The 144179-nt window shown below is 42.4% G+C and overlaps 1 protein-coding gene across 10 annotated transcripts; it reads left to right on the forward strand.

Moving 5' to 3' along the window:
* Positions 1 to 2122: 2122 nt before the first annotated feature.
* fhdc1 (FH2 domain containing 1) lies at positions 2123 to 108800 on the forward strand. 10 transcript variants are annotated; one of them, XM_059645365.1, is made up of 14 exons: positions 2123 to 2557; positions 18535 to 18784; positions 28119 to 28152; positions 28484 to 29113; positions 46379 to 46440; positions 76507 to 76609; positions 94739 to 94824; positions 97575 to 97675; positions 98490 to 98560; positions 98645 to 98752; positions 99105 to 99175; positions 101059 to 101176; positions 103243 to 103407; positions 104199 to 108800. In XM_059645365.1, the coding sequence occupies exons 4-14, from the start codon at positions 28694 to 28696 to the stop codon at positions 106626 to 106628; spliced, it is 3735 nt and encodes a 1244-aa protein (XP_059501348.1). In that variant the 5' UTR covers positions 2123 to 2557; positions 18535 to 18784; positions 28119 to 28152; positions 28484 to 28693; the 3' UTR covers positions 106629 to 108800. The 10 variants fall into 10 exon arrangements, with proteins under 10 accessions (XP_059501348.1, XP_048397213.1, XP_048397195.1 ...); XM_048541263.2 differs by lacking the exons at positions 2123 to 2557; positions 18535 to 18784 and adding exons at positions 3404 to 4329; positions 5015 to 5131; XM_048541256.2 differs by lacking the exon at positions 18535 to 18784 and having other exon boundaries at positions 28119 to 28187.
* Positions 108801 to 144179: the final 35379 nt, after the last annotated feature.

Consider the following 144179-nt stretch of genomic DNA (forward strand, 5'->3'; position numbering starts at 1 on the left):
GCCTTCCCACGTTCAACTGGAGGAAATTTCTACTCATCCAGTACCGAATGTCAGATAAGCAGTCTGACAGTTTAACAACAGTGGAGGAGTCAAGTGAGATGGTGTGAGACAGAACTGAATATTATCAGCATACATGTGAAAACTGATGCTGTTTTTGGATGAGGTTGCCAAGGTACAGCACATAAAAGGAGAAATAGGAGGGGGCTAAGGATAGAACCTTGGGAACACAATGGGTAATAGTGCAAGAGCAGGAGGAAAAGCAATTGCAATTGATAATCTGGCTACAATTAATTAGCTGAGGACGCAACCAGACAAGTTCTGTCCAACCCATCCAGATGACAGTGGAATAGCATTGGAAGAGATAATATGGTCAACCAGAAAGCAAAAGCCAAGTTAGGAAAGATAAGCAGGGATTGATTAGCTTTGTCACTTTAATATAGAATTTAACTTGTGACTTTGATAAGAACCATTTTGATACTTTGGCAGGAGCTAAAAACTGACTGAAAGGGTTCAAACATAGAGTTATGGATGTCACATCTCAGTGAGATAATGTGCTGGAAATCAAGTCCAAATATTCCTGGAGCATCACAAAAGTTAAACATTTTATAAAAGTACACACAATTTCCTAATCTACATGTCTTTTTAAACCCAGGTAGATACAAAACACAGACAAATAAAGCAATTCCATCTAGAGACAGACAATAATGAATTGATTTATTCACAATCACATAGTTGCTGGCAGACAGAAGGCCCTTGTCATCCATAACTGGTCACTGTTCTATGGAACAATGATATATGTTGCCAGCTAAATCTATTTGTATAGACTCCCTGGTTCTAGCTTGTCTACAATTAAAGCTCCCCCACTGTTTGAAGAAACAGCAGGGTAAACAACACTGAGCGGGGGTAACTTCCATTTAAAATGTGCAGTAATCCTCCTTTTTAAAAGTCTTTTTCCATTTTCAGTCTGCAAACAAAATTAAAGACATGTAAAAAAGATGTGGTGTTTACATAGGAATGATTAGGAAAAATTTAGGAATTGACATGTTCAAGGACTTTGGAATGGAGATGGAGGTTAGAGATACAGCTATAATCTTCAAGGACAGTATGATTGGGTTTTTTAAAGTGGAAATTGATGTAATAGCATAGATAAAAAGGGGCAATATCTAAAGGGAAGGAAACTTTAACAATATTAGACAATATGAGGATGTTGGTTGGTCGCGAACTTCATGTAATTAGGATCGAGGAAGTAGGAAGTGGACAAGATGTGCTTGGAGGGGGCGTGGTGAGAACAGGGAAAGTAAATACTTATCCAAATTTAGTGTTAAAAGTAGGAGGCATTTTAGAAGAGAGATAGCAAGGTGTAGAGCTGGATGAACATAGTAGGCCAAGCAGAGTCAGTGGAGCAGGAAGGCTGACGTTTCGGGCCTAAATGGCAGCTTTCCTGCTCCTCTGATGCTGCTTGGCCTGCTGTGTTCATCCAGCTCTACACCTTGTTATCTCAGATTCTCCAGCATCTGCAGTTCCTACTATCTCAGAGGCATTTTAGAAGAGTTTGGCATGGTAGACTAAAGGAAGAGAAGGACGTGGCAAAGCTGGTTGATTGGATGGCCTCAATCTCAGTGGCAAAGCTCTTTGCACATATTGTTGGAAGTGAAGGTGCAGTAAAGAGGGGTTTAAGATCATGATTTGAGGTGAAGAAGCCAAGGGGTTACTTTTGCATTTCAGGAATGGTAAGCACTTTTATCAGACAAGGATAAAACCAATAGCTTTCATGTGGTCCAGTCAGAGCTGTCAATTAATGGATGAACCCATTGTCTACCATATCCTGACAACTCTGTGTCCCTGAGATTGAAACGGAATAAATTAAGGATGCAATAGATGGGATTGCTGAAGTTAGGGTATAATGATGTTACTGGGGTTAAGGCATCATAGGTAAATGTGAGGGCATGGTTGAGCAATTTGGTAGCTACAGAACTGATGGTGCGCATATCAGGCCACTTATTTCCTGTGTTGCTAATGGAGTCTTAGGTCCCTTGCACGTTCTGATGTTTACTGGATGGCAAAACAATAAACAAAAAAAAATGCAAATCTGAATTGATGCAGGCATGAGTCAGTGCTAGTTCACACTGATTAGATGTGAGTTCCGCTCGGCATTCTGCACGGTTTGGATTAATGATTATCGAACTGTTGGATCACTTTCGGTTTTACGTTTCCATTTATAATACACCACCAGTGGAATCTTGTCTATGGGTTCACTCAAAATCACGGGGGGTGGATTCGTTCGATTTGTGCCGTCTGGGTAATCCAGCGTAAGGTAGATGGAGCCGAGACTGCTTCAGACCAGTGAGTAAAGTGAAGGCAGAGATAGATATCCTGGTGCTGACGGTGTCTATTTTATGATAAAGGTGAGGTTGAGCTTTGGCACAGCGGCAGTGCTGAGGTTTCACTGAACTGTGGAAACATCCGCGGCTGTCCCCACAGCCGACGAGAGCACAAAGACCTGCCCCCGGGCTCCGAGTAGCTTTAAATTCACGGAGATCTTCATCCTCTCAATGAGGTGCGTTTTCGGCTCGGTGTTAAATGTTTGGCTGTGGCGACAGTGGTGCAGTTTGAGAGTGTTTTGAGCGGCGGACACGGTTAGCCAGCTAGGCACCGTGTACCCGAGTTGAGAGTAGATAACTCGAATTACAGCTACATCATTTTTGAAGTAAATGATCATTACCAGATTAATTCCAAAATATAACGCCCGAGTTCTTGAGGTTTTACCGGAACTGTGGGCTAAACCTGCACAGCTTTTATTGCTGTGTACCGTGGTACATCTAGGCGCCCTGCTGCACTCCGAGATCAAATCAAGTTTAATTTGTTTCGTTGCTATCTACGATTTTCAGGCGGCGTGTGACATTTTGAGCAGATAAATAATTCACGTACCTTGCCGTGTTCTTGTACCAAATCTGCTGATTAAAACACGAAAAGCGTGGGCTGGGGGGATTTTTCGGGACGGGCATGTTGAAGGGGGATCCCAGGGGCTTTGTCTCGTTTGGTAAACGGACGAGTTCGGGGTGAAAATTGGAACGGGCGGGAACCAGAGCGCTGGGAGCGGGCCATTCCCGGGATGGGGATGGGGATGGGGGAGAGAGAGAGCACCGAGCCGGGCCATTCCCGGGATACGGGGGGGAGAGAGAGAGCGCACCGAGCCGGGCCGTTCCCGGGATGGGGGGGGGGCAGAGAGAGAGCACCGAGCCGGGCCGTTCCCGGGATACGGGGGGGAGAGAGAGAGAGCACCGAGCCGGGCCGTTCCCGGGATGGCGGGGGGGGGGGGGGGGGGGGGGGGGGGGGGGGGGGGGAGCAATACAAGGATAGCGCTCTCTCCCAACCCGGGAGAAGACGGAAGGGAGCGGTGTGACTGGGAGTGTGATGTGCTCAACTATTGCTCCTTCACTTGTTCGCTGGAACCGGTTGTTTCAATGGAAATGCGCCTAGAGTTTCATTGGGCTCTAAACTTGTGTTGTGAGGCGAATTTGCGGTTTATTTTTCTCTTATACGGTTGAACCTCCGAGGTTCTCATTTTAAACCTGTTCGCCTCGGGAGTCTGGGATAGAGGAAGAGTTGTGTTTTTGGAGTGGGCTTGTTGTTTGAGAGATATTAGGTGGTGTTGTGGCTCCGGCTCTCTCTGGCAAAGCCTCGCCACCCGCTTTCTGTAGCATTCAGAGCCACTCAGCTAAACATGAGGGCTGCAGGAGCCCGAAATAGCGTTAATGAAGTGGCAGAACCGGATTTGGTGCAAGTTTTTGTTTTAAAAAATGCTATTAATTTCAAAAGGACCACCTAAGCATCATTTAAGGTGAAAAGGAAGTGTTGTAGCAGTTGGGTGTAGGGAAGGACCACGCCATACCGCTGGTCTTTTCTGTTGATTGTGGGACATTATGTTTGAGTCCTGCGGTTATTGATCAACATGTGACTGACGGAAATACTGCCTCGCTTTTTAAAAATCAAAATTGGTCACCTCTTTTTGGCTTTATGCCTGGTGGCCAGTGTCAATCACACGTAGGCCATTCGGACTATATTAAAAAGGGGAAGCTGGTACAATGCATGTTTGTGCCACTTTTCAAAAATCAACCGGACAAAAAGCTGCTGTTTCGGACTGAGATCACCCCGGGAATTACGCTGTCAAGCAGGCGGAGCAGTTGCAGGGAACCAGTAGCGTCTCTACATTGGAGGGATGGGTCTGGGGGAGAGAATCGTAGCATAGAAACGGCTATTTGGGACTACGACATCGCTTGCTTATGTTTGAAGATCAGATTTCGCGTTCAAAATGTATTGATTACTGAAGTAAGTAATAAACAAGTGCCCAATTTCCTTCCCCACGGAAACTCCACAAATTGCAAGTTGCAATGAGTTAGTGAATGCTGCCACCCTACAACCATTGTGCGTGCTCCATGCAGGTTGACCTTTTTTAGTGTAAACTAGAGAATTGGTTACATCAAATGTGTCTTTAATGCGTTTGGCATGTAAAAGGCTATGTTTACTTCTCATGTTTTGCTTTAATTCGTTTATATATTTATCGATTGCACAAGAAGAGTGCATTTTAATGTTACGGCAGTGGAAATGGAGTGCAGGTTTGTGTTTTAATTCATTAAGAGACATAGAATTGGTACTGTGGTTTTGAAAATACCTAAATTTAGTAAAACCTGCCCTAGATAGATCAAGGCCCCATTGGTGCAATCTTTTCACTGAAATGGAATTCAAAGCTGCGGAGCACAAGTTCTGCTCAGTTGCCTTTTATTTGTTTCAAAGTATTTCACAAACTTGCATTGTGCAATGATTTAAATGTCTACATTTTTACTTTTTAATAGGATAACCGTTTGAAAATATCTTTTTTCCTTTGTTTTGGATAGATTTCCATGTCCGTGCCATTCCTGCCGGTCTTAACAAAAATTTCAAATGATACGTAATTTGGAATTTAAAATAATCTCCCAATTGGATTTTAACCTATGAATTTATTTGGTTGTCTTAGGAGTTTGGTACTCGATGAATAAGGAGAATGCAACAAAAGCTCTTTAATTTTAGAAATGAAGACTTTGAGAAGATAAGGATTCAACCTCTCTTGGCTGTTATCCTTGTACCTTTCTAGGTTGGCTTTCATTTATTTAAATTACGTTTTGCTACACTTTTAAATGGTTTGACATAACTGTTATTAAATTAATAGATCAAGATTGGAATAGTTTGTTGGGGGCCAAAATGTTTATGGGGAACTGGTGAAAATAGTTTTAGATGATATAGAATCCCTACAGTGTGGAAACAGGCCCTTTGGCCCAACAAGTCCATACCAAACCTCAGAGCATGCCACCTAGATTCATCCCCCTATAACCCACCTAATCTACACCTCCCTGAACACTATGGGCAATTTAGTGTGGCCAACCCACCTACCCTGCACACCTTTGAACTGTGGGAGGAAACCAGAACACCCAGAGGAAACCCATACAGACAAAGGGAGAATGTGCGTGCTCCTAAGATGCTGCTTGGCCTGCTGTGTTCATCCAGCTCCACACTTTGTTATCTTGGCTTCTCCAGCATCTGCAGTTCCCATTATCTCTCTCCACACAGACAGTTGCCTGAGGCTGCAATTGAACCTGGGTCTCTGGCACTGTGAGGCAGCAGTGCTAACCATTGAGCCACCATGCCGCCCTGAAGATACAAATTGCGTGCATTGCAGAGGCAGTTAAAAATATAATAGGAAATAACAGAAAAAAGTGAAAATGTATAGACAATGGAGGAGGTAAAAATGAATTTTCATTTCAATAGCGCATTTAATATCTACAAATGACCCATAAAGCACATCCCAGCATGCAAATGATGAGCATTTTACAGTCTAGCTGCAGGTAAATATTCTTCATTTTCTGCAGCATCAGAGGAACAGGAAAGTCAGTGTTTTGGGTCCGGCCCTTCATCAGAACTGGGGCAGGGGATGGGACCTGGGGAAACAAAAGGGGGTGGGGGATGGTGATAGGTGGATGCAGGTAGGGAGTAGTGGGGATTGGTCAGTAGGAAGAGTGGAATGGATAGATGTGAAGGACGATGGACAGGTTCTGTCAGGTCAAGGAGGTGGGGAGAAGAGGGAGGGTTGGAGATTTTAAAACTGGTGAATTCTATGTTCAGGCCATCAGGCTGTAGGCTCCCGAGGCGGAGTATGAGATGTTGCTCCTCCATTTTGCTGGTGGTGTCATTGTGATACCGGAGGAGGCCCAGGATGGACATGTCATCAAAGGAGTTGGAGTGGGAGTTAAAATAGTTAGCGACCGGAAGATATTGTTGATTTATAGCTTAGAGTCCAGCTGGTCCATGAATCCATCCCTGGGTCTGTGCTTGGTCTCACCGATGTAGAGGAGGCCACTCTGGGAGCAACGAATACAGTAGACCAGGTTGAAGGATGTATGGGTGAATCCCTGTCAGATTTGGAAAGTTTGTTTTGGGCTTTGGATGGAAGTGAGAGGGGAGATGTAGCACCTCCTGCAGTTGCAGGGAAAGGTGCCGGGTGTGATGGGGTTAGTGGGAAGTGTGGAGCAGTTGAGGAATTTGCGGAATGAGCGGTCCCTACAAAAGGCAGATAGTTGGGGAGGGAAATATCTCTTTGGTGGTGGCCTGGGATTGTAGGTGACAGAAGTCTTGATGGCTGTCCAGACTTTGATTAGGAAGTACTGGAGGTGACCATTCAGATAGCAAATTACTGGGGTGATAGCCTACTTGTCCTTTTATGGAGACAATGTTTTAAATTACCTGTTATCCGAAGTAGCGCTGGATTGTTGGGGCTAAGATTATATATGCTCCATTCTCATAGCACTGGATGAGGGGGCTGGTATGTTGGTAGGGTGGCTGAGAAGATACATTGATCATAGATTAGTTGGGTTGTGTCAGCAAGGGTAGTCAGTCTGAGGTTTGGTCCGATTTGGGTCAGTCTGGTGGTGGGGGAATAGTCACGTTGTGGAGGAGGTTGGTTGCAACTTTGAGTTAGCATGGTCAGGAAGAGTAACCTGGGTCACAGGTGGTTAAGAGGAATGGTCAGCAGGTCGAGGGAGAGTATCAGCGGTTAGTTCCCCAGTAAATTGTTGGCTGTGGTAAGATGTATAGTTGCCCAGGTTTAGACTTATATTTTTCTAATGTTTTCAGGGTAACTATTCAGATAAGTAAATCAGAAATGACTGAGGGCTGACAGTAATTCAGAGTCAGGGACTTTTGCGGAGGTAATTGGGGTGTAAGAGAATTTCTGCTCAGAAACTCAAACTTCCTAGCATTTGCCACAGAGATCAGCACATTGGGTATCTGAGAGGCCCCAACGTGCGTCTTGTGTCATTGTCTTCAATGATGTGGAGACTGGACAATTTGTGTCATACATATTTAGATTTTTTTGGGGAGTTATCAGACATTTCAATAAACAGAACTCCATGAACATTGTTTAGTTTTGACTTTAGCAAGATTCTAATACATCAGAATAGAGTGTTTAGTTTGTATGGTAGAAAAACACAGACTTGCAGTCATGGTGGTATCATGTAGGGGACTTGCAGGAGGTGATGGAGGTGCATGTAGGTGGTTTGATGATCAAAATTTGCAGATACATTTGCTGAATTAATTGATCTCCGAATGGTTGGAAATAGGAAGATGGAGAAAACTGTCAAAATCTCCCATTAGAGGAATGTCTGTTATGGAAACCCAAAGGAAAGTGCGTAGGGAAAAGGAAGCCACTCAGCTCATTTGACCTCTGCAACTCTTTGAAAAAGCTAGCTAATTCGTTTCAGTCATCTGTACTTTCCTCACAACCTCGTAAATATTTCATTTTCACTTATAAATATAATTACCTTTTGAATCACCTTTTACAGGCAGATATTCCAGGTCTTCAGTTTTCAGCAAGAACATTGATCTAATTTCACTGCTGGCTCTTTTATTACAATAACTTCTGCTCTTTTGTTACTGATCGTTTTTAGAGTGGAAACACATCCTTTTGACTTGGTCCTTCAAAGTCCTTCATAATTTTGAACTTCTCTTATAAACCTTCCCTAACCTTCTCTACTATGAGGAGAATGATCTTAGCTGGTTGGGATTAAGAAATGGTGAATGGAATTGACAGATCAAAACCAGTCAAAAAAAACTTTGGAACAGCTAATGTGTGAGATATAACAAGGAAAAATTCAGTGTGTGTTTGTTGGATTGATTGTTCAAACCATCTGCACTGTGTGTGAAAGTCATAAATAAGGCAGATAGTCTTAGGATGTATACAGCATGAATGAGAACAAAAAAGCCTGGGAACTGTTACATTTTCCCCTTCCAGTATGCTGTGCACAGCTTTGTTCTCAATATTAAGGAAGGCCATCTCAGAACATCAAAAGATGCTTAGGAAAGGCCACCCACACAGCATTTGACAGCTTAGTTGCTAGAAAGAGTTATGGCAGCTCCTTGCTTACATTAGAGAAGAGAAAGAGGAGATTGTATTGAGATATCCAAGATCCTCAACGGTTTCAACAAGTTGATCACTGGGGAACTGTTTACTCTGACCTGGAGAATGACAATGACAATAACAGGCACGAGATGAAGCTCTGATAAGGGAAGTTGATTGGACAACTGAAAGTCTTACACAGAGGATGGTTAATGGCCGGAATTGACTGTCAGTCAGCTGGTGGAGTCTGAGTACATCAGTAGATTTCAAAGGAGTTAAACAGTGTAAAAATCAGCCAAGGAGTGTTGGTAATAAATTATGTATTCAGACACTGAATATATAGATTTGAAATGCTCTTTTTGTTTTATAGTCCTTTTGTTAAAAACAGTTTTCTTAAGGAGTTTATAATGTTAGGTCCTAGAATTAATAAAATTATTGTTGTTAAGCCTTGATACTTGAAGGTATGCAATAGGATTATAAGGATGAGTGGTGAATGGTTTATTCCTTGTAAATTAGTATGATCTCTTCTGTGATTTTTTTTAAATGGATAGAAATCATGTGTTTATAGAGTTATTCAAGTACATAATATTTAATTTTAGATGGCTACAGGTTTTAGATGTGGTGGTAGGTTTTGGGGCACCAGGGAAATATATGGAACTATATGGGGCACTATATGGAAATAGAGCAAGTTGTGGGATGGGTTGCAGAGGCACTGAGTTGTTAGTTGGTACCCTGCCAAGATTTATAATACAGCATATTTCCAGTTAGGGAAGGGCTGCTTTTAAGTCATTGGTCACCTGGTTCACTATAACATTCAATTAAACATTCTTGTCCACCGCATTTCCTGCTGCTGTATTTTTTCCTAACATTTAACATAATGAGCTGCAAGCTAAGTTCACTCAGAAATTGTCACTGCATTATGGGTGGAACATTAAAGACATGCTGAAGAATGACTGGAGAAACAATTGTCTCTTGAGAGAGAAAGTGAGGTGAAACAAGAAATACCATTAAAATTGCCATTTGTTGAAAGGGTAAACTTAATTATCACCTGTATAAATTCACCCACATCAACATTTAAAATATAGACACTGGACTTACCTGCTTCTTGAGATGGAACTAAACCTTTAATTTAGTAAAAAACATCATGTGGGTTTTATTTTCACATGCTTTTGAGTCTAAGAGGCACAGATTTAAGTTTGGCAGATAAAATTAAATTTTAAAATGTACAAAGTGCTGGTATCTGTTAAAATTGTAAAAGTCTTATTTAGGACCTGAAGCTATTCACATAGAGTAATATTTAGAATGGTCCCCCAGGTACACTAGCGCAAAAGCTAGTTATATACTTCAGAAACAATCTGAGTTTGTCTTTTTATGAATCAATGAGTTAAGTTTTTGTGAAATAGCCTTGCATATACATTAAACTTAAAATCTTGCTCCAATGCTTTGATAATTTGTTCAACATTTTCTCTAGGTTCTTATCTGTTCTCCACTTTAGTGAAGATTGTGATAATCTAGCCTGGCAACAGAATTGTTTTTATTCGTAGTTATAGACACATATACTGATACTTCTGTCAAATATTTTTAATATGATTCCTCCAATGGACACACAGAAGACATGTTGACCAGCTTGAAATGAGATTCTGTCTGTTTGGCAACCTATCTAATCTGAATAAAACACACCTCATTTGTTTTTTAATTAATTCAGCATAACGATTTTACTGGAAGGAATTATAAAGGGCATTGGTGTATTTTGTTTTTTTCTCTCCTAATTGTTTCTCCACGTCTGAAAGTGTTAATCCCTGCTTTGTTCCTGTTCCTTGAACAATTTCCAGTGCTTCATTCAAGTAGTTGTTTTTCATGCGAGAATCTGAGTTTTGACAGCCTCCTTCGATGTAGGGATGCAAATTTTGAACAACTGTTAGTAAATAATTAGAAACAATTAGTGTAAAACAGGCTTGTTTTGTTTTCAAGGAGCACTGAAACCGCTGTATAGTCCCCACCCCACCAATGTTGAAACTTGTTAGTTTAGCTGGAATTGAATCTATGACTTTTCTAGCATTTATAGTTTTGGTATAACTAATTGGTCAGGTTCTTTAAATTGGAAGGGTTTATCAAACACTATGAGCCGCTAAGAGATCTACCAGTTAGATGTGTCTTACATATACATTTCCATTAAATCACCTCTTATTCTTCTAAATTGCAGGCCATGTCTAGTCAATCTCTCCTAATAGGATAACTCCTCCTAGGTATTTGTTCTGTGAAGCTTTGTATCTCTACTTCAATACACATATATCCTTCCTTAGTTTAAGAGACCAAAATTGTACATATACGCTAGGAATGTACTCATTTGGGAGGCATAGAGAAATTGGAAGGTCTGGAAAATGTTAGTGTGCAGTTGCAAGAACATTGCTGTGAGTCAGTGCATTGTAAGCATTACTCAACAATTGGGGATAAATGGGAGATTTAAACTCAGCTGCTCAACTAGTGGCACAGAATTCCATTGGTGCTGAGAGATTTGTATTTGTAAAGTGAGTAGTTGGTGCCCTGACAGTTGCTACTTGGGTATCAGATGTAGCAAGAGAGCCTGTTGGTTTGGGGACAGATAAGTCCTGCACTGGAAAGTTTAGCAAGGATGGATTCATTGGGTGCATCGCCTAGTCTGGAGGAGGCTAGAGATGCTTAGCGAGAAGGTGCTATCTGAAGTACTTGGCGTACATTATGTTTGCAAATGGTAAGAATGCCAGTGCCATTAGACACTGTGCCTATCCAAGCAGTTGATAGCAGACAATTGTGCTCCAGTCCAAAATGATATACAACCACTTGGACTATAGCTGTCCCCTACATACAGCTGCCAAGTTCATCATGATGCTGTATGATTTCCAGGGTTCAGCTGTGAGCAGTCCTGCAGAGATACCAGTCTTGGTCATCATGGTATCAAAAGTTGTAATGGATTCCATCTTCTAGAGTGCAGGTTTTCATAGAATTCGTATAGTGTGGAAACAGGCCCTTTGGCTGAACAAGTCCACATCAATCCTCACAGCATCCTGCCCAGTCCCATCCACCTTCTACCCAATCCCTGAACACTATTGGCAATTTAGCATGGCCAGTCCACATGCCCCATACATCCTTTGGACTGTGGGAGGAAACCCACGCAAACATGGGGAAAGTGTGCAAATTCCACACTCAGTTGCCTGAGGGTGGAATCGGACCCAGGTCCCTAGCACTGTGAGGCACCAGTGCTAACCACTGAGCCAAGGTTCTATACCTATTTTGAGATAGATGGGACAGCAGAGACACAGAGGACATTTCAGCAGAAGTGACCTCCTTGCCTTTCGTTTGTAGGTTGGCCCACCAAAACCTCCTAATGTGGACAACCTCTGTATTTTCATTGCCTATGACTATGATGCAAGTGCCCACCTGATTTAACAATGTTAAGGAGACCTTTGGGCACTCAGTTTGCTCAGATCATATGCTTGCTGGTCCTCAAAGGGCTGCCATCCTAATGTTGTTTGCCACTCAGCTTTTCCAGGCCACAGCAAATCATTGACAATACAGTGTGGAGCTGGAGAAACACAGCAGACCAGGCAGCATCAGAGGAACAATAAAGTATTTGTGAAGCATTCCATAGTTTTAACTTTACTGCTGTGTTCCTCCAGCTCCACACTGTGTTGACTCTGACTCTGGCATCTGCAGTTCTTGCTATCTCTGAGCAAATCATTGAAGTGTTTTCTGTACTGCACCCACATGCTCTGAATGACTTCCTAGTGGCTGACCTCCTCTGTCCATTTCTGTTGATCTGGCTCAACAGAGGGAAGTGATTTCTTCCTGGAGACAGTATCTGTCAAATTGTAAAAAGCGGCAGTGTAAGAGTGTGAGTCACTCGGGGACATCTGCGTGTACATTGTCAGTCTTCTTAGCCCTGATGATCCATTCTCCCAGACAACAGCAGTTTCAGTCATAGCTGCCATTTGCCTTTTAATATGGCCTTTCATCAGGATCTTCCTACGTTCGGGCCATTCTTGGAACTGATAATTGGATGCAAAACTTGCCTTTGGACTAATTAGGTCGTTTCCACTTAAACAATTAGTCACAATACACCCAGATTTCGAACAAGAACAATATGTCTCCAATATTAGTGGTCACTATGAGTCACTATGCTCATATTTTGCATATGATGTTTTAGATTAGTTTCCCAACAAGTCCACACCGCCCCTTGAAGCATCCCACCCAGACCCATCCCCCTATAACCCACACACCCCTGAACACTACGGGCAATTTAACATGGCCAATCCACCTAACCTGCACATCTTTGGACTGGGATAAGAGCCTGGGCAGTATCTTAAATGTTTCCAGGCCATGAAAATTGCCCAAGGAAGAAAATCTGCTGCGCTTCAATGGCACAGTGTCTGAAGGGATTTCATAAATGAAAACCTACCCTAAAAACTTAAGAGTTAGAAGAAAATCTCTTCAAAACCATTGTCCAATTCATTGTCAAATTAATATCAAAAGCCCATGGTCTACAGTTTTGTTGTGCAAAGATAAAGTTCACCTTTCTAATCACCATTTTTATTTCGAAAAAAGTGAGTGCAGAATTTTGTTTTCTGTCTCGGAGTGCTACAACTGCATATTCTGCTTCTTACATTGCAGAATCTGCATCTCAGTCTCTTTAAAAATACCTTTTGGATTTAATATTTCAGTCAGGCTGGTAAAAATATTAATAAAGCTATTCGAGGTACAGATAGACATTAAGTAATATAGAACTTGAATATTGCTGGAAGATTAAAATTTAAGCTTTTTCCATACTAGTCTAAGGAGGAAAAAAATACATTTTATACTGCATGAGAAGAGGTTGTTTAGTTGACAATTGGGCTGTGACTGATAGAGATGTTGACATGAAGCATTTACTCTTAAATGTTGACTGACAGTTAACTGTCAGATTTTGTTTAAATTTTAAATCAGGCAGGCTGACTATCTTTGGTCAGGGCATTACAGCGAGAAATGAATGATTGAATGGCTGACATTTATTTTGTTGTGTTGCAACAGGCACAGTGCATGCTTGCTAAAAAGAGAACCCTGTATTAATACATGTATGTACTGGAAGCTACATGTGTGGCATGCTGCAAGTCTGGTTGACAGTATAATTCTTTGCATAATTTTTCAGGATTACTCAGCAAATTTTTGAATTGCTGAATCACGTTTACTGAGTTTTTCAAGCAGAGACTGTTTGGATACAGTCTGTAGATTGCCTGTTGCAAACAGCCGAAGGGTATGCCATTTGAAATTATCTGTCAGTCTTTGTACAGGATATCTATCTGACATCACACCAGTACTGAAAATCATTTACCACGTTATTCGTTAGTATGATCACTTTCTTGGCTTGAAAGCACCATGCGTTTAGTGGCAAGTGCTGGTCTTGTTGCTACTGCAGAGTGGCAATGTGAAACTCCTAGCCTCATAGAAATACTAAGAATTGGTATTCTTGCTTCCTGGAATAAGAGAGCAGCCTATGGTCCTTTACAACTATGTTGACTTCTGCTTCACTGAAGGGACAGGAAGGATATATGAGAACAGAAAAGTTGTTTTAATCCAAAATCTCAAACAAAAATAACTGAGAACTTTTTTAAGAGCATTCCAGGGCTTGTCGTAACAAGAGAGCTATGAGACACAATAATGATTTTGATTCAGTGTTCATAGACACACAGGATATGTACTGGAAATGGAAGTTGGAACATTTCAGGAGGGATAGTAATTTCAGAATTAAGTTTAACAGACCTCATTCTGGAATGCCCAAACCAGGAGCCAAATGTTTTAAGAAAGGTAAAATACGAATCTATTAAATAAGAGCAGAAGCTGACCATTTAGCCCTAAAGTTTGCTCTGCAATTCAATAAATCATGACTGATCTATTTGCATGTTGAATTTCACATTCCCACCTACCCCAGTAACATTAATTTGCTCGCCTAACAAGAATATATCTACATTTGCCTTAAAAGTATTTAATGATCTTGCCTTCATTGCTTTTTGAGGCAGAGAATTCCAAAGTCTCTCAGTCCTCATTGGTCTCACTAATGCTGCTTCTAATTGAAGCATAACATCCTTACTTTTATACTCAATTCCTTTTGTAATAAAAGGTTGCATCTCATTAACCTTCTTGATTACATACTGTACCTGACCAATGTTTTGTGACTCACCTAAGTTCCTCTGCAGATTGAAATTCTATTGTCCTTCTCCATTCAGGTGATAGTTTTGATTTTTAATTTTTGCCAAAGTAAACAACTTCTCATTTTCTGTCGTGATATTCCACCAGCCAAATTTTGCCCACTAAATTTGTCTATTTCTGCCTGAAACCTCCTTATATCTTCCTCTTAGCCTACTTTTCTGCCTACGTTGGTGCTGTTATAAGTTTAGCTACTATGCTTTTGTAGCAAGCTCTAACACCAACTATTTTCTGCAGTAACCTTTGACGTGACACCTTACTAAATGCCTCATGGAAGTTAAAGTATAGTATGTTTGTAGGGTCCCGCTGTGTATGTAGCGTATGTTTCTTCTCCAAAGAACTCCAATAAGTTGATTAAACATGATTTATCTTTGACAAAATCATGGTCTCTTCCCAGTTGATTTAAATGTTTCCAAATGCATAGTTGTAATCTCTTTAATGTTCACTACTAAATAATACTCCATGACATGTGAAGCAAACTAGCCTCTAATTTCCTGTTTGCTGGTTTCTTCCCCACTTGACTGGAAGAGTGATATATGCTCCTTTACAGCTTGATTAATGCTTTCCTGTATAAAGGAAATTTTGGAAAATCACCATCAATGTACTTACTACTCAATTAGCAACCGGTTTTTTTAGTGGTTAGAATGAAATCCACCAAACCCAGAAAGTTGTCAGCTGGCAACTCCATCAATTTGTTTAGAATCATTTCCCTTGTGATTGTAATTTCACCAAGTTCCTCTCTCCCTTTCATCTCCTGATTTATAGCTATTACCGGAATGGTTTTGTATTCTAGTAAAAATATTTGCTCACTTCTTTCATCATTTCCTTATTATCTATTATTAACTCCCCATTCTCAATCTCTCGAGAGGATCAACACTCGTTTTACGTGTTTTGTCTTTGAATACTAGTAGAAATTCTTGCTGTTGTTTTTTCATTTCAGACTATTCTCTCACCCTCTTAATGTCTTCCTCCTGATTATCCTTCTTGTCATTTTCTGTCTTTCTTTATACTCTGACCAATCATCTGCCACTCAGCTTTAAGTAGTGATGCGTTATTTCTTTAAGTTTGATACGTTCCCTAATTTTGTTAGTCAACCATAGATAATGGGGCCTCTCTTTAGAATTTCTCTTTATGTTAGGAATATATTTATTGAGTATTCTGAAATATCCCCTACTCTAGTATGCCAGTTCTTTTAAGCTAAATTATGCTTATTTCGTTGTCCTTATATAAATTTTAAAGTACTAATGTTAGACTCTATTTTCTTCCTCACCAACTGGATATGAAGTTTAATATTATGGTTGCTGCTCCCTAGCAATGCCTTTACTCTGGTCATTCATTAATCTTGCCATATTAAACAATACTAGGTCTAATGTGACCTGTTCTATTATCAGTTCCAGATTGTGCTGCCCTGAGAAACTGTCTCAAATGCTCTGAAGCTGCTCATCAGGGTTATTACTGTCAATCTTTTTTTCTCGTGCAAATGCAGATTAAAATCATGTTGTATGCTGCTGTTCCTTTTATCACCAGTGCCATATGTGTTCTTATACACTTGCTCATACATTTTGGTTACTGTTAGGGGACCATTAACCACTCACTCGTGACCTTTTCCCTTACTATTTGTCCTCTCTGCCCAAACTGATCCACATGCTGATCCCTTGAAACAAGATAATCTCTAACTATTACATAAGTGCTATCCTTGATCAACAGTGCTACTCCTCCACTTTTATCTACCTTCCTTTTCATTATACCCCTCAATATTCAGGACCAAACCCTTCGCATCCTGCAGCCATTTCAGATAATTTATTATGTTTAGTGTGCACTCTGTTCGTTTACTTCATTATGAGTACAAAGTACAGATATAGAGCCTTTAGTGTTATCTTTTAGTTAACTTTGTAACACCTAGTCTGATTGTGGTGTATTACTAAGTTTTATTTTCTCTGCCCCTTACTGCCATTCTCTGACCCATATTTCCCATATTCTTGTAATGTCTCTTACCTTATCTCCACTGGTTAACATGCCACATCATTCCACATTTGATACAATCCCCCTGCTATTATGTTTTAAAATCCCCACTGCTTCCCTAATTATGTGGTTTGCAAGGCCCCAGTGTGGTTCAGGTATAAACTGTCACAGCAAAACAGCACCAACTTTCCCCAATACTGGTGGTAGTGACCCATGCTGAAACTCATCTCCCGCCCACATTCTTCTGTAATTTTATACATCCTTCACCAATTTGCATGTCCTCAGGTGTTAAGAGGTTAAAACCTTTGAGGTTCTGCATTTTAATTTAGTGCTTAACCACTCCTGCATGCAAACCCTTTTTCCTAGGTCTATCAATGTCATTGGTACTTGGATAGAACACCATCTCTGGCTGCCACTGCAAGTTCCCTACCAGCACTGAACTGAGTCCCAAGTGGCAGCAGGTAGGCAGCACAGCCATCTGGCCTCTTCCCCTTTGCTGCAGAGAACGGCATCAGTATCCTCCAGTATGCTATTACGTACTGCATACCTTGTTTCTGCATCCTCCACTTGAGTGGCTTCCTGCCATAATTAGTTTGTGCATCCACCCTGCAGCTCTCGCTGTGATCCAGACAGGCTGAGAAAACCTCAGAGGTATTGGATGATTGCAGAAGCTGACACTCATGTCCTCTGGGTCCCTTTACCTGTCTTACTCTCAGTCACCTCCACTTGTTTCTGCATTCTGACCAAATTTCAAGTTCCTATTCTTGATGGCATGACTGAAATGACCAAACAACTGAAGTAACTTGTCTGTGGGGCATTGTTCACTTTAGTAGAAAGAAAATGAAATAAGTTAAAAGACTTTTTGAACATGTAGGATAAAGAATGTTTCTAAAAGCAATATGCTTAGACAAAACAGACTGCCCTAAATTGAACAACATACAAACTAAAAATGAGGTAAACAAAAAAAAACTATTTTGCTAAGAGAAAGTAGAAGGGATTAACTGGTCTAAATGCTAGTTATCACAGAAACATAGTTTAATGCCAGTGCCATACCATAGCACACTTCTGTAATGTGGGTGTAAAGGCCTAATCATATTATGCAGTGACTAGAAGCCATGGCCACTAAATCTGTTGAATTTCAACTTATTTTTATTCATTTGCGAGATGTCGAAGTCATTAACTGGGCTAGAATTTATCGTCTGACCATAGTTGCCCTTGAGAAGATGGTGGTGAAAACTGCTTTTTTTTTAAACTGCAGCAGTCCGTGAGCTGTAGGCAGACCAACAATACCATTAGGGAGGGAATTTCAGGATTTTGACCCAGCAACGGAATGGCAATATATTTCCAAGTCGGAATGGTGAGCGCCTTGTAGAGCAACTTGCAGAGAGTGGTGTTCCCATGTATCTGCTGTCCTTGTCCTCCTCAATGGAATTGCTCATGGGTTTGCAAAGTGCCGTCTGAGGATCTTTGGTGACTTTCTGCAGTGCGCCTTGTTGATGCTATACAATGTTGCTACAGAGCATTGGTGGTGAAGTGATTCAGTATTTGTGGATGTGGTGCTAGTTAAGCAAGCTGCTTTATCCTAAGTGGTGTCAAGCTGCCTGAGTATTTTTTTGAGCAGCACTCATCCAGGCATGTAGGAAGTATTCCATCACACCCCTACCTTGTTGATGGTGGACAGGTTTTGAAGAGTCAAAGGTTGAGTTACTCACTGCAGTATTCCAAACCTCTGACATGCTCTCACAGCCACTATGTTTATGCGGCAGTCCAGTTCAATTTCTGGACGATTGTAACCCCCAGAATGTAGGTAGTGGGGAATTCAGTGATGATGACGGCAATGAGTGTCAATGAGTACTGGGTAGACCGTCACTTGTTGGAGACGGTCTTTGCCTGACATTTGTGTGATGCACATGCTACTTGCTACCTTTCAGCCCAAGCCTGGATATCGTCCAGGTCTTGCTGCATTTGAATATGGACTGCTTCAATATCTGAGGAGTTGTGAAAAGTGCTGAACATTGTGCAGTCATCAGCAAACATCCCCACTTGTGGTAGAGGGAAGGTCACTGATAAAGCAGCAGAAGACGGTTGAGCATGGGACATTACCCTGAGGAACTCCAGTGGAGATGCCCTGAAGCTGATATGATTGCTCTCCAACTGCCTTAATTTCTTCCTATGTGTCAGGTATGAGTCCTTGATTTATTTGAAGTGACAATCCAAGTGGGCAATGACATAGTGAAACTGCGCTTTCAAATGTTGTTTAGAAAATTCCACAAATAAGACTAAGATATCAAACTGAAAATCATGTGGATTCATGATAAATGCTGGAGATGAACAGGAAACTTTCTTACCCTTTAACCAAAGAGAACATCTTAAAAGAATTACGTTGGGAGGGGAAGCACTTCTTGGAGGAGCATAGGACTCGATGCTAGGTCGTCTCCTTATTTACATAGACATGCCCATTAAGAATTCTCTGAATGGGTGAATCAAATGGCCTGAACAGCCTTTCCATCATCATTTTCTTGTGAATTAAAGAAAGCCATTTTAGTGTGATTTAACAGGTTTATTAATGATTATTTTAAAAAATAACTAAATCTATTTTGGGACAGAAAATGCTTTCAAAAATATGCTGCAGATGTCACTTAACAAAAACTTACTGCTTCAATAATGTAATTACCACAAGAATAACCACATGGGTGCTTTTTCTATTAACTCAAAAAATGTACATAAACACACTTCTTTTCTCTGATAGTGAGTTGATTAAATCATGTGGGAACATGTAGTTTTCTTGCTTACTGTGAGGAGAATTGTTTTTCCTTGAAAGGAACTGATCAGTTTGCATATGACCGCAGAGTAGATTTATCAGCAGAATACTGGAGATCTTATTACAAGCAGTTTTGAAATCTTGTGTTTAAGAAGAACGTTACCTTGTCAGGAAATTTTTTCACCTTTATGAAAATGTATTATTATGTAATTTGTTAATTTCATTTTCTCCAAATAAAAGTTATTATAGGTAACCATGTTGTCCTACCTATGCTTGTATGAACATTCATTGTTTTAGTCCTAGTTTAAACTCTTTTGCAGTTCTCATTGATGACCATCTCAGTCTCTTGTCCCACTATCAACTTTTATGTTGAATAACTTTATTATTATAATTCCTGGTCTTCTTGATTTCACATCGTTCTTCTTCAACTCCTTCCTTCCCTTACTTGACTTTATCCATTTCTGATTTTACTTTTAATTTTCTGTTAACTAATACCTGTGTGAGACTCGATTCCATTAAATACCTTGACTTCACTTCATTACTCCTGCACCCTGAAAGGACTCCATTCCATTCGCCCAATTTTTTTCATCTCCACCATAACCTTTCCAATGATGCTGACATCCACACCAGCATTTATGAGGAGTCTTCTTTATTTTTGTAGCCAAAGTTACCTTCTCATTATAGTTGTGATGGTCTTGGACACATCCATCACATTTTACACTTCTTCTGCTTTCACCTCTTCCCCTCGTCATTTAGGGCAATTTAAATTCCATTAGTTCCACCCAACACAATGATTTCACACTATCTTTGGGTAGAAAAAGAATTAATCTTGCAGGACGTCCTTGGGGAGACAAATGTGGCTCCTGATAGTTGTGATTACAACAAATTATTTAATACTAATTGTACCCACTACCATTGTGCAATAAACTACATCTTTGTTATGTAAGACTGGTGCCTCTTCTTGGTTAATACTATATAGTGGTGTATCCTGTAATATTTGTAATTAGATAGGTCTTTAGATTCAATAAAGAAAGACTTCAAGACAACAGGTTACAAACAGCATTGAGATGTGACACTGCCATGCAATTCTGGGTAATCCAAGATGGAGGATGGGGGGTGGGAAAAACTTGTGGCTGTAACAGTTGCACTTTTTTTAGGTATTTTCAGTGTTATAGCTGATTTCCTTGAATTGTAGGAGCAGTAACTACTGTTTTATAAGCTGTTGCATCGTTTTGGAACTTTGAGTGAGAAAATGATCAGAACAACAACACATTTTAAAAAATGGAGGAAAGGGCCAAAGGCAGTGACCACATGGTGGAAAGTGAATCCACAGAGACGGAAGCCTACACTGCTGTCCGAACCAGCAGTGACAAATCACAGCTACTGCCTCTGCTGTTTTATTTCAAGTATCTCTGGATGCAGGAGTTTGTCTAAGCAAAATAAACAGCGAAATTCACAGCTAACCTTAGAGAAACCTGTGTGGGGAGATCACAGCAGGGGAGCAGCTAAGTGGCTAGTTTTTTTTGCAAATCAACAACAATCAGTAGAGTGGGTTATTTTTGACGATATGTCTTTATCGAGATCTGCTTCCTGATTAAACTTTAAAAATATAAAACATAAGTACTAAGTTAGCCTGGAGCAATGTTTTTAGAGCTGCAAGGTTCTGCTGTTTTCTGGGTCTGCAGATTATTAAAGTGCAAAGATGGCCTTTAGTAGAGTGACTTGCTCTTCCTCTCGGATGTGGGAGATTGGGGAGCGTTTCCATGTCACTGATGATTATGTCTGTAGAAAGTGTGTTTGGATCACACATCGGTTGGGGTGACAGTCAGAGGTAGTGAGGAATTTACAGGAGCTAGGGCATGTGATGGATGGCAGTTGCAGGAAGGGAGATAAATCAAAGATGCAGTCAGGTAGATGGGTGACCTCTAGAAAAGGTAGGAGTGGGAGGCAAGTAACTTAGGAGTCTCCTGTGACTATCCCCATAGAAAATGTCGGGGGTGATAGACCCTTGGGAGAATGTTGCACTGACAGGCCAGGTTTCTGGTACTGAGACCGGCTGTAATGTAACAAGGGGTATGCCAAGCCCCAAGCAGTCAATTGTGATAGGAGACTGTCTAGTCACAGGCACGGACAGACATTTCTGCAGCCAACAGTGAGATGTCAGAATGGTGTGTTGCCTCCCTGATGCTAGGATCAAAGATCACTCTGAGAGAGTGCATAAAATTCTCAAAGATGACATGGACCAGCAGGAGGTTGATGTATACATTCGAATTAACAACTTAGATATGGACAAGATTCTGAGGAGACCACTATAGGAAGTTAGACAGGAATTTAAAAAGGAGGTCCTTCGGGGTAGTAATATCTGGATCACTCGCGGTGCCACAAGCTAGTGAGGGTTGGAATAGGAGGATAGGACAAATGAATGTGTGGCTGATGAGCTGGTTCGGGGAGAAGGATTCACAATTTTGGATCATTGGAATCTCTTCTGGGGTAGAAGTGACCTGTGTAAGAAGGACGGATTGCACCTGAATTGTAAGGTGACTAGGAGAGATAGGGCACAGGGAGATAGTGAGGAAAGAGAGCAAACTGAGACTGTTACAGTTGGGTAAAGGTGTAAGTCATACAGCCCAGGGAAGGCAGGAACAAAGCAGAGAATGAGATAGGAGTGATAAATTAAACTAAATGTATTTCAATGCAAGAAGCCTAACAGGTAAGGCAGACGAACACAGGATATGGCTGGGAATATGAGACAGGGATGTCATAACAATTAGAGATGTGGCTCAGGGATGGACAGGACCGGCAGCCTAATGTTCCAGGGTATTGATGCTATAGAAGGATTGAAAGGTGAGCAAGAGAGATGGTGAAGTGGCATTTTTGATTAAGGATGGCATTACTGATCTACTTAGGGAGCATGTTCCTGGGAATATATCCAGGAAAGTTATTTGGGTGGATCTGAGAAATAAGAAAAGGCTGATCATCTTATTGGGATTGTATGTTAGACCCTCCCAGTAGTCAGCAGGAAATTGAGAAACAAATTTGTAAGGGGGTCTTGGTTATCTGTGAGAATAATAGTATAGTTATGGTAGGGGATTTTGATTGTCCAAACATAGACTGGGACTCCCGTAGTGTTAAGGGCTTGGATGGAGAGGAATTTAAGTGTGCACAAAAAAATTCTGATTCAATATGTGGATGTTCCTAATAGACAGGGTGCAAAACTTGACCTACTTTTGGGAAATAAGGCATTGAGGTGTCAGTGAGGGAGCACTTTGGGGTCAGTGACCATAATTCTATTAGTTTTAAGATTGTGATGGAAAAGAATAGACTGTATCTAAAAGCCAAAGTTCTGAATTGGAGGAACACAATTTTTGACAGTATTAGCAAGAATGTTGAAAAGTTGATTGGGGCAGATAAAAGAACAGCCCGAAAATGGGAAACATTCAAGAATGAGGTAATGAGAGTCCAGAGACAGTATAGAGATAGCAGGAACTGCCGATGCTGGAGACAGTATATTCCTGTTAGGGTGAAGGGCAAGGCTGGTTAGTTCAGGGAATGCTGGATGACTAGAGAAATTGAGATTTTGGTTAGGAATAAGAAGAAAACCTATGTCAGGTATAGACAGCAAGGATCATGTGAATTTTGAGAAGAGTATAAAGGCAGTAGGAGTATACCTAAGAGGGAATCAGGATGGCGAAAAGGGCCATGAGATAGCTTTGGCAAATATGGTTAATGAGAATCCAAATGTATTTGTACAGTCCATTAAGGACAAAAATATAACACGGGAGATATTAGGGCCCCTTAAAGATCAGCAAGGCAGCCTATGCATGGCAACGCAGGAAATGGGGGAGGTACTAAGCTAGTATTTTGCATCAGTGTTTACTGTGGAGAAGGATATGAAAGATAGAGAACGTGGGGAAATAAATAGCAACATCTTGAAAAATGTCCATATTACCAAGGAGGAGGTGCTAGATGTCTTCAAACACACAAAGGTGGATAAGTCACTGGGACCTGATCAGGCATACCCTAGAACTCTGTGGAAAGCTAGGGAATTGATTGCTGGGCCCCTTTCTGAGATATTTTTATGACCGATGGCACAGGTGAGGTGCCAGAAGACTGGAGGTTGGCCAACGTGGTGCCAATATTTAAGAATGGTGGTAAGGAAAAGCCAGGGAACTTTATACCAGTGAGTCTGACATCGGTGGTGGGCAGGTTGTTGGAGGTATTCCTGAGGGACAGGATTTACGTGTATTTGGAAAGGCAACGCCTGTCAGCATGGCTTTGTGTGTGGGCAATCATGTCTCACTAACTTGGTTGCATTTTTTGAAGAAGTAACAAAGAGGTTTGAAGAGGGCAGAGTGGTGGATATGATCAAAATGGACTTCAATAAGGCATTTGACAAGGCATTAGAAAGGTTTGCAAGGTTAGGTTTAATGGAATACGGGGAGAGCTAGCTATTTGGATGCAGAACTGGCTCAAAGGTAAAAGGCAGAAGGTAGTGGTGGAGGGTTTCTTTTCAGACTGGAGGCCTGTGACCAGCAGTGTGCCACAAGGATCGGTGCTGGGTCCACTGCTTTTTGTCAGTTATATAAATGTGAACACAAGAGGTATAGTTAGTAAGCTTGCATATGGTACTAAAATTGGAAGTATAGTGGATATTTACATCATTTATAAGTACGAGTGAGGTGCCTAATGACTGGAGGATGGCTAATGCTGTACCTTTCTTTTAAGAAAGGTTGAAAGCAGAAAGCAGAACAATAGACCTGTGACTCTTACTTCGGTTGTGGGTAAATTGTTGGACATAATTATAAAAGGTAGGATTTATGAGGGGCAAGAATTTATCAAGGATAGTCAGCGTGACTTTGTCTCTCTCAAACCAGTGGATGGTTGCTTTTCAGACTGGAGGCTTGTGACCAATAGTGTTCCACAGGGATCAGTTCTGGGTCCTGTTTTGTTTGTCATTTGTATAAGTGGTTTGGATGAGAATATAGAAGGTATGGTTAGTAAGTATGCGGATGACCCAAAAATTGGTGGCATTGCAGACGGTGAAGATGTTCTGAGATTACAAAACAATCTGGATGAAATGGGTCAATGGGCTGAAAAATGGCAGATGGCGATCAATCTGGATAAATGCAAGGTATTACATTTTGGTACAACGAACAAGGGTAGGGCTGATACAGTTAATGGTAGGGCCTTGGGTAGTATTGTAGAACAGAGGGATGTAGGTGTGCAGGTACATAATTCTTTAAAGTTTGTATCACATATAGATAGGATGGTTAAAAAGGTGTTTGGCATGCTTGCCTTCATTTCTCAGTTCTTTTGAGTATAGGAATTGGGACATTTATGTTGTGGTTGTACAGGACATGTGTGAGGCCTCTTCTGGAATACTGTGTCTAGTCCTGCTCACCCATCAAGCTAGAGAGAGTTCAGAAGAGACTTACCAGGATGTTGCTGGTTGTGGAAGGTTTGAGTTATAAGGATAGGCTGGGACTTTTCTCATTGGCATCAAACGAGGTCAAGAGGGACCTGATAGAAGTTTATAATATAATGATAGGTATAGATTGAGTTGATTGGTAGTTGTCCTTTCCCTAAAATGGAGGGTTTCGAGATTAAGGGGGGGACAATTTTAAATCTCTTTTCTCTCACGTTAAAAGACATGTAAGAGGCAAATCTTTTACACAGAGGATGGTTCACATGTGGAATGAACTTCCTGAGGAAGTGGTGGATGCGGGTACAATTACAGCATTTAAAAGACATTTGGATGATATATGAATAGGATAGGTTTGGAGGGATGAGGGCCAGGAGCAAGCAGGTGGGACTAGTTTAGTTTGGGATTATGTTCAGCATGGACTAGTTGGACCAAAGGATCTCTTTCTGTGCTATTTGATTCTATGACCGAGAAGTAGGTTACCTCAGAGTACAATGGTATCTTGATCAGATGGGACAATGGGGCAAGGAGTAGCAGATGGAGTTTAATTTGGATAAATGTGAGGTGCTGCATTTTGCAAAGACTGGTCAGAGCAGGACTTAAACACTTAATGTTAAGGTCCTGGGGAGTGTTGCTGAGTAAAGAGACCTTGGAGTGCAGGTTTACAGTTCCTTGAAAGTGGAGTTGCAGGTACATAGGATAGTTATGAAGATGTTGAGTATGCTTGACTTTGGTCAGTGCATTGAGTATAGGAGTTGGGCAGTCATATTGCGGCAGTACAGGACATTGGTTCGGTCGCTTTTGGAATATTGCGTGCAATTCTGGCCTCCCTCCTATAGAAACAATGTTGTGGAACTAGAAGAGGTTCAGAAGAGATTTATGAGTATGTTTCCAGGGTTGGAGGGTGTGAGCAATAGGGAGAGGCTGAATAGGCTGGGGTTATTTTCTCTGCAACATTGGAGGCTGAGGAGTGACCTTATAGAAGTTGATAAAACCATGAAGGGCATGGGTAGGGTAAATAGGAAAGGTGTTTTCACTGGGGTGGGGGAGTCCAAAACCAGAGGGCATAGCTTTAAGGTGAGAGGGGAAAGATATAAAAGGGACCTAAGGGGCACTTTTCTCATGCAGAGTGTGGTGCATGTATGGAATGAGCTGCAAGAGGAAGAGGTGTAGAATGGTACAATTACAACAGTTAAAAGGCATCTGGATGGGTATATGAATAGAAAGTGTTTAGAGAGATGTGGGCCAAATGCTAGCAAATGGGACTAGATTTATATAGGATATTTGGTCAGCATGGATAAATTGAACTGAAGGCTCTGTTTCTGTGCTGAACATCTCTATGACTCCAAGATACTATTTAAAACAGCTTTAATTGAATAAGAGTAAATAAATACGTTAAGAAGCATTAAAAAGAGATGTAATGATCCCATAACAATTTAATATCAGAGAGGGGCTTTGGGCATCATTGAATATGACAGCATTTGTTGCCCCTCCCTAACTGCCCAGAAGATATTTGAGAATCAACCACTTCCAGGTTCAACACCACAATATCCTACGTAAAGGACAACTAGAGATAACAGATCCTCCAATAGAGAAATGATTTACAGAGGACCAGAATTGAGGCTGATAAATTCGCGAGATTTACCGGACTTCCAAGTCAGAAGGCATTGTGTTGTGGGAGAATTCCGTAATCTCTGGATTCACTATTGTAGGTGGCCTAGAGACTTGGGGAGGAGATGGAGTAGTTGGTGAAAATGTAAAAGTAGTTATATACATCATTTCAAAAATCTGTTTGGGGAAGATGTTGTAAAGTGCAATAGTTCTGAAAGAATAAATGTTAAAGTTGCATTAGCTCCACCCAACCTGATAATACCACACAGTTAGAGAAACAGTTAGTTTTGCTAACTGATGGAGCCGGATGTTACAATTATACCTGATCATTCTATCTTTTAATATATTATTATAATATTGTGCAATATATCACATCTTATATGTAAGGCTAGTACCTCTCTTCGTTAAGATGGTGTGGTGGCCTATCCTCTGTCTCAAGTAATTAATACAGGCCTCTCGACTCAGCGTAGAAAGGAGCATTGGTGGCAACGAATTACCTCACCACAAGACTTCAGTATTTGGTAACCAAAAGGTTTGACCGTCCTCTCTCTTGGAAACACGCTCAGTTTCTCTTTGTCCTCACCTCCTACCCCATTAGCCTCCACGTTCAGATATGCAACCAACACTTTTCCACTGTTCCCAGTGTGGTGTCATTGCCATTCTCATCTTCACCTTTCCTTTTAAGCATTCCCATGTGATCATGCCTCTGATATCGCAGTTCACCTCCAATATCTCATCCTCTTCTATGGAACCTTTCCCTGAAAAAGCAGAAGATGTAACACTTGCCCCCTCAACCCTCTTCACCATCCAAGGCCAAAAACACACCTCCCAGGAGAAGCTACAATATACTTGTGCTTCTTTCAATTTACCATATTATGTTCACTGTCCATAACATATTCTCCTTTACATTAGGAAGACTAAAGGCAGATTGAGTGACGGCTTTACAGAACACCTTCATTTAGTTAGCAAACATGACCTTAATATTTCTCTGGCTTGTCATTTTAACTCTTCTCCTTGCTCTCCTCCTGACATTTCTAGCCTGGTCGCAACACTTCAACATGAATTTTCCACGTATCCTATAAAAAGGCAGAGATAGATAGGGACCATATATCATTTTTGTTTCTTTGTCCCACACCCCCATTCCTAATGTCCCTGTAAACCTATCATTCAATTCTTCCCATCTTTCATCCTATTATGGACATTACATTTGCCATTGCCCCACTCATTTTGCTCAAAACCTATTACCGTTTCTGATTAAAGGTAATTGATTTGAAATGTTAGATCTCTTTCTCAGTCCACAAATGGTGCCATAACCTACTGAGTATTTCCAGCAATTTTTCTTTTTGCTTTGAGAATGTACAATGTTTGAGCCAATATTAAACAAACAAATACTGTCATGGATTACAAAGAAAATGCATAGAAAAAATCCTCCATAATGGATTTCAAGATAGTATTTCACCACCTGGTACAACTAAGCGGGATGCAACGGAAAGTAACAAATTTGACTGCTGATCTACGCTTTCAACTTGAATAGCGATGATGGGAGGAGTGTTGCAGTTGGTATTTGTGTCCCTTGTCAGTAAATTGGTGAATTTGCTGGTTTGTGTTTCTGTGTACGTTTAATTAAACCTGCTTGTGTATGTAAAGTAGTTGCACACATGAAATTGCATTCAGTTAGAATGATTCCAAAATGAATGCCCTATTTGTATTCTCTGTTACAGGTCCCTATAAAAAGAAAAGCCATAAGGCAACAAGGTGCGTGCTTCTAGCATCTATGGCACTTTACTTACGTGAGTCATCTCCACGAGCAGAATAACGGAAACATTAGGAATAATTTGTGGCCACATTTTTGATTTTGGTCACTTTGGAGTGATGTTTTCATTTGGGAATGACCTGTCAGAAATGTATAAATTATATTGTAAATTTAGATTTCAATCTTAAAAGAGAAGCAATAAACATTTTGGGAAGCAAAGCGTCTCTTTAGTGGGAATTAAGAGAGGTCAATGGGTTCACTTTTTGCATGAGAAGCGTGCCTGATTGATTATTCCATTAATTTATTATTTGTTTTTGTTCAATCTACACACAGACTCTGGCACAAAACTAGATCAACCATGATAAAATATGAGTCTTCTGGGACGTTCAACGCTTCTGTGCATCATGTCCAGAAAATCCTGTGACTGAATGGAGTCTATCAGCAGATGTTGAAACAATGGTTATAAATTAGCCCCACCCATTTAAAGACCTTACAAAGGGAGGGGAAATATAGCCAAGTTACCTATCCTTTCTTGGAATTACAATGCAAGTGATGAGTTGCCTGTCATTTGTAAATGACAAAGAGAATGCAAATTCTCCATCAGTCCCTGATTTATTACCTGGACTGCCACCATCATCTCCTCCACTTGCAGGACCACCACCACCTCCACTGCCGCCGCCGCCACCACCACCACCAGGGCTCCCACCACCTCCTCCACCCCCTCCTCCACCAGGTTCCCATCGTGGTCATAAAAAACGGATTCGCAGTTTCTTCTGGAAAACCATCCCTGAGGAGCACATCCGTGGAAAAACCAATATCTGGACTATTAGTGCTAGAGAGCACTCCTACAGGATTGATACCAGTACTATTGAAGAGCTGTTTGGACAGCAGGATGAAGTCAAATCTAAATTTAGCACGACAAACAAGAATTCAAGGTCTCTATTCAAAAGCAACAACCAAGAGGTAAAATCAGAATTTGAATTTTGTTTGTTTTACAATTTATTGCAGTTTCTGGGTTATTTCCAAAATGTATCGATTGCCAGCCACAACTCTATGGTAATGATCTTACCTCATTTAGAAGGTTGTGGGCTGAAATCCTATTAAAAGGATTACAGTATATTATCTAAACTGGCACTTCTGTGCACTATCCTGGACAGTTCTGCTCTATTGAAGGTTCCATCTTGCAGCTGAGACTCTCAACCAAAGTTCCAACTAGGTGGGTATAGCCGATCTCAAGTCCCAATTGCAAAGATGCACGCACCCATATTTATCCCCCTGACCATCATCTGAGATTGGAATTGGCATCCTTCTATCAGTAGCCTCAGAACTTTGAGACCAGATGAGATCATCTGCTGCATTTGCTTTAGTTCTAAAACCAGTTAATCAGTCATTACAACAATGCTGTTACTTGGACCATGTTTGCACAAACTCGATGTTGTATTTTCTGTAGAACAACAGTGGCTGTACTTCTGTGTTCAACACTGGCTGTAAAGCACTTTGGAAAGTCCTGATGTTGCATTTTCTTGATTGCTTTTGAACATGCTTGAATGAAAATTAAATTTCAGTGAAGGATTTGCCAAAAATAAAATGAGTAGCACACTGGAATGTCTAAAAATGCAGTTTAAATGGTCATTAAAAAAAAAATCACCCACTTCTATTGAAATGTGGACCTCTGTCTAAAATAAATTGCAATTCCTAGTATTATAACTAGTATTATGGAATGAAAATTGGAAAATCTTGAATATTCAACAAACCACTCAGGTTCTCAGATGAATGTTTCACAAGAAGGCTGTTTATCAAAAGTGAAGCATGGATTTTTGTTCTCAGATGCTGACAGACCAGCTGTGCTATTATAATTCATCTTAAATACATTTACTCTGTTTTAGTCCCCACCACGCCATTCTCCAAATAAAGCTTTGTCGAAGTTATTCTAAAAGCATCTATTGCAAAAGTGTGTCTGAATGGACTGGGTGATTCAGCTACCATTTGATGATACCTGCCTTCATAAGTTTAATTTTATCTATCAGAATGTCTATATTTAACTAACAATCCCAGAAAGGTGATGCCCAAATGGAGATCCCTAACCTCCCTATACTGGAATACACTATTGTTTCTTTTCTGAATAATAACCTTGTGTTGGTAGATCAGGCCAGAAAGATTTGCATTCTGATACAGCAGACACTAGGCTATAAAGAAAATCTCTGTCATAACAATCACATAAGTGCTTTATCACATTCATTCACTATGCCAGCAACAATGCAATTATATTTCAAACAAACACTTTTCTTATGGTTTCCATCATGTCTGATCGGTGAAAGCATGCCTTAGTGACTGGTAGACTGTAGTAGGTGAAGAGGTGATGGGAATGCAGTATGACTATCTGATCAGGAAAGTGCATTTCCATTGTAGTCTTCATGTGTTTAGAAATTAGTTCTGTTTCCATCAGATTCACAATTGGAGCTTCATTTTCTGTGGATTTATTAAGATGTTGCACAGCTCATTCAATTTCTTTGTTAATCCGTGCCTCCACTTTCTTAATTTAGAGATGAACTGTTCTCTGCTAAGTCATCTGGCTTTGCATCCGAAAGATTTATGCTAATATTTCTTAAATCTGAGCCTTAAAATCTTCATCATACACTCAGCCAAGAATAATTTGCATCTGGCATGCATTCTAAACTGCTCCTCTGTCTTACAACCTCTTCTTTCACCCCTTGCAATCGTTTCCAGGAGAGTGTGGCTTTAGTGTGTTATGGTTATATCTGACTGATCTCTCAAAATTATTTGCCTTCAGCTATAAATATTCTCTGTTATTCCATTGGTTCATATACATGAGGATATCTCATCATCACCATTGCTATCTAGTGATCATTCTGTGCTTGTTTTAAGGTTTACAGAAAGCTCAACACATTATCCTATACCCTATTGATCAGATGTTCAGTTATGTGTCTCAGTTCAGAATGTAGTTTGTCACTTACGTAATAATATTATCAATACATTTCTGTCGAGTTTTTGAAAGCTGAGTCCGCTATTATTTTCACATCAAATCTCTTGATGACATATTTCGGTTTCCACATACTATTTAAATACTTCTCCTCTCTTGGCATGAGAAACACTCATCCTCACTTTGCTGTCTTTCTTCGCCCCAGTGTTGCCAAGATTTGACCTAATGGTGGATGGTTTATTCCGCATAGGGGAGGAGGGAAAAATAAAGGTGTCAAATGAGGGTGATGGAGGTTCAGATAAAAGAATGAGCTACAATTAAGTAACCCTGTTAGAGATCTTAGTCAGTGATTCAGGGCAATCTAACCCCTTTAACACAGTGGTGCGGAAGGTATTAGAAAGAAGTTATTAGGAAGAATATAACTGTACTTGGAGGGATGTGGATTAATCAGGGATAGACAGGGATTTGTTCAAGGGAAGGATTGTGTCTGACAAATTTGACCAAGCTGGCTAGGAGAGTTGTTAAGGGTAATGCATTTGAGTGGTCTGCATGAACTTGGATCCTCATGGCCGAATTGTCAAGAACATGAGAGCCCGTGGGATCCGAGGCAAAGTAGCACATTGAATCCAAAATTGTCTGAGATGAAGAAATCAGAGGGTGATGGTAGAGGAATATTTCTGCGATTGAAACTGTTGCCAGTGGGACTGTGCAGGGCTTGATGCTGTACATCAATGATTTGGACTTAAATGCAGGGGGGATGCTCAAGAAGTTTGTGGTTAACACAAAAATTGCTAGGGTGATAAGTAGTGAAGAGGATAGCCTTAAACTGCAGGACCATATCAGTGGACTGCTCAGCTGGGCAGAGCAGTGGCAAATGAAGTTCAACACAAGAAAGCCTACTTGGAAAAGGCTAACAACAAGGCAAGAGATTCCAGTATACTAGGCAGGTCCCTGAAAAATACTGAACTTCAAAGGAACCTTGGTTTGCACGTCCACAGATTTCCTGAAGGTTGCAGTGCAGGTAGATAAGGTGATTAAGAAGGCTCATAGGATACTGTCTTTATTAGCTGAGGCAAAGAATACAAGAGCAGAGACATTATGCCAGACAGAATAAAATGCGAATTAGACCGCAACTGGAGTACTGCATGCCATTCTGGATGCTACACAATGAGATGGATACAATTGCACTAAAGAGGGTACACCGAAAATTTACTAGCTGGCTATCTGAGCTGGAGGGTTTGTACTATGAGGAAAGCTTGGAAAGGACCTGATGTAGGTATACATGATTAACAGGGGCATATATAGACCAGCTAGGAAGACACTTTCTCTACTAATAAAGGGGTCAGTAATCAGATCGTTGTAAATTTAAGGAAAGAAAAACTCACTAAGAGGACAGTTGAGGAAGTCTTTATTTACTGAGTTTGGAGGAAGTGTGGTTCTCATCGCCTGAAAGGATGGTTGAGTCAGAAACACTTCACATCTCAGCAGTATTTAAATATTTGTTTGCGTTATCATGACCTCCAGTGCTTTGGGTGGAGAGCTGGTAAATGGGATTATTATAGTCAAGTCCTTCTTCGTATACACCATGGGCTGAATGGCCTCATTTTGTGCTATAGATGTCTGAGTGCATGGTGCTGAATAATGGACAGTGCAGGAGACTGCATTAGCTAATCTGCCGGTTTGGGAACAGAGCATGGTGTTTAAAATAAAGAATAAGTTAGTTATAAGACTCCAGAGATAATTGAGAACATGACATGGAACTGAGGAGTGAGGCAGAAGTACACAATTGGGGGGAGAAAAAGCAACTTTAGTAGGAGTCAAATTTTCAATAGAAATCGAACATGATATAGCACCCAGCTGACATTTAGGAAATAATAAAAACTTTATTGTGTTGGGGAGGTTAAATTCTAAAAATTACTCACCAGCTACCCAACTTGTTACCTGAGTGCGCTGTAATTTTTACAGCTGTCTTTTTGATGTGTCTGTTTTTGTCTTGGTAAGATACTTCACAAAGCTCCCACGGTGTATTTTTGGAGCCTGAGATTTAAAATTTAATGGCTGTGGACCAGGTGTCCCAGCATTTCAAAGACCCAAAAGCTAACAGGAGGCAGAGGCTGCTGATTGTAAAGTATAAATGCCTTTTTGAGCATTACTTGTGAGTCTGAAGGAAGAGGAATTCTTGCAGCACCTGAATAATCCTGTCAACTGTGGGATCTTTTCACCAATCCATCATCCCCGTTCCTGTCTGAAACCCACAATCCTTGCCTATTCTTCTGTGATCTACTGATAACCACCCCGCCCCAACTCCAGACTCATGGTCCCAGATCTCCTTTGTGTGATGTAGTGAGTATCCACTCCAGATCCTCAAAACTGACCCTCCCCCTTCAGAGTTAGACTAAGAAGAATCATCTATGAGAAAGTTGGAATTCTCCCCACCCCTGGGGCAATGTGAGCACTGGCGATTTAATTTGGAAAATAGCATGAGATCAGCAGAAGTTGGATTCTCGATGTCAAGAGAAAAATGTCTAATTGTCCAGCCATCTTTTGAATGGCAAGACAAGGATCTTGCCATATGTGTGGTGAGAGAAATGTTTGCATCCATCTGCGTGCTTTAACATTCCATTATTTTACCTCATCTCACTTTATTGATATGCTGTTCCTATACTTGCCCTCCCTGGAGACAGTTGGACGGTGACAATTCCTGACATGAAAGTTTAGTGTATCTAGGTCTCTGCTTGCTCCTCTGAGCCTCCACCTTGGACAGCAGTCACCAACATCTCGGGACTTGCTCCATGAGCATCAACTGCCTACAACCCCATTCACAGAAATTGACAATGGACAGCCTCACTGCAACATTTTGGCACCATCTCCAGCCCACTTACAATGCAGCATACTAGCTCTGCACATTGAAATGCTGCTGCCGGGATACTTTGTACTCCGACACAGACATCCAACTCATAAATTGGAATGGACTATATCTCAGGACTCTTCATGCATTCTCTTAGCCCTCACTGACTTTGTGCCTGCTGACAGCGTCCCTGCCTTTTTTGACCCTTTTATTTTATGTTGCATCAGCCAGAACTTAACAGCTCACAGTCCTTCCTCCTTGCCTTGCTGTTTAGTGTAGACACAAAGCTAGGCATCTTTCATGGTTGTCAGTGGTCATCAGTCAATGGGGTGGACATATGGCTGTAGGAAACTGTGACGTCAATCTCACAGCTGCACTATGTTTCAGCAGTGTACGTGACAAACACACTACATGGACCTTGGCAGTAATTTCAATAAAACCAATGTAGCTGAGAGAAGGGAGCTTTGTCTGGTTTTATCCATGCCTCAAATTCTACAGGGAATAGTTCTCGGTCAGGACAAGGGAGACAACCTTCAGTGAGAGGGTCCCAGCACAGTATGTCAAGGGCAGCACCTGCTATCAGTCTGGGGGCTTCGGTAGTTTAAGGCAGTCAATCAAGTCTTTTTTGAGAATTGGAGCTAGCATGCAGGATACAGAGAAGGTAGTAAGATTAGACTAGATTCCCTACAGTGTGGAAACAGGCCCTTCGGCCCAACAAGTCCACACCGCCCCTTTGAAGCATCCCACCCAGACCCATCCCCCTACAACCCACACACCTGATTATTGATAGACCCAAACCACCCTGGCATTGACTGTATGATGGATGGCGTGATTCAGCTGTAAGCTATACCCGGCAATTTGGGGACAATAGCATCCCCACGATAGGGTTCTCCTTTGGGATGAGGCCAAGGATGAGTAACCTGTGTAGGTTTGTTCCTAATTAGCAATGAATTTACACGTTTGTGATTGTATGTGCAATGAGGTTTCAGTCATTTGGCTGGCATAGCTTCGACCAGGTGTACAGCTCAGCCTTAGGAATAGTGCCAGTGTTGAGAATCCCAGGTAGTTCTGGCAATGGTGAGTACGTCTGCCTCCAGTTAGAGTGAAGATAGAATGAGCGCAGAGCCATAGAGTGGTGCATCGGTAATGTTTTGTTGTTTTGGAGAGAGAGTGAGAAAGATCATGGAGACAAAACTCTCCAGGAAAATCACCAAAGTTCATGCTCAGCCAATTTCTAAAAAATTCATCCTGATATGTAGACAACTGATTCCTGAAGAAAGCGTGGGGAAGCAGGGACAAAATCAGGCAAGGTGCCCTTCTATCAGCCATACTTGCCTCTGTTGAAATTACTGCCATTGTCTATGTAATATATTCATTTAAAGAGGCCTAAGGAGGTTTTGAGAGGTTTTTATAAATTACAAATAGAAATGTGTTCTGAACAACTTACAATTAAAAAGCTGTAAGTAGAATTGATCACAGTAATTCCCCATTCTAAATTGCTCATTTTTAACATTGACCAGTTAATAGAGCATCAGTGTTGTTTTAAAGTAACTCATGCCAAGTCTGACATGAGGCCACATCACCTAAACAATGTCATTTCGGAGTGGCTTCTGCCCCTCCTTGACCCTCACGCTAACTGCTAACTGCCCCATTTGCAGTTTATCTTCTGCAGATTGAGCCTACTGTTCCTGCCATTCCAGAGCACATGCTCATAGAAATAATTTGGGAAAGGGATATGGGAGTTGGGAAAGGCAGGTGGAGAGTGGGCAGTTTGGCAAGAGGATGGTCCACAATGACAGGAGGGGAAGGGAATGGGAGGATCTTCAAGCAGAATAGGCGACAAGCAGCAGAAGCAATGAGAGGTAAGTACGTAGTGCATTACCACCTCTTTTATATTTTTAGATTTGTTTTACTTTAAAAGTTACCTTATTTTTCAGTATTGGAATTTAGTAATGTACAGTATTTCAGTTTACAGGGTGCAATGCTTTAATGCTGAAAAATGTCTTATAGTACTTAACCATGGCTTTTATATAGGTTCTAATGCAAAAAAGTAACACTTAAAAGTTGTCTAATTTAAAATCCCCCTTTTTAGGAGCACAACAGCATCTCAAAGTGAGGACTAATTTTATGTATATTTACAATTCATTTTCCCCCAAAATGCTGAAAGTACTTTCTATATCTCTGTTTTAAAACATTTTTAAAAGATAGGTGGACCAGAAGTTGAAGTTTGTAAAACAAATTTGAAGTAGGTTAAAATAGTTCATTTTTAATATTCTAGAAACGAATTGCTTCTTAAATGAAGGAAAGCAGTCCATGGCCGTTCAAGATTATGAGAAAATGCTGAAGTTAATAAAATAGTAATAACATTTTGTCATTTCAATGGCATTTGGTAAAGCTAACATATCAGCATTATGATTTGCCAGCTACAATCTTCAATAATATGACCTTGGCAGCACAGAATTTCCTGAAGCTGCCAGCATTTGATTTGATGACATTTGAGTACATTTTCACTGATTTGGTTTCCTGCCTTGGTCAGTTGTGAAGAGTTCGGAACCTGATTGATAGGACTCCCAACTTCACAGTGAAGTAAAATCAGGAGGTGCAAGTTACCGTACGCAATTTGTTAATCCGTGTGTCGTTCTGACAAGACACAAAATAAGACTCTTCAGGCAGATTTTTGCAAACATCTTAGTCCCTGTCTCTGAAGACCTCGTACCTTGCAACACTAGTCACCTTTCCCTACAAGTGTCAGATAAAGCCATTCTGGGCTTGAACTTAAACTCCTCACCCCATTGAAGGACACCTGAGTGTCATCTCAAAAATGGCTGCACACCACGACATGATTCTTAGTCACCGATGCCTTCTTTCACCAGAACTGGACAGCGTTTTAATTTAACAATTCACATAGCCTTACAGGTGCAGTGGACATTGGGTCATGCTGTCATCCCTGGATTTTCCTGCTGTGCTACTTCATCAAGTTCACTCGTGTGGCTCCTAAGGCACCAAGCAACTGGCCAGTGAGAGCCATTTATAGGGAAAGGCTTTACACTTCCTCAACTGGTCTGTGATCACCACAGAAACTTCCTCCTTGTGTGTATTCATGCTTGGCTGCTGCCATGACTCTCTCAACCTCCTCTGCAAATATGCACTTCCTCACCTATTCGCTCTAACAAACAGCGTGTGAATTGGTCCTGGGATCCATAATGAAATGGCTCTGACCGCTGTAAGAGAGCCCTAGACAGGGACGAGACAACCAATGTTACCTGTTCAGTAGAATAAGCATTGAACAAGTTGTCAGGTTTCAGAGGGTGCAGTTCCTAAGAATAATATAGTGCCTTCTACTAGGTGTGCCTTCCCATAAGAATTTCGATCACTGTGATGGTTTGCTATTTTCACCATAGTACGGTTCTCAAAGATCTAATGACCTTGGAGGTGCTGAGGCCCAAAATGTAGACAGCACATCAAGGGAGGAGCAGGTAAGAGAAGATCTGTCGATAGGAGTAGATGGTGCTGAACAGAGAAATGTTCCAGTTACATGAGGTAGCTGCATTCTGCATCTTTCAGGAAGAAGACCTCTCTCCTTTTCCTCATGGATTTGTGTCAGCATAGATGCAGACTCTGGCTCAGTTTCATGAAATTCTTCTTATGTAAAAAAAAGTCCGTAATTTGTGGGCATTGTTGACTAGCCTATCACTTATTGCCCATCTCTCATTGCTGCATGACTGAGTGTTTTGCAGGGCAATTTAGAGGGCGCTTTTAAGAGTCAGCCACACAGGCCAGACCAGTTAGGGATGACAGATTTTATAGTCAATCAGATGGGTTTTTGTTACAGTTGATGATGGTTACTTCAATTCCAGATATTTATTGAATTAATATTTCACCATCTGCCATGGTGGGATTCAAACCCCTGTCACAGAACATTAATCTGATTTCTGAAATATTACACAAGTGATATTACTACGACACCACAATCCTCTAGCCCCATTTACTATAAAAATTATTGCAAAATGTAATACAGCTTTTGTGAAAATGAAGCCTTGCCTTCCCATTGAGGAGACCCTATAATCGGATTGTATGACATGTACCATGCTAAATCAGGGTAATTCAATTGAGATGTTGCAGACCCACAACAGAATTTTTGTCACTTATACAAATGATTTGGATGTGACCATAGGAGCTGAGGTTCGTAGGTTTGCAGATGATCTCAATATTGGAGTTATAGTGGCCATCGAAGAACACTACCTCAGAGTACAACGGGATCTTGAGTCAGAAGGGCCAATGAGCTGAGGAGTGACAGATGATATTTAATTTAGATAAATGTGATGTGTTGCATTTTGGAAGGGCATATCAGGGCAGAAATTATACACTGAATGGTAAGGTCCTGGGAGTGTTGCTGAACAAAAAGACTTTGCAGTGCAGGCTTACAGTTCCTTGAAAGTGGAGTCACAGGTACATAGGTTAGTGAAGAAGGCATTTGATATGCTTGCCTTTATTGGACAGTGCTTTGAGTATAGGAGTTGGGAGGTCATGTTGCGGCTGTACAGGACATTGGTTAGGTCATTACTGGAATACTGCATGCAATTCTAGCCTTTGTGCTATAGGAAGGATGTAGTGAAACTCGGAAGGGTTCAGAAAAGATTTACAAGGATGTTGCCACAGCAGAGGGTTTGAGCTATAAGGAAAGGCTGAATAGGCTGGAGCTATTTTTCCCTGGAGTGTCAGAGGCTGAGGAGTGACCTTTTCTTCCCTTGTTATTCATTCATGGGATGAGGACATCGCTTTTAGGCAGCATTTATTGCCCATCCTTTCCCAAAGGGCAGTTCAGAGTCAGCTATGTTGCTGTGGGCCTGGAGTTATATGTGGGTCAGACCAGGTAAGGATAGTAGTTTCCTTCCCTAAAGGACATTAGTGAACCAGATGGGTTTTTCCTGACAATTGACAATGGATTCCGGATCATTACTAGATTGTTTATTCCAGATTTTTAAAAAAAATTGAATTCAAATTCCACTGTCTGCTGTGGCAGGATTCGAACCCAGCACGTTATCTTGGTCTCTGAGTTAACAGCCCAGCAATAATGCTACTAGGCCATTGCTCCCATGTAGAGTGACCTGTAGAGGCTTATAAAACCATGAGGGGCATGGATAGAGTAAATAGGCAATGTATTTTCTCTGGGGTGGAGGAGCCTAAAACTAGAGGGCACAGATTTAAGGTGTAAGGAGAAAGGTCCATTTTAAATCTAAGGGACAACCTTTTCATGCCGAGAGTGGCGCGTGTACAGAATGAGCTGCCAAAGCAAGTGGTGGAGACTGGTACAATTATAACATTTAAAAGGCACCTGGATGGGTATATGAATAGGAAGGGTTTAGAGGGATATTGGCTAAATGCTGGCAGATAGGACTAGATTTATTTAGAGTATCTGGTTGGCATGGACAAGTTGGAGTGAAGGGTCTGTTTCTGTGCTGTATATCTCCAGGACTGTAAATAACCCTATTCTCATTCAATCAGGGAGTGGAATGAGGAGTTTAAGGACGTTTTGGAAAACCTTGTTACATAACAGAGTAAAGACAAGTAACCTAATCTTTTAAATCAAATTCATTAAGTTATTCTTTAAATGTGGAAGAAGATTAAGCTTTCTTAAACTTTTTTCCCCAACCATGTATGAAATGTGACCTCTCCAATGATTTCAGCTGGCAGGCAGTATTGTATTATCTGTCAATGGCAGATTAATGTACTTGCATGAAATTATTTTCTCACTTTACGTCAGTATTTCTCAGTAAATCCTTGGCTAGCTTAAAACAAACACAACACTATTCTAAAATCTGCAGTCTTGTTCCAGTATCCAATTACTTGTCTTCTATAACTTGCAATAGCTGCAGGGTTAGAACAGGAGTAAACAAGTTTGAGTCAGAAAAGAGATAGCAAGGGCTCAGAATACAGATGAGAGAGAAGTTGCCAAGCTGTAGTTTGCAGAGGGAATAACAATGGCAAAGAAAGGAATTAATCTAGTCCGAGATAGAGCTCGGGTAATAACGGAGGTTAGAGCGTTGGGGTGTTGGGACAGGAAGTAGGAAAGCAGAATGATTGTTCACAGTGGTCATCTTAACAGTTTATTGTTCATTTTTCCTCATGGCTGTGAGTATAATTTTTCTTTGAAGAAACTAAATATATTTTAAGTGTTAGCCTGGTGTGCCCTCAGTTTATAGACCAGCTAATCTTGGGATCAAGTTTGCTCTTTGTTTTGCTCTAATAAAGGATCGAGAACCAGTGGACAGAGTTTTCAAATCTTTTTGCTCAAAGAAGCAAACATGAGCTGGAAATATATATTTCACACAGAGAATAGTTTGGGTCTGGAATTCACTGTCTGGAAATGTGGGGGAAGGCAGGTTCAAATGAAGCGTTCAGTGGGGTTTTGGATGTTTATTTAATTAGATACGACGCGCAGGGTTACTGGGAAAAGGCAGGCAATTGCCATAAGGTCAAAATGCTCAGAGATCCAGTGCAAACACGATGGACCAAATAACCACCTGTGCACCATCCCTATTCAATGATTCTGTGAATCCTAATTAGTGGGAGAGACTGTTTGAGTAATGGGTTCAGCAGACTGGAAATAGGTGGGAATGTGTAATGACAGTTTATTAAAATGGTTCATTCTGAAAGTGCCTGCCCTGTGGCATAACAAGAAGACTGTTCAGCTTTATTTATCAAAGCAGTGAATTTGGTTCCGAGGAAATGGATTGCATCTACAAGTCCCTAAAATTGAACTCCAAGCTGACTGGTGCATTTGGGATGTATAGCTCTATGGAGATAAGGTAGCTCAATAGGGAAGGAAGAACTGTCCATCAAGCTTACTGTTGCATGACTGCAGGCTGGGACAAGTGTGAGGAAAGTGCACCCACACCATTGCTCTGTCTAAGTTATCAAATGTCACATTAAGCAGTCTGAGGAGTGGATGGAGGCATAACAATAAATAATGAAACGCGTGTGGGGGAGAAAAAACATTAAACTCTTGCAGCTTTAGGTTTGATCCTGAGATTCAATGAGTGTTGGAGGTGGGGGTGGGCCTGGGCGATAAGGGAATTCTACCTGTCTGCTATAATTCCAGCAGGACTTTGGCAGATCCCTCAAAAGTAGTGTGCAACAGCTGTTGTTCCTTTGGGGATTTGTCTAATTTCCCATAGGAGCTACAACTGGAGAGAGGAAGGGATCCTGCACCATTTCAGGGCTCACATTTTAAAGCATACTATTCAACTATTCTTCTATCTTTTGGATGATGAAGCCTAATATGTAATTCCAAAGTCTTTTTTTAAAATTAGGCTCCCAAAAGTTGTGATATAGTTTGCACTCTTTTATACAAACCAATTCTACAATGTGTAGTCTGAAGTAAATTCTAGTCAAGAATTATTTTATGTGAAATACCTTCTACCTACTTGGCATAATTTATTTTTTCCACAAAACAGCAATGTTCCTCAATTCAGCAAAGACGTAATAATTTAGAGATCACTGTTACCGAAACAGTTAATGTTTTTGTGACATTTTTCTCATTTTTAGCTGAGCAGTTAATTTTGTTAAAATAAATTGCTTTACCCTTGTGTTAAAAGTGGAACATAGGACCATAAAAGAAATTGATTACTAATTTCATCTGTAGTTTTTAGACATATGTAATTTTTTATACCGATTAACAATCAATTATCTGCTATTATCCCAAGAATGGAGCTGACCGAGAGCAAGTACTGATTTCTCATAAGAATGATGTACCTCAATGCCTTGTACATTTTTAAAGCACTTTCGTATCCTGTATGTGGGTAAATACACAAATCGTAGGGAATACAGTGTAAACAAGTACCTTGTGTATATTAACAGATTCTTTTGCCTGGAGCCTTGATTTTATTCCGAGTGCAGGTGCTGTTTAACCTTTCAAACACTGAAGGAGAGACAGCCATTTAATTGAAATGGAGCAATCTGAATCAGTAAGGAAACATGTCCTTTTCAGGAGACACTCAGAAATTTTAAGCTATTAAGTTCTCATCTGATCTAGGGCATGTCTAGCAAAGCCTACACATTTTGAAATGCAGAATATTTTGAAATTTTTTTTAGTTTTAGCCATTACTACACCCCACTGTCACCCTGAGTGGGATTAAGTAACTGAGGCTATACCAGTGTACCCAAAGCATAGATTGCAGATTGTGTGATGAACAGTTGGGGCTGGGAATTCTCAGGCAGCTCGAGGGGGACAAGCCTGAGACCAGCTCTGTAATCTTTTGATATGTATGTGCTGGGGACTTGAATGGCCCTTCCTGAGATAAATTTCTTTGAGGCCCTATTAGTGCAAAGTGATTGTTGAGAAAGTCGTAACTCTGTAGCTGACCCCACCCACCCATACACCATGGTCACTGTTTAACAACAACAACAACAACTTCCATCACCCCCAATCGGACACCTCTTCTCCCTTATGCTTGGACAGCTTATTGTGTTCAGGTGCCCCAGTAATTTTCAGCCATTGAAAAGGTTTGGGAAGCACTATTCAAGGTCAAGGATTAGAAAATATCTTTCCATTGAATCATTGAAGAATTTTTAAAAATTTAAACTATGCTTTTATGTTGCAAGGAAAAGTTGAAGTTTAATTTTGTTTAAATTTGAGTACATTTTTAACATGTAGCTCAGACTCCTCAATTCTTCTTGGGTGCTAAGAATCAAATGTGTGTTCTCAAGAGCTGCTTTTACCAAAACATAACATTGACCTGACATGTCGTAGTTTTCCAGAACAATTTGACTACACTATACACTAGACCAATCAGAATTGTAAAGGAATCATGATCTGATACCTGCTAATCCAAAAAGAGAACCTGTCTCAAATGTCAAACGTGCATTAAAAAAGAGCTAAAAAGCAGCTCCTGTTGCAGTGACATCACTGCAAACAAAGGTTGAAATTACATGTAGACATTCACCTCTCCCCGGAAGAGAAAATAACTCTTTTCACACAGGTTTTGTTGACTAAAGTTATAATATTTGTCCTCTCACCAATTTATAAATAGCTATATGGGGCACAAACTGAAAACATAGCCAGTGCAAAGACAAGTATTTCTTGACTAATGTACAAAAGGAGGTATAATTATATACTTCATTGCTATTTATAATTAACAAATTTCGAGAGCAAAACATTCTGCTTTATCCGAATAATTCCGTGCCGAGATACTGCTGTGCTGAGGTACTGCCCATTACCATATAAACAACATTGCTCTAACCTCTGCAGCAGGATGACTCAGCTATAAACTTCAAAGTCAGCCAAGGTTTTGTCTTACCCAACCTGATTTCACCATTGCTAAGAAAGTATTTACTCAAGTATCCTCTACTGGGATAATAAACATAAAGTACTAAGTCTGGCAAGTGTTGAAATATTTGCAAGTATTCTATGCAAGAAAAAAATAACTGAACTTGGATTTTTATCTTTTGAGTCAGAAATCTTGAATCTGACAATTTATTAACATTGCCAGGCAGGAGGTAAGTTTCAATGTCGGTTGATGCTGATTTGAGCCTGGGGTGGCAGGTTCACGTCCAAATTAGGCTGCCTCTTGAAGCAGGCAAGATGGGCAGATGCCAAGCTGGGTAGTTTAGAAGCAGTACCTCAGCTACTGGCATATGGACCCAAAACACACACATTCAGTTCCAAACCTGTTTGCCTTTTCCCCACCCACCACCATATTCTCCACACTCACTTGCCTAGTATCCACTATGGAAATATTGGGAAGTCTTTAGGATATTCATGAAACTGTCAAAGTAAACTTATTCAAATTCTACTTGGGGTGGGGGGGACGGAATCCTCCTATGTGCTAATAAAATTATTGATCCAAAAAAAACTCAACTGGGGAGGAAGAATACTATCTGATTAAGTGGACATTGAATTGTCAAAATAATCAAACGGCCATTAACAGTCTACAAAAACATTTATTCCTCTGTGATCTCTTAAAACTCTCAATGAGGATGAGGTTCACAGTCCCTTTGATCCCATTGACAACAAAAGTAAGTGATCCTGCTGAACTGAAATCATTAGTGTGTTGGAGCTCAAGCAAGCACCCATAATGAAATTCTGTTGCGGAAGTCTGCCAACAAGGCCGCTAGAACTGAATACATTAAAACATTTGAAGTAATGGAACAGCCTGCCATATGTTACACTGCTTCAAATGTTGAACAGATTGCTGACCTGTCAATGAAAAGATTTAAGTATATGATGCAATTGAAGCAGTAAAATCTGAATCTCATCACTGTACAAATTATAAGAATATTTTATCTAGTGGCTAATGTACAATAATGCTTTGGAAAACCTTTCCATTTTCAAAATACTTGTCAATTTAATGGTCACTTAATTTCTTGAAACAAAGTCTTATCAGACATTACTGTACTTAGAACATACTTAAATTGCTGTACACCATTAAATTATAACATTTGAAAGCACCTTTAAAATTATTTATCGCATCATTTGCAACTTCAGCTTCCTCATGGTTTACAATTCTTCTGAGCAACTGTGAACCAGAGCATTATTAGAAGCTGCATGACTCTCTGAAAATAACACTCAATACAGGAACTGGCAAGCTGGGAGTGCTGTGTGCAGCAATATTATCCATTCACTTGTCTTGTCTCTCTAAAATTGTGATATAAATGGAACTGAAATTCTGGAATTTATCCCTACCTGCCTTTTAAAGCCCACCTACATCAGTTCTAATACAGACTGAGTCTAAAAGTCTTGCCTAAAATTTCTAAAGAGAAAATAAGATTTTTTTTTCAGTTATATACCCTGCTGTACTTGCAGGTAAATCTCATCAAAAGCAAGTTACATGTTAATGTTACAAGAGTATAGCCAGTACAAAAGCTTTATTATTTGATGTCTTATATATGAGTTATAATCAGAAATTCTGATACAAATACTTGAACCAAAGATACTGGACTCTGATATTGAACCCAGTTCACTATTTAATATTTGAGGCACTTTTTGCCATTGAGGTAAGATTAGACCCATTTCCCAATGTCATTTTGCCATCTCCTTACCAGGTTTGGGAGCATACCTGATGGGTTGAAAGGCCTGTTCATATTCCTAAGTGATGATATGTTCTCTGAGGTGCCTGTGCCTGTCCATCATAATTTCACTCAGAGTTGGGGGCAGGCTGGAGTCAAGGCCGTCACCTTCTGAAGCAGAGAAGGAGCCCAGGCAGGTGTTGAAGTAACCTCAAGAAAGCCTGCCTCTGTTCACTGGGACATTAGCCCAGTTTTGTAACATGAGTATGATGTCCCAAACACTCAGTAAATTCTACCCTCCCACTATCCCCCCTAACTCTCACTGTCCCCAATCACAGCCCTCAAGTCCCCATAATTCCCTGTGCCTATCCACCCTGTATGTACTAAGTACAGTAATCTTCATGCCTATAATACCATTGGAAAATCTTTCAAATACTCATAAAACTGTAAAAGTAAAATTTTTCAAAAACTATTATCCTATTAAACTGTCATAAAACTGCAGCAGCAAACAAATTGAATTGAATCCATGAGTAGGGGTTGGAGCTCAGCCAATCATGTGTAAAGTGATTCTATTGAGTAACTGTATCAATAATCCTGGATTAGCTGAACCTATTAATAAGGTTTGGAACTCACCCAAGCATTCACAATGAGATTCCGTTGCACTGATGTAAGTATGAACCTCCGGATCTGAATGCAAAACCTTTGAATTCATTTAAAGAGCTCAGCAATTTTTTTTTACCAAGTTTAAAGCAGGTGAGCAGATGTTTGGTCTTTCAATAAATAGATCATAGATAAATAGATGGAATAATTGACACTGTCATTTAGAAATGTCACTGTTCTCACTGCAGAAGAAAACTTTATCCATTGGATAATATCCTCTTAATTCATCCAGAGATTCTTCCACTCTCTCAATGCTGGTAAATTTAATAGTCATTTGCCTTTAAGAACAAAATCCTAACATTAATCACTGCATTGAAAAGCATTGTGGCATGGGTTATTGTTAAGACCTTAAGAAATTTCACATCAAAATGCTCCCAACCCCAGTTGAGGACTCCCCCATTCTTCATGACATCTCTGACCTGTCAGCCTGATTCCATCAAACATTGTTGGTTGAATGATGTATGATCTAAAATTCCCACAAGAGAGCAGGAAGATCGGCTTCCCACATGCGAGTTTGTGACACACTGCCTTTTCCTTGCCAGTAAAAAAGTGATGACAACGGGTATGATGTTGAGCTGCTACATGCAGTGCTTGCCATGTCTTTTTCTGTCCATCTGTTTACTTCACCTCAGGATATGAAAATCCAACTGATTGTTTTCACTGCTTTTATGATTCTGGTTCTTACAGTTCTGGTTTGAAAATGGTTTAAGTTAACTTTTTACTTTTATTTTCTGCATTATATTACTTCATTATATTTCCATTATTTTCACAGATCAGTATTTTGGATGCAAAAAGAAGCATGAACATTGGAATATTTCTGAAGCAATTCAAAAGGTCAGAAACTGTTTTCTGAATGCCACATGATTTTATTTTCAAATGTTATTCTGTTTCATGCAATGATAAACATGCATAAAGTAGTTGAATGTTTTCTCTAAATATCAGGAAGTCTGTGGCAGGAGGCGCCTGATTCTCATTAACCTTTTTGAAAATTACGTTCCGTATTTTAAGATGGTTGAGGCATCTTTTTGCAATAATTATTGCTGCTCTTCCGTTTCTCTCACATTGTTACACAGTATTTCATATTTAATAAAGCACCACATCAGCCAGCTTTTGAAGATGACATGACAAAATCAGAAGAATACTGTCTTATAAGGTTCAAAAATATTCACGATGAATAAATTAGGTTCAATAATCACTGGCTAATCTGTTACCTTCCCCAAGATTTAAGTTTAAACTGTAATGAGTGAAATGGTTCCCTTTTGTCATTGTCACTCTATAACAGAGGAGACAGGATGGATTATCCTATTTCAGACAATCTTAAAACCTTTGAAACATCTGAGCATTTAGTCTCTGTAGAGAAATGCTCATAGTATGTGCTAAATGACCATCTACATTAACCTTCCCTGAAAAGGGCTGTACCATCTGTAGTTCAGGAGGTTACCACAGCTATTGGTTGCTGTTCGGTGCTGTCTTTCAGGGTTATACGAACCCATTTCCTAGCGCATCATGTTCATCTTTACCATTAGTCCTCAATTAAGGTTGTGGCTGATTCCTGAAAATTATGACTAAATGAAACAACTTTAAGTGATGAATTGGTTCCCATAGGAACCAATGCAATAAATTTAGTTAGGTTCTGTAGGATTCACCTTTCCAGAAAAAAACAAATATGAAAACACTAAAACCTTAGGATTGAAGTAATTTATCTTACTAAATTCCTACAGTGGTAAATGAAATAATTTTCAAAATAAATTTTAAAAATGAAAGAAAAATGTGACTGGCTAATTATAGCATCCCCTTTTCATTGGTGATCTTCTTTCTGAAACATCCAGCTCCCTGAACCTTCCAATTGTTGCAGACCCTTCCTGCTGCCCAATCCTCTGAGGTTTGGCCATATCGCATTCTCCGACCTCCTGACATGTGGCTATATTTTCAATCTCTGATCTTCTGAGTTCTGGGGACATGCCTACTCCCTGAATATCCACTTCCTGCTCCAGAATCCTTGAGGTTAATGAGAGCTTGGGAGAAGGGTAGTGAGGCTGGAACAGCTCTAAAAATAAGTTCTAAAGACGGGCATGAGTTGTTAAGGCCCTGGCATTTCTGAACCATTTGGACTCTCACTTCCATGACATGGGAGCTAGCTTCATAAGAACGTAAGAAATAGAAACAGGAGTAGAATAGTCGGCCCCTCAAGCCTGTGTTGTCATTCAAAAAGATCATGGCTGATCTCCTGCGTCAATACAGTGTGGAGCTGGCTGAACACAGCGGGTCAGGCAACATCAGAAAAACAGGGAAGTCGTGTTTCGGGTCAAGATCCTTCATCAGGACTGTATGCTGCCTGACCTACTGTGTTTCTCCAGCTCCACAATGTACTAACGCTGACTTCTAGTATCTGCAGTTCGTGCTCTCTTCTACGGCTGATCTCCTGCTGGCCTCAATTCGTCTTTCTTGACAGCTGCTCATAACCCTCAATTCCCTGATTGATCATAAATTTATGTACCTTTGCTTTAAATACTTCCAGCAATTGAGCCTCTACAACTCTTTGGGATAGAGAATTCCAGGTATGAAGTACCCTATGAGAGAAGTTTTGTTGTATCGCAGTTGTCAAGTTGTAATAAGACTTAACTGTTTATAAACCTGAAATCCCTAGCAATGAAGGCTGTTTGCCTTCCTAATCGATCACTACACGTGCATTCAAAGAATTTTATGTTCCATGCACAAAAACTACCAGCTTCCTCTGCACTGTACTTTTTGGAGTCCCTCTCCATTCAAGTAATATAATCTGCCTTTTGATTCCGCCTACCAAAGTGCATGACTTCACACTTGGTTACATTAGACTCCATCTGCCACGTTTTTTCCCTCTCTTTTAATCTGCCCATATCTCCTTACAAGTTCATTATTTCCTGATCACAACACATGCCCTCCCACCATTTCTTGTATCATCAGCAAATTTGACCACACTAAACTCTGTCGCCTCATCCGAGTTATGAATATAGATCATAAGCGATTAAAGCACTAGGACCAAACTTTGTGGCGCTTAATTAGATAAGTCGCTCCAACCTGAAAAAGACCCATTACTCTCAACTGTGTTCAATATGTTAATCAAGCCTCAATTCATGTTAATACATTATTCTCAAAACCGTGAACTCCTACCTTGCACACAACCTCTCTTTGTGGTACCTTGTTGAATGCTTTCTGGAAATCCAAATAGACTACATCTACTGGTTCCCCTTCATTAAACCCAACTTGTTATATCCTCAAACTTCTCTAAAACATTTGTCAAACATGGTGCCCTTTCGGAAAACCATGTTTACACTGTTGGCTTGCAATAAGCTTTTCTAAATGTCTTGCTATTTCTTTCTTAATAGTTTTCCTCATGAAAGATGTTAGGATAACTGGTCTGTAGTTTGTTGCTATAAGTCTCCCATCTGTCTTGAACAGGACCATCACATTGCTAGGTTTGCAATCTGCTGAAACCCTTCCAGAGCCCCATGAGTTCTGGAATATTTCAACCAGTCTCTCTGCTATCTTCCTTCAAAACCCTTGAATACAGACCATCAAATCATGGTGACCTGTCTACGTTCAATCCAATTAGTTTGTCAAAAACTTTGTCCTTTGTGATAGAGACTGTCATAAGACTTTTCTTCCCAATTGCACCTTGCTTATCTGAGATCTTTGGAATGTTTATAGTATTGTTGAAGACTGATTAAAAATATTGGATTAAATTATCTGCCATTTCCTTGTTACTAATTTGCCTATCCTATCCTACAAGGATCCCACGTTCATTTTTGCCATTCTCTTGTACACCTGTCGAAGCTCTTGCTGTTTGAGTCTATATTTCTTCCAATTAACTTTCATAGCCAAGTCTTTATTGACTTCTTTGTCATCTGTTGCTGGTTCCTAAAAAAAAATGCCCAATCCCCTGGCACACCATTAGTATTTGCCACTTTTTATGACTTAATTTTTGATTGGATACTCTCCTTGGTAGCCTTTGTTAACCATGGGTGGTTCATTCTTCTCATTGAGTCCTTTTTGATTGGAATAAACTTTTGTAAGCACTGTGCTTCTATTGTGTGTTAAAAGTGCTAGATAGCACACGTTGTTTGGCATATTTCAACATGTGAAAATAAAACTCTAATTCTATAAAACGAATGCAACTTGCGGAGATTGATGGAATAGAAAAGAGGCTCTGTACACAATCTAGCTCAAGTTTCTCTATTTTAATCTCTCACATTTAAAATTGATTCAGTATCTTTTCCACATTTTAACAGAAGTATGTAGTCATACAAATAAACAACAATAACAGGTACAGCTTCCTCTATTGATCCTGTATTGAATAATGGATAACCAGAAACCATGAGCCTTATTATAATCACTTACCATTTTGTGGAAGATGTTATCATAGGTGCATTCCAAAGCTATCAGAGCAGCATGACTTAACCAGCAAATAATTAAAGGTGGAAAGCTGTAAGACGCTATGCTAAGTAACCACTTGGCTGCAGACTGATTTTAGCACTTTACAACAGGAGACATAGTATCGTAACTGTAAATACTACACACAGAAGACTTTTTAAAGAATTAGTCGAACAACTAAATGGAAGTCCCCAAATCTTACAGCTTCTTTCAGCTATAAGACCGTAAGAAATAGGAACAAAGTAGGCTGTTTGGCCTCTCCAGCTTGCTCCACCATTCATGAGATCTCCAACATTCCTCCTAACCGCTTTCCTGCCTTTTCCAATAACCCGTGATTCCCATACTAATCAAAAATCTGTCCATCTTAGTTTTAAATATACATGAGGACTCAGTCCCCACAACTCTCTGTGGCAAGAATTTCCAGAAGCGCTCAATGTTCTGATAGAAGAGATTCCTCCTCAGTTCAGTCTTAGATTGGCACCCCTTTATTCTGAAACTATGCCCTCTGAACCTAGACTGTCCCATGAGGAGAAACGTCCTCTGAGCATTTACCTTGTCTAGACCATTAAGAATCTTACGTTTCAATGAGATCACCTCTCGTTCTTCCAGATTCCAATGATAGAGTCCCAACCCGTTGAGCCTTTTCTCATAAGACAATCCCTCCGTAACAGGGATCATCTGAGTGAATCTTCCCTGAACTACTTCCAATGAAATCATTTTTGTTTTAGGTACAGGGACCAAAACTGCTCACAGAAATCCAGATGTGGTCTCACCAGCACTTTGAACAGTTGCAGTAAGACTTCCATGCTGTTATTCTCCAACCCCCTTGAAGTAAAGGCCTTCCATTAGCCTTCCTGACTACTTGCTGCACCTGTGTACTATCTTTCTGTGTTTCGTGCACACGTACCTCTAAGTTGATGCTTTCTGCAGTTTATCTCCATTCAAATAGTACTGTCCTTCTGATCTCCATTCCAAAGTCAGCAATATAATATTTTTTCCACATTATTCTCCATTTGCAATGTTTTCTCACTTACTTAACTTCTTGCTCACTATCAATACCTCTCTGTAAACTGTTTGTATTCCTCTCACAACCTGCCTTTCCACCTATTTTTGTGTCACCTGCAAATTTGGCTGCAGTACATTCACTACAGGTCTCATTTCTTACTCATTAGATAGTGAATTTGAACTTTTTACTATGGTATAACAATAGATTTCTGAAAAAATGGGAAAAGAACAAGAAAACAGAAGGGAGAGAGAGATAATGGGAACTGCAGATGCTGGAGAATGCCAAGATGATAAAATGTGAGGCTGGATGAACACAGCAGGCCAAGCAGCATCTCAGGAGCACAAAAGCTGACGTTTCGGGCCTAGACCCTTCTTCAGAGAGGGGGATGGGGAGAGGGAACTGGAATAAATAGGGAGAGAGGGGGAGGCGGATCAGAGATGGAGAGAAAAGAAGATAGGTGGAGAGAGTATAGGTGGGGAGGTAGGGAGGGGATAGGTCAGTCCAGGGAAGACGGACAGGTCAAGGAGGTGGGATGAGGTTAGTAGGTAGATGGGGGTGCGGCTTGGGGTGGGAGGAAGGGATGGGTGAGAGGAAGAACCGGTTAGGGAGGCAGAGACGGGTTGGACTGGTTTTGGGATGCAGTGGGTGGCGGGGGCGGCGGGGGAAGAGCTGGGCTGGTTGTGTGGTGCAGTGGGGGGAGGGGACGAACTGGGCTGGTTTAGGGATGTTGTAGGGGAAGGGGAGATTTTGAAACTGGTGAAGTCCACATTGATACCATTAGGCTGCAGGGTTCCCAGGCGGAATATGAGTTGCTGTTCCTGCAACCTTCGGGTGGCATCAATGTGGCACTGCAGGAGGCCCATGATGGACATGTCATCTAGAGAATGGGAGGGGGAGTGGAAATGGTTTGCGACTGGGAGGTGCAGTTGTTTGTTGCGAACTGAGCGGAGGTGTTCTGCAAAGCGGTCTCCAAGCCTCCGCTTGGAGGAAACCAAGCGGAGGCTTGGAGACCGCTTTGCAGAACACCTCCGCTCAGTTCGCAACAAACAACTGCACCTCCCAGTCGCAAACCATTTCCACTCCCCCTCCCATTCTCTAGATGACATGTCCATCATGGGCCTCCTGCAGTGCCACATTGCTGCCACCCGAAGGTTGCAGGAACAGCAACTCATATTCCGCCTGGGAACCCTGCAGCCTAATGGTATCAATGTGGACTTCACCAGTTTCAAAATCTCCCCTTCCCCTACAACATCCCTAAACCAGCCCAGTTCGTCCCCTCCCCACACTGCACCACACAACCAGCCCAGCTCTTCCCCCGCCACCCACTGCATCCTAAAACCAGTCCAACCCGTCTCTGCCTCCCTAACCGGTTCTTCCTCTCACCCATCCCTTCCTCCCACCCCAAGCCGCACCCCCATCTACCTACTAACCTCATCCCACCTCCTTGACCTGTCCGTCTTCCCTGGACTGACCTATCCCCTCCCTACCTCCCCACCTATACTCTCTCCACCTATCTTCTTTTCTCCATCTCTGGTCCGCCTCCCCCTCTCTCCCTATTTATTCCAGTTCCCTCTCCCCATCCCCCTCTCTGATGAAGGGTCTAGGCCCGAAACGTCAGCTTTTGTGCTCCTGAGATGCTGCTTGGCCTGCTGTGTTCATCCAGCCTCACATTTTATCAAAACAGAAGGGAACTTGCCACAAAGAAGAAAGGGAAAATTTGTGATCACCTTGTGACACATTGCGTATTAATAAAATGAAGAGAAATCAAATATAAAAATGTAGGTTTATCAAATGTGATGCTATAACTTCAAATCTCACCTCTGATGCTATATTGGACTGTCCTGGCTGTGATATATTATCAACAAAGGTTGATTATTTTGTGGCCTTGACTAGAGGGGCTTGTCCTGCGCAGCCATTAAATAAACATAATTTTCTCCCCTCAGCTATTCTAGAGAGCACTTGGATCCATCTATAGAGGCACATTTTTCCTGCTTGGCATCTCAATGAAAATGTTGTATTATTCATTCATGGACAATCTATTTAATGAAACTATCATTAGGACCTTGACTGCACTGTGCACTTCACACTGGCTTCAGAATGGATTTTCATTCTGACTTGATTGATAATTAAAGTATTCTTGCGGATACTTATCTCAGCTCGCCCCACATTGATATGGAGGTAGTGGAGGTACTCGACTGAGATACAATCCCAAGTTCAAGTTCCAGAGGGCTGGAGGCAAGGCAAGGTGCTGCATTGCAGCAGTTTTAATGTTTGAATTTTAAATGTTTATATAGATATGCTTCCTTTACCAGCGTCCTCTGGCCTTAAGTGTTCACATTGTGGTTTAGTTGTTGGGGCTTTTGTTTATGAATATCTCAAATGTTGAAAACCATTAGAAGCAGAATTGGTCATTCACTCCTTCAAGTCTGCTATGCCATTCAATCATGGCTGATATGTTTCCCAACTCCATTTTCCTGCCTTCTCCCCTTAACCCTTGATCCCCTTACTCATCAAGAACCTATCTTTCTCCGTCTTAAATACACGCAGTGACTTATTGCCACAGAAGGCTGTGGAGACTGAGTTCCACAGATTCCTCACCCTCATGTCCATTCTATCCAGGCCTTCAGTATTCTGTAAATTTCAATGAGACCTCCCCCATCCTTCTAATCTCCATCGAGTACAGACCTAGAATCCTCAACCACTCCTTGAATGACAAGCCCTTCATTCCCAGGATCATCTGTGTAAACCTCCTCTGGACCCCTTTTGAGGTCAACACATCCTTCCTTGTACATGAAGCTCAAAGCTGCTCACAATATTCCATATGCAATTTGACTAGAGAATAATACAGTCTCATTAGTACAACTCTGATCTTGTATTCTAGACCCCTTGAAATGAATGCTAACACTGCATTTCCCTTAACTGCCAACTGAGCCTGAATATTAAGTCCCTTTGTGCTTCTGATACCCCAAGCCTTTACCCATTAAGAAAATAGCCTAACCTCTATTCTTCCCACCAAAGTACATAACCTAACACTTTCCCATATTGTGTTCCACCTGCCACTTCTTTGTCCACTCTCTTAGCCTGTCCAACTCTTTCTGCAGCCTTCCTGCCTGCTCAAAACTACTTGTACTTTCACCTGTCTTTGCGTCATCTGCAAGCTTAGCAATAATGCCGTCGGTTCCTTATCCAGATTATTACTATATTATTTGAATAATCATGCTGTCAACACTGACCCTGTGGAACTTCACTAGTTGGCCGCCATCCTGAAAAAAACCATTATCTCAACTCTCTGCCTTTTGCTAGTCAGCCAAACTTCTATCCATGCCAGTGCCTTGCCCCAACACCATGGGGTCTTATCTTATCTTATTTAGCAGCCTCATATGTACACCTTGTCAAAAGTCTTCTGGAAATCCAAATAGATCATGTCCAATGGCTGTCTTTTTTGTTTAACTTGCTTGTTACCTTCTCAAAAAATTTGAACAGATTTTCCGAGCATTCCCAACACCCCCTCTAGTCAAACCCATCTCATTTTTTTTGATTCTTTGACACCTTCAGATGTATTTGTAAGCATGGGATTGTTGGTGAATAAAAGTATTTTGACACTATTTGGCAGATATTCGTGCACAAGGGCCTAATTTCTAGCTTACCATGTTTTTTAATGAGTTATTTTCCATGCCTGTTTTGATTCTGACTTAATTAACCTCAGTAAATAACACAAAACAGTATGCAATATACTATTCCTGCTGCTCGGCAATAATTATACTCCAATCAAGTATCTTATGCTGAGACATCAAAATAAACATTCCCTTTGCCTTCACTTTCCAGTGAGTCCCTTACCTTCAAAAGTTCACAATTCAAACACCCTTCTTTTATTTTAAAATAATAATTGTCATTTGAAAAATGGCTACAAAAGATTGAACTATTGTAGACAAAACTAAATATTTAAACATAGTGTGGATTGCAATTTTTTAGTTTAAGTACTTGAATGAAGATGCGTAGAAGCTTTAGAGAATCAAATATTCTGCAATATCATAGGTAGCATTATTGTTTGTTTGCTTTTTTGAAGCTCACTTACTTGAACTGCATTTGTGAGAAAAGAAAATGCTACAGTAGTGATCTAATAATGGGAGATACTCACTCTAAGTCTCCCTGACCTTCCTCGTTTACTTGACGTAAAGTTAAAAACCAACCCAGGCTGCCTGCTCTGATGACAAACAAAAACCCTGCAATAACCTAGGCTTTTGATCCTGCCTCAGGAACAGATTCTTTGCCCTGAATCAAAAGATTACAGGTTTAAGCCCCATTCCAGAAAATTGAGAACAACATCCATGCTGCTATTCCAGTGTAGTTCTGAGGAAAGACCGCATTGTTCCAACAGTTGTTTTTCAAATAAGACATTAAACCAAGGTGCAAAAAGCCCTGTCAGTTAGAGGTAAAAGGTTTTCTGGCAATATTTAAAGAAAACAGGAGAATTCTGGTGGTGTCTTAGCCAGTATCTAACAATGAACATTGTCAAAAAATTGCCTAGTTATTTATCCTATTACTGTTTGTGGGATGATATTGTGCATAAATTATCTGTAATATTATACAATTATACACACACATTACAGTGACCACTTGTCAAGTGTAAATAATTCAATGTAATGCTCTTTGGTTGTCCCGAGGATTGAAAGACACTATATAAATCTCCAATGAGCGTAGAAAGCCATTAAATGGCTGGGGAGCAAGCTGGGTAATGGAGGCTTGCCCCCTACTTTCTCTCCCTTGGTGAGAAACTTGTTCCATCTCAAGTAAAGTTCAGCTTGTTGACTGAATGCTAGGAGATAGTTAAATCAATACTGTTGTGAACACCAGTATCTTTAACAGCTGGCTATCCTTCTGTCTGTGAGCCAAGATAATGTGTGTTGGTAGATTACTCAACTATGAGCTAATTTTATGACCTAAGCTAATTAAACAGAATTGTACCCATTTCTGAGGCACCTTCTCTCAGCATGCATCATCTAAACCTTGTGTGCTTGATCGCTTTTCAAAGATTCTGAAATTATTTTTCAACAATGAATGTAATTATGTACTTTGTTTCGAAGTGGGTCAGTGTTGGGCTAATAAATTTGGCTTTAAAGTAGGGCATAGTGCCAGGAAATAATTACAATCCATTTGTCTGAATTGGAACTTGATTTCAGGTTAGAACAAAGTTAAACGTGTCTATGGGTAACAACCTGTAGATATTCATTATCTAGGTTTACCTACAAAGAATGGCAACTTGAGCAGTGACCGTGACTGTCTTAGTTCCAGTGGAATTAAATGCTTTGGAATGTGCGAACCTTGAGAGAAGAATGAAGAAAGTTAGAAAGTAAAAGCAGTTCTTTTGTTGGATGTATTGGTGAACTCACTTGAAACAAGAAGTCACGCCCTCAGAGATACCATTGCTCATGCAGATTCCCCAAACTCATATTTAGACTTTGGGAAAGGAGGTAGAAGAGCCCAGTCACTTCATCACATATGAAGGTGAACATTATTTGTGGTCACCCAGTCTTCTCTCGTGGATCAATGCAGGTGAAAAGGTCGTGTTTGGTCAGACAGAAACACTATTAATGATGAAAACAAATTAGAAAATATGATCTGAAGTCTTCAGGATGTTGTTGCAAGAAAAAGACATTGTTCAAGAATGGTGGACACTTCAAAATATTGATTTGTTGAAGAATGTGAAAAACTACTTTGTGTGAAAAAGAAGCTTTTTGTGAGGACTACTTCCCCACTATTGGCAAAGTGATAAAAATGTATTACTTAAAGACTTGAAGAGCGCTATTGTTTACATTTAGAAACCAGGGTGTTGACCTCATACTTTTTTGTTTATTTTAGAAACAGTGCAGGTTAATTTAATTCATTCATTTCCAGAACAGTGGTGTATAGAGCTTTGTTTGCATGATCTGCACAATCCAACTTATTTTATGTCTCTGACATGTTTAACAGCTACAAAATAAACTCATGCAACATAATTGTGCTGTTCCATTTCATGTGATGTTTTATTTCTAGAGTTTGAAAGGTTGGTTCCATGGTAGTAGTGTCAAAACATTTGCTCTTAGTATGTAATGATCCTAACTTTAAATATAAACTACACAAGCAACGAATACAAACAATTTTTAGAACTTCATTGGAGGCTTACTCTTTAATTCAGATTTAAAATTCTGGTTAATTTCACGGTTACTCTTGACCTTCTTTTGTATTTCTAATGATTAATTTATACTTTGAAACCTTGAGATCTGTTTTTCTCATGAGGACACAATAAATTTATGGTTCAGCAATAGCTTGGAGCTTTGTAGTAGTTCAGCAGAGCATTTATTTAAACTCTAGTGATAATTTATGGGATGGATACTTTGATTCTGGTGGACCCTGCATTCTAAAGCAACCTCTCCCACCTGTATCTGACGTATAAACTCTGTTAAACAGATCCTTCTCCATGGAGCTGGCTGATTCATTGTTGAATTAATTGTGGTGGGATGAGTAAATTAATTCCTGGATGGCTGTATTGCTGTCGCATCTTTCTGAAAAAAAGGTAATTAGCCAAAGCCTAACAAGCAACAATGTATTTTTCCAAAGAATTAGAATTTTAATTTCAGGACCCATCTCTTCAGAGCAAACAAGAAAACACAGTGCTCAAAAATCAGGTGCCTTAACTTCTGAGCACAGACCATGATTCATGTTGCGCCTGCATCTGTTCATATCCAGCCAGTCAACTCTCAAAGTTCATGTACCCACTTTGTTTGATTGATAGTGGTGCTGGCTAGTGCACTGCCATTGCTACTCTGTGCTCAGTCACATTGCTGGATGGTCTGCACACAGGCATCAGAAATCATTTTGGTCAGCCTACAGGCAACCCGTTCTTAAAGGCAGGCTGCTTTGTGATAAGAAGTTGGAAAATGTTGTGATTGGTTGGCTCACATTGTTATTCCACAGACGTTTCATTGCCCTGCTTGGTAACATTATTAGCTGGATTACCTCACTTCCAGTTTTCCTTCACAATGGAGTGTATATGGGCCCGAGTTCTATGTGTTTATTGATGGCTTTCTTTGTGTAGTAGCAGGCTTCTAGGAATTCCCATGCCTGTCTCTGCTTTGCTTGCCCCAGGACAATCCAGCTCAACAGACTCGAGTTTGAAAAGCAGGTGGGAAAACACACATGGCACTTCATCGGAGGATGCACTGCTGATGTTACCCGGCAGGGTTATGAAACTTCTGCAGAACAACAGCGAACCAGCTCGGCGAGCCAACGCACCACAATATCCGCAACCCAAGCTACAAATCTACTCTAAAACCTTAGAGTTGGAAAATGATTGTTGCAGTGAAAATCCACAGAAGCAGATAGAAGGTCTGTGGTGATGGATGGTGTTGGCAGTATTACTCTTTCGGAGAGGCAGGAGGAGAGATTCAGAGGATTGGATCCAAGGACCCAATGAACTAATGACCTCCTGTAGGTGATCACTGTGTGTTGGCCGTCTTCACACGCTAACTTACCTCGTTAGCAACCACTGTCGCTGCTCTGTGCATTGCACCTCTACCACTTCCCCAGCAGTGGCTGGCTCACATCTTCTAGCCAAAGAGTTTACCTCCCCCCACCAACCTAACAATGCTGCTCGTCTCACACCAACATATCATCTCCCCTGCCATGTATCACCAGTGCCTCCAGTTCCCATCCGTTGTTGTGGATCTGCATACCCTGGTGTTATTTTTCAAGAATAAGCAGGCAGTATTGTGTGTTTGGGAAACTTTTGCAGCTGGCTCGACTTTCTACATACAGCCAGCCCAGCAACATTGCTTTCGGCACTGGCTTTCAACTCTCAAAGATTCTTGTGCAGTCATCATTTAGATAAGCTAGATAGACGAATATTATGTCTTACCTAACTTGATCTGAACCATCGAGTCATGGAGATACACAGCATAGAAGCAGATGCTTCCGTCCACCTCATCCATGCCAACCAGATATCCTAAATTAATCTAGTCCCAGTTGCAAGCATTTGGCTCTTATCCCTCAAAACCCTTCCTGTTCATTTACCCATCCAGATGCCTTTTAAATGTTGTAATTGTACCAGCCTCCACCACTTCTTCTCACAATTTTATAAATCTGTACAAGGTCACAGCTCAGCCTCCGATGCTCCAGGAAAAATAGCCCAGTCTATTCAGTCCCTCCCTATAGTTCAAACCCTCCGACCCTGGTAACATCCTTGTAAATCTTCTCTGAATCCTTTCAAGTTTCACAACAACCTTCCAATAGTAGGGAGCCCAGAATTGCACACAGTATTCCAATGGTGGCCTAACCAATTGTGGAGTTGCAACATAACCTCCAACTCTGGGAGGGATGCTCTTTAGAGGGTTAGTGTGGATCTGATGAGCCTAATGGCCTGCTTATACACTTTAGGAGTTCTCTGATCAGAAATCATGCTGTAAGAAGTAACTATAACATCATGGAAAATATATGAAGAGGAGGAGAGGGACAGAATTCAGGGAGGTGTGTCAGTGAGTATCCCCATTCTGTTTGGCTGATGTAGATTTCATGGTCAAATATCTGGCTGTGTGTGCAATCTGTGAAATGTGGATTTTCGATCTACATCAGTGCTAAGTGTGGGAGGGTGAGCTGAAATGCATGGATGTTTGGTCTGATGCTGCGTGAGAGGAAATATACATCGCATATACAGCATTGAGGGCCGAAGGGCCTGTACTGTGCTGTAATGTTCTACATATATATGATATAAATCAGTTCATCACATCTTCTGGAGGGGGTGATCACTCAAGTCTCATGTAAGTTTCTAATCAAGGAAAAACCTTATCCTAAACCCCAAGCTACTTGTCACACTTCTGCAGATTCCTGAGAATGGTCTAGGCTCGAAATGTCAGCCTTCCTGCTCCTCTGATGCTGCTTGGCCTGCTGTGTTCATCCAGCTGTACACCTTGTTATTTCTTATAAAACTTTTTGTGTCAGATTTTGTTTAATGTTTGTTCCTGTGAAACACAAGTTGACACCTGAGGGAAAGGATTCCTGAATAATTGATACATCTTCATTTGATGAGCTTGCAGCTTACTAAACACTTCTGTTTACATCATTTTACTTTTGGGTGTTTTCATGTGTTTTTGTCAGTGCTGATTTCTTGTGGATACACTATACGATAATGTCGTTTAGTTTGCTGCATTGAATCAGTGACTGTTTCAAAAGATTGGTGACCACGTTGCAAAACACCTACTTTGTCTGCAAAAATGACCGAGTTCCCAGTTGCCTGCCACTTCAACACACCCTGGCCAACATCTCTGTCTCAGGCTTGGTGCAGTGAGGCGTATTGAAAACTTACTGAAAAATTTTCCTATTTGGAACTCTGCAGCCTTCTGGACTCAATCAAGTTCAAAAGTTTCAGGGGCGTGTCCTTACCTAACCCCAGCATATTAGGTTGTATTGTCACATGGTTTTCATTGGCGAGGGAATTGAGTTTAAGAGCTGCGAGGTTATGCTGCAGCTCTATAAAATCCTGGTTAGACCAAAGTTGGAATATTGTGTTCAGTTCTGGTCACCTCACTATAAAAAAAGATCTGGAAGCTTGAGAGGGCGCAGAGGAGATTTACCAGGATGCTGCATGGACTAGAGGGCAGGTCCAATGACAAGAGGTTGAGGGAGCTAGGGCTATTTTCATTGGAGCGAAGAAGGAGGAGAGGTGACTTGATCGAGGTATACAAGGTGATGAGGCATAGATCGAGTGGATAGTCAGAGACTTTTTCCCAGGGCAGAAATGACTATTATGAGGAGGCATAATTTTAAGGTGCTTGGAGGACGGTATAGGGGAGATGTCAAAGGTGGGCTCTTTATACCGAGAGTGGTAGGTGCATGGAATGCACTGCCGGCAGTGCTAGTGGAGTCAGCTACTTAGAGACTTTTAAGCGACTTTTGGATAGGCACATGGAGGATGGTAAAATGTAGGGTATGCAGGGTAGAGTGATCTTAGTAGGATAATAGGATGGCATAACACTGGACTGAAGGGCCTGTACTGTCCTGAACTGTTCACTGTTCTATGATAACAAAGTGTGAAGCTGGATGAACACAGCAGGCCAGGCAGCATCTCGGGAGCACAAAAGCTGACGTTTTGGGCCTAGACCCTTCATCGGAGAGGGGGTGGGGTGAGGGTTCTGAAATAAATAGGGAGAGAGGGAGAGGCGGACCAAAGATGGATAGAGAGGAAGATAGGTGGAGAGGAGAGTATAGGTGGGGAGATGGGGAGGGGATAGGTCAGTCCGGGGGAGGATGGACAGGTCAAGGAGGCGGGATGAGGTTAGTAGGTGGGAAATGAAAGTGCGGCTTGAGGTGGGAGGAGGGGGTAGGTGAGAGGAAGAACAGGTTAGGGAGGTGGGGACGAGCTGGGCTGGTTTTGGGAAGCAGTGAGGGGAGGGGGAGACTTTGAACCTTGTGAAGTCCACATTGATACCATATGGCTGCAGAGTTCCCAAGCGGAATATGAGTTGCTGTTCCTGCAGCCTTTGGGTGGCATCATTGTGGCACTGCAGGAGGCCCATGATGGACATGTCATCTGAGGAATGGGAGGGGGAGTTATTTATTGCAAAACAAGCGGAGGTGTTCTGCAAAGCGGTCCCCAAGCCTCTGCTTGGTTTCCCCAATGTAAAGGAAGCCAGACTGGGTACAGTGGATACAGAATACCACATTGGCAGATATGCAGGTGAACATCTGCTTAGTATGGAAAGTCATCTTGGGGTCTGGGATGTGGGTGAGGGAGGAGGTGTGGGAGCAAGTGTAGCACTTCCTGCAGTTGCAGGGGAAGGTGCCGGGTGTGGTGGGGTTGAAGGGGAGTGTGGAGCGGACAAGGGAGTCATGGAGAGAGTGATCTCTGCGGAGGTTCACCCGCACATCTGCCAGTGTGGTATACTGTATCCACTGTACCCATTGTGGCTTCCGCTACAGTGGGGAAACCAAGCGGAGGCTTGGGGACCACTTTGCAGAACACCTCTGCTCGGTTCGCAATAAACAACTGCACCTCCCAGTAGCGAACCATTTTAACTCCCCCTCCCATTCTTTAGACGACATGTCCATCCTGGGCCTCCTACACTGCCACAATGATGCCACCCAAAGGTTGCAGGAACAGTGACTCATATTCCGCTCAGGAACCCTGCAGCCCAATGGTATCAATGTGGACTTCACAAGCTTCAAAATCTCCTCTTCCCCCACTGTATCCCAAAACCAGCCCAGCTCATCCCTTCCTCTCACCTATCCCCTCCTCCCACCTCAAGCTGCACCTCCATTTCCCACCGACTAACCTCATCCCACCTCCTTGACCTGTCCGTCCTCCCCGGACTGACCTATCCCCTCCCCACCTATGCTGCCCACCTATCTTCTCCTCTATCCATCTTCGGTCCGCCTCTCCCTCTCTCCCTATTTATTTCAGAACCCTCTCCCCACCCCCCTCTCTAAGGGTCTAGGCACGAAACGTCAGCTTTTGTGCTCCTGTGATGCTGCTTGGCCTGCTATGTTCATCCAGCTCCACACTTTGTTATCTTGGATTCTCCAGCATCTGCGGTTCCTATTATCTCTGTTCTATGTTCTACGTCACATGGGCTGCTACCACACCCAATCCATTGTCAGCTACTAATAGTCCCATGAGCAACTATTCATTCTCCAGGGCTGACTTGCTCTTTGTCCTTTTGCCCAAATGTTTTCCTCTCTGAGCTCTATCTCCAGCTTTTGTTACTCGTCCTCCTGCCCCTACACGATCTTCTACATGACTATGAACCTAAACCTAACTAGAGATAATGGGAACTGCAGATGCTGGAGAATCCAAGATAATAGTGTGAAGCTGGATGAACACAGCAGGCCAAGCAGCATCTCAGGAGCACAAAAGCTGACGTTTTGGGCCTAGACCCTTCATCAGAGAGGGGGATGGGGTGAGGGTTCTGGAATAAATAGGGAGGGGGGGGAGGCGGATCGAAGGTGGGGAGGGGATAGGTCAGTCCGGGGAAGACGGACAGGTCAAGGAGGTGGGATGAGGTTAGTAGGTAGGAGCTGGAGGTGCGGCTTGAGGTGCGAGGAAGGGACGGGTGAGAGGAAGAACAGGTTAGGGAGGCAGAGACAGGCTGGGCTGGTTTTGGGATGCGGTGGGTGGAGGGGAAGAGCTGGGCTGGTTGTGTGGTGCAGTGGGAGGAGGGGACAAACTGGGTTGGTTTTGGGATGCGGTGGGGGAAGGGGAGATTTTGAAGCTGGTGAAGTCCACATTGATACCATTAGGCTGCCTGGTTCCCAAGCGGAATATGAGTTGCTGTTCCTGCAACCTTCGGGAGGCATCATTGTGGCACTGCAGGAGGCCCATGATGGACATGCCATCTAAAGAATGGGAGGGGGAGTGGAAATGGTTTGCGACTGGGAGGTGCAGTTGTTTATTGCGAACTGAGCGGAGGTGTTCTGCAAAACGGTCCCCAAGCCTCCGCTTGGTTTCCCCAATGTAGAGGAAGCCACACCGGGTACAATGGATACAGTATACCACATTGGCAGATGTGCAGGTGAACCTCTGCTTAATACGGAAAGTCATCTTGGGGCCTGGGATAGGGGTGAGGGAGGAGGTATGGGGGCAAGTGTAGCATTTCCTGCGGTTGCATGGGAAGGTGCCGGGTGTGGTGGGGTTGGAGGGCAGTGTGGAGCGAACAAGGAAGTCACGGAGAGAGTGGTCTCTCCGGAAAGCAGACAAGGGTGGGGATGGAAAAATGTCTGGGTGATGGTGTCGGATTGTAGATGGCGGAAGTGTCGGAGGATGATGCGTTGTATCCGGAGGTTGGTGGGGTGGTGTGTGAGAACGAGGGGGATCCTCTTTGGGCGGTTGTGGCGGGGGCAGGGTGTGAGGGATGTGTTGCGGGAGACGCGGTCAAGGGCGTTCTCGACCACTGTTGGGGGGGGGATGTTGCGGTCCTTGAAGAACTTGGACATCTGGGATGTGCGGGAGTGGAATGCCTCATCGTGGGGGCAGATGTGGCAGAGGAATTGGGAATAGGGGATGGAATTTTTGCAGGAGGGTGGGTGGGAGGAGGTGTATTCTAGGTAGCTGTGGGAGGCGGTGGGCTTGAAATGGACATCAGTTACAAGCTGGTTGCCTGAGATGGAGACTGAGAGGTCCAGGAAGGTGAGGGATGTGCTGGAGATGGCCCAGGTGAACTGAAGGTTGGGGTGGGAGGTGTTGGTGAAGTGGATGAACTGTTCGAGCTCCTCTGGGGACTAAGAGGCGGCGCCGAAACAGTCACCAATGTAACGGAGGAAGAGGTGGGGTTTGGGGCCTATGTAGGTGCGGAAGAGGGACTGTTCCACGTAACCTACAAAGAGGCAGGCATAGCTGGGGCCCATGTGGGTACCCATGGCCACCCCCTTAGTCTGTAGGAAGTGGGAGGAATCGAAAGAGAAGTTGTTGAGGGTGAGGACGAGTTCGGCTAGGCGGATGAGGGTGTCGGTGGAGGGGGACTGGTCGGGCCTGCGGGACAGGAAGAAGCGGAGGGCCTTGAGGCCATCTGCATGCGGAATACAGGTGTCCGTCTTCCCTGGACTGACCTATTCCCTCCCCACCTATACTCTCCTCTCCACCTATCTTCTTTTCTCTCCATCTTCGGTCCGCCTCCCCCTCTCTCCCTATTTATTCCAGAACCCTCACCCCATTCCCCCTCTCTGATGAAGGGCCTAGGCCCGAAACGTCAGCTTTTGTGCTCCTGAGATGCTGCTGGACCTGCTGTGTTCATCCAGCTTCACACTTTATAATCCTAAACCTAACTAGAATCAGTTCTAAAGAAAGGTCACTGGATCGGAAATGTTAACTCTGCTTTCTCTCCACAGATGCCATCTGACCTGCTGATTTCTGCTTTTTGTTTTAAAAGAGTTAATTGGCTGCAAAGCTCTTTAGGACATCGGAGGGTTTAAATGATTCTACAAGTGCAAATTTTTCATATTTTTCCAAATCAAATGACACCATTTCTATATTGCTGCTTTGTACATCTGGATCAGCATGTTTTACATTATATTTATTGGACAATTGTTCTGATTTCTGTAAAACCTGGTATGAAACAATTTTATATACTGCATATAAATTGATTTAGAAGTGCTGCAAAGTATTAAAATAATAAATGTTTCACTTCAAGTTCTCATCCTGTTTGTTATAACTACAATGGAAGCTAAATTATATTAACCCATGTGCGTGTTGTTTTCAATGAACCAGCGTTCCAACTCTGTGTTGCCTGCTTCTTTGAATGACTTCGACATGCTACTGATTGGCCGAACATCAACTTGTATACACTATACATAGCGTGCTGCCAGAACATTGTGAATAGCTTGTAATCAGGAGAGGTTATCCTGCACTGGTGAAAACTAGCCTGCCTTTCCTAAAGATGAATTGCAGGGTGGGTGGAGCAAGTACTCAGAGTTGTCATTGAATGGAATCTGATCCGGAATAGAGAAATGGACAATAGGGAAGAGAGAACATTTCAGATATTGCACTCTCCAGGTCTTTGATGAAGGAAATGGAAAGGAGGGATAACGTCCCATTTGACAGGGGCCAAGGAAAACATCCAGGGACGTTAGCAAACACCATCCAATAGCTTCTGAGACAGTAAGGCTGCAGATGATGGAAGCTGGAGGCAAACAAATGTGGTGCTAGAAAAGCACAGTCAATCAGACAGCATCAGAGGAACAGAAAAATGTTTCAGGCCGAAACCCTTTTATCAACTCCACTTTTGTTGACTCTAGCAAATAGCTAAGGATGTCAACAGCAAGTGTCAATTCCTGAAGACCTGAATATAGTACCACAAGAAGGTTCATTCACTTCATATGGTACCTGACTGGTCAGGGTCAGCGAATACATCTTCAAATACCATATCCTACCAACTACAGCAATAGTCTCAGTTGCTGTTCAATAGACCACTTTCCCATTTTCCTTAACAACAATCTCCTATCTCACAGGTATTAGACCTAACTTTTCAGCTCACCCTTCCACACTGAGCACTGGTGCAGGCTGCACATTCACATTTCACAGATTGCAGAGGCTGCTAGATATTCATCCCTGGAAGCCACATCGGCCAAACAGAATGCATATGTTCACTGACACACCTCCCTGACTATCTTGCAAGACAGTTGAACACAAACAGGGGATGGCTGTATCTGGATTTCCTCAGCCCTATGGACGAGGTGTTTCTGGCCGTTTTTGAACAAACATTGTCAAGACCAGCCGTGTGCGATCAAACTTTTGAAGATAACTGTGTCCTCATACCTAATCTTCTTGCATCCCACTTGCAATGTCTGTGAAATGTAGATGTAGAAAAAATGTAAATAGCCACGTATTGTGTATACAAGTTGGTTTGGAAATGCTTGATATGCTGGGATGCCATAAATTATTTTATTAATCTAAACAATTACCCTCTTAGCTTCCCCAAACCCTGGCATATGCTTTTTCTCTTCCAAAAAGTGTGATTTGATTGGGCAGTGGCCAGAAAAATGACTGATGGCAAAGATTCACCACCACCACTTGATTACTCACTTGCAGCTACCAACTGAGATCCTGATCCCTATACAAATCCAAAGGGATAGATTTGGGGGGACGGAGTAAGGCTGCAGAGCAAGGATAGCATAGATGCCAACTTGTGGGGAAGGTAAGGTTGCACGGGCTTTCCTATATAGAATTCAGGTGAAGACTTTTACAGGGCGGTTGAGAAATGCTAATGTGCAAAACCAGAAAGAACTTGTAGAGCAATATCAAGGAGGATGGAGGAGACTGGCACTGATTTGGCACAGTTTTACACAGAGCTTGGAGCCCACCCTTTCCAGCATGGAAGTGGTGGCTAGCTGCATCAACTGCATGATGGCGACTGCTACCATCATGGATGTGCTCGATGGGGTTTTCGGAGTATTGCAGAAGCCCACATTGTGGATTACTGTGATTTCTGCGGAATCACCCCAGGGAAAAGCCACTGGCTTAATAATACATTCATGATGATAATCACTAGCGGTACGTGGGCACTGCTGGCTGGACAGCATTTATTACCCATCCGTAGTTGACCTTGAGAAGATGGCGGTGATTTGCCTTGAACTGCTACAGTCTATGTAGACCCACAATACCAAAAGGGAGGGAATTTCTGCTCTCCAGAAGACAGCATTCAAAATCCCGTTTCACTCACTCTGCCGGTTCATTTGTTGTTGCCTGACAGCAAGCCAACACAGACAGCTGCTGCCCATGTCAGGGTAAGCCACTTGACATCTTTCAACGCTATCCATAGCCTTTTTAAACTGCAGCTCTCTATCTGCTGTCTGCAGCCACGGGGTTAATACTGTAAAGGAATATGAGGAGTGCCAGGCACTGAGGAAGTGCACAAGAGTGTTTTGTTGAGTTGTGAGTGTGATCTGGCATGATTTCATTTTTAAGCTTGGCTTGGATTCTTTGTTTTGTAGTGCTGTCAGCTCTACATTGTGCTCAGGCGGAAACGGTGATGGTCGGTAAGAGGGACAGTCATGTGTTGGATCATTGAATGAGGAATTTGGGGTTGCAGCTTCTGAAATCACAGTCAGATGAGTTCTTTGCCGACAATCCAGGCACATAGATGCAGATAAGCTTCCATCCTCCCTCACTTCTGTGCCTGTCCTGCTCGGGTGATCATGGCAGTCATTGTATTTCTCCTTGTCAAAAATAATTATATTCTGTGAAGGTCCCAGGCCTTAAAAACCTGATGAGTGACAATGAATATTCATAGTCCATTTTTACTACAATGTTCACATGTCACATCACAAAAAGCGAATGTGACCAAATTTCTCATTTTTGTTTATGGTGAGTGTTTAAGGTTAATATGAAATAACAATACAGGTATTTCTCCTATAATGTGATAGTCGCATTCCTGCATTACCTCACACTACAGAAAATCATATTTTGGGGAAATTGCTTTACCTGTATAGCAGAAAGTTCACATTATCCAAACAATGTTCACGATTAATCAATCGTGTTATAGCCAATTCGCGTTAACAAAACATGAGTTATCGCAAAACAACCTGTATCATAATAGGAATGACAAAACACAGACATTCCACGTTTACTCTATTTGAACTTAATCTGGGTTTAAAACCTAACAATCAGATTTGTTCATTGGCCTGTGCCATCTTCTCAAGCCTTAACCTAAATTGTAATCTATGTATCAGACTTGGGGACGTGTTAAAATTTCATTTCTAGGCGGTTGGTGGTTGGTAATTTTGAGGTTTATCTACTGTAGGATGTCTGGACTTTGAGCCTGCAACACATACTCACTTAACTTTTTACGTTAAGCTGATTTGTCCTTTTTGATTTGAGGGATATATTTTGCTACTAGCCAAAGTATTCTCCAATAAAATATCCATGCCAGGTATTGCCAAGTTTGGGACCACCCCACTGTTAGCAGGCCCACTGCATGTTCACTCCCTGCTGGCTACGTGCACCTCTATACTTGTCTCCAAACTGGGATTTCATGTGCTTCCAGATCGAAAATCATGCATTTTCTCCACCTGCTAGGTCTGTGATCATCCACTGTCTCAGAGAATGCTGATTCTCTGTCTGGTTGTTTAAAGTAGACAGGAGTCACCATTCCTTTGGACATTACCTTCCTACAGCTATCCTGGTCATATTGAGCAGACACTCATCACCTTCAATGCTGTTGCAGTTTGGGTTTCTGAGGAACACCAATATCAAAACTTTGCCCTTACATATCCTGGCTTCTAGCAGTGGAGACACTAGGGGTGGCTTCTCACCCATCTTCCATTGGATCCTTTCTGCACATCAAACCTTCAACACTTGCCCCATTCATCCATAATGTAAGGTGGCAGCAGGATGCACCATTGACAAGATGCACTGTGGTAGCTCACCGTGGCTTCTTTGACAGCACCTTCCAAACTCATGCTATCTACTATCTCGAAGGACAAAGGCAGCGGACACGTGGGAACATTACCATTTCTAAGTTTCCCTCCAAGCTGTACACCATCCTGACTTGGAACTATATGCCCACTCCTTCACTGTTCAAGTGTAAAAACCCATCAAATTCCTTCCTAAAACTGCTGCGGTGTATGTACACACTAAAGACTGCAGCAGGTCCAGAAGGCAGCTCACCACCACTTTTTCAAGGGCTGTTAGCAATGTACAAATCACATGAATGACCAAAATAAAGGACAATGTATTGTTGTTATTCTACACGGAAATATCTTCTTGAGGAGTAGTGTTTTTAGTATTGTTATTACCAAATCTGGAGAGTGAATAAATTCCTGTCTTTTTATTCCTCCAGACAGTAGTTTGAATTTCCTGAAAAAGATCCAATTTTTTTTAAAATTCAATTTGTATTTGACCACATAAAGTTATGAAGAAATGAGCCAGTCTGATCCCTCAAGTTAATCAAAATTAATCAGTTTCTTCTGAATAACACTTGTAATTTTTATTGTGAAGGTAAGATTCTTCCCAAGTTCCACAACATGCACACACACACCGAAATAAAACAAAAAACTGTGGATGGTGGAGATTTGAAACAAAAGCAGAAATTGCTGGAGAAACTCAGCAGGCCAGGCAACATCTGTGGAGAGAAAGCAGAGTCAACGGTTCGAGTCCACTGACCCTTCTTCGGAATTAGTTTTGAGCCTAGTTCTGAAGAAGGGCCACTTAGACCTGAAGTGATGCGTCATGCCCTGATGAGTCTGTACTTTAAAAGACTATCAGTCCTTTTCCCAGAGTGAGTACTATGGAACTTGAAGTTTATCATATTTTTAAATTAAGTCTTTCTATGGTGTTTTCCAACATGTAACAGTGATAGGGTACAAACTTCAGAATTGTTAAGAGGGAGAGATTAGCTGTTATTCCACACTTGCAGGTCTTCTTGATGTTATCCTGTCCTGTGTCAATCTGCACGTTCCATATCAGGAACAAAAAACAGAAGTTGCTGGAAAAGCTCAGCAGATCTGGCAGCATCTGTGGAGAATTAGATTCCCTATAGTGTGGAAACAGGCCCTTTGGCCCAACAAGTCCACACCGCCCCTTGGAGCATCCCACCCAGACCCATCCCCCTATAACCCACACACCCTGAACACTACAGGCAATTTAGCATGGCCAATCCACCACCGCCTGCACATCTTTGGACTGTGGGAGGAAACTGGAGCACCCGGAGGAAACCCACGCAGACACAGGGAGAATGTGCAAACTCCACACAGACAGTCACCTGAGGGTGGAATTGAACCCGGGTCCCTGGTGCTGTGAGGCTACGGTACTAACCACTGAACCACCATGCCACCTCAAACAGAGGGTAGAAAACAGAGTTAACGCTTCGGGTCCGGTGACCCTTCCTCAGAACTCGGCTTTGCTGCGATTGCTCAGAATCCAGTTCTGAGGAAGGGTCACTGGACCCGAAGCATTATCTCTGTTTTCTCTTCCACAGATGCTGCCAGACCTGCTGAGCTTTTCCAGCAACTTTGTTTTTGTTCCTGATTTACAGCATCCGCAGCTCTTTAGGTTTTTATTTGCACTTTCCGTATGTTACTGTTTCAAAACAATGGCCACCTGCTTTTCTCTGTATTTACCAGGAGGATGGCTACTGTTGTATTACTGACTTCAAACCTGCGCAGTATTGGTTGCTTCAGGCAGTGTGATTCTCTCTCACCCCTTATTAGAATCTGTGTACGTCAAGCATGGTCTTTGACAAAGACAGTCAGTTAATCTCTTGTGTTTTGTGAGTCACGGTGAAAGCGAAAGGTGTTTGAGTATAAATGGCAGCTATCACTCCTGAGTGATCTACCCTCTTCCAAAGAGGAAGAAGTTATTCACACCTCAAGAAGGTCATTGTCTGCACAGTCTGTTGTAAGCAAAGTGCTTGTGCTGTAATTATTTACATTATCTTAATGCAAATCAGTTCCTTTAACTGTGTTGTATAGGCCATTTTAGCAAAACTTGCAGGTCGAGTTGGTTTATGAAGCTCAACACAGCATCCTGGTTCATTTAAAGCTATCTCCTTTAAATGAGAGTCCTGAGCATTAAATCAGTTGATGAAATTAAATATTTGTCCATATATCATATGACAGCACCTGACTTCATTTCAACAGTGGTTGAATAAAGGGGCTGCAATATGTTATTTTGATATGTTGGAAGCAGCTACATACAGAATATCATGGGCACACAAAATGGTGAATTTGCAGGACAGCATCGCATTCCCACTTCTGGTTTCAAATGAATATTTTATAATAGTTTTATATGAGATATGCTGCTATAATTGTCGAGTTGTATTTTCTGTGCTCTGTGCTGAGACTTGAGGGGCAGAAAATTACAGGATCAGACAGCTCACATGCTGCTTCCCCATGGATGAAAAGTCTGTGGCAAGCTGACAGGCCACCAAGCCTGCCCAGCAGCCAGAAATTGCTGCCTTTGGGCAAATTGACGGGGTGGCGTACTTGTACCCCCTCAGTGAGAACAAGTCCCAACCTGTAGATTGGCTGGAAGCTTTAGCAATCTGAGCAGTGCCAGAGGTACGTCGGACTACATAGGCTGCTGCTGGGACTACAGAAGCAGCAAGAATGAGGTTTCGTCTTCCCTCCCACCTACCCGCCTGTCCCTCCTCACTGAACTGTCCCCATCCCAACTCCCTATCTACACTCACCTTTACTAGCTTCATCCCCACCTCCTTGACCTGGCCGTCTTCGCTCCACCTATCTGCTACACCATCCACCTTCAATCACTGCCCCCCACCTCTGTTTATTTCAGAGACCCCTTCTCCTCCCCCATTTCTGACGAAGAGTCCAGACCCGAAATGTCGGCTTTCCTGTTCCGGTGATGCTGTCTGGCTTGCTGTGTTCATCAGCTCTACACCTTTTGGCAGTTCCTACTATCTATGAATGAGTTTTGGTTGTTCTCTGGGATGCAGGGTACTTTGTACAGAGGCTTCTTTGGTGCCTTAGAGAGGGAATGGAGGAGTGGGTGTTAAAGTACATCTGGGGAGCAAGGGACTGATAGCCTCTTGGGAGAGTGACCCCTATGGAAAAGAACAACATGCCCCCATGCAGCAATATAACCACCAATCTTCTCACTGTTTTTAACACTTATTAAAATAAAGGATATTCAACTTATACCTGCTCACTGAAGCCACCTGTTTCAGGGCACTGGCAGTATAATATTGGAGTCAGCTTAACTTGTAACAAGCTCTGTTGACCCTTAGCTATGGCAGGTGAGCTGCTGATTTTGTGCCCACCCACTCTCTGTAATATGGGGGTGGTGCCAGGCTGGGTGGGAAGGTGCTGGGCTAATCACTTGATCTATATTGCATGCTCCCTGCCTAAAGCAGGTCTGTGTTGGAGTGGGTGGGGGGCGGTTTGGGGAGCAGGTGGAATAACATACAGCTTGTGGTAATTAACTCTATGGAGATTGGGTCATTTGAGACTCTGAGTCGGGATGCCAGTGAAAACTACAGCAATATCCCTAATCGCAAACAAAATAATTGCAGTTTATCTGCAAATGATTAAGTGTGTTAGAAAATCATGTTCAGCAGTGCATTAGAACACCATTAAGTAGTTCACCTAGCTGACAATTCAGGTGATTCAGAACCCTCAGAACCCTCTGATTTCAACTCAGAATTGGGAACTTTATCAGTGGGCTCCAGATGCCAAAAATTGCCCAGCGCAAATTCAAACTCTGGGTAATGCTTACACTGTAAGTTCATCGGGGCTTCCAAACGGTCCCAACATGCATCTGTCAGGGTGTGTCCAATCTCCAACTATTCCTTTATCATCACTTTGGGCAGAATCCTAAAACACTGCCCCTGTGTTTCCATAACCCACAAAGATTCAAGAATGTGGATTACCTCCACTTTCAGAAAGGTAATCAGGGACAGATCTTGCAGCAACACCTACACACCATGAATAATCAAACAATCTACTTGCAAGAACTGTGAATAGAACTTACCACATACTCAGAACTTCACAAAGTATTTTGTAGATGGTTAATTACTGATAAACTGCTGTTAGTGCTCTAAGATCAAATGCAGCAGCAGTAATGGCCCACAAACAGCATGCAGAATAGTATTTTTTTCTGGTGGTAGTTAAATGAGTGTGACACATAGTTTCTCCAGGTCGTGCTGTAGAATCTCTTAACATCAACTTTAACTACCAGAGCAGGCAGAGGAAACCTCTCCTAAACAACTAAGTAAAAGACAGAGATAGCAAGAACTGCAGATGCTGAAGCCAGAGATAACACAGTGTGGAGCTGGAGGAACACAGCAGGCATCAGAGGGGCAGGAAAGTTGATGTTTCAGTTCGAGAAGGGTCCTGACCCGAAACGTCAACTTTCCTCCCCCTCTGATGCTGCCTTGCCTGCTGTTTTCCTCCAGCTCCACACTGCTTTCAATAAAAGACAACACCTGCAGTAATGCTGCATTCTCTCAATATTGCAATAAATTGTCTGCAGGGATATTCAATGGAGGTTTAATTGACCTTCCAACTCAAAGACACAACTGAGCCAACTTGACACCTACAGTACTTTCAAAAGGATTACCTGCAGAATTACGTTGAAATTGCCTTGATTTTAAGGAGAGGGATGAACAGAGAAAATGGGAGGGAAATACATCTTATTTGTGAAGCATATATTACGAAGTAAGGGCTATATCCAAAACATTGACTGCTCCTTTCCTCCAGATGCTGCCTGGCTTGCTGTGTTCATCCAGCCTCCTGTTTGTCTGCCTTAGATTCCAGCATCTGCAGTTTTTTTGCCTCTAACCAAGTTTTACCAATGCAAAGTCTCTTCAAAGAATGCCCACTTTGAAAAAGTTCTCTGCCTCCCTCAAATGTGAACTCAGTGAGTCCCTTTCTCACTGCCACACTGCTGTCACCTCTTCAGCCCTTCAGTTCTTTGATTACATGAGTCCTGAAGAGGGTTATACCTGAAACATTGACTGCTCCTTTCCTCCAGATGCTGCCTGGCTCGCTGTCTTCTCCCAGCCTCCTGTTTGTCTACCTTGGATTCCAGCATCTGTGAGTTTACTTTCCTCTCTAAGCATCATTACTGAGTAATTGTTTCTCAGGAATTGTCTGCCAAAAGAGAGGAAGAATACTCCGAGACTGTTTGGTGGACACCAGAATGCCCTATGTAATCTGTGTTTGGGTTATTAATGGTCAGAAAAAAAGTGCATCATATTTTGGGCCCAAAGTCATTCAGCGCAGTGGTCATGACTGTACCTCTGGGCTATATGGCCTGGGTTCAATGCAGACATGTTATAACATCCCTGAACAGCGGGTTAAGAAAGTACTCATAAAGTGCTCAGAAAGTTGAATAATTCTGCTGTAGTTCACAAGATTTTCTGTCATTACAATAATAGTAATACTACAGTGAGACACTTACTTGAGCAATTTTGAGACATATATTCCACCACTTTGGCCCTCGTTACATTGTGTTCGTTAACAGTATATGCATTTGTGTCACTGTGAGACCACAGATGCAATTTTGAAGATGAATTCCATCAAAAAATTTTCTTTATTTCAAATTTCCCTGCAATCTGGATTTTTCTTTTTGCGCACCAGAATAAATAAAACACTGATGTATATGGTTTTCTTTTATGATTAAAGCAAATTAACTGAGGGGTCTATATTTCCTTGGAGAAAATGGCTGTACTAGGATTCTGTGACATGTGGTAATTCTGCCTATGTGCCATGGCTGGCCCTGAACCAATGCTACTGAAGAATTATTTGGCCATTTGGACGAGAAAGGGATATTTTGAAGCCATTTTGCTGTCAAATTTCATTTCTATAGGGGGGGGGGGAAATGCCATTCTGAGAGTATTTTTATTGGATCTTTTAGAAGTTTCTATTTAATAGCACAAATTCAACCTAGCTGCACCAGTTTTGAAAATCCATTCTTACTGATTTCAGCCATTAGCATTCGGCCTATGAAGTTGAAAAGCTTCACTAATTGTAATGAGTTTCAATGTCTCAGTCACTCCCTCGTCGTAAATTTCAGTCTTTGCTGCTCAGGTTGCCGCAGCAACAGCCAACAGTATAGCATTTGGAAAAGTTAAGTAATGTAATGAACATATATCATCCAACCTATAATAAAAGTTTTACTTCAATGAGGGTATACGTTTCTTTTTTGATTTATCATTTCTCCCAATCAGTTTTCCCACTATGTATTAATATTAGTTGGTAGACCAATCCCTTGAGAACAGATTATGCTTCCTCTGAGAAAGTTGGGGGAAGGGGGAAACCATGAGTTAGGTAGTGATTTGATTGGCCAGATGCATCCTAGTTACAGGCGTGCTGCCTTTGAAACGTCTTATCAGTATTGAGGGCAGATAGTGGAGGATTGCGAACTTTTCTCTACTTTTTTTAAAGAAATTAAAATCAGACAGTTGGAAAAGCTAGATAATCTTTTGTAAGGTAAGAGATATTCATTATAGGTGTTTCAAAATAAAGACAAAAGTGTTTGCTAATTGGAAACTGTGACATGGAGGAATTCCTCAGACACTGCCACTAATAATTTACTGTGCTGATAGGTGTTTTCAGATGAATTTCCTTTCACTTCAGGCATTGCGACTAGCAGATGGCGCCAGCCTCACTACATTCTTCAAAGTGTCTTTGCTTTGCACCGCCCCCCCCCCCCCATTCTCCCCTCACGCCAATCTGCACTACAGTGTTTTTTAAACATCATTTGAAATCCCTGTCTTGACTTGTTATTGATGTTATTGTTGTTGTCAGTATGTTGATGAAGAATAATCTGAACAACCTTTTGACTCCTGTCTAACTAAAATACATAGTTGAATTTTTAATTGTACAAACGCATCTTAAATAAATAACATTTTTCCTTGTGTTTTTTTTTGTTGTTACGCTGTGTAGAATGATTTAAGGTATGTTGTCTTTGTTGTAACATCTACTTTTTGTAAACCAGAGGCACTACCATTAATAAAGATTAAGAGAATTGCTGTATAATTTGTAATTTGCACAAGTAAAATCATTGCAAAAAAAATCGGGGTAACCATCTTCTTTTATTCCCTCCAGTACTCATGAGTCACAGAGCAGCTAATTGCAAGTGTCACAAGGATTCTTGCAGATTGAAAAGTAAATTTACAACACAGCAAGCTGTGTTACCACAAGGCTTATTTAGCACATTATACCAGTATGTTCTGTGGAAGAGTCAATATGCTACTGATATACTCACTCACTTCATCACCTCAAATTGCTTCCACAAGGACCACTGCCAATGAGAGGCCTATAACTCGTATGGCAAAACTCAGAATGATCTCACTAGACATAGCCCATGTTTAAAATCTACAATTGCACTGGTGCATGTTTTCCACAATTCAAGCAGATGGACTTTGTAGATTTTAAATACCCATCACTACAGTGTGCACCCTGTGATGCCATTAATTAGAAACTTGGGATGAAATCATTCTTGTGAATTTCTATATTAACTGAACATCAACACAATACTAATGGTTGTTCTCTTGTAATTTAAGGTCGAATCAATGCATTGTTGAAGATATTCTGTCAGGAAGGAGCGAGGCTTATGGTTCCGAAAAGCTGCGTGAACTTCTCAAAATATTACCAGAGGCGGAAGAGGTCAGACTTTGTAGCAGTAACTCTTTTTTTCTTCCTAACAAGAAGAATGAGCCAGAATGATTAAAGGTATAAGAACCTGGGAATGGACAGAACTTGAAAAGTCTAAGTGTTCCATTTAGCCAGCATCAGCATCTGATCTCTCCGTCCTTCAGTCTTGCTTTCTGCCACAGCAAATGATCCTTTCCACATGTTCACAGTGTTCCCTGTAAAAAGTTAGATTGTGCTCTGTTGCAAACCCTGCTCATATCCCTGCGTTTAAAATCTTGCGCCTTCTTTCCTGTAAGGGTTCTGAAGCTTTTCAATTGCTTCACAGTTCTGATAACACAAGCTATTTGTCAGATTTGTTCTACTTTCTGCAATGTCTGTAATGCTTGGATATGCTAGCAGTAGGCTGATCGGAATGGTACATAGTGCACCAGCTGCAACCACGCCTTGTGGGGATTATTCATTACCTTCTGTGATTCGTTCTGTACCCTCATAGATACATTCCAGTGTCTGGTTGGGTTTCCATATACTTTTGGTTTCAGTGAGCAATTTAAATATTCAAATCCCTGCCATGTGTTAACCTGACATGGAATCATTTGTCTGTATAAGTGCTCAGTATTTATTCTTCTGTTTTCATTGTTTTTGCTTTTGTTTACATTGAATACCATTACCCAGTCATCAGTCCAATTTATCCCCAAGTCTTCTTTTGTTTGATCTGCCTCTGTTTTAATGGTTTTAAAACTCCTCACAATTTGCTATTTCCTGGAGACCTAGCATGCTTGATTATTGTCCACAGCACCAAAGCAGGGGCATGCCATCTGAAAGTCACAAATAATCCTTGACCGTGTTAGTTGGTGTCAGCCAAAACATCCTCACATCTGAATGCAAATATGGGGATTGAAAACCCAATCGAGTGCAAAATATTTTGATACTCCCATCACGGTATGATGAAAGTGCTGTATTACTAGATGTAAAATATGTTTCAACTGGATGAGATGTTAGCTCAGGACTGACCAACCTTTTCACATCTCAATCATTTCCTTATCACAGGGCTGGTGAGCAAATTTAGGAATCAGCAGGCATTAGAAGTTTACTTCGCTATTAAGAAAGCAGCGCACATTCGCTCGGTACATACAGTCTTGCTCACGGATAGTTGTGTGCATACACCCACGTGCTTGACACACATTTGAACAAGTGAGTGTGCACACATGCACCCTGCCACAACTGGGTGACTTGCACATTAATATTGCCGGAGGGAAGTCCAAGTCTTTGTGAAGGTGCCACCTCTTGCCCTAACATTCCAGCTAACCTGGCTCATGCTGCCTACAACTTTGGCTGTTCGTGGCCTCTCCCAGTGTTTCTTGCCATCTGGATTGCCTTAGGAGTCAGCATCTGCACTGCCTTCTTGCCTCCCCCAACACCCTGTTCGTGGGTGTCCAGGTTTTGGGCTAAGTGAAGCCATTAACCTTTGCACTGTTTGCTTTTCTTCAATATCTCGGTACTGTTTTTGGGGCGGCACGGTGGCTCAGTGGTTAGCACCGCAGTCTCACAGCGCTAGGGACCTGGGCTCAAATCCACCCTTGGGCGGCTGTCTGTGTGGAGTTTGCACATTCTCCCCGTGTCTGCGTGGGTTTCCTCCGGGTGCTCTGGTTTCCTCCCACAGTCCAAAGATGTGCAGGTTAGGTGGATTGGCCATGCTAAATTGCCCATAGTATTCAGGGGTGTGTGGGTTATAGGGGAATGAGTCTGGGTGGGATATATCAAGGGGCAGTGTGGACTTATTGGGCCAAAGGGCATGTATCCAACTTGGATTAGCTACATCTCATCTTCACCGTTATCTTTGAGCTTGCTGCCAGTTAGTTAATACCTCAGTGGTAAAATTCGCACCAAATAAAAGCTGAAAGAACTGCGGATGTTATAAACCAGGAACCAGAACAGAAATTGCTGGAAAGACTAGCATGTCTGGCAGCATCTGTGAAGGAAAACACAGAGTTAACGTTTCGGGTCGGGTGACACTTCCTCAGAACTGATGGTAGCTGGGAAAAGTTTATATGCTGAAAATAGGAAGGGGATTTGGGTAATGAGTAAACAGTAGGATAGAGCCCAAAGAGAGAGAAGAGCCGTTGGACAGACAAAGGAGTTGATAATTCGGCTGGGAGGGTGAATAGCTGTTAATGGGGACTGTTAGTGACTGACAATAGGCTATGTGATAACAAGGCCTAGTGTGTGGGGCAGGGCGCTGGGAGAGTTTAGGCCCTAAAGTTATTGGACTTGATATTGAGACTGGAGGGCTGCAGGGTCCTCAAGCAGAAAATGAGGTGCTGTTCTTCCAGCTTGCGTTGAGCTTCGCTGGAACTCTGCAGCAAGCCAGAGACAGAGGTGTTGGTCAGGCAACAGGGTGGTGCGGTGGAAAAACTAACAGCCCCCATTAACAGCTGTTCACCCTCCCAGTCTGATCGTTATCAACTCCTTTATCTATCCTTATTTTCCTTTATTATTTCTTCAACCTGATTTTCTATTTGACCAACTCTCACTTAACTATCTCTGAAAATGCTTACTATCTTTTTTTTACTTATGGCTAGCTTATTCCTGCATTATATAAATTTCCCTCCTTGTTAATTTTGTGATCAATCTTTGCTGCTTTTTTTTATTCTCTCATGACTTCTTCCCTGCCTGGATTTTTGCAAAATGTTATGCTTTTCCTTTAAGTTTGAGATTATCTTTAACATTTTTATTCAACCGTAGACCGTGGGTTCATCCTTTAGATTTTTTCTTAATTGTTGGAATGCATCTATTCTGAACTATAAATTCTGAACTAACCTTGTATGGAAAATTAATTTTATATGTGTGTGACTTTTTCCATAATGATAAAAGATCTATGTGTTTTTGATAGAATAATAATTATTTTAAGGGTTTATGATATTTCAGCTTCTCGTCTTTATCCCCTAGTCTTTACTTTAATATGTGGGAGATGTATTTGCGGTGAGAGAATGATTGATCTGGGGCCTAATTATGTAAACCTTCCTCTGCGCCATATCTGTTAATACTTCAGAAAAAAAATTATCAATGATTTAAAACTCACAAGTTTTTACAATTTGTACAAGGCAGTCTCCCTCCCAATCCACCTTTTTGTATTTCTGATCTTCACTCCTGAAAGATCTGGCTGCAATTTCTAGGCTATGCCCCTTATTCTTTGAATTGTGAAAATGGTTTCCCTCCATCTGATTTATCCGTCTTCCTTCATATCTCAAAAATGATGATCAAACCAGCCCTCAATCTTCTAAATTCCAGGGAACATAACCATAGTTTATGTTATATCACGTCGTAATTAAACCCTTGGAATCCAGCTGTCACTCCAGTAAACTTTTGCTGCATTCCCTCTGAGATTAATAAATCTTTCAGAAGGCGTGGTGCCCAGAAGTACACAGTGTACTCCTGGTGTGATCTAACTAAGGTTTTCTATAGCATTGCTCCTACCTCTTGTATCCTAATATTTCATTACCTGTTTCAATCAATTTCTGTATCTGTATAAACAATGATCCATGAACGAGAATCTTCAAATCTCTCTGGACTACCACTATTTCTAACTTGTAACTGTTTGGGAAGTACTCTGTTCTATCATTTTTAGGTCCAAAGTGAATTACTGCCCATTGGCCTGATTGAGATCAGTTTACCAGAGTTTCCCATTCACCCAGTCTTCTAATGCTTCTTTGATATCTGATTCTTTGATATCACTGTTGCTGGCCACCTAGAGGTTCCCTTGACTTGGCACTAGATTCAAATTAATGTCAGGAAAGGTAAAAGAAACACCACAGAGATTATTGCATCTCTGTAAGCATTTTGCTTCAAGGTCAGCCAAATGCATCACCCTTTGCAGCTGACTACAAAATGCAGATGTGTTTCGGGTATTTCATGCCACCCTTTAAACTAGTGAGTCGGGGGGAAGGGAAAGTGAAAGAGACGGTGTATGGAGTTAAATGGAAAGATAGGCAATAGGATAGCATGTGTATACGTGGATTTAAGCTTGAGGCAGACTAGGAATACAGCAAAAAGGAAGGATAGTTTAAGACATCTTGGGATTTCCAACCTCTCTAATAATGATAAGAAAGCTAGCATTAAGACACTTTATCTAAATGCTCGTAGTATTCTCAACAAAATAGATGAATTAACAGCACAAATCCTCTTGAAAGATTATGATGTGGTAGGCATCACAGAGACATGGTTGCAGGGAGCTCAGGACTGGCAGTTAAACATCCAAGGATTCACAACATATCGAAAAGTCAGGGAGGTGGGCAGAGGGGGTGGCGTTGCCTTGTTAGTTAAGAATGGAATTAAACCTACTGCACTAAATGACATAGGGTCAGAAGATGTGGAGTCTGTGTGGGTGGAATTGAGGAACCACAAAGGCAAAAAAACTATAACAGGAGTTATGTACAGACCTCCTAACAGTGATCAGGACCAGGGGTGCAAGATGCACCGAGGAAATAAATAGGGCGTGTCAGAAAATCAAGGTCACGGTGATCGTGGGAGACTTCAATATGCAGGTGGACTGGGTAAATAATGTTGCTGGTGGATCCAAAGAAAGAGAATTCATGGAATTTTTGTAGGATGGCTTTTTGTGATGGAGCCTACAAGGGAGCAGGCTATTCTGGACTTAGTGCTATGTAATTGGCCAGACTTTATAAAAGACCTTAAAGTAAGGGAACACTTAGGAGGCAGCGATCATAATATGGTAGAGCTCAGTCTGCAGTTTGAAAGAGAGAAGGCAAAATCGGATGTAATGGTGTTACAGTTAAATAAAGGTAATTACAGGGGCATGAGATAGGAATTGATGAAAATCGACTGGAAGCAGAGCCTAGCGGGGAAGACAGTAGACCAACAATGGCAGGAGTTTCTGGGTGTAATTGAGGACACAGTGCAGAGCTTCATCTCAAAGAAAAGAAAGATTATCCGGGGTGGGATTAGACAGCCATGGCTAACAAAGGGAGTCAGGAAATATATCAAAGAAAAAGAGACAGCCTATAAAGTGGCTAAGAGCACTGGGAAATCAGAAGATTGGGAAGGCTACAAAAACAAACAGAGGATAACAAAGAGAGCAATAAGGAAGGAGAAGATCAGATATGAACGTAGGCTAGCTAGTAATATTAGAAATGATAGTAAAAGTTTCTTTCAATACATAAGAAACAAACGAGAGGCAAAAGTAGATATTGGGCCGCTCCAAATTGATGCTGGAAGGCTAGTGATGGGAGATAAGGAAATAGCTGAAGAACTCAATAAGTACTTTGCGTCAGTCTTCACAGTGGAAGACATGAGTAGTATTCCAACAATTAGGGAGAGCCAGGGGGCAGAGTTGAGTATGGTAGGCATTACAAAAGAGAAAGTGCTAGAAAAGCTAAAGGGTCTAAAAATTGATAAATCTCCTGGCCCCGATGGGCTACATCCTAGAGTTCTGAGGGAGGTGGCTGAGGAAATAGAGGAGGCTTTGGTTGTGATCTTTCAAAAGTCACTGGAGTCAGGGAAAGTCCCAGATGATTGGAAAATTGCTGTTGTAACTCCCTTGTTTAAGAAAGGATCAAGGCAAAAGATGGAAAATTATCGGCCAATTAGCCTAACCTCAGTAGTTGGTAAAATTCTAGAATCCATTGTCAAGGTTGAGATTTCTAAACTCCTGGAAGTGCAGGGTCAGATTAAAACAGGTCAGCATGGTTTTAGTAAGAGGAGGTCGTGCCTGACAAACCTGTTAGAATTCTTTGAAGAGGTAACAAGTATGTTAGACCAGGGAAACCCAGAAGATGTTATCTATCTAGACTTACAAAAGGCCTTTGATACAGTGCCTCACGGGAGGCTGCTGAGCAAGGTGAGGGCCCATGGTGTTCGCGGTGAGCTACTGGCTTGGATTGAGGATTGGCTGTCTAACAGAAGGCAGAGAGTTGGGATAAAAGGCTCTTTCTCGGATCGAGAACGGTGACGAGTGGTGTCCCGCAGGGTTCAGTGTTGGGGCCACAGCTGTTCACGTTATATATTAATGATCTGGATGAAGGGACTGGGGGCATTCTGGCGAAGTTTGCCGATGATACGAAGATAGGTGGACAGGCAGGTAGTACTGAGGAGGTGGGGAGCTGCAGAAAGATTTAGACAGTTTAGGAGAGTGGTCCAGGAAATGGCTGATCAAATTCAATGTGAGTAAATGTGAGGTTTTGCACTTTGGAAAAAAGAATACAGGCATGGACTATTTTCTAAATGGTGAGAAAATTTGCAAATCAGAAGTGCAACGGGATCTGGGAGTGTTGGTCCAGGATTCTCTAAAGGTTAACTTGCAGGTAGAGTCCGTAATTAAGAAAGCGAATGTAATGTTGTCGTTTATCTCAAGAGGGTTGGAATATAAAAGCAGCGATGTGTTTCTGAGGCTTTATAAGGCTCTAGTTAGGCCCCATTTAGAATACTGTGTCCAATTTTGGGCCCCACACCTCAGGAAGGACATACTAGCCCTGGAGCGTGTCCAGCGGAGACTCACACGGATGATCCCTGGAATGGTAGGTTTAGCGTATGATGAACGGCTAAGGATCCTGGGATTGTACTCATTAGAGTTCAGAAGGTTGAAGGGAGGTCTAATAGAAACTTACAAGATAATATATGGTTTAGAAGGGGTGGACGCTAGGAAGTTGTTTCCGTTAGTGGGGAGACTAGGACCCGTGGGCATAGCCTTAAAATTAGAGGGGGTAAGTTTAAAACTGAAATGAGACAACATTTCTTCAGCCAGAGAGTGGTGGGCTTGTGGAATTCATTGCCGCAGAGTGCAGTGGAGGCCGGGACGTTGGATGCCTTCAAGGCAGAGATCGACAAATTCTTGATCTCAAAAGGAATCAAGGGCTACGGGGAGAGTGCAGGGAAGTGGTGTTGAAATGCCCATCAGCCATGATTTAAATGGCGGAGTGGACTTGATGGGCCGAATGGCCTTACTTCCACTCCTATGTCTTATGGTCTTATGGTCTTTCATTGCGTATTCTGAAAGGTTCCTGGACTTAAAACTTGAAAAGTAATTGATGACAGTACAGACTATTTAAAACGTGAGCCACTTCAAAAAAAAAGCCATTGGTCTCATAAAATCTGCAACAAGCTCCACAATCATTTTTTATTCCCCTCACTTGAAATCTTTAAATTTAATTGCGTCTAGCTGTGAAGAGTGGGATGCGACCAAGGGTCATCTGGTGGGTGGACCCCTGTGTGTTTAGAATGGTAAATCAGGATCAGATAGGTTTGAGATGATCACTTCTGGTTTATAAAAGTTCTGGAGAATTTCAGCTACTGAACCAGCACCATAATTTCTGACTCACAAGTATTTTAATTTTCCCCTTCTTGTATTTTGCCCACTAATTATTGTTTATTAAATTTGTTGAGACTAGCTTTGGAAAATTTGAATGTTTATTTCTTTTATAAATACAGTGGTGCAAACTGGGAGCAGTAAAAGTGACCATGAAGGAATCAAATTGGTATTAAAAGCCCAATCCATTAATGCCACAATTTACTCCACAAGAAACAGCTGAAGTCACTGGACCCAGCATGGGTCATGATAATATTCTGACTGTAGAACTCTGTAATATTTGTGCTCTACAACCAACTGCTCCCTTAGTCCAGCTTTGTGAAACTCTCATAACATTTAAAAAGTATTTAGATCTGCACTAGAGATGCTAAAGTACATGAGTCTAAGTGCTGGAAAATGGGATTAGAATAGTTAGGTGGTGGTTTTTGACAAGTGTGGATACATTGAGCTGAAGGACCTTTATCTGTGTTTTAGATCTCTATGATTCCATAACACTGGCATCTACCTGATAGTATGGAAAATTGACCAAGTATGTCCTGACCACAAAAACACGGGATAAATCCAATCCAGTCAATTACTGGCCCATCATCTACTTTTGAGAACCGTGCAAAGTGCTGTAAAGTGTCATTGATGGTGCAGTTCAGTGGCACTTGCATAGTATTAAACTGCTCACTAATGCTCAGTTTGGACTCTTGCTAGGGCCACTCAGTTTCAAACACCATTACTGCCTTGGATAAAAAAAAGCTGAATTCTAGGGCTGTAGTTGAAGTCAAGGTACCACTGTCATCAAGGTGCGTTTTGGCTGAGTGCAGCATCATGGCCCCATAAAGAAATCTTCACTCCTGGGATTCATACCTCACAGAAGGGAAGGAGGCCAGTCATCTCAGCAAGAGTTCCTCAACAATCATATCAGTGCTGCAAGTGTTCCTCAGGGTAGTGTCTTTGAACCAACCATTGTCAGTTGTTTCATCAGCAACCTTCCCCCCACTTTATGGTCAGAAATCAGGGTGTTTGGTGCTGATTGCACAGTGTCTGTACTATATACCATTCTGCAGATTCTGAAGCAGTCTGTGTCAGTTGAAGCATTCCTAATAGAGGTTGCATGGCACTTTAGTGCCTAGCATTTTAGTTAAAGTGGTCCTAACAGTTGACAGCTGAATAAGAGTGACAAAGCCATTGCTGAAGGTTTTTAGTCCTACTTAATGCCATTCTCAGCTTTCACTCGTCACTAACAGCTGAAGATGTGTTTGAAGAGGAGTTTCGGAACACTTCAGGAGATTTTCTGGGACACTGTGATAACTTTGCCAACATTTTCTCTAGAAAATTCTCGAAAGACCACACGTAAGGAGAGTGGAAAAGTACTTATTTGCAACATTTAGGAGAAGTGGAATGCTTGGTCATGAGCATCTTTCTATGTTTTTTTCTTTGTCTGGAAAAAGTAAATGAAGAAGGGGTGGGATGAACAAAGCAGTACAAGTTGCTGAAGCAGAGAGGGATAGGTGAGCATCATCAGAAGGTGCTGTTTCTTTTAAGGGTCTTTGGAAACATTATTCCTACATTCACATAATCCGAGGGTAGTGCAAGAGGACGCCTGTACTTTACCAGAACTGTCCTCACAGGGGTCTATAATTCATGGAAGCAAGATTGAAGCATCGCAGCATAGCCTGGACAGCATTACTTGTGGTAATCAAAGTCACAGGAATGTGAGCCATTTATTGGACTGCAAACTTAAAATCCCTTCAGTGCAGAGTCAGGCTGTTTAACCCATCAAATCTGGACCGACCCTCCAAAAAGCATCCACCCTATCTCCATGTTTACCATAATTAACTGCCCGAGCTTGCAAACTACAGGCAATTTAGCACGGCCAATCCACCTAACCTGCACATGTTTGGACTGCGTGAGAAAACCAGTGCACCCAGAGGAGACCCACTCAACAGGGAGAAGGTTCAAATTCAGTCACCCGAGACTAGAATTGAACCTGAGCTCCTGGCTCTTTGAGGTAGCATTGCCTGCCATTGAACTACCATGCCACGTTTCCACGTAATCTTCCATGCTTCCACATGATATAATGATGTTCTGTGTAATGACATTGAAACGCCGTGTGCTCTGAGAAACAACAATATATCACTTGCAAGTGCACGAGAGGACAACAGATAGAGATTTCCCATTTTCTAGTGACTGCAGATACAATGTTATACAGTCCCTTTGGAGATGTTCAGGAACAGGAAGAGATTCCATTTGCTCTGTGTGCAGCTTATCTGCAAACACCAGAAATATACTTTGTAGGTGAATGCTTGCTATTTAAAGACCTGCCATGAGGTGTTTGTAATAAGACAAATCATCTATTCCACAAACTTTTGAACCCCAACATAATGTTGTGGCTGATTATCAAGTAACAAGGGATACCTTAAAATGCAATGCCTCATGATTTCTCTGAGATAGACGGAGGTACAGCTGAAATCTCATACAATTGCCAAGAATATCATTGAGCAGACCATTGCGGTCCTCAAGATGAGATTTTCGTGCCTTATATCTGTAAGGTAGTACTCTGTTGAAAGATATGTTGTGATTTAGTACATGCACTTCAATCTGGTGATCAGCAGGCTCAAGCTTAGCAGCCTTGAGATTAAGACCCATGGCACCACAGGAGCATCAGGGTTTCTAGGTAAACAATCTGCACCTGAAAAGGGCACTCACCAATTTCAAGCACCATCAACATTTACATGGCAGGCTGCTTTTAAGAGGTGAGTCGTACCATACATATCTGGGATATGTTCCACATACACCACAAAAATCCAAAAATTCTTAACGGTATGCAATTAGCACATTCACACTTTAGAGGCTACATAAACAATAAAAACATAGCATAACTAATAACAGTTCCAAATCTTAAACTGCCTTTATGATTATCTTGTAAGTGTTCTCCTCTACTTCAGTACTTCTACAAAGTGAACATCTTAGCTTATAAGCATTTTACAAGGTATAAAGGTGGAGAGGTAGCACTGTTAATCAAGGATAGTCATGGTGCAAGAATTGGAGATGATCTTGGATCAGGAGATCAGGGTGTAGAATTGATTTCAGTAGAGTTGAAGAGTAGTAGGTGAAAGCAGTCAGTAGTGAAAGTGTCTAAAGGCCTATATATGAAAGTGTCTATATTTGCCTTTAAAGACAAATTCTTCAGGGAGAACCCATCATCTTACAAAGTTAACTAGTGTAAGTGTCTATAGGCCTCCCAACTATTTTGTTACGTGACAGGATTAATTAATGACCTCAGAGCTTTGGCAGCACCAGGTAGTAGCAACCACATTATGATTGAATTTTACAATGAATTTGAAAGAATGAAGACAGAGTCTAAGAGTAATAATTTAAACTTCAGATGGGGCAATCATATAGTTGTGAAAATGGAGCTAGCTGAAGTTAATTAGGATACTAGACTTGAGATAGGTCAATAGAGAAGCATTGGCAAGTATTTAAGGGGATATTTCAGTAAACTAAGAACAAGTATATTTCTACTTTAAAGACAAATTCTTCAGGGAGAACCCACCATCTTACAAAGTTAACTTAAGTAAAGTATCAAACTTCAGGGAAAAGTACATAATTACGCGAAGCTGAGTTGGGGGGGTCAGATAATTGTATAGAATACAAAGAATGGGAGGTAACAATTTTAAAAAAGCAAGCTAGAAATATAAATAAGGCTACCTAGAGTTTCTGTAGGTACTTAAAAATTCTAACAGTAAGTAAAATGAGTTTTGGTCCTGTGGAGAATGATAATGGGGAATTAATAATAATAAGGAAAAGGCAAATGAAACAAACAAATATTTTGCTTCTGTCTTAGGAGGTGGAAGGGAGAAAGGAACTTGGTGAAATTAATGTCATTAGAGAAGTTGTACTGAGCAAACAAATGGAACAACAAACTAACAGTTCCCCAGGGCCTGATGGACTTTGTCCTAGGGTGTTAAAGAGCTGGCTAATGAGGTAGTAGACAGCTTGGTGTTAATTTGTCAATATTTGCTAGATTGTAGAAAGGCTCCCTCAGATTGGAAGTAGCAAATATAACCTCTCCAATCAAAAAAGGGAGCCAGCAAACAGGAAATACAGACTAGTTAGTGTGATGTCATAGGAAGGCTGATGGAATTTGATCTTTAAGGCAGCTATAACTGGGCACTGAGAAAAGCTCAGGAAGAGTCAGCATGGTTTGTGAAAGGGAAGATCATATTTAACCAATTTATTGAAGTTTGTGGCATAAAATGGAATGTGCAAAAGTAGAAGCTCATGGTATATGGCCAATATATTAGCGTGGATAGCAGATTGACGGGCTGCCAGAAATTAGAAAGTATGTATAAGTGGATCTTTGCTGATTAGCTGAATGTGGTAAATAGAGTTCTGTGAGGGCTGTACTGGGGCCTCAGCTTTTTGCAGTTTATAGCAATAATTTGTATAGGGAGAGAGAAGGTATGGTTGACTACATATGCAGATTGTGCAAGAAAGTATATTGTGAAGATGAGATAGGAAGGATGAAGATGCATATTGATAATGAATTGAGTGGGCAAAAATCTGACAGATGGAGTATAATGTGGTAAAATGTGAAGTTGTTCATCATGACAGGAAGAATATTAATGAAGGGAGTAAATGATTTAATACCTCGGATGAGGTGCTGATAAATTGGCCTGGTGGAGATTGGATGGTGGCGAGTATTCCATCATGACCTGTAATCTGTCTTGTAGATGGTGGAGATAACAAGGTGTAGAGGTGGATGAACACAGCAGGTCAAGTATTATCAGAGGAGCAGGAAGGCTGAAGTTTCGGGCCTAGACCCTTCTTCAGAAAATGTAGATGTAGAAATTGTAGATGGTAAACAAGCTTTGTGGTGTTGTCTGGTTCCTCTTTAAACAAGAAATGGAGATACTGGTGTTGGACTGGGGTGGGCAAGGTCAGACATCACTCCTTCCTCAGGTGAAGCACATCACCTGAAGAAGGAGCAGCACACCGAAAGCCTGTGATTTCAAATAAACCTCTCGGACTATGACCTGGTGTCATGTGACTTCTGACATCTTTAAACAAGTTAGACAGCTCTGACCAGAATGTAATGAATGATTTTGCCCAGGTGTCCCACAATACCAAAATGTTCCAAATCAATACAAACACAAGCCAGCACCAAAGCAAAATTAACACACTTTATTAGGAGCAAAATTACAATAATCTTTAATAGTAAACTTACTATCCTTAATCTGTTTTGGCCCCTTAAGGTTACAATACTTCCCAAGTCTCTTATAAATTTACGCAGTCACTCTCTCTGTGGCTCTGTGTCTGGGTCTGAAAAGCTGCTTTCTTCCTGTCTCTGGATGGTCTGTTAGTCTATGCCACTTGTCATGCTGATCTCCTTGGAACGCTTCAGATGATTCCAGATGTTCCAAGAGAGGTGACCCCTGTTTTATATCTTCTTAGATGGTTTCCAGAACTTTCTGTACTTCTGGCTAATCAGGGAGATACACTTAATAGTTTGAAACAAGAGTCAATCATTTAGGTGGCATGCTTCCATTAGTTTCTTTGTGTAGCAGGACCCAGTGCTGCTCTGCCTGAGATCTCCTTTGTTTAGTGGATAGGTTATTGAGGGTGTCTGTCCAGACTAACTGTTGCTTGTAACGTTATGCTCATGTCACTAACACCTGGCTGCTGTTTTTGCAGCCTGCCTGCTTTGCAGGCTTTGTGATTTCAGAGTTTTACTTAGCCAACATACCCAGTACCCCTTGCTGTTTGGCCACGTTAGCAATCTATCTGGGTTTTATCAGCCAGGAGGCTGCAATAGAGGCAGTCACTAGGTGGAGTCTTGTGGAGAATTCCCAGCCTCTAATATGCTCTTGTAGGCACAGTTTTTATTTTGTGTGTCCAGCTTATTTTACTACAAATTAGTAAGCCCTGGATAGTGATGGTAATGCCATGTGGCAATGGTTAGATTCACTCTTGTTGGAGATGATCTTTATCTGGCACTTGTTACTTACCTCTTAGCCTGCATGTTCTCCAGGTTTTGCTATACATTGACACAGGCTGCTTCAATGATTGAGGAATCACCATTTCTTTGATTCCGTCATGGGATATGAGCATTGCTGGCTAGGCTGCATGTATTGTTGAACCTCGCAATCATTAGCATATATTCTCACTTCTGCCTTTATGATGGAAGGAAGGTCATTGATGAAGTTACTGGAGATAATTGGGCCTAGGACAGTCTACCAGGAGGAACTGAGGAGGATGTGTTTGATGAATCCATATGGAGTTTGTAAGTGAGGATAGATTTGGGGAATTAACGATCATGGAATAGTTCTAAAACTGTTAAGAAAACTGGAGGGGCGATATTAATCTAGGCAATCTGTCCTCAGCTTTGTCAATTTGTTCACTTCCTAATCATTTCCTCCTCAATGGGAGTGATCTGATCCAGTCATGCCTTTCCTCCCTGGCCATGTGCGTTTGTTGGTAGATGTTTGAGCATCACATGGTTCAAGATCTGTGACATGTTTCTAATTTGTGATTTGTGCTTCTAAATACTACAGACATGTGTGGATTTTGTGAAAGTTAGTGTGTGGCCCGATGTTGTGGCTGTGATGCTAGTTGTGGTGCAGTTATTTGAGAGTTGCATTTGTCAGAAGAAGTCTTAATTTCATGACTTGTATCAAGTTGTTAAAGTTCTTCCATCACTGGAGCTATGTACTGGCCAAGACACCTGGCTGTTATCTCTTTGGTGGTCTCCCTCAACATGTCCTACATCATCTGCCTCTCTGCTCTCTTTCCCATTGCCCCTTCTTTTCAGAACATCCAGCAGTGTCAGCCAGCATTTTGCGTACCTTCAGTTGAAGTGGTTGCATGGAGACAATACATGTGACTCCATGATAATTGCTTATAATCAGCACTTGACTGCTAGACTTCCAGGCACATTTAAAACATGGCAACCATTAATTAGCCCCAAAATTGTGAGGTAAAATCAGACTTCCAAACAAGCTTATCTTACCAGCACAGTGCCTGTCTCACTAACACGCACTGCTGGTGTTCATGCCTTCAGCAATATAACCCTGCTGCACCTGTTAATTGAAAACAAAACTCCCAAGTTGTGTGCCGTGATTGGGAAGGTGCAGCAGGTGGGAACTAGGTCTAAGTCTCGGCTGTTGACTCACTGCAGCCAGTTTCTTGGAGATTGTGCAATCATGTCTTAGACACTCCACACATCTTTCATTCCAACTATTCATGGTGTAGTGCAGTTATGCACCAGTACAATGTGTCACCTGACAATGTGGTACATTCAGAACAAATAAACATCTTTGAAAAGAAATTTTTAGCAGCTCGCAAGCATGCAAGTGGCAAAGCACCTGCTTTGGTTATTTCTTTTCATTGTGTTCTTCTGCTTTTGTGACACATTTACTTTAAACATGTTTTTTCCGAATATGATTGCATGTTAACAAATCAAGAAGTTGAACTTATACTGTTTTCCCCTTATTGTAAAATTAAATTTAAATCAAAAAGGTTGAAGCGTGATGAGGTAGTATTAGCATCTTCAGCACTGTCTCTTATTTGCAAGTGCATCTTTGAATACCTTGGCAATCTGTTATGTGTGTACCTCTTTCTACAATATTTAGTTATTTTTATTCCCCGCCAACACCACCCTGCAATTTGTTTTTAAACTGTAACGTAATCTTATGACATGCAAATCTATTAGATTGGAAATGTAGGTGTCGAAATACTTGCAGTTCAAACTGTTCATAGGAACGAGAGTAGGCTACGCTATCGCCAGGTCTGTTTTAACATTTAATTTGACCAAGACTGCCAGGCACCTTAACTCCATCTTGGTTCTATGGACGGTATTGTATGAGGTGCTGGCTGAAACATTAGGCAGGGATAGAAAGGGGCAATCCATCTTAGTTAGGACTGTTGATAGTTTGGAAAGAATTTCAGCCCCTCAGGTGGCAGGAGAGAATAGAGGGAAACTGCTGGGTTGGTTTTGCCCGGCAGCCAGTTAAATGCCAGCCACAGTGAGGTAATTGCTCAGTTAAGGTCTTTAATTGACCTGTATCAGGCTTGGCACCCTGAGCTACCCAAGTCATTCATACAGTTATGAAGGGAAAGGGGTGCATAATTAGCTGCTGAATTTAACAAGATTCCCTGCTTTCAAACTTGCTTGTAGAAAAAGATGAAATCCAGTCCAGTATTCTCAAGAAGAATCTAGTAACCTGATTTGAATTTTTTTACTTGGCTGAGCCATAGTCACTTTTTGAGAAGGCAAGTTCTAGATTTCCTTTATCCTTTTCAAGGCGATGGCTTCCTGTCATCACCCTAGAATGACCACTCTCAAATTTTTAAGACTGTCTCCTAAGTGGGTTCACCTTTGATCTTCTCAAGGAACAACAAGCTGAGTCTAAACAACCTGCCCTACTAATTTAGTGCCTTTAATTTCAGAATAATTCCGGTGAATATATGCTGTGCTGAGCTCTGCGGCCCAAAAATTCTACTTAAGGTTAAAAACCTGGAGCTAATTATAATTCTTGGTTGTATTGTTCTCTCCTGCCCCAGAGCAGAACTGAATGTTCACCTCATTCTCTCCTCAAAGCAATTCTACAGATTTTCTCATCCAGCTGAACAGCTGCTCTGAAGTCCTGGCCCTCTGCTTATCCCCTCACTCCTGTCCAATAACCATTTCCAAAGCGTGTTACTCCTCATTTCTTCCTGTCTTCTGGAGGATGGATTTTATGTAGCCTGTTGCAGTGGGAACCACAGCGTCAAAGTTTGCTGATTCATGAACAAAGTCCCATGTGAATTCATTGGCAGTGGAAAAACCAAACCATCACCAGATCCCACCCCTACAATTAATTTGGATGGTGGAAGTAGCTGACATGGGATTTCTGGTCACCAAGAATTATTGATTCAACTGACACCCATCAGCCTAGAGTCCACTGATGTTGTTGGTTTAGGAATTAAATGGAAGTTGCACAGCTCTCCTGTGTTCTTGGAAACCTGACCAGCAAAACCTAGCAGCTTTGCCAGTGGTTCCCCCCCCCCGACCGATCAGATGCTTTGTATCAGACAATCAGTGCATGAGAGTGAGTGCTGTTTGGTTAACAAATGATTCTGATTGGTAGATTCCCGTATTTCAACTCAGCAAAGTAGATGACAGTTTCGTTTCTCAGGACAGTGCCATGTCCAATTAAAGTTATAAACATGGTTGACAATTTAAACAAAGCTTGATCGTTAACTGTTAATCATCATTAATTGGTGCATTCTCCGTTCCAATCTCTACCAGTCAGAGTCCCCTTATCAACCAATCAGCACACCTCTCATGCAGGACAAACATTTGGTTTTTCCTCGAATTGGTATTCTTGAAAATTGTTCTGGTGAGTGCAAGATGTAAAGTTTCACGAAAAGTGTCTTTTCTCAACTGTACACAAGTAGAAACCGTGTTTTGTAAGTATGAGCTAGTTGAGTATGGTCTGTACTGTGCCGATTATGATCAGCCAGAGGAATATGTTGTTGATGTACAGCCAATTATTGGGATTTACAGCCTATATACCTGGTGTTGCATCCGCACTGAAATTCATCCACACCGTGACTGAATTGTGTGGTGGGCAGAATGTTATTCTGCTTTGACGGCAGCATCCTGTTAGTCAAAAATACCACTTGCATTACCACTGCATGATAACAGTGCAACCCAGCTTGATTAACCTGTTGTTCAAATTTTTCAAGTTCCTTCTCCTTCCAGGAATATTTTGAGGTAGAATAGGCACATCTCCGACCCAGAAGTTCATTGGCCACTTGTTGAAACAATCGGCTGTTTGAATCAAATAATATGTTCCTCTAGCCGTTGGTAATAGACAGAGTTGTGATCGTTTAAAATTTGATATTTGTGCTGATGAGTACAAGATAAAAAGCTTCTGCAACATGTCTCCCTTTTCAGTGACACTTAAGTTCTATACTATCAAGCAACTGATAAGCTGTAAGATACTATTCTAAAGGAGTTAAAGGAACAGACTGAGAGTGGGGGCTATAAGTTATTAAAATGGAGCAGTTTGGCACAGTGGCTAAAAAGGCATCTGGGAACCTGGGCTTTGTAAATAGACACACAGAATACAAAACGAAGAAGTTACGATGAACCTTATAAACCACTGTTTCAGCCACAACTGGATAATTGTATCTAATTTTGGGCACTGCAACTTCGGAAGAATGTGGAGGCTTTAGAATAGGTGCAGGAAACACTTAAGAGAAGGGTTCCAGTTATGAGGAACTTGCTCAGATAAAGATTGATCAGAGAATCTGATGTTGGTCTTTCTAGGAGAAGAGATAGTTCAGAAGACAGGTGATAAAAGAAAACTGGGAGAGTAGGTAAAGAGAAACTGTTCCCGTTGGCAGGAGGATGAAAAACCAGAGGTTGCCAATTTAAAGCAAAAGTCAGAAGAACCACTGGTGGACATGAGGAGAGATGTTTTCATGCATTGAGTGGTTAGCATCTTGAATACGCTGCCTGAGAGTGTGTGGGAAGCAGTTTTGATTAACGTTTATGGAAAAACCCCTGGAAAAGAATTTGCAGAGAAAATGTAGGGGAGCAGGGTAATATGAGTTTCTCTTGCACAAAGCCGGCATGGACATGCTGGGCCATGTGGTCTGAAGAATTTTATGATTTTGTGATTCTGTGGTATCTCTTGCTCTCTTTTTACTGTGTTTGGCCCTCAAAATAGGGCATATCCTAAAATGTGTCAATAATTGGCAGAGATGTTTTTTCTCTTATGTTAGTTTTTATAGCAAGCAGTGACAGCGGGTTGTATTAACTTAATAGCATATCAATCCTGCAGGCAAAGAAGTTACAAGCCTTCAAAGATGATGTAAACAAGCTATCACTTGCAGATTCATTCATGGTCCTACTGCTACAAGTGCCAAGGTAAGATAATGTGTCACTGCTCTGAAAAAGTCAAGGGGTTAAGATTTGTTTGTATAGCTCTACTTTACTGACTACATTGATTCCAAGCACACGTTTATCACAAGTTGAGAATTATGGATCCAACCAGAAATCAGACTATTTTAGAAGTGGTAATGCATAATGAGGCAGGTTTAATAAACGATCTCAGAGTGAAGTATTCACTAGGAAACAGTGACCATAACATTGTAGAATTTAGTATTCAGTTTAAGGGTGTGAAACTGGGGCTGAAAATATCTGTGTCAAACTTAAATAAGAATAATAACAAATGAAAGAGGGCAGAATTGACTGGAGTGAATGGGACAGGGGTAAGAATTCAGCAGAAAAGGTGGTTAAGGAATAATGACAGACATTTAAGAAACTAGTTCATGACTCACAAAAAAAAATCCCAGTGATAAGAAATGATCCCAAGAAGGAGTAAAACTGACCGTGGTTAACCAAGGTAATTGAGGATAATATCAAATTGAAAAAAGTACAACAATGTTGCAAAGATTAATGGTCAGCCAGATATTTGGGAAAGTTTTAAAAGCCAACAAAAAATGATCACAAATAATAATGACATAGAAACTAAACTATGAGGGCAAACTAATAATTTCAAAATGGACAGTAAGTGTTTCTTTAAATATGTGAATATGAAGAAAGAGGCAACAGTGAACTTAGGACCCTTTGAGAATGTGACTGGGAAAATAATAATGGGAAAACAAGGAAGTGGCAGAGGAATTGTTAATTACTTTAAATCAGCCTTCATGATAAAAGACACCAGTAGTATTCCAAAAATACTAAATAATCAAGGGGCAAAAGGGGGAAAGAAAGTTAATACAGTGACTTTCACTAGAGAAAAGAAATACTAGGAAAACTAATAGGGCATAAGGCTGATAATTCCCCTGGGTCTGATGGAATTCATCCTAGAATATGAAAGGAAGTATCGAAAGAGATTCTAGATGCGCTGATAGTAGTCTTCCAAGAATTCTTAGTCTCTGGAAAAGTCCCAGAAGCTTGGGAAACTGCCAGTGTAATACCCTTATTTGTAAAGAGAAGGAAACAAACAGATTGGCTTAACATTTGTCATTGGGAAATGTTCAAGACTATTAGAAAAGATGTAGTATCAAATATACAATATGTTCAAACGGTGTTAATTGTGCCTGACAAATATATTCCAGTTATTGAAGAGATAATGAATAAGTTAGATAAAGTAGATGAAGTATATTTGGATTCCCAGAAGGCATTCCGTAAGGTTCAGTATATTAGATACTTCAAAAAACGAGCCCATGTAATTGGAAATAGTGTATTAGCATGGGTAGAGGATTGGCTAACTAATAAAAGAAAGAGAGTTAATAAAAGCAGGGCATTTTCAGGATGGCAACCTGTAACTTGTAGAGTGCCACCTGGGGCTGTTTCTGAAAAGTAGCCATATTGAACTTGAAATGTTAATTCCATTTCTGTCTTCATGGATCCGCCAGACCTGCTGGGTTTTTCCAGTACTTTCTGTTTTTGTTCTTTCTGGATCAGTTTTGGGGCCACAATTACTCATGATATATATTGATGACTTTGAAGAGGGAAGTGAATATATTGTACTCTGCCAAGTTTGCTGATGACACAAAGGTAGGTACAAAGGCAAGTGGTGCAGATGACACAAAGAGTCAAATGTAGGGATTAGAAGCAGGTTAGGTGAGTGGGCAAAAACTTGCCAGATGGAGTATAATGGGGAAAAATATCAGGTTATGCATTTTGGCAGCAAGAACAGAGGAGTTGAAAATTATTAATTTGGGAAAAAGTGTAGGAAGTTGTCTTTCTTTTGACCTGGGAGTCCTCATGCATAAATCTCAAAATCTTGGCATATAGGTTCAGCAGGTAATAGAGAAGACAAATGAAATGTTGACCTTTATTTCAAAGGGAACAGAACATAAAAGTTGGAAGGTTTTACTAATACTATACAAGACGTGTATCAGACCACAGCTGTAATACTGTGAACAGTTTAGGTCCCATTATCTAAGGAAAGATATACTGAGCGTGGAGGCAGCCCAGAGAAGGTTCACAGGGTTGATCCTAGGTATGGAAGAATTTCCTTATGAAAAGAAGTTGAGTATGTCGGGCCTGTACTCATTGGAAATCAGAGGCATGAGAGGTGATCTCTTATTGAAACATATAAGACTGTTAGAGGGATCGACAGTTTAGACGCAGAAACACTGTTGCCCCTTGTAGGAGAGCCCAGAAACAGAGGGCATAATTTAAGATTGAGGGGGTCACAAATTTAAGACAGAAATGAGGAAGAATTTCCTCTTTCAAAGGATAGTGAGTCTGTGGAACTCTTTAGTGCAGAATATTGTAGAGGCTGGTTCATTAAGGACATTCAGGGCAGGGACAGACAGATTGTTACCAATGAGGGAATTAGTGATTATTGGGAAAGGGAGATAAGTCAGATCAGACCAGCCATGATCTCATTGAATGCCAGAGAAACTTGAAGGACGAAATGGCCTGCTTCAGCACCTACATCTTATGGTTTAATATGACCTGTGTCTTCTTCACAATGATGTCAATGCGGAACAATACATGGCATCATGGTGCCTGCCAGCCAGACCCCCACCCCAACTCACAGGACTTTGTGCGTAAACAAATATTCCTCCAGTCTGTGCTCCATATTAATATACAAGTGTGTGCAAATTGAATATAGGAATGTTTAATGAAGCTCTGATCATAATTTTACTGCTTTGTAGCTATGCCCTGAGGGTTGAGGCTATGGTTCTTAAAGAAGAATTTTCTCCTGCCTGCTTTACTCTGTACAAAGAAATGAGAGCAATTCGAACAGCCACAAAAGGTAATGAATACACTGGCGAATTACATTGCCGTAATTCTCAGCTGTCAGTTGTCTACTCACTTGGGAAAGATCGGTATATATATTTTTCGAGGTCTGTAAAGTTCTGCAATGCAATAGATTAATTTTGATGCATGGTGGAAACTTGGCTGTGAACCCAGACTGGCAAACCTTCACACTTGACAGTCCTGGACCTGAATAATATTGTTGGTGTGGATCTTCCTTCTGACTGCGATCTGTCAGTCCCTGCTGAAGCTGCATGTTGTCAGAGTTTTGAATGGACCTCTTTAATGTTAATGTTGATCTCTCTGTGCACCTTCTTAGCAGCTGCAACGCTGTATCCTATTCTCTGTTTTGTTACACTTGTATAGTACAGCCTGCCTGTAAAGTATGTAAGACGACACTTTTCACTGTACCTCGGTACATGTGATAGTTATAAATCAAACAAATGTGTGTGAACATCTGGTAAGGACACTTTGGGCTCAGCTGTGATTATCACATATATTGTTTGTACCGCCAACAGCCATTGTTTAAACTTGCACGTGAATAGAATAGGTTTAAGTGAAGTGTCTATTGCCAAAGGAACCTGACCACAAAAGGTTGTCCAACTTTTCAGATGTGGAGGGAGGCAACGAGAGGATAAATTGCATTCAGAAGTTGGGATTTCTATCTGAGTGGGTGTCTGCCTCACGCCTGCACTTGTTGATTAAGAAACTGCAGATATTTCAGTTACAAAGTTCTGAAAATGCTCGTGATTGCTTCACAATGCCCCCTTCAGTGTATAACTGAACTTTGTACCCTTATTAACATTTTTCAGAATTGATGACATGCGAGGAACTTCATGCAATTCTGCATTTGGTTCTGCAGGCTGGCAATATCATGAATGCCGTAAGTGATTTTTTTTGGTGTATTTTTAATGCCACAAAACTTATATATCTGGTTCTTTCTCATGAATGCTTTCTTTCTCATTAGGGAGGCCACGCAGGAAACGCTGTGGGTTTCAAGCTTTCTTCGTTGCTGAAGCTAGCAGATACAAAGGCAAACAAACCAGGAATGAACTTGCTGCACTTTGTCGTTCTGGTTTGTATTCAGACATTACTTGTAGTTCTACATGTCTGCACCTATCTTCTAGTTGGTTCACTTTGCATGGGTGGATGAAGAGATTCCCATTTTCCAGGAATTAGCTCAGAACTAGGCAGCGATTTCCCATTGTAAACTGTTAAATCCTTGACTGCAAAATGGTTAACCTTCTGATAAGATTCACCATTAACTCTGGGAAAGTTTAATTCACTTTTCACTCAGCACATCAGAATGAAGTTCTGATGCACATTGACTAATGTAAAGGAAGATGAAATGTGGTTTCAATTGTGTCATTTATTCCTCTTTGTATTTATGAGAACAAGCCAGTAACAATGGTCTTTTTGTCAAACAGGAAGCACAAAAAAAGGACACAAATCTTTCAACCTTTCCTGAAAAATTGAAGCATGTCCAGGAGGCAGCAAGGTAACAATTAGATTCTACATTCCTGTTCCTCCAGCAGTCCCCACAAACGCTTTCAGTTCAAGGATTATGAAACAAAACATCAAGACGCAATTGACAAGGCAGATACTTATAAAATTATAAATTTACCCCAAATATAGTCACAAATAGACTTCAGAAAATTCATATTTTAAAATCAAACTTGGGCAGACATACCTGATAATCTTTAGGTCACGCACACTTTCCATTTATTCCATAACCAATGCCAACTTGCAGGTGGGATAAATTAAGTTGTTGTGTTTGTTATTATTCCTTTTGTTTCCATCACGTACCTAGAGTCTACTATGCAAACATTAGCAGTGCTTTGCTTTGTTATTATCTGAATATTCACGTTAGATAAAGCTGTCAATACAGGTTGGATTCACAAAAGTATGCTACAGCTTTGGATCTGAGCATCTTGGTGTACCATAATCTCTTATGCACAATGGATTAAATGATGTGTTTGTGGGACATAAGTAACTTTCTCATTCAACCATTGAATTGTCAGTTGAACTTTAGATCTCAGATCAAGAGACGTTAACAAATGTAGTTAAGGGAGGCATTTCTCGAATGATGAAAGTGTTGCTATCTATTTCCAGAATTTTTGAATTTTATTTCAGATTTTCAGAATTTGCTGGAGTTTTTCTCCTCTCTATTTTGAACGAATTTAATCGCTGCTCATCGAACCTTAGTCTACTATGAGTCACTTTGTTCACAAACAGAGAACACACAAATGGGGTGTGACTAAATAGAAGACTTCACTTGATAATACTCCTGCACAAATTTTGTTAAACTGTTTTTTAAGTAGATAATTAGGGATTAAAATTAAACGAATCTCAGAAAACAAAGACAATGTTTCCAACAGCAAGCTTAGTAGAGTAGATCCTCATCCTTAAATGCACAAAAGGTTGTTAGATATGATCTACCGTGTCAGGGAGATCAGTTTGAAGCACTACTGTTCGGCCTTGAAGATGATGCATGAAGTCTGGTACAGATGCCTAGGATGAATTGAAATAAGATAATGTTTGTAGCAAACCCTAGGTTTTCAACTTCCTTGCCTTTCCCACAATTCCATGGATTTTCATCATCGCTTAACTTGCTACTGTCATGGAGTCCTTTGAAACACAAATGAATTACGCCATTGACAGAAAAAATTCCCTGCTGATATTTTAGTGGTTCTGGTGTTGGTTAAAGACTTAGGAAATCCAAATGGCCTTCCTTTCCCAGTGGTTCTAGCATCTTTTCTGTATTGTCAGTGTCAAACTGTAAAACAAATACCCAGTGTTTCTGAAAGCTTTGGTATCCTATGATCCCAATAGGAAAGAGACAGATAGAAATAAGTTCAAAACCAAGTGAGGCAAGAAGAGGTATGTTGTCTGTTATCAGAATTTTTTAAGTTTCTTATTTCAATATTTAGGAAATAAAAAATTAGAGATGAAATCGAAGGTGGCAAGTCACAAAAAATGTAATTTGGATAAATGAAATAAAAATCTGAAATATACAGCAGATTAATGAATATTCAGTGAAATTTCCCCAAATACATCAATAACCTGCCTGTGCACATTATTGTTACTGACTAGAATTTTCTGCTTCCACTAGAGATTTCTATCATTTATGTTTTTCTCATGTAACTTGGATAAGTACTCTGGAACAGTGCTGGTGCACAGTATGATAGCTATCAAATAAGTACTACTTTCCCTTTTATAATACTGCACCATACACAATTGATTTATTGCCACTTCAGATGCAGCTTTATGTAAGGAGACTTGTCTAAAGCTAGCTGCAAGGAGAGGTATAAAATAAAGCCATTATAAAGGGTTTTTTTATGTGAAGTTCTGATATATTGTTAATGTATATTTTTGTTTCAGGTTGTCAGTAGACAGCATCGATGGAGAGCTACAATCACTTGTGAGCAGAACAAAATGGATGCAAGTAAATTTAAAGCAAGACTTTGAACTCCTGCATCAAATGGAGGATTTCACTCAGGTGAGTCAGTGTCAACAGGTACTGTGCTTGTGTATTGACTTGATAGCTTTATGAAGACGAGAAGATTAATGAATTAACATTTTGCTGCTGGATATATCAGATAACCATATTCAATTTATAAATAGCACTGACCTGTTGCAGTAGCTAGTCTAAGCCAAAAAGATTATTAGACACAATTCTGTCTGTTCACCTACCACTAGTATTAAGCTGTCTATGTTGTACCTATCACATGTGTCTAATGTTCCTCTTGAGATTTGTTTGACGAAGTAGACAATACTCATACTTTGTTGCTGAATACAGAAATGATGCTGCAAGTGAGACATAGATAACATACAATCGCCATGCATGTTATTGACTTGTGGCAGTCTACCATGTGGATAAAAGCTCCAATACTTAACCAAATCATAGAATCACTACAGTGTGGAGCAAGGCTATTCAGCCCATCGAGTCCACATAGACCCTCTAAACCGCATCCTATCCAGACCCACCCCACCCTATAAACCTGCATTTCCCATGGTGGCCTGCACATTCTCAGACATTGTGGGCAATTTAGCGTGGCCAATCCATCTAACCTGCATATGTTTAGGGGAAACCAGAGCACCCAGAGGAAATCCATGCAGACATGGGGAGAACGTACTAATTTCACACAGGCAGTCACCTGAGGGTGGAATTGAACCCAGGTCTGGCAATGCTATCCACTGAGCCACCATGCTGGCCAAAATATGCCCAAAGCGTATACTGTTTCTGTCATAATTACAGTATTAAAAATATGTTTAGAATTTATAAAATTATGAGCAAATTTTAATGGACTACTTTAAGACCAAGGAGTATTTAATCCAATTTGTTATTATTATGCCTGAAAAGATATAACTGTCATTTTATAAATAAAGGCATTATTACATGTTAGAAAAAACCATCATAAAAGCACATTTTATGAAGTTAACAATTGTGCCGTTAAAATTGTAGTTCTGCTGCAAGGAGTATGAGGATAGAATAAAAATATTAATATATCTCTGTCAAATGTAGAAATTAATTCTGAGCATGCTATCTAAGGCTGGAAGAGTGTTTTTTTCAGATTTAGGCTAAGTTAAAAGATTATTCAAAGCCTTCTAACAGTGAGGATATTTGTCATTGCAACATGCATGCCCAAGGAAGAAGCATTTATGAAACAAAAGCATTTGGAATTTGGCAAGTATAGAATTGCAGGAGCTAAGGAACAATGCCATAGAACGATAGAGCAATTTTCTATACTTGAGAGTACTCTGTAAATGGGGGTACCAAGAATGGCCAACTTGCAAAACAAACTGGGTACTCATATGAACTTATACACAGGGAGGAATTTGAGGCCCAACATATAAATGGGTATTGCACTGCAACGTTATTATGGTGACAAAACAACACAGAACAAAGTTTGACAGATGTAGTTCAATGTTAGTTTTTTGATTAAAACTTAATCACTTTATAATAATTTTAAGTTTTAATAATACATTAACAATAATGTAAATAGTTTTATAATTAAGCATAATAATTATCCTACATGGCTAATGTTGGATATCTTTTAATACTATCTGTTTTATAAATCTTATAAAATAAAAAATAAAATAAATTGTATAAATCTTACTATACTTTGAAACATGAAGGAAAGTATTTTATAGATGTTTTGAAAAGGTGTTGAAATGCACAAACAGAGATTATAGAACTTGTTTATGAGGTTTCTTTATTCTGTCCTGAAATGTAACTGGTAAGGCTAGCATTTATTGCCCATCCCTAATTACCCTTGAAAAGATGAGCTGCTTTCTTGAACCGCTGCAGTCAATCTGGTGTAGGTACACTCACTGTTGTTGGAAAGTGAGTTCTAGGAATTTGACCCAGTGACAGGGATTAAATAACCTTATAGTGTCGAGATAGAATGGCTTTAGGTCGGGGGGTGGGATGTGGTGCTGGTGCTGGTGCTGTTATGACGTGACTATAGATTTTTTTATGGTTGATATTTATTGAAAAATGTAGATTTGTTTATTTGATTTCCATCCAGCATTCACACACACTCCGTGTCTGTTTCACTATAGCAAGCTTTAAAAGAAGTGGACAAATTAGAGAAAGAGCGAGTGGATTTGCAAAGGGAGGCCAGTACTCTCATTGACTTCTTCTGTGAAGATAAAGAAACAATGAAATTAGAAGAATGCTTTAAGATATTTCAAGACTTTTGTGACAGATTCAAAAAAGCTGTCAAGGTAAGACAGCTCACATCCTACTCTGATCTACAGTGGCTGCAGTTGCTTTGCAAGTACTTTTTCTGTCTGTGTGAAGTGAATCCATTTCAGATAGCATTTAATCATTGATGATCAAGTTTACTGAATGCCACAAAGAAATTCTCTTAATGGTTCAATCTGAAATTTTATGCAAGTTTTGAAATAAGGTATCACCTGCAGTTATTGTAAATACAGCTGTGTAAAACACTTGTGCAGTCGGCCAGCAACCCCATATTGTAAAATAGAAGTTGAATGGGAAAATGCTCTGGTCAGTTTGCAACTGAATCACAGAGAGCTAAGAAAACCCTCAGATCTAGACCTCAGTCTCTGTTCTCAGCCAGAGCAGTAGTAAGAGTCAAATATTGGCTTTATCACTCCTTCGTGAGCAGCAGAGGAGAACAACTATCTAAAATTCCTAATTTTGATTGCTAACCAGTGCTCCAACTGGAATCTTTATATGTGGAAATCAGATTATTAAAGAATCTGGCTCAGTAGCTATAATCCCCTGTTTCTAAATTAACTTTGAACTGTCATCCCTGAATACCTGCTTTGATCAGCAACCAACGAGCTGTTGAGGTCTGTGAAACAGTACTGCAGAAAAATGTCAATATCTCATTTTTAAACAGGTGCATATATGATATAGTGTGTATCAACTGGTAATTATAGTTGATATGTTTTTCATTGAATTTATTTTAAACTTTATGTGAGAAATTGTCATTGAACTGAAATGATATATACTTGGGCACTAAAATACTGAAATATCTGTTCCATAGGAGAACAGGGACAGAGAAATCCAGGATCTCCGTCAACAGCAGAAGCTAAAAGAACTGGAAGAGAAACGGCATCTGTGGGCAGCTGGTGAGCGAGCTGTATTTGGGCGGAGCAGTAGTGAAAATGATGTGGAACTGCTCATCAAAGATGGGCTACGTGACCTTCTGGCTTTCACACAGCGAAGATCCCAAAGTCCAGGAGGTGTAAAAAGAACAAGAAGCAGGCGCATACGTTCAGCTGGAGGCTCGGTAATGGACAACCATTTACTGTCCTTTTTGCAGGCAACTGAAACAGATGAACAGGCCAAGTCAAACAGTATCCCTCGATCAACGGCACGATGCTCTAGACAGAGGGCAGCCTGGCAGGAGTCATCAGAAACTCGAGAAGGGAGTTTGGATAATGCATACTTTGACTCGGACTGGGGCTCTTCTCCTGGCACGCCTGTAAAAGACAACCTTCGGCGTAGAGCGTCTGCCGTGTCTTTCATTACTGAGAATGCAGAGAGCATTTGTACAACAAATGTAGGGAACGCAATGACTGTCAGTGTACATGACACCACCAATAACAATGAAAATATAAGACAGAATAGGAATCACACCAACAGCACAGAGACTACAAATATAAACCAGATGACTGCAGCCAAAGAGCAACTTGAGGTCCTTGAAGGTTTACAAATTTTTAGTTATTCCAATTCAAAAGTAGCTGACTCTAGCCAAGTAACAACCTGTGATGAAGTTACACTGACAGATGTAGAATACGCAGAAGACTTGAGTTTGCAAACTCCGAGTGTAGATGTGAGTCTGCAGACGCCTGACACGGATGTGAGTCTGCAGACGCCTGGCACGGATGTGAGTCTGCAGACGCCTGACACGGATGTGAGTCTGCAGACGCCTGACACGGATGTGAGTCTGCAGGCGCCTGACACAGATGTGAGTCTGCAGACTCCAGATACAGATGTGAGCATTATTACTCCTGACAATGATGTGAGTTTGAAAACTCCCGATACAGATGTGAGTTTGCAGAATTGCACTACAGATGTGAATTTTCAACCCTCTACTGTCTCCAACCCACGTGTGCTTTCGTCCAACCTTAACTACACTAATGGTGACCCTTACTGTGTTTCAAATTCACGCTCATCTCCACAAAAGGACAAAATTAATGAAAGCACTGATGTTTCTGTACTGAACTCAGATGTCACAAAATCTCCAGCATGCCTTACTTCGAATAAGGAGGGTGGAACAGTGTTTTTTGTGCTGGGATACACAGATGATGTGGATCATTCTGGACCTGTAGACAAATGTGAAATGAAAGCTGTTTGTCAAGAAATCATTGAAGAGTCACGTCAGGTTTGGGAAAGCCAAGATAATCAGATCAGAGACCAGATTGCAACATCTCATGATTTAGAGCACATGACATCTGACTGTTTTTCTATGCCTGTCGCTGAGGATAGAGCCACTCAAAATACTTTAACTAATGAGGCAGTCTCTCTGAAATTGGATTTACCAGAGAAGGCAAAGCATATTTCTAATGTAAAGCAGCCTCAGACTGTTAGAGAGAAAGCAATGGCCAGCCCAAAAACAACAGGGCATTGTTTCAGTAATACAATCCATCCAAAATCTCCAAGAACAGCAAGCCGCTCTAATAACAATGAAATAAAAAGGATTATGCCAATATCAAAGTCAACTAGAAGATCAAATAGTGTTAAAAGATTGGAAACAAAAGCATTAAATAGTGATGAACTAAGACAATCACAAAAGGCGTCAGGGTCAAATAGGAGGGACAGCTGCTCAAAGACTCCCCGCAGGTTCAGTTATACGGCTGCAGATCAAAAGCCAACAAAGGGAACCACTTCTTTGGACAGCTCATCAAACAGCCTGCCAAAGCGTAGAGATTCCCTTCGCAAACCTAGTGCTAAACCAGTCCACAATATGTCCAGGCCAAAACCAGAGGAAAGCACTAAAATCTGTCGCTCAAGTACAAGAGGTTTCCCTAAGGCTAGAACAGACACAGCTGGAGCCGGGGAACCAGCTGAAAGAAGTGGCATTGCCACACCAAGCTTAACCCCTAGCTTTGCCAGGAATACTGTGGCATCATCCTCAAGACGCCAGAAGACGGAGTCCATGCGGATCCCAGGCACATCTCAACAAACCTCCAAAACAAGCCTCACCAGAGCTGCTTCACAAAAGCAAACAGTGACAAAGTGCACTGGGACAGACCACACAAAAAGCAATGAAAACACTCCTCTGAAAAGGGCAGGTAGCCAAAAACCATTGAGCAAGTCTCAAGAGGCGAGTAAAGTAGCAACCTGTAAAACACAAAACACTTGTGCAGGAAACAATAATTTGCTGAAATCTACAGAAAAGAAACTTGTCACAGCAGCAGACTCTAGTAGGGGCAGGAAAACCCCAGAAAGGGTACTGAAATGGAAGTGAAGTTTTCCTATTGTGTGTAGATTAGGGAGTAACAAGCTTAAGGTGATAAGCAAATCTTTCTGAAAGGGAAATTCGCTCCTCATGAGCTTCCAGCTCACCTTTTCATTGGTGAATAATGTTGTTCCACATCTTGTCAACCTGATGATACTTGCTTGAACATTAGACTTCCAACCAGAGAATCGGAAAGTCCTCAGGATTTCCATTGGCAACTGGTGCAAAAGCTTGACTGTTCCTTAACCATCTGATGTCAGCCAGGTTTCTGGAACTGTTCTCTGTGGCGCTGGGATGAGATGGAGAAACTGCTCGAACCAATCTGCTTTTTACAAGTACACCCCCTACCATTCAGTGAACAGATAACCAGAGAAGTATGCTGGCCACATTAGATTTGTTGTCACAGACGGAAGCAGGAATCGAAGACCTATTGACGGAATAATGATCGTAATAGAAGTTGCATTCTCATTCAACTGATGCTGAACCAGAACCTAACAGCATCTTAAATAATAGCAACATGATTGCTCATTCCTCAGGAAGAATTACTGGTACAAGGTGTTTTTGCAGGATTAAGTTTGAATGCTGTTTGCCTGTAATGGATCTTGATGTGTTGTATAAAAAAATCGGACAAGCTAAGTTAGCTTACCTCTCTTTGTAGTTTTTCAATGTATCTCATTAAAGTGAGCGTCAATGTTAAATCTTTTAGTTTCTAGAAGATGCACATTTATCATTCTGGTGGGCTGCTGCTTTCTTTTTAAGGGAGGAGGGTATTGGTGCTGAGGATTAGAAATGTATAAAGATAACAGTGAACGAACTAGTGGGTTGATATATCCACTATGATAACATAGTTGCAGCACCATAATTTATTTTTTTGTATTGTGATATGTATAATGTGTATAATAAAAGTGCATTGCATAATCTGTACAGTAAATACGATAGCTGGTTATTCGTTAATTAAATTCCATGGATGGGATGCCACTCGTTCAGTCATTTTGACTAAGCAGCCTCTGATTGTAGGGTTGTTCAGAAATTGGAACTTGAGATTTAGATCGACCGTTGTATGTGGCTCTGTTCTGTTTTCTGACACCTTCTATGTACAAAAGGACATTCTTTCTTACAATAATGGAGAAGTGGCCCTCAGTTGCACAAGTATCCTGATTAAAATACACAGACCTTGGTGAAATTCCCAGTCTCGACAGTAATGATAAGCCTTTTGATATTGGATGTTAACTGGTGAGGTTTGAATACAAACTGTGCTATAAAAGAACCTCGTCTTTTGTATTTAATAGTGACCCTATACTTTAGCAATGTGCTAGTTTGTATATATAGGTGTTGCACTGCCTGTTTACCAGTTATTTTCCCTTCTGTTTTGATTAAATATAAAAACTGCATACATCTATTTATGACTGCTTTGTCAAGCTCATGCCTGTCTGCAACAACGGTGTGTCAGTCCATTTCTCATCTTATTCAGTAGTGTTTTTGTGGGCATATGTATTTTACCCTGGTCTCTCTAAAGAGGGTACTTTAATCTGAAAGAATTATATATTTTTTCTTGGAGCTGAGCTCAATACATCTCTTAACTGACCCACGCACCGTGTGTGAAATGAATCAGATTGAATATGGCTTGGACTGAATGGCTGCAGGCTGCTGAATCAACCATACTGTGCTTCAGATTAATGGCGTTTTAATTGTTTTTAATTGGCAAATTAAGGAAGGTTTTATTTCTTTCCTTATGCTTTTAAATGAAACATTCTAGAACATTATTTTACGTCCACAATAAAGAGAGAGTTTAATGTAAACACAATAAAACCAATATTCAGTCTGAAAACTTTTAAATTGGCAAAGTGCCAGCATTTTCTTCCTTTGTATCTGACACGCTGTTGCTTATTTGGCTAAGAAGTCTGTTAGCTTCATATACCTTGTCCAATCCTTAGCAATTCCTGCATCACTTTGTAACAAAGGGCAGTACATCCGTGATAGCCGCTTTATATTATCTCAACAGTAGCTGCCTTTGTCAAGCTTTTTAAAAATGTAATCACTCAGTGGTCATTTCAGGTTGTATGGTTACCTTAAGGTTGTGAACAAAAGTGATGTATCCTTGTAAATTGAAATGAAGTGTTGTATACAGTAACATTTGCACGTTCCACATAACTTCTGTTCAGTCAAGTATTAAAAGTATGTTCTGTCTCATTAAAGAGTGCTTGTGTGTTCTTTTATTGAGGCTTGTAACTGCCCACTGTTACATTACTTACATGACAGACACTAGAGATAATCTGGCAGAGAGTTGGAGTGAGATTGGGATTTGTTGGGGTTTATGTCAATTGCCAGGCATGTACTAATCTGATATTCAATTCTGTTCACTTCAGTATTACTGAATATCAGGCAAACAATAACCTGTGCTTGACGTTACCACCAATGTCTGCTTCCACTTGAAGGTGATGGTATTATCAGTGGGCTATTAATCCAGAGACCCAGGAATTGTTCTGGGGATCTGGGTTTGAGTCCTGCCATGATAGATGGTGGAATAAAATTCTGGAAATAAGAGTCTGATGATGACCATGAAACCATTTCCAATGATTGTTGGAAAAGCCTATTTAGTTCACTAATGTCCTTAAACTGCTATCCCTAACTGGTCTGGTTGATATATGACTCCAGGGCCACAGCAGTGTTGTTGACTCAACTGTACTCTGGGCAATAATTGCTAGCATAGCCAACCTTGTGAATAAATTAAAACAAAACCTCCATCTGTGACAGGAATGGAGTCTCTGAAAAAGTGCCCTATTCTGTATTTGACATTTGCCGACATTGGATACAAGAGCTGTAAATTCCAACTTTTGTAACCTCAGTGTTTATATTTTATTTTCATATTATATTCAAATAAATATTCATATAATATTCAGAGAGGACACAATGTAGATTGGGATGCACACAGGTTTGATTCTTTTGGCCTAGGAATAGGACAGAAGCACTCAGTACAAATTGCACAGTGGATAAAGTGGAGATGATTGGTTTGTTGCATTAATGGGAATAAGACTCACATTGGAGGATCTTGAAGTATATCTGGGGTAAAGTGGCGGTGATCGTGGTGCTTATGAAGGCCCAAGTACAATGGAATGTCTATGATTTGAGAGAGCTGTAGAAGACCTTGTAAACCAGGCATATTGTTTTTGGGAAGACCAGAGAAACTGTCTGGAGCCTAATAACTTCATCAGAGAAACAGCATTGATTTCCTGAACTTCTTTAGGCAGATGATGGAGAACGGAGGAGAAAAGTTGGAAATGGCTTAGCTAAGAAGAGAAGTATTGATGGGCAGTTCCATAACTGATGAGTTAGCGACAGCAGACAAACATAAAATGTGACTGATTTCTCAGTCCGAGAATCATTTGTCCAAGAGTACCAAGTTAGTCCATTGTGAGAAGTTGCAGCTCACCTCAGATAACTGAGGTCAGAGAAGTAGATGACTAAAGTTGTGCATTGACAGACTCTTGCAAACATCAGATCTCAACATCCAGATTAGGGATGTTAGCTCAAGGAGTGGAGCACAACCCAAGCCCTAGGACTCAAACACATAGAACATTACAGCACAGTACAGGCCCTTCGGCCCTCAATGTTGTGCCGACCTGTCATACCGATCTCAAGCCCATCTAACCTACACTATTCCATGTACGTCCATATGCTTATCCAATGAAGACTTAAATGTACCTAAAGTTGGCAAATCTACTACCGTTGCAGGCAAAGCGTTCCATTCCCTTACTACTCTCTGAGTAAAGAAACTACCTCTGACATCTGTCCTATATCTTTCACCCCTCAATTTAAAACTATGCCCCCTCATGTGTGCCGTCACCATCCTAGGAAAAAGGCTCTCCCTATCCACCCTATCTAACCCTCTGATTATTTTATATGTTTCAATTAAGTCACCTCTCAACCTTCTTCTCTCTAATGAAAACAGCCTCAAGTCCCTCAGCCTTTCCTTGTAAGACCTTCCCTCCATACCAGGCAACATCCTAGTAAATCTCCTCTGCGCCCTTTCCAAAGCTTCCACATCCTTCTTATAATGCGGTGACCAGAACTGTACGCAATACTCCAAGTGCGGCCGCATCAGAGTTTTGTACAGCTTCACCATAACCTCTTGGTTCCGGAACTCGATCCCTCTATTAATAAAAGCTAAAACACTGTATGCCTTCTGAACAGCCCTGTCAACCTGGGTGGCAACTTTCAAGGATCTGTGTACATGGACACTGAGATCTCTCTGCTCATCTACACTACTAAGAATCTTACCATTAGCCCTGTACTTTGCCTTCCGGTTACTCCTGCCAAAGTGCATCACCTCACACTTGTCTGCATTAAACTCCATTTGCCACCTCTCAGCCCAGCTCTGCAACTTATCTATGTCTCTCTGCAACCTACAGCATCCTTTGTCACTATCCACAACTCCACCGACCTTAGTGTTGTCTGCAAATTTATTAACCCATCCTTCTACGCCCTCATCCAGGTCATTTATAAAAATGACAAAGAGCAGTGGACCCAACACCAACCCTTGCGGTACACCACTAGTAACTTGTCTCCAGGATGAGCATTTCCCATCAACTACCACCCTCTGCCTTCTTTCAGCAAGCCAATTTCCGACCCAAACTGCTATTATCTCCCACAATTCCATTCCTCCGCATTTTGTACAATAGCCTACTGTGGGGAACCTTATCGAACGCCTTGCTGAAATCCATATACACCACATCAACCGGTTTACTCTCATCTACCTGTTTGGTCACCTTCTCAAAGAACTCAATAAGGTTTGTGAGGCACGACCTTCCCTTCACAAAACCGTGCTGACTATCCCTAATCAATTTATTCTTTTCTAGATGATTATAAATCCTATCCCTTATAACCTTTTCCAACACTTTACCAACAACTGAGGTAAGGCTCACTGGTCTATAATTACCAAGGTTGTCTCTACTCCCCTTCTTGAACAGGGGAACCACATTCGCTATCCTCCAGTCTTCTGGCACTATTCCTGTAGACAATGACAAGTTAAAGATCAATGCCAAAGGCTCAGCAATCTCCTCCCTGGCTTCCCAGAGGATCCTAGGATAAATCCCATCCGGCCCAGTGGACTTATCTATTTTCACACTCTGTAGGATTTCTAATACCTCTTCCTTGTGAACCTCAATCCCAAATAGTCTAGTAGCCTGTATCTCAGTATTCTCCTCGACAACATTGTTGTTTTCTAGAGTGAATACTGTTGAAAAATATTCATTTAGTGCTTCCCCTATCTCCTCTGACTCAACACATAACTTACCACTACTATCCTTGATTGGGCCTAATCTTACTTTCGTCATTCTTTTATTCTTTAAATACCTATAGAAAACCTTAGGGTTTACCCTGACCCTATCCGCCAACAACTTTCTCATGTCTCCTCCTGGCTCTTCTGAGCTCTTTCTTTAGGCCTTTCCTGGCTACCTCATAGCCCTCAAGTGCCCTAACTGAGTCTTCACATCTCATCCTAACACAAGCCTTCTTCTTCCTCTTGACCAGAGATTCCACCTCCTTCGTAAACCACGGCTCCCACACTCTACAGCTTCCTCCCTACCTGACAGGTACATACTTATCTAGGACACACAGGAGCTTTTCCTTGAATAAGCTCCACATTTCTAATGTGCCCATCCCCTGCAGTTTCCTTTCCCATCCTATGCTCCCTAAATCTTGCCTAATCTCATCGTAATTGCCTTTCCCCCAGCTATAACTCTTGCCCAGTGGTATACACCTACTCTTTCCATCACTAAAGTAAACATAACAGAATTGTGATCGCTATCACCAAAGTGCTCACCTACTTCCAAATCTAACACCTGGCCGGGCTCATTACCCAGTACCAAATCTCATGTGGCTTTGCCCCTTGCTGGCCTGTCTACATACTGTGTCAGGAAGCCCTCCTGCGCACACTGGACAAAAACCGACCCATCTATAGTACTCGAACTATAGTGTTTCCAGTCAATGTTTGGAAAGTTGAAGCCCCCATGACAACTACCCTGTCTCTCTCACTCCTATCGAGAATCATCTTTGATAGGTCTTAAAGGAAGAAAAGTTATTACAAAGATTTATGACAATGTTCTTGTATTTAATCATCACTTTTGTGATATTTTAAACAAATGATGATTACTTGTTAAAGCTAGGAATGTTTTTTTTCTATGTGTACTTCCAGAACTGTGATTGGAATCTAAGTCACTGAAATCAAGTTGCCATTGCATTTGGAATACTTTAATGGTAGTTGCCATTTTTTCGCTGTGGCTAATTGCTGGCTGTTTTGTGAATACTTTATTTTTAATTGATTACCTCATAGTCAATTTGATGCTGCAGCTGCCAGTCTTGGTCATTTAATGCCAAATAGTTTCTAATTTAGTGATAAGCGTTTGAGGCCCTTTAGAGAAAGCAACGTGCCAAATCAAGTCCCCATAGTCTTATCAGACCACAGGGCCATTTTCTTAAAAGAGTTAGAGACAGACAGACAGATGACTTAACCAACTTCATCGACATCACCAACACCTTTCACCCCGACCTCAGATTCACCTGGACATCTCTGACATCTCCTTCTCTTTCCTGGACTTCTCTGTCTCCATCTCTGGCAACCGACTCATCACCAACATCTATTTCAGACCTACTGACACCCATAACTACCTTGACTGTACCTCCTCTCACCTATCGTCTTGCAATAATGCAATCCCATTCTCCCAATTCCTCCGCCTCCGCTGCATCTGCACCTGGGATGAAGCGTTCCACTCCTGGACATCCCAGATGCCCTCCTAATTCAAGAACCGTAACTTCCCTTCTCCCATGGCTCATAATGCCCTCAACTGCATCTCCTGCACTCTCTGACTTCAAACCCCTACTCTCCAACAACAAGGATAGAGTCCCCCGGTCCACAGATACCACCCCACCAGCCTCCAAATCTAGTGCACCATCCTCCACCACTTTTGCCATCTGCAATCAGACCCCACCACCAAAGAGATGTTTCCCACCCCACCCCTATTTGCTTTCCATAGGGACTGCTCACTCCATGACTCCCTTGTCCACACCACACTCCTATCAACCCTAACACAACCAGCACTTTTCCATGCAATGGCAGGAGGTGTTACACCTGCTCCTACACCTCCGACCCCACCCACCTCCGTCCAAGGCCCCAAACAATCAGCCCAAGTCCGATTGACGTCACCTGTACGTCTTCTAACCTGGTCAATTGCATCTGTCGCTCCCAGTGTGGCCTCCTCTACATCAGTGAGACCAAACGTAGACTCAGTAACCGATTTGCCGAGTGTCTGTGCTCTGTACTTGATATTCGACAACATCTACTGGTTGCAGGCCATTTCAACTTCCCCTTCCACCCCCTTGGTGATATGCCCATCTTGGGCTTCCTCTAATGTCACAATTAGGCCACACAGAAACTGGAGGAAAAGCACTTTATATTCTGCCTCAGGAGCTTACAGCCGAATGGCCTCAACATAGAATTCACCAGTTTCAAAATCTCCCCATCCTTGGCTTCATCCCATATCCAGCCCTCCCTCTCATCCCCACCTCCTTGACCTGACACAACCTGTTCATTTTCTTTCTCATTTCTCTGCTGCACCCTTCTCATTGACCAACTTCCACCTGCCTTTCCCCAGTCCCAACCCCATCCCTCTATTTATTTCCCAGCTCCCTTCCCCCTCCTCAGTTCTGATGAAGGTTACTGACCTGAAACGTTGGCTTCCCTGCTCTTCTGGTGATGCCTGACCTGTTGTGTTCCTCCAGCTCCACACTGTGTTGACTCTTGACTTCCAGCATCTGCAGTTCTTGCCATCTCCTGACATGCTGAGAGTCTGCTTTCCAGGGGCAAGTGAACTGTCCTCGGCTTCATCTTCCAAGTGTCGTCACCGTGGGCCTGTTTCTTTCCTAGCCGGGTTCCCCCTGGCACCGCCCTGTTCTGTTGTGAGAAAGGGGACCCTGGAGTGAATGCAAGGTTCCCCAAATCCTGCCTTCGATCCAGAGAATGATGTAATGCAGCTTCTGACTCTCTTCCTGCAGCACCTGAAGGGGCTGGGACTGGCTCTCAATGGCAGCTGCTAACCATGCCCAAGGAGGCAGTTGAACAGCCATGGGTGTGAGAGTGCATCATGGAAAACATTGCAGGCACAGAGAGAGTAGTGGAGCGTGAGCCTTGGTGAGGGGATGATGCATTGTCAGAGATAAAGTGAGTGTGAGGTAGCAGAAAGAAGTGTAGCTCTGACCCTGGCTGCCATTGACCTTTTTGTGGCACTGCTGGCTGTTCGGCAGCATCCTAGAGATGGCTCATGGTGACCTCGGACCAAGCTGCCAGAATCTGGTGGCATGCTCTCACCAGCTTGTCCTTCAGAGAAAGAACACACCTCTTCTCCTTTTTACCACCTCCTTGAGCAGGATCTCCACATCTGTCAGGGATTTGTAATGTAATCTTGCCCACCCCTGATGTGAGCACATTCTGTTCTTGACCAAGCAAGAGGCTTCTGGAATGCCAGTCTTGCCTGGGTGCATAGCAGCCTTTAAAGATGGCACAGCTGCCAGGGATGCTAGTCTTTGAAGATTGAACGATGTGTGGTGAAATGTGGATAAAATAGGACATGAGGGATGTCATAGGATTGGGGTAGGTAATGAGGTATGTTTGGTGAGAAATCTCACTGGGCCTCATGGAGAGGATCTTTCCAGAAAGCTTGACACAACTGGCATTTTGGCAAAGTAACATAAGATTCAGCCTGCAGTAACTTAGTATTGCGGGGTGGGATTCAATATTATTATCTGTAACCCAGATAGACTGCACAATATTGACCTTCTCCCTGGGTGTGTGAAATCATTCTATATAATTATTTCCTACAAGGATGTAAATAGATTCTAATTTATTGGTAGCCTCACAGGATAGAAAATAGAGATGATTCCTGAGCAACAAAGTGGGATGGTTGAACAACACGGGATCACTCTCAGTGAGAGGCTGTGAAGCTCTCAGGGATGGTTCAGTGACACAACCTTTAAAGGGCTAGAGGACAAAGACTAAGTGGTTTACAACTGTATCGATGGGCCTGAGGGACATGGGTTTTCATGAGAACTCAAGCGAGGATGAACCCAATGTCGGGAGCATCTGACTTCAGCTTCTATGCTTTATGAGTTTCTCACTGGTGAGTTGGTAGTTAAGAGGGATTATTGCTTGTTAAATGACTTGTCAACGAATGAACTCACCTCATTAATATTCAACTTCCAGTTTTACCAAGTGCATCAAATGACGAAGACGTCAAGAAATCTTGACATGGAAATCCAAGCAGGGAACTAGCTACTTTAGCTCTGATGAAGGGTCTAGGCCCGAAACGTCAGCTTTTGTGCTCCTGAGATGCTGCTTGGCCTGCTGTGTTCATCCAGCTCCACACTTTGTCATCTTGGATTCTCCAGCATCTGCAGTTCCTATTATCACTTATCACTTTATCTCACTGCTGACTTCAGAAGACCACCATTATTGTATTCAATCATAGTGCATCTCAGGGCGCAATCCACAGGCACCACCACCCCTCTCCATGGGCATTGCCATCTGACATTTGCCAACTGCTCAGAACCACCATGACATCTCTGCTGTGCACATTGCAGAGTGTGCAAGCAGCTATCATTCTAACATCAGCAATCACCTTCATCAGTTACATTTGTTACTTTCCTAGTACTTGCTTACTTGGTATTCATAGTATCCATGCCGAGCCATGTCAACTAATGCCAAGTTAGTGAATTCACTCCCTAAGGGCATTGTGGGTCTACCTACAACACATGGTCTGTAGTATTTCTAGAAGGTTACTCACAACTACCTTCTCAGGGGAAGCTAGGGACAGGCAATAAATGCTGGCCCAGTCAATGACAGCCACGTTCCATGAGTGAATGAAAAAGTTACACAATTAAGTAAGTTTGCCTTACTGTTCAGTCATTCTCACTGTAGGGAGCACTCATCTTGCTGTGCCATAGTAAGCTACATCAATTTCACAGTTCCACCCTGGGCCAGTAGTTTACTTGGCAAACACACTGTGTAACAAGGAGGCAGCCATAGTACAAAGTCCGAGGAGAGTATTCCTCAGCGAACCCTATGGAGGCACTGGGCAATCAGAGAATCCCGGCACAGCAAGCCAAGGGCAGCCTCCCATACAATTTGAAGGCATTAGCCACAGTCAGGAATCTGGTGAGGATGTTTGTGGTCATGGGAACATACCTCAGCAGTCAGGGGAGGGAGTCATGGCCAGTGCTGTGGTCAGTCCTATAGCATCCAGTCCAAGGTGGGGATGGGGCTAACACAGTCAGGGATACGTGCAGCAACTAGATAAGTGTCCGGCCTCTTCTCGCCCAGGGCTGTCCAGTCAGGTCACTTGAGGGGGTGGGCCACGTCCAGTGGTCAGGTCCTCCTGCTGAAACTAAGGGGGCAAATGAAGTTGTGGAGGGAGTGGTGAATGAAAGGGTGTGTGTTACTGCAGAATGATACTGGGTTATGTTCATTGTCAGGACTGGGGGCCTGGCTGAAGCGGAGATGACAACTGGAAGGGAGCAACAATATCGGCAAGGGAATGGGCATACTGTAAAACAGAACTGAGAATGGGGGTCATGTGAGAGGAGGTTCGTCCACAGCTAAGGGCATCCTGATGGGTTGAGGGGGTGCACGAGGACAATGAATGTCGCGACACAAATGCCAGGGGCTGGGGGTGAGAGTGGGCAGATGCAGGCTCATGGAGACACATTTGTTTGGGAATGTTGGGAGTTGGAAGTCTCTGGGGTTTAAGGGAAGGGCTATCAGTAAGGGGATTTGGATGGTCAGGTCTTAGTGACATGTCCACAAAATTCATCCATAAGTGCGAAATCTTTACAATTCATCATCACCATGCAACAAAGGTGCCCTCAATAATCTTCTTCCAGCTCTCCCTCTCACTACATCACAGTTAGTCCACTGCTGGACCCCAGGAACAGTGGTGTCTGGACGGGCCAGACATACCAGGGTCTGCTCATTGACTTGCTTTGGGCATAAGCTCAGCTGAAGGTAGACAGCAGAGCTGTCTCTACAATGGCCTTCTTGGAGGCCTTCCAGGGCCCTGTGTGTTCGCTGAGTGTCTACCGGCACTATCCTGTCTCCTCGTCACGATGGGGGACGTGGACCCCGCACCACCCTGTTGTCACGTCTTCAATCCTGAGCACCAGTGGTTGGAGCGATGGAGTGTAGATCTGTGTGTGCCTCTCTTACAGATCCTGAGGGACTAGGCCTTGCTGTCCATGGCCTGGGGACAGGGATGGAGACAGGCAGTCATGTGACAGACACACTGCACTGCCACAGCTTCTGGGCAGTAAGGGCCATTGTGTCCCAGGTACCTGCATGCTCCTGCCATTCTGTGTGTGTGTGTGTGTGTGTGTGTGTGTGTGTGTGTGTGTGTGTGTGTGTGTGTGTGTGTGTGTGTGTGTGTGTGTGTGTACGTGCGTGTGCGTGTGTGTGTGTGTGTGCACATGCACGAGTGCGAGGGCGTGTGTGTGTGCCTTTGCGTGTGACAGAGGGTGTGTGTGCATGTGTGTACTTGTGTGTGAGTGTGTCTGTCCCTTTGTGCGTGTGTGTGTGAGAGAGAGAGAGTGCTTGTGTATGTGTGTGTGAGATAGAGAGTGTGTGTGTGTGTACGTGGGTGTGTGTGTATGTGTGCGTGTGAGTGTGTGTGTACGTGCGTGTACGTGTGTGCACATGCACGAGTGTGAGGGCGTGTGTGTGTGCCTTTGCGTGTGACAGAGTGTGTGTGCGTGTGTGTACACGTGTGTGTGATTGAGAGTGTGTGTGTGTGTGTGAGAGTGTGTGCGCATACGTAAGTATGTGTGTGTGTGTGCACGTGTGTGTGTGTGTATGGGTGTGTGTGTGAGTGTGTGTGTACGTGCGTGTGCGTGTATGTGTGTGCACATGCACAAGTGTGCGTGCATGTGTGTGTGTGTGCACGTGTGTGTGTGAGTGTATGTGTGCGTGTGAGTGTGTGTGTGTGTACGTGTGTGTGTGTGTGTGTGGAGGTGTGTGTGTGTGTATGTGGAGGTGTGTGTGTGTGTTTGTGTGTGTGTGTGTGTTTGCTTCTCAGCCAGCCATCCAACTGTGAGGTGCTGATCAGAATGTGCTGGCAAACTCTCTCTCTCTATGGCTCCACCCAAGGAGTCACAATCTGGGACCAGTTGGGGCTACAGGAGGTAACCTAACCAATGTTTCTCAGAGGTTGAGGGGAAGTTCTGGGGAAGCCAGGCAGCGATGGTGGAGATATCATCTGTACCTGCGAGTCACAGAGAGAGAGAGATTGAGAGAGAGAGAGAATGCTTTAGACTCAATGGTTCGAAGTGGTGTGAACTGAATTAGACAGATCGTGGGGCTAATGTGAGATTAGTAGTGGAATGGTGAATATATTTAGTAGTTCACAGGATACCGCTGCATCTCAGTCTTCCATAAGGGACTAGGTTCTCTTCTTGCAGGCCATAAGGAGCCTAAAATCTGGCACCCCGTCCCCAGGCTTACTCAACCTTGTTGTTGAAAAGTGAGAAACTGAGTGAGATGGCAGCAGGTGATACAGCTGTTAGTGCTGGTGTGGGTGGTCAAAGGGTGATGGTGTGGTCTGAAGGAGTGAGGAGACAGCACTGAGGAGGTTGGTTGGAGTCAGACTGGGCAAGGGAAGGTGTTGGTAGGTAATAATGAGAATGGCAGAGCATGAGCCTCGGTGAGAGGTGGATGCAGTCGCAGAGATTGAGTGTGAGGTGTTGGAGAAAGTGTGTGGCATTTATCCTGGCAGAATAGGGACCTTCTTGTGTTATTCCTGTGCTCTGCAGAGATGGCACAATCCCAGATAGCAACCTGAAGTGAAGTTGCCCACATTCTGGAGGACTGGCATTCTCTACCTGACCTCTGGGAAGAGGACAGCTTTCATTTGCATCTTGACCTAGACCTCCAGGTCCCTGTTGGAGAGTGGCAGTATCTTCTATCCCTTCTGCACTGTGGTACAGAATCTGTCTGTCACTGAATCTGATGGCTTCAGAATGCTGGTGCCCATTCAGGGTTGAGAGCAACCTCTTAAAGATTGCACAGGCACAAAGGGGTGCTGGCCATCTGCTGACTGGTGATGTGTTCTGGGTAAGGCTTGTGGTCCTATAGGCCTGCAATCAACCGTGAGGGACACTACAAGGCTGCAGTCACTGATTAATGAGGTGACTTTGATAAAATACAGTGAGTGAACTTGCTAGACCTCGTAGCAAAAACCCCTCCAAAAGCTTGACCACTCAAGTGGGCCATGAAAACATAAGATTGAGGCCAGGATTTTCTTGATCAGCAAATCTGAAGGCTCTGCTAGGTGCTGCTTCTCATGACAGGATAGTTTTAATATCTCACATAAACTCAGAAGAGCCCCTAGGGGGAATGAGAATGGTTGCATTCCATATCCCACAATCTCACTGCATGAAAACAGTTTTCCTCATATCACTTTTGCTACCTTTGGTAATTACCCCTCTTGTTCTCGAGCGTTTCCCAAGTGGAAACAGTTTTCTCCCTGTGCCATACAGCAAGTCCCTTATTGAGATTTATACCTTTTCTTTTATACTGCCCTTCCATGTTCAAGATAAAGAATATGGATCCGCTGTGTAAATGGAATAAAGGAAGAACAGTACGATCATTGAGAGGGGAGAAACCTATATTGCCAATTCTGAAGACTAGGGAGTGCAGGTTTGTGGCCATCAATGAATTTCTCAACATTGATGGTCAGAAATTCAGAGCTGAAAGACTGGGTTGTTTTATCAAGTAGTTAGAATCATAATAAATTTTGTTTTAAAAAAGTGCGAGACTTTCAGGTCAGTTTCACTGCCATATAAACACGAAATAGTGAAGATGATGGAAATCTGAAACAAATACGGTGAATGCTGGAAAAACTCAGCAGCTCTGGTAGCATCTGAAGACAGCGAAGCAGAGTTAATTTTTTTAATGCGCAGTGTGACTCTTGTTCTAAAAAAAGCGTATTAACAAAACAAAGAAACAAAGAAACCTACAGCACAGGAACAGGCCCTTCAGCCCTCCAAGCCTGCGCCAATCAAGATCCTCTGTCTAACCTGTCATCTATTTTCTAACAGTCTGTGTCCATTTGCTCCCTGCCCATCCATGTACCTGTCCAAATATATCTTAAAAGACGCTAACGTGTCTGCATCTACCACCTCCGCTGGCAACGCGTTCCAGGCGCCCACCACCCTCTGTGTAAAGAACTTTCCACTTATATCTCCCTTAAACTTTCCTCCTCTCACTTTGAACTCATGACCCCTAGTAATTGAGTCCCCCACTCTGGGGAAAAAGCTTTTTGCTATCCACCCTATCTATACCCTTCATGATTTTGCAGACCTCAATCAGGTCCCCCCGCAATCTCCGTCTTTCTAATGAAAATAATCCTAATCTGTTCAACCTCTCTTCATAGCTAGCACCCTCCATACCAGGCAACATCCTGGTGAACCTCCTCTGCACCCTCTCCAAAGCATCCACATCCTTTTGGTAATGTGGCAACCAGAACTGTACACAGTACTCCAAATGTGGCCGAACTAAAGTCCTTTACAACTGCAACATGACCTGCCAACTCTTGTACTCAATACCCTGCCCAATGAAGGAAAGCATGCCATATGCCGCCTTGACCACCCTATTGACCTGCATTGTCACCTTCAGGGAACAATGGATTACACCAGACGCAAAGTATTAACTCTGTTTCTGAGATAATAAAATGTGGGGCTGGATGAACACAGCAGGCCAAGCAGCATCTCAGGAGCACAAAAGCTGACGTTTCGGGCCTAGACCCTTCATCAGAGAGGGGGATGGGGTGAGGGTTCTGGAATAAATAGGGAGAGAGGGGGAGGCGGACCGAAGATGGAGAGAAAAGAAGATAGGTGGAGAGAGTATAGGTGGGGAGGTAGGGAGGGGATAGGTCAGTCCAGGGAAGACGGACAGGTCAAGGAGGTGGGATAAGGTTAGTAGGTAGGAAATGGAGGTGCGGCTTGGGGTGGGAGGAAGGGATGGGTGAGAGGAAGAACAGGTTAGGGAGGCAGAGACAGGTTGGACTGGTTTTGGGATGCAGTGGGCGGAGGGGAAGAGCTGGGCTGGTTGTGTGGTGCAGTGGGGGGAGGGAACGAACTGGGCTGGTTTTGGGATGCGGTGGGGGAAGGGGAGATTTTGAAGCTGGTGAAGTCCACATTGATACCATTGGGCTGCAGGCTTCCCAAGCGGAATATGAGTTGCTGTTCCTGCAACCTTCAGGTGGCATCATTGTGGCACTGCAGGAGGCCCATGATGGACATGTCATTTAAAGAATGGGAGGGGGAGTGGAAATGGTTTGCGACTGGGAGGTGCAGTTGTTTATTGCGAACCGAGCGGAGGTGTTCTTCAAAGCGGTCCCCAAGCCTCCGCTTGGTTTCCCCAATGTAGAGGAAGCCACACTGGATAGAGTGGATGCAGTATACCACATTGGCAGATGTGCAGGTGAACCTCTGCTTAATGTGGAAAGTCATCTTGGGGCCTGGGATAGGGGTGAGGGAGGAGGTATGGGGGCAAGTGTAGCATTTCCTGCGGTTGCAGGGGAAGGTGCCGGATGTGGTGGGGTTGGAGGGCAGTGTGGAGCGAACAAGGGAGTCGTGGAGAGAGTGGTCTCTCCGGAAAGCAGACAAGGGTGGGGATGGAAAAATGTCTTGGGTGGTGGGGTCGGATTGTAGATGGTGGAAGTGTCGGACGATGATGCGTTGTATCCGGAGGTTGGTGGGGTGGTGTGTGAGAACGAGGGGGATCCTCTTTGGGCGGTTGTGGCGGGGGCGGGGTGTGAGGGATGTGTTGCGGAAAATGCGGGAGACGCGGTCAAGGGCGTTCTCGATCACTGTGGGGGGAAAGTTGCTGTCCTTGAAGAACTTGGACATCTGGGATGTGCGGGAGTGGAATGCCACATCATGGGAGCAGATGCGGCGGAGGCAGAGGAATTGGGAATAGGGGATGGAATTTTTGCAGGAGGGTGGGTGGGAGGAGGTGTATTCTAGGTAGCTGTGGCAGTCGGTGGGTTTGAAGTGGACATCAGTTACAAACTGGTTGCCTGAGATGGAGACTGAGAGGTCCAGGAAGGTGTGGGATGTGCAGGAGATGGCCCAGGTGAACTGAAGGTTGGGGTGGAAGGTGTTGGTGAAGTGGATGAACTGTTTGAGCTCCTCTGGGGAGCAAGAGGCGGCGCCGATACAGTCATCAATGTAACGGAGGAAGAGGTGGGGTTTGGGGCCTGTGTAGGTGCGGAAGAGGGACTGTTTTTCTGACCTACTTCAGTATTTGCTGTTTCTTTCTCAGTTTCACTGCCAGTTGTGGTGCTGTTTTTGGCCTTTGGGCACCTCAGTGATTATGATATCTTTAGGAATCCGCAGGAAACCCTGAAGCTTCCTGAAGATCAGTGGCAGCAAATTTATTGGCACGAATGTAGCAATTGTCAGGAGGGGTTCTGGTCAAAAAGTGGTGAAATCTTTGGAATAGTTTGAAAGCCAACTTTGTGTTGGGGGTCTAGGCCTGAAGTGTCAGCTTTCCTGCCCCTCTGATGCTGCTTGGCCTGCTGTGTTCATCCAGCTCTACACCTTTTTACCTTTGTGTTGGGGATTCTTTTCATGTTTAGCGTCAGATATAGCGTTGTACTTCTCAAAATTTTCTTCAGAATTTAAGCCAACGTATTTGCCTAAAAGTAGGTGCAATTCTGACCATGTGCGGTGCCGATGTACCAGATGCTTCAAAACTTCAGACCTCATCAAAATAAATGCAAGGAATTAAAAACTGAGAGTGACATAAAACAAGGTGTGGACTCACGATTACTCAGTTTGTTTTATTCATTCATTCACAGGATGTAGTCATCGCTAGTTAAACCAGCATTTATTACCCAGAGAACAATTAGGCATCAACCATTTTATTGTGGACCTGGAGTCACACATAGGCCATTATCAGGTAAGGATGGCAGTTTCCTTCACTAATGGACATTTACGATCCAGAAGGGCTTCCCCGATAGTTCACAGTCATCATTAGACTGTTAATTCCAAATAATTTTATTGAGTCGACATTCCACCATCTGCCATGGCAGTATTCAAACCCAGGTCCCCAGAACATTACCTAGGCCTCTGGAACAGTAGTCTAGTGATAACATCACTAGGCCAACCCCACACTGGGCCGAGCATTTATGAAGGGTGTGACAACATTAGCCACGGTACAGAAAAGACTCACAAAAATGCCTCCAGCAATGAGGAACTTCAGTTATGAAGAAAAACTGGAGAGATTAGGGCTGTAGGAAGGGATTACTGAAGATGCTGGAATCTGTACTGAAAACAACAAATGCTGGGGATTGCAGTAGACAGCATCCATGGAGAGAGAGGAAGCTAATGTTTCTTCTTCAGAGCTGAATTGAAGTGTGGAGGGGATAGCATTTATGTTATAGCTTGGAGGGGGAAATGTATGGGGATAGTGGGTGTAGGGTGCTAGTGGAGAAAACATGCTGGTAGTTCAGAGATAACACAGTGTGGAGCTGGAGGAACACAGCAGGCCAGGCAGCATCAGAGGAGCAGGAAAGTTAATGTTTCGGGTCGAGACACTCCTTTTTCTGAGGAAGGGTCCTGACCCAAAACATTAACTTTCCTACTCCTCTGATGCTGCCTGGCCTGCTGTGTTCCTCCAGCAACATACTGTGCTATCTCTGAGTCCAGCATCTGTAGCTCTTACTATCTTTGAAAGGACAGCAACTGGGATGGGTGGAGGGAAGGACATGATAACAGGCTAAAAGAAAAGAAAGAGATGGCTCACAATTTGAAAGTGTTGAACTCAATATTAAGCCCAGAAAGTTGTAAAGTGCCTGGTCTGAGGATAAGATGTTGTTCCTCCAGTTTGTGCTGTGATTCACTGGAACACTACAGCATGGACAGACAGGTGGGCACGCAAACAGGACGCTGTGTTAAAATGACCGGCTACAGGAAGGTCAGGGTTATGCCTGTGCATGAACCAGGAGGTGTTCTGCAAAGCGGTCAGCCAGTCTGCAGAGATAATGGGAACTGCAGATGCTGGAGATTCCAAGATAATAAAATGTGAGGCTGGATGAACACAGCAGGCCAAGCAGCATCTCAGGAGCACAAAAGCTGACGTTTCGGGCCTAGACCCTTCATCAGAGAGGGGGATGGGGGGAGGGAACTGGAATAAATAGGGAGAGAGGGGGAGGCGGACCGAAGATGGAGAGCAAAGAAGATAGGTGGAGAGGGTGTAGGTGGGGAGGTAGGGAGGGGATAGGTCAGTCCAGGGAAGACGGACAGGTCAAGGAGGTGGGATGAGGTTAGTAGGTAGCTGGGGGTGCGGCTGGGGGTGGGAGGAAGGGATGGGTGAGAGGAAGAACCGGTTAGGGAGGCAGAGACAGGTTGGACTGGTTTTGGGATGCAGTGGGTGGGGGGGAAGAGCTGGGCTGGTTGTGTGGTGCAGTGGGGGGAGGGGATGAACTGGGCTGGTTTAGGGATGCAGTGGGGGAAGGGGAGATTTTGAAACTGGTGAAGTCCACATTGATACCATATGGCTGCAGGGTTCCCAGGCGGAATATGAGTTGCTGTTCCTGCAACCTTCGGCCAGTCTGCATTTGGTTTCTCTAATTGAGCATAAACCACATTGGGTGCACCGAATACAACACATGTGATTGGAAAAGGTACAGGTGAAATGCTGCTTTACCTGGAAAGCCTTCTGGATTTAATATTGAGTTCAACACTTTTAAATTGTGAGCCATTTCTTTCTTTGCTTTTAGTTTGTTATTGTGTCCTCCCCTTCCCCCACCCCAGTTACTGTTCTTTCGAGTCTGGCAGGAGACACACCATTGTTCTGCCATTCTCGCATTCCTATTACTTAATCCAAACTATCAACATCTTTTATCCGCCAGCACCCTATCCCCACCACCCCACACATGCCCCCCTCCACACTACAGCATAAATGTTTTCCCCTCCACACTTCAGTTCCAATGAAGAGTCATCTAGACTTGAAACGTTAGCCTCCTCCATCTCCACGAATGCCTGAACCACTATGATCTCTAGCATTTGTTGTTTTCAGTAGAGATTAAGACTGGTTTCCTTATAGAAAAGGCAAAGTGGCAATTTGATGGAGACATTGAAAATCATAAGGGGTCCAAACAGAGGAAATGGGCAGAAAACATTCTCACACATCAGTGTTTCCAAAATGAGGGTGCATAGACTTAGCAGTAATTAGCAATGCAAGCAAAAGTGATACGAAGCAAAGATAACAAAGTGTGGAGCTGGATGAACACAGCAGGCCCAGCAGCAGCTCAGGAGCACAAAAGCTGACGTTTCGGGCCTAGACCCTTCATCAGAGAGGGGGATGGGGTGAGGGTTCTGGAATAAATAGGGAGAGAGGGGGAGGCGGACCGAAGATGGGGAGTAAAGAAGACAGGTGGAGAGGAGAGTATAGGTGGGGAGGTAGGGAGGGGATAGGTCAGTCCAGGGAAGACGGACAGGTCAAGGAGATGGGATGAGGTTAGTAGGTAGGAAATGGAGGTGCGGCTTGGGGTGGGAGGAAGGGATGGGTGAGAGGAAGAACAGGTTAGGGAGGCAGAGACAGGCTGGGCTGGTTTTGGGATGCTTTTTATGCAGTGCCTGGTATGGACTGTCTTGAGAGTGTGGTGGAGTCAGAATCAGTTAGGGCATTCAGAAGAGAATTTGATTAAGAAAAATATGCAGGGTAACAAACTGAGAGAAGGCTGGAGAAAGCATAAAATAAGATGCTCATTTGGAGAATGGTGCAGCGAGGGTAGGCTGAATGGCTTCCTTCTACACTGCAACAATTCAGTGATTCTGTGCTGTTGTCAGCCCAGACACTAGGCACTGGATACACAGTTCTCAGGAAGGTACAACTGATTTGGAGAATCTTGACTTGCCTTACACCAGCAGTGATGTTTGAATCAGATAGAATGCCAACATCACCCTAGGTCAGTCTGGAAATTTCAGGAAAATCCCTGGGTCAGCACCTGATCAGGTTCTATGAGATTTTGCCCTCTATAAAGTGGCCCGTGATTGATGTTATGACAGGAGGACTGCAGAATTCAGGGTTTCTTGTAGCCCCAGCAATATCAACTGTTGATTGATTGATTGATGTGAAACTAAGTCCTTTGTCCCCAATTTTCTCTGAATAATTTCCAAGACAGATGATGAACAGACAATATTGAAGTGATTTATTCATCAGATCTAACTATACATATTTTCTGATTTATTAAAAATGTGAACTGGATAATTAAAATCCATCATTTGCCATTATTTTAAAAGTTATTTAGTGTTATTTTGTTGATACACAATCTCTGTGATGGTATGCAAAATTGGAGAAAGCGTGCAGAATTGAGGAGCCTTTGAGAGCTGGAATTGATAATACAGTGTGGAGCTGGAGGAACACAGCGGGCCAGGCAGCATCAGAGGAACAGGAAAGTTGACGTTTCGGGTCAGGAGCCTTCTCCAGATATCTCTGAAGATGGGTCCCAACATGAAACGTCAACTTTTCTGCTCCTCTGATGCTGCCTGGTCTTCTGTGTTCCTCCAGCTCCACACTGTGTTATCGCTGACTCCAGCATCGGCAGTTCTTATTATCTCAGAACTCAAACTGATTCTCTTTTGAAACAGACATTGTTGATCAAACTAAAAGGCGATCCACGAAGCCTGTAAATGTGCCAAGAGTAATGTCCCTACCCAAGAGCCAGGAGGCCGAATGTTCAAATCCCACCTTCTCCAGCGGTGTGTAATAACAACTCTGAACAGATTCATTGCTAAGTATCTAAACCAGTTACTGCAATAATTCTAAAAATGAAACACTGCCCAATCATGGAGCAAGTTTGTGCCTGCAGCCAAACATGAGATGGCTCTAAAATGTTTCCTATCTCACAAGGTTGGTAAATGTTGGTCAACACTTTGCCTGGTCAGCTCAAGTCTTGTTTGTGTTGCTCCTGCAAAGGCCAGGGTGGATCTGTTCAGGACTAGACTGAACTTGTCTCTGAGCAAGTGAGACAGGCGGCAGCAACTCAACTCTATAATTCAACTGAGACCTGAGGCTCAGTTCCTGATGAGCCGCTGTTTCTGTCTTCAGGCATGTGCTTCAGTATCCAACCTGCTTTTACATGCAGGTTCCAGCATGTAATTCTTCAAAAACTGAGAAACTGGTTTTGGATGAGATAGCTATTTCATGCGGTCACAAATGACATGGATTAACAACATGGTGGAATGTGAACTAGTACTGCTTGTTGCTTTTTAAACAATATGCAAGGCTGGTTAGCAAAGTTACATCACATGGTCCATTAGACCCTTTGGTTCAACTCGCCCACCGTGACCAGATATTCCAAATTAATCTAATCCTATTTGCCAGACTTGGCCCATATCCATCTAAACCCTTTCTGTTCATATACCCATCCAGATGCCTTTTAAATGTTGCAATTGTACCAGCCTCCACCACTTCCTCTAGCACGTCATTCCATACACACGCCACCCTCTGCATGAAAAAGTTGCCCCTCAGGACCCTTTCCCCTCTCATCTTAAACCTACACCCTCTAGTTTTGGACTCCCATAGCCTGGGAAAAGTACCTTGTCTATTTACACTATCCATGCTCCACCATGATTTTGTAAACCTCTATAGGGTCACACGTCAGCCTTTGATGCTCCAGGGAAAATAGCGCCAGCACATTTAGCCTCTCCCTATAGTTCAAAATCTTTGATACCAGCAGCATCTTTGTAAATCTTTGCTGAACCCTTTCAAGTTAAACAACATCTTTCCTATAGGACAGAGACTGGAATGGAGCAGAATATTCTAAAAGTGGCCTCAGCAATGAGCTGTATAGCCGTAATATGAACTCCCAACTCCTATACTCAAATGCTTGGACCAAGAAGGCAAGCATACCAAACGTCTTTCTCATCACCCTGTCTACCTGTGATCCCACTGTCAAGGAACTATGCTCCTGCATCCCTAGGTCTCTTTGTTCAACAACACTCTCCAAGGTCCTACTATTAACTCTACAAGTGCTATCCTGGTAATGCCTTACCAAAATGCAACACCTCACATTCATCTAATTAAACTCCATCTGCCACCCCTCAGTCCATTGGCCCATCTGACGAAGGTCTCGTTTTACTCTAAGGTAACCTCCTTCACCATCCACTACCTTACCAATTTTGGCGTCGTCTGCAAACTTACAAACCATACCTCCTATATTTGCGTCCAAATCATTTATAAAAATGGCCAAAAGGCAGTGAAGCCAGCAACAATCCTTATGGCACATCACTGGTCACAGTCCTCCAGTCCAAAACACAACCCTCCACCACTACCCTCTGTCTACCACCTTCAGGCCAATTTAATATCCAAAAGACTAGCTCCCCCTGGATTCCATCTGATCTAACTTTGCTAACCACTCTACCATTCAGAATCTTGTCAAACACCTTGCTGAAGTCCATGTAGACAAATGTCTGCCAATCTGCCTTCATTAATCTTCTTTGTCACCTTTTTAAAAAAAGCTCAATCAAGTTAGTGAGACATGACGTTTGAGATTGAATTTGTTCAATGCAAGAAATCAAAACTTCCAGGTCGTGAACCTACTAAACAAAGCTTAGAATAAAATCAGTCCAAGGAGTGGTCTATGCTTATTTATTAAGGTCAGGGTTGGAAGTGGAAGAACACTTTTTTTGTTTGAGACACAATGTCAACAGTTGTCTTCATAGGAGGTTAAATTATAATAAAAGTGGGTCCCAAAATCAAAAGCATACTTTGAAGGAAAAATTAAATTTGTTTGGACCGCTATCTGGAACATCCCTATTCTGTGATGCTATGGAAATTAGCTCACAGGGAAGCCGTCCTTTTATTTTGGGTTGATATGTGTGTTTACTCACAGAAACAGACATCTTGTCAGCAACTTTAAGCCAGGCAGGTGAAGATAGGATCAAAAACAGTCATTAACTGTTTACAGTGGATCAGCAGTAGTGGGCTATCCAAAACCAGAGTTATCCCAGGCCCCTCCAGCTATTCACCATGCCAAACACGCCCCTCTACTAAGCCCCCATGGCACCTTATATTCTGTAAAGAACCAAAGAACTCCATGGTGACTATAAGAAGTGCTTAAGACGTTTTAAAGTATTCAGCCATAAAAATCACTTTCATCACAGCCTGATGTCAGTCATTCAGACCCTTTAAAGCATCAAAAGCAAAAACTGTAAGCATTTGAAACTATGTGTAAATAAACACTAGGGAATTGGCAGAATGGATCAGAAAGGCAGAGCAATATTTTCCTTGGAGTGCAGCTTTTTCTGAGTTCTCGGCCAAGAATACGTAATGAGGCTTCTATCTGCATGGATTATTTTTCCTTTGACTAAATCTTAACTCCTTGAAGTCAAGTTCAAATCATGCTCGAGACTAAAGTGCAAAAATTTTGGAACGAGGACTGAACCCATTTACGTCTGTTTTTAGTGACCAAGACTTGCAGAGAAGACAAGTTGGTCATTCAAAATGAGAATGAGGCTGCCTGCTTTTGGCTTTGGGAAACTTGGCAGATGAAAGAGAAAGTTGAATCCATGTTGTAAGAGCCTATAAAGTATAGCAGTGTTTCAACTACCTCAACATGCCCCCCAGTACATTCCTTTTCCTTAGCATCACTGAGATCTCAATAATCATGACCCTGCAGGGTGGTATGTTTGCTCAGTGGTTAGCATTGCTGCGTCACAGTGCTAGGGACCTGGGTTCAATTCCACCCTCAGGTGACTGTGTGGACTTTCCCTGTGTCTGTGTGGGTGTTCTCCAGGTGCTCTGGTTTCCTCCCACTGTCCAAAAATAGGCCGGGTGTGTGGATTGCCATGCTAAATTACCCATAGTGTCCAGGGATGTGCAGGCTAGGTGAGTTAGCCTCGGGAAATGCAAGGTTGCTGGGGTAGGGTGAGTGAGTGGGCCTGAGTGGGATGCTCTTTGGAGGCTTGGTGTGGACTTGATAGACTGAATGGCCTGCTTCTACACTGTAGGGATTCTATGATACAGTGTCCAACATTACCAATGAAACTCTATATCCCATGGATAGCCTTCCTGTCCTGTGACCAATTGAGGTCCCTTAAGTGGGGAATTAATATCCATGAGGACCTTATATTATTTTAACCAATGTTGTTTTAACTCTTACTATTCAGGCAGTGTGACCCTGTTGTAATTGCTCACAGGATCCCAGGAGACAGATTGGTTCACTCCTCAGCTAGTGAGTGACCCAGCATTAGGAAGGGAGATCTGCCGCAAGCCATCTTTCTGCCCTTATTGTCAATCTCCTTAGTGTCATAGAGTTTCCACAGCACAGAGACAGACTCTTTGGGCCAGCGACTCCATGCCAGTTATCAAGCATTTATCTATTCTAATCCCATTGTATGCCAATAGCGCACAGCCATCTCGCTGATAGTACTCCGAGTGGTCATCTAATTGCTTTTTTAATGTCATGAGGGCTCCTTCCTCTACCAGCATTTTAGGCAGTGAATTCCAGATACCCATGACTTTCTGAGTGAGAAAACATTTTCCTCAAATCCCTTCAAAACATCCTGCCTCCCTCCGTAAAAATGAGCCCCTTGGTTATTGACCCTTCTACTAAGAAGAAATGTTCCTCCCTTTCTGCTCTATCTATGCCCCTCATAACTTTGTAACCTCAATTAGGCCCCACCTCAGCCTTCTCTGCTCTGAGGAAAACAACCCCACGTATCTAATCTGTCTTCATAGCTGGTTGGCTCCAGCCCAGGTAACACCCTGGTGAATCTCCTCTGCACACTCTCTAGTGCAAGCACAATCTTCCTATAATGTGGCAACCAGAATGGCACACAGTATTCCAGCTGTAGCCTAACTAACATTATGTACAGCTCCATCATAAACTCTTTGCTCTTCTTTGTAAGGCCTTGACTGACAAAGACAAGTATCTCGAATGCAGTCTTAATCATATATCCTCCTATCCTGCTGCCTGTAACGGTCTATGGATATGAACACTGAGGTCCCTCAGATCCTCTGTACTTCCTAGTGTCCTACCATTCAACCTGCACTCTCTGGCCTTGTTAGTCTTCCTAAAATGTGACATTTTACACTTTCCAGAATTCAATTCCATTTGTTCAACCCATTTGGCCAGCCCATCAATGATGTCCTGCAGTTCAAGCCTTTCCTCCCCATTGTTTGCCACACCATCAATGCTCATGCCATCTGCAAAATTACTAACCTTACTAACTCTTCATCTTCCTCCCATAGTCCACATCCTCACAATCCCCCTCCCCCATCACTCACTCCTACCTGGGTGCATCCTCAATGCAAAGATTTGGCTGGCAGTCATTTCTCCAGAAGACCCCTCCTGGCCATTATTGCTTGGTGAGATGTCTGCCCCTCGTGTCCTTGATCCCAGGAGGAGGCCCCCTCTACTGGCCTGTCAAATGCCTGAGTAAAACAAGTTCAGTGAGACCCATTAAAAAAAGTTAATGCTGGGTTCTTGTCACCGCCCAGCTTAGACCATTGTTGCCTCCATTTGATTCTTCCCACCTTTTCCCCCTCAAATGATACACATTGAAATCTATAAATTTATCATAGCTTGTATTTGTGAAAATACAGTAGAAGTGTACAACTCGTCACAAAAATGCCATTTAATTACAGAAATTATACATAAAAAAAGACAAAGTTAAGACAAATGCCATTTTTTATTCATTCCACAATCTCTTGGCTTCATGAACTGGCCACTGCCAAGGACCAGGACCTGTCCAATTGCCAAGGATCAGAGGAATCTCATCTTGTGAAATCCAGCCTCAAGCATCGCTGACATCAATTTTATTTTAACAACCCTTACATTTCACAAGTCAGCTCCTTATCGTAGCATAGTCATCACATTTTAAAGAGAATTCTTTAATTAATGTGGGGGTGTTTGATTTCAACTGTTTTTATTTTGTTCTGGTAATTCTGCTTGGTTGAAATCCCTGTTATTACATTTGTGCTTGTGGTCAAGGGCTTGTATATAATTGGGTGCACTTTCAATTATTATATTCAATTCTGCATGTCATAATTGCTTCTATGGCTCTATTCCAATAAACAAATGTACCCAGTACCCTATATTTTGAAAGGTTAGTAATGGAGTTATGAAATTCCAAGAGCTGAAGACAAGGATTCATTCATTGTTAGCAGAAAATCTAGTTTCTTAAATGCCACAAGTGTAACTAGTTATTTAATTTCACGTCGGATGAATTCTGCCAATTTTTGGTCCCCAGCAGGTAGCAGGATGTGAGTTGGCTATTTTGGGTTTTTGATATAAGGATGTGATGCCGATAGATGGAAAGAGCAAAATTCAGCCAGCATCCCTGCATATCACAGTGAATTTCATTATATCTGACAGTATGCAAACTCGATGCATATGTATTTACATGTGCGCACAGTTTTTTATGCCCTAGGGCTAATTTTGTAATAATAAGAGGAGAGTATGATTGCCCAGACTTCACAGTTACGTCAGTTAGACAGATATTATGAATTTTCAGTCATGGTGTAGATTACGCAGGTGCAGCAGGCACTGAAGAAGACAAATAGTATGCTGGCTTTCATAGTGAGAGGATTCGAGTACAAGAGCAGGGATGTTTTTCTGCAATTGTGTAGGGCTTTGGAGCGACCACACCTTTTTTAAAATTCATTTGTGAGTCCTATAACTCCTTTCATCACCTCAGAATTTAGAGACAATCACAAAACATTATTATGCAGGTAAAGCCAGTGAGTAGAATGGCAAATGGAAATTTACGATTTATTATAATTAGAACAGTGTACAAAAATAGTTGTTAACACTATAAAAGGCCTTATTGAGACTGCCTGTATACTTAGGAAAAGATATAAATTCCATTAGAAGGAGTTCAGAAAAGGTTCTTTTCATTTATTGCTGAGATAAAAGGCTTGTTTTGCGAGAAAGATCGAGCATGTTTGGCCTAAAGTATTCAGAGTTGTGAAGAATGAGATGAATGAGGGATAATCACAATAAAACATATTGAGAGAACTTGACAGACTAGATGGTGAGAGGACATTTTCTCTTTGCGCTATCTAAAACTTGAGGGCTTTGTTTAAAAATAAGAGGTCTCTTATTTAGGATGGGGGATGAGGAGATTATCTTGTCTCTCAGGGTTGTCTCTTCCCCACAAAACAGCTGAGACAGGGTCATTGAGGATATTCAAGGTTGAGCCAGACAACTTCTTAATCAACAGGAGAGTTGAGAGTTGTGGGCACACAGTGAAGAGAAGCTAAGGCCACAATTATATCTGTCATGGTCTTATTGAATAGTGGATTAGACTCAAGGGGCTGAATGGCCTCCTGCTGCTCCATACAGTAGCGCGTTCTTGAAATGTAGAGGTTTTGTTATATAGGAAAGACACGAACCAGTTTGTTCCCAATCAGGTCTCACAAATAGCAACGTAACCATGGCCGAATAATCAGGCATATTGATACTGGTTGAAAGACAAATATTGACCAAGAGACCGGAACAACCTCCCTGCTCTTCTTTGCTATGGAACTTTTACATCAACCTGAGAAGGCCAAGAGACCTGGATTAATGTTCCATTGGAAAACCAGCATCTCCAAGAGTACCATATCAAATTAAACTTTTAATAATTGTTATGAATGACTTGGATGAAGGTACAGTTGCAGGTTTGCTGATAATGGGGAAATAGATAGGAAAGTAAATTATGAAATGGATGTAAGGAGACGACAGAAAGATTTAGATAGCGTAATTGGGTGGGTAACCAGCTGTTAAATGGGGTATAATGCAGGAAACAGTAAACAGTTATTCAGCAAGATGGCAGCAGAGTAAGACATTCCTGTCATAGCTCCCCTGCTCTGTCCGTTCTTTTTTATCTTTTTCTTTTTTCTCTCTTTTTACTCCCCTTAGCCCCGGAGGTGAATCCTGGAGCAGCGATAGGAACTGGCGGTGAGCCCCGGAGCAGTGCAGGCAGCGAGACCCAGAGCAGCGCGCAGGCAGTAATCCCTGGAGCAGAGCTGGCATTGAGTCCCGGAGCAGCGCATAGGCAGTGAGTCCCAGAGCAGTGAGTCCCGGAGCAGCGCGTAGGCAGTGAGTCCTGGAGCAGCGCACAGGCAGTGAGCCCCGGAGCAGTGCACAGGCAGTGAGTCCCGGAGCAGTGAGTCCCGGAGCAGTGAGTGGGCAGTGAGTCCCGGAGCAGCACGTAGGCAGTGAGTCCTGGAGCAGTGCACAGGCAGTGAGTCCCGGAAAAGTGAGTCCTGGAGCAGCGCACAGGCAGTGAGTCCCAGAGCAGTGAGTCCCGGAGCAGTGAGCGGGCAGTAAGTCCCGGAGAAGCATGTAGGCAGTGAGTCCTGGAGCAGTGCACAGGCAGTGAGTCCCGGAAAAGTGAGTCCTGGAGCAGCGCACTGGCAGTGAGTCCCGGAGCACTGAGTCCCGGAGCAGTGCACAGGCAGTGAGTCCTGGAGCAGCGCACAGGCAGTCAGTCCCAGAGCAGTGAGTCCCGGAGCAGCGCACAGGCAGTGAGTCCCAGAGCAGTGAGTCCGGAGCAGCGCACAGGCAGTGAGTCCTGGAGCAGTGAGTCCCAGAGCAGCGCACAGGCAGTGAATCCCGGAGCAGCGCACAGGCAGTGAGTCCTGTGGGATGCAGTGGGTCCCAAAACCAGTCCAACCTGTCTCTGCCTCCCTAACCTGTTCTTCCTCTCACCCATCCCTTCCTCCCACCCCAAGCCGCACCCCCATCTACCTACTAACCTCATCCCACCTCCTTGACCTGTCCGTCTTCCCTGGACTGACCTATCCCCTCCCCACCTCCCCACCCATGCTCACTCCACCTATCTTCTTTTCTCTCCATCTTCGGTCCGCCTCCCCCTCTCTCCCTATTTATTCCAGAACCCTCACCCCATCCCCCTCTCTGATGAAGGGTCTAGGCCCGAAACGTCAGCTTTTGTGCTCCTGAGATGCTGCTGGGCCTGCTGTGTTCATCCAGCCTCACATTTTGATGTACTGCACAGTATTGTTCTTCTTATTTAAGGAAAGATGCGAATGCGTTGGAAGCAGCTCAGAGAGGGTTCACTAGACTATTACCTGGAAAGAGTGGACTTCCTCTGAGGAAAGGTTGGACAGGATAGGCTGGAGTTCAGAAGAGAAAGAGGGGAATTGATTCAGCCATCCTGACTTGGAAATATATCCCCATTTCACACCTTTACTGGGTCAAAATCTTGGAATTCTCTCCTTAATGACATTGTGGGTCAACTCACAGCATGTGGGACTGCAGCAGTTCAAAAAAGCAGCTCACCAACACCTTCTCAAGGGCAGCTAGGGACAGGCGATAAATGTTGACCCAGCCAGCAACGTCCACATCCCACAAATGAATAAATAAAAAAAGTCTGGAGAGGTCTCAACAGTGAATATGAAAAGGGGTGCCCATTTAAGACTGAGATTAGGACAAGTTTTTTTTCTCAAAAGGAAGCCGCAAGTGTTTGAAATTCTCTTCCTCTAAAGGCAGCAGAGGCAGAGTTGTTGACTAATTATAAGGCAGAGTTAGATAAGTTCTTGATAAGCCAAGGGGTGAAACGTTATCGGGGTAGAAAAGGGAGTGATCAGATTGGCCAGGGTTTTATTGAATGGATTTGATTGGCCTACTAGTGCTTCTAACGTGTATGTCTGTATGTACATGAGGTTCACAGGGATTACACTCCTGGTAAACCTTGTAGCTGGCAGTTTTCCCAAATGGTGAAGATGGCAGACTGAGCGTGTGCTTTTCACATGCACAGTGTGCAATTTCGGCTCCAATGAGATGGAAACTCTCTAGGTTTTTTTGTTCTTTAAAGCCACAGAGAAACAAAGAAAGGTTTACAGTAAGTTTCACACAGATAAACAAATTTACAAAGTGAAAAGACAAGAAATGATGGACTTTAACATATCTGCATGCTCTTTAAGCTTGATGCCATGCACTGTAATTACATTGCAAATGTACCAAGTCCTGGTGATGTTCGAAGATCTCCTAAGGTTTTACAATTATCCTGACTCGCTCATGCTTGACCAATCCACTTGGGACCTGCCTAGATTTATTAAAGTGGCAATTTCCCAAATTGTGCATAGCTTGGTGGCACAGTGGCTCAGTGGTTTGCACTGCTTCCTCACAGTGCCAGGGACCTGGGCTCGATTCCACCCGTGGGTGACTATCTGTATGGAGTTTGCACATTCTTCCTGTGTCTGCACGTCTCCTCTTGGGTGCTCTGGTTTCCTCCCACAGTCCAAAGATGTGTGGGTTAGGTGGATTGGTCATGCTGATTTGCCCATAGTGTCTAGAGATGTGTGCGCTCAGTGGATTTGCCATGGAAAATGCAGGGTTACTGGGGGTGGGATGTTTTTTGGATGGTCAGTGTGGATTTGATATGCTGAATGGCCTGCTTCCACACTGTTGGGATTCTATCATTGAACTCTACTTTCCTGCCTGCCCCTTTCTGTCGTTTTTAGTTTGCTTATAAAATGAATTTCCTTCTTGCCTACAATTCTTTTGCTTTGTATCCCTGAATGTGCATTTAAGTAAGTGTTGCCACCTCCTGTGGCTCCTTTCACTTATGTGAAAGCACAGAGCTTGGGCCCACAGTTTGATTATGAATGAATCATCACAGTGAAGCTATTGTTACCTGCACAGTAGACTATTCAAGATCCATCTCAGGGCTTGAGCACAAAAATCAAGGCCATTATTGGAGTTTTGATTTGATTTTGATTTATTGTTGCTGAGTCATGTGCAACAAAAGGTTTCTGCATTTATGTCTGACAAGGCAGTGCTAAATTGCACATAGTGCCCAGGAATCTGCAGGTTAGGTGAATCAGGCATGCAAATGGCAGGGTAACGGGGATAGAGTCTCGTTGGGATGCTCTTCAGAGGGGCAGAGGGAAGCATATGGCCTGCTTCCATACTGTAGGGATTCAATGATACGTGGACCTTTTGCCTTGCACTCTCTGTATAATAAGCACAGAATGCTGTCATTGACATAAATATGGCAATAGCATTGTGCCCTTTGTCCATTATCTGAGCCACAGGACATTGTAAAGTTGTTTCAGAGATAGTAGGAACTGCAGATGCTGGAGAAGGGTCTCGGCCTGAAACGTCAGCCTTGCTGCTCCTCTGATGCTGCTTGGCCTGCTGTGTTCATCCAGCTCTACACCTTGTTATCTCACATTGTAAAGTTGGGTGTGATTGTCCCCATACATATGAGTAACCAACACCCAATGGAAACACAATAAGGCATTGTTGACAAAGCAGTGGAAAGGAACAGCGTTGCCACAGGTATGTTTTTGAATCAAAATGTGTCCTCTCTTCAAAAGCTCCAATCAATGAAATCATTATTATTGTGTCGAAAACAATACAAGATCAAAGGTACAGCCTGTGTCTCGAGAAACACATTCGACACAATTGTGATAGTTCAGCCAGTGAAAATCATCTCCTCCAGCAGCCACTTATTTCTCTGTGTACCATTTTGGCAGCAGGCTGACTGTTATATAATGCACCAATTGTCTGCACAGTGCCTCCAAAACAATATCTGTGGCAGGGCGTGGAGCCTCAAGTGAACTGAACAGATCCCTCTGGCTCAGCCTTTGCCTGTCAGATTAATGTGTTTTTTTCATTTGAATGGGCCAGATCCATTACACTGTGCTCTCAATCAAGAAAATAAGCATTAACTCCAAGATGTATAGATTTTCTTTGGTGTGCAGCAGATGAAAGCTGCAGTGAGGAGGAAAGAAAAGTCAAATTGAAATCTAGTTAACAAATATATGAAAATTTAATCAACTGTTAACTCTTGAAGGACCGAAGGCAGTAAAAATGAATCTTTGAACTGCACATCATCACATATTAAGGATGTATAATTAGTTCATGCTGCATTCTGTGCTCTTTAGAAATTACTTTCCTGAATATAATGACATTATTTTTGTCTGCGTGGCAAGACGAAGAAAGAAGTGTGAATATTCAGTAAAGTTTTAGTTCCACCTCTTTACCCACATCATCTCCCTTTGAGAAAAGGCCTCAGTATTAAGCCTCATTTGAGAGGCTGTAAGATCCAGGTGGCCAAGAGGATTAAAATGTGCAAATTGTTTTGTCAGCCCTTAAACCAGGCGTTTTCTAGCCCAGCTATGGTGAACTGTTCCTGCTTCACTGGCAGTGTGAGCAAGCAGAGCTAGAGCATGGGACAGAATTTTGAGGTATCAGGGGTCTTACCTGCTGGCCAGATGGCCAGTGAGATGCCCATGGGAGGGTCAACTTAACTGTGTGCTAATCAGGCAGTGGCCAAGACAGAAGCCAGCCTTCACTTAGAATCAAGGCCTCTAGGATGGAAGGCATCCCGAGCGAGGGCTACTGGCCATTCAGAAACCAGCAGATCTTGTTCCCAGCATTTTCTGAAGAAGGATCTATGCCCGAAACGTCAGCCTTCCTGCTCCTCTGATGCTGCTTGGCCTGCTGTGCTCATCCAGCTCTACACCTGTTATCTCAGGAGTTCTGTTGCTGTCTGCTGAGCTGGTACTTGCTTTTGGAAGCACAGACATTAGAGCCCCAGGGTTACTGGAGTCCCAGTATCACCGAGGAACAGGATTACAGAGATCCCAGGATCATAGAGCAGCCAGGTGACTGGTAAGTAATGTGGTATGGGGGTGTTCATTATGGAAAATGTGGAGCAACAATGTTAGAAACAAAGGCAGGGGAGACCCTGTCTATAAATAATGATTACGCATGGAAGGTCCTAAATTAGCAATGGGATTGGAAGGTCAACAATGGGCCCTCTGTCCAGAATTTAGTTTTAGTTCAGCCAAAAGAGGAGTTCAGCTGCGATACCATTCCACTTATTTAAATACCTCTCCCGCCTCCAAGCTTGCTGCCAACAAGCCTGGGAAATTCCATCTGCAGTATCAGGTAATTTGAGAAAAGTCTACATTAACCTCACCACATCCCATCAGCCTCCCTCCCCTGGAGCAGTGACACATCAGTCCTGCCTGTCTACAGAAGAGCAGAGAGGAGATCAGTCACACTTTGAACGCCTTGATCAAATCGCCCTGTGATCTTGTAAAGAATGATAGAGTTGGGCCACACCCAAGCTCAGACTGCAGACTGTCAGCTGGGCCTGCCAGCATCAACTCATGCAAGCAACTGGATACAAATTCCACAGATGCGACCACACTCTACACACAGAAGCACAGAATGGAAAAACCATGCTACACCACCTCTGCTTGTGTTGGGTACCTCCATCCTCTCTTCCACTTGGGCATCCTCAGAAACTGTCCCTTTCATCAAATTATGTTCTTGCTCAAGAGAATAAGTTTTGAGGTCCCATCAACCTATTGAAAGGAGCAAACCTAAATACCATCATCTCTGCTGCTGATGTGCTGTGTGGTACTGCATTTCCATGAAGTATTTGTTCCTCTGACAAATCCTTACCTTCTGCCATCAGGTGCCCTTTACATCATGGCCACACAAAAGGATGAAAAAAATCATTTTAAACGAGATAACAAGGTGTAGAGCTGGATGAACACATCAGGCCAGGCAGCATCAGGGGAGCCGGAAAGCTGACGTTTCGGGCCTAGACACTTCCTCAGAAAAAAAAGATGACCTTTTGTGGACGTTCATCTGCATGTGAAATATTTCATCAGAGTGTTCAAATGTTTGGAGGTATGCTGAAGGTGAAGGTATTTTGTGAGAGTGAAAGATCACTAACTCCTGTTTGTATTGAAGGGGAAGTAGCAGCACATTTAGAAAATTATCTAATAATCAGGTCGGGTCAACATTGCTTTTTAAAGAAGAAATGGTTCTTGACAGAACTATTGACGTTCATTGAGGATGTTAAATGTACGTAGAATGTAGAACATAGTATAGTATAGCACAATGAATAGAGAGGAACCAGCAGATGTAGCATATTAAGACTTGAAAAAGGCATTAATTGAGGTGCCACCTAAAAGGTTATTTTATAAGCAAAGAGGTCATGGAGTTGGAGGTGATATGAGATTGTTGACTTGCCCACCGAGCTGGCTTGTTTTCATTCAGATGTTTCATCACCATGCTAGGTAACATCATCAGTGCGCCTCTGAAGAAGCAATGTTGCTCTACTCAGCTTGGAATTTATACCATCCGGTCCATTATGGTGAGCACTGTCATTTCCGGTTTGTATATGGGGTCCAAATCTATGTGTTTGTTGATTGCATTACAGATGGAGAACCATGCCTCTGGGAACTCTTGTGTATGTTTATGTTTGGCTTAGGCTACTGTGGTTATTTTGTCCCAGTTAAACTGATGGCCTTTGTTGCCTGAGTGTACTGATATTAAGGAGAGTTCATCATGCCATTTCTCTGCTAGTTTGTTCGTGCGTTCTATAATAAAAACCAAAAGAGCTGCAGATGCTGTAAATCAGGAACAAAAACAAAGTTGCTGGAAAAGCTCAGCAGGTCTGGCAGCGTCTGTGAAGGAGAAAGCAGAGTTAACATTTCGGGTACGGTGACCCTTCCTCAGAACTGATGAGATCTGCTGAGCTTTTCCAGTCACTTTGTTTTTGTTTGTGTATTCTGAGGCTAGTTTCCTTCCTGTCGGCCTGACGTAATGTTTGTGGCAGTCGTCTCGTGGTATTTTGTAAACCACGTTGGTTCTGCATGTCGTGGGAATGGGGCCTTTAATCCTCATAAGTGTTTGCCGTAGAGTAGCTGTGGGTGTGTGGGCCGCCATGATTTCTAGTGGTCTTAGGAGTTTGGTTGTCAGTTCCGATATGCTTGTGATGTAGGGCAGTGTAGCCAATGTGTTAGGGTGTACTGTGTCCTTCTGTTGTTGTCTGTTTAGTAGGCATCTGCAGATGAAGTTGTGGGGATATCCGTTCATAGCAATGATTTTATATATGTGCTCTTCATCTTTCCTGCATAGTTCTGGAGGGTTGCAGTGAGTTATGTCCCGTTGGGGTGATATATTCAGATGGATAGAACACTAGCTAACCAGTTGTGTTGGATAGAGAGATCATTTTAAGGAGGACAAACTGTAGCCAGTGGTGTATTACAAAGTGCAGCACTGGGGTTTCAACTACTGTTGGGTCACACAGATCGGCAGTTAGAGGCAATGAGCAATTTACAGGAGGCAGGGGGTGTGATAGATGGCAGTTTCAGGAAGAAAAACTGCAGATACAGTCAGGTAGATGGGTTACCACGAGGAAAGTTAAGAGATGTATGCAGGTAGTGCAGGAGTCTCCTGTGCTTCTCTCCACCTGGAACAAGAATGCTGTTTTGGATACCATCAGGGTGATGGTGTCTGAGGAGAATGTAGCACTGACAGCCAGGTTTCAGGTACCGAGACGGGCTTTACGTAAAGAGGAGTGTGCCAGGTTCCAAGAGATCAATTGTGACAGTGGATTCTTTATTCTGGGGACAGGTGTTTCTGCAGCTGACAGCTAGACATCAGAATGGTGTGTTGCCTCCCTGCTGCCAGGGTCAAGGATATCTCGGACAGAGTGCAGAATATTCTCAAAGGGCAGAGGGACAAGCGGAAGGTTGTTGTACACATTGATACCAACGAAATAGGATGAGAAAGGGACAAAGCCCTGCAGAGACACTATTAGGATATTAGGCAGGAGGTTAAAAAGTAAGCCCTTGAAAATAGTAATCTCGGGATTTTTCCCAGTGCCATGTGTTAGGGAGAGAAGAAATACGAGGGTAGGGCAGATGAATGTGTGGCTGTGGGGCTGATGTTCAAGGCAAGGATTCACACGTTTGGACCATTGGGATCCCTTCTGGGATAAAAGTGATCTGTATAAGGAAAATGGTTGCACCTGATTTAGAACGGGACCAATATCCTGGTGAGGAGACTTGCTGGTGTTACTTCGGAGACTTTAAACTGGTAAGGTGGGGAGTGGTGGTGGTGGTGTTGTGTGTGTGTGTGTGTGTGTGTGTGTGAGAGAGAGAGAGAATGTGAGTGTGAGTGTGTGTGAGAATGTGAGTGTGAGTGTGTGTATGTGTATGCGAATGTGTATGTGAGTGTGTGTGTGTGTGAATGTGTGAGTGCGTGGGTGTGTGAGTGTGTGAGAGTGCGTGAGAGAGAATGTGGGTGTGTGTGACTGTGTGTATGTGTGCGTGTGTGTGAATGTGAGTGTGTGTGTGTGAATGTGAATGTGAGTGTGTGTGCGTGTGTGTGTGTGAATGTGAGTATGTGTGTGTGTGAATGTGTGGGTGTGTGAGTGTATGAGAGTGTGTGTGAGAGAGAATGTGTGTGTGTGACTGCGTGTGTGTGTGTGTGTGTGTGAGAGAGCGAGAGAGAGCTTGGGGGAGTGTTTGTGTGAGAGAGAGAGCACATGGGTGTGTGTGTGCGGGAGCATGTGTGTGTTTGTCAGTGTGTGCATGTGTCTAGGTGGAGTGGGGGTGTGGGGATTACGGGGGCATGATTGAGAACATGAAACTAGGATATCATAGCTATTACAGAAATGTGGCTTAGAGAGGGAGGTGGGAGAGAAGATGGACAAGTTCTGTAAGGTCAAGGAAGTGGGGATGATTGGGAGGGTTGTTCATGGAATGAGGCCAGGAGTGAAGAGATTTTGAAACTGGTAAAGTCCACACATTGGTGAGACTAAGTGAAGGCTTGGAGACTGCTTTGTAGATCACCTGCACGCTGTCTGCGATAAATGACAACACCTTCCAGTCGCAAACTATTTCAACTCCCCCTCTCTCTCCCTGGGTGGCTTGTCCATCCTGGGCCCCCTCCAGCATCACAATGATGCCACCCAAAAACTGGAAGAGCAGCACCTCATATTTGCCTTAGGAGCCTACAACCCACATTATGGACTTTACCAGTTTCAAAATCTCCCCAGCCCCCCAGCCTCCTCCCATGTCTAACCCTCCATCTCATGCCTGCATCTTTGACCTGACACCACCCGTCCATCTTCTGTGTCACCTACCCACCCCTCCAACCTCACTGAACAATCCCCACCACTGCCTACCTACACTCACCTATCACCTACCATCCCCAGCACCACCCCTCCTCTCTATTTATTTCAGACACCCCCCTCCCTTTCTCATTTCTGAAGAAGGGCCCCAACCTGAAACATCAACTTTCCTGCTCCTCTGATGCTGCTTGGCCCACTGTGCTCCTCCAGCTCCACACTGTGTTGGCCTGAGACAGTATGTTCCTTTTAGGTGAAGGGCAAGGCTGGTAGGTGATGGGCATGATGGACGGCTATAGAAATTGAAGCTCTCTTCAAGATAAAGAAGGAAGCATGTGTCAGGTACAGACAACAGGGAGCGAGTGAATCCCTAGAAGAGTATAAGGGCAGTAGGAGTATACTTAAGAGGGAAATCAGGAGGGCAAAAAGGGGACATGGTATAGGTTTGGCAAATAGGGTTAAGGAGAATCCAAAGAGGTTCCACAAATTCATTAAGGAAAGAGTAACTAGGAAAAGAATAGGGCCCCTTAAAGATCAGCAGGGCCACTTATGTGTGGAACAGCAGGAGAAGGGGGAAACTAAATGTGTATTTTGAATCAGTGTTTACTGTGGAGA

This window comes from Stegostoma tigrinum, chromosome 1 (genome assembly GCF_030684315.1).
Source record: "Stegostoma tigrinum isolate sSteTig4 chromosome 1, sSteTig4.hap1, whole genome shotgun sequence".
NCBI lineage: Eukaryota > Metazoa > Chordata > Chondrichthyes > Orectolobiformes > Stegostomatidae > Stegostoma > Stegostoma tigrinum.

What these genes read in the sequence shown, in the direction of transcription:
- fhdc1 (XM_059645365.1), top strand. Translation starts at nt 28,694, where the DNA reads ATGCAAGTGATGAGTTGCCTGTCATTTGTAAATGACAAAGAGAATGCA. An exon ending in CTACTGCTACAAGTGCCAAG is followed by an intron (nt 94,825 to 97,574) that starts GTAAGATAATGT and finishes ACTGCTTTGTAG; the next exon opens with CTATGCCCTGAGGGTTGAGG. An exon ending in AAATGGAGGATTTCACTCAG is followed by an intron (nt 101,177 to 103,242) that starts GTGAGTCAGTGT and finishes GTTTCACTATAG; the next exon opens with CAAGCTTTAAAAGAAGTGGA.